Raw genomic sequence first — 144,179 nt, 5'->3', positions numbered from 1 at the left:
CTATAAATTAAAAATAACAATGCAAAATATAATATCAATAAACATACACAACTTTTATATGCCTTTTATATCACATTGGACATGTATAATCACATGTACTTAACATATTTTCATTCATTATGCAGCTGTAAATGTAAAAAAAAATAGATACAAAATCTTTTTGACATCAAAGCACTTGAGTCTCATCCTCTATGTAGACAAAGGCAGAGAATCAGTAGATTAGTACAAGTTCATATTCCGTAATTATTGACATTATTAATTCAACTGAAATCCTAATTAGCGCTGTCCTTGAGATGCATGGTACGTTGGTAGGTTAAGGTTATTAAAAAATAGATTTGATAGTTAAAGCAACTTATGAAGAAATGTTTATTTTGTGTGATTTAATATTTGGTAAACAAACATAATTACTTAAATGCCACATGATTATTATTTCACTCAATAATTTAGTAAGGTATAGCTGATCTATGTATACTTCAGTATTGACACACATGTTGTATGATGTTAGATCCCAAGTTTACCCCTGTTCAGGAGGCACTGGACCAGCTCTCTGTCCAAAGGGTTAGGTCCCTAAACCCACCCATTGTTTAATATGGATTTAATGAGGGAATGCTTAAGCTGGTGGCGAGGAGACTAGCCTAGCTTCTCACTAGCCCTTTTCACACAGAGACGCCGCATTATCGCCGCAGCGGCAGTTCGCCAGTTCTCCGCTGTTGGTTGTTCACACAGAGACAAGCAGCTCCGGCGTAAAAGACGAACCAGTGTGTAATTCACACGCAAGCCGGTGCCGCGGCTCCAAAAGAGGTGTGATGATACGCGTCATGGTAATGACGTGTGTTTTTTTCAACGTGTTTCCTACCTGTTAATCTAAACATGTACCTGCTAACTGTTTATAATCATATGGATGCTGTTATAATGTGTTGTGATTGAGATCCTGACCCACCAAACATCCTGGAAAGTGACAAAGTTACGTTTTTCTCTAAATGACATAATTACATAATCACCATCAGTAAACTGGACACTGTCTGACTCTCTCACTCGTGGGGAGGGAGGCTGTTTTCTGGGGGGAAGTTCACTGAAGTCTCGGTGGAGGGCTGACCGTCACGGTGATTTTTTTGACCACGACAAACAGTTGGTGAGTTAAAGTTTTTTGCCGGGGACAGACGCTATTTTTCGGGCAGAAATGTGACGAAGAGTCGGTAGGACCGACAGGCTGACAGACACTTCTCCACATATAACTGCAGTATTTTTTTCCTCATATAAGTTGCCAAAGACACGACCAGTTACTATGTTACAGTTGTTTGGTCCTGTAACGTTGCTTTGTGGGACATTTCTCTATATTTTGTTGAGTGATGGATCTGTTTAGTTATCAGACAGTGAACACCATCAGATTGACACGCCCTCGCTCCGCGCCGCCAGCTTATCCGTTCACATTGGTTCAGTTCGCCAATAATGCGCCTCTGATACTACCTCCGTGCATCAGAGGCAGAGGGAAATTTCACCCCTCGCTGCATCTGAAACTTTCACACAGAGGCGGATGCGGAGAATTGGCGCAGGATCCCCGCATGCAAACGGCAGTGTGAATGGGGCTACTGCCTATGTCCGAGCGTCTACCCTGCGTCCTACTACTACTACTCATAATGATATGGCTATTTGGCATGGTGCTAGAATGGGTTTAGGGACTAGGAATAGCCCTGAGGGTCTGTTAATTTAGTTGGCTACAGTAACCTTTAAGAACCGTTAAGATATTTGGCACATTCACCTAACTTTTTACTTCCATCAAAGAAACATAAAAAGTGTCTGTAACTTCTTCTTTAACTACAGTTTAGGGTTTACAAAGTTTTAGCATACAGCTCATACTTATCTCAATTACTATCAATCATTATTACAAATATCTATTGATAATCACAATTCAGTATATAATAAAGATTCATCTAAAAGAGCTGAGGCTGGTTGAAATACTTAGATGTAGTAGAGAATGAGATGGATAGGTCTTCCAGCTGGTATGCCTTTCCCTTCCTGCTGAAAGTCCAAGTCTCTGTGGTAACTCACGACCCTGCCCAAGGTCCCCAAGTTCTCTCAAAGTCCCATTTCCATGCCAGCAGAGCCAGCGAAAGAGACTTAAATCCAAATTATAATCCACAGTTGGTTGTAAACTGGTTAGTCCTCCTTGTGCTCTGTTCCTCTTGGATCCAACTGTGAATCTATTGAAGTCCATTCTGCAATGATAGGCTGCTCACATACTCCGTATTGTGGGTTAAACCAAGGAAGGAGAGCGGAGGAAGAACGTTGTCTCCTCTGTTGCTGTGTTTTTTTTTTTCAAAATTTTTGTTTGGCACATTTCAACTCCTGCATGCTTTCAGGTACAGAAACCATTCAATTATGAGAATGCCCTGCTCTTTTAGCAATGGTGTGCTTATATCCAATTTTTTTGTTCTTACTGTACTTTTTAAAATATCGAGATTTTTTCAACATGAATGGCAGGCTCATGATCACAAGGTTGGCAGTTTGAATCCCACCTGCGGCCACTTCTACAGCCTTTGCTATGACTACTGCTACTACAGCAACTACTTCTTCTACTGCTGCTACGACGGAAGGAAAGGAAGGAAACCAAATACGGAACTTTTCCACTAAACCACTACTGTTACTACAGCTACTGCAACCTGCAATACTACCACTCCTACAACAGCTTTTGCAAGAACTGAACTTGTTTGGTTGAGATGTGCAGTATTGCTATTAGTAGTAGAGTCTGTTTAGTAGAGCAGGTCCTGTTTCAGACCTTTAGGATTAACATCAACATCCAAGTAAGAGGCTTGGATTAACGAGGCGTCACTATTGATATTCAGTTCTTTATTGGTTATAAATCCCGGAGGCGCACAGAATTCTTTATTATTTTTCTGTAGGCTTTTATTGATCACTAACTCCGTTCACATTCAATGTAGAAATGTCATTCCAACATCAAAATATTCAGATAAACAAACAAATCCTCCGCACACTAACATAGACTTTACTATAGTAATTTATTAAAGTGAACAACGCCAGGTTCACCTCAGGTCTAACCTGAGCATTCACAGGTGTGCTTAAATGCTTGCTGGTCACATGACCAATTTCATTTTTTCTTTTTTTCTTTTTTTCTAAGCAAGACTCAAACAATATACAAAAACAATACAATTACATAAATCATGAAGTTGAAAAATATGTATCAACCATGGTATAAAGTTTAAAAACTTCAAAATTTCAATGCATGAATAGCAAAGTCTACTTACATATGAGCAATCAATAATCGACAAAATGAGGATAAGAGGTAGAAATACTACAAAGTACTCTATCTCAGCTTGAGAACACAGCCAGTACCTATATACAGAATTACAAATACCTTTATGCAGAAAAACAATATAACATGACAAGAATAATATACATCCTACAAATCTATCCCTTACTCACAACTCCGCAGGTGATAGTGCAGGCTCGACTTTCCCTGTGTAGGATAATACGGCTTTCCCTACGCTGGGTGATGGCTAAGCTTTCCTTATGTATCCTACGGGGAGAAAAAGAAAAAACAGGTTAAAGAAAACAACTCAAATCCTGTGAATCATTCATTCCAAAAGGTTCAACAGTAGACAGTTCATTAATCCAAAATGCTTCCCTTCTCACGAGCTGTTTGATAATGTTCCCCCTTCTCAGATTAGGCAACGCTCTTTCAATTCCAATGAATTTGAGGGAAGCTGCAGAACCATGATTTTTATCTTTGTAATGTCTTGCGATGGCGTAATCAAAATTATTATTTCTGATGGCCGCTTTATGCTCAGCAATCCTCAACTTCAGATTACGCTTTGTTTGGCCAACATACATCAAGCCACATGGGCAAATAAGCACATAAATTACATGAGTGGAAAGACAATTGATAAAATCTTTTACATTATATTTCTTTCCCGAATGGGGATGATTAAATGTTTTTGTATCAAATGTGTTGACACAATGTGCACATTTTCCACATCTATAATTCCCATAAACTTGTTGAGAAAGCCAGTTGGTTTGTGTTGGTTCACTATACATGGAACTGACAACAGTGTCTCTCACATGTCTGCCTCTCTTGGAGCAAAATCGAGGTCTGGAGGTAGATAGATGGTTTAGGCTCGGGTCACATTCTAGTACTTTCCAGTGTCTATTAATAATTTGTTTGACTTGCCTTGAAGCTGTAGAATATTCTGACACATAGGTGGTTCTGTTTATATTTTCATGCTGAGAAGGTGGGGGATTTAATAATTCATCCCTCTCCCTCTTATTAGCCTTCTCAATAGCCCTGTCAATAAGAGGTTTGTCATATCCCCTTTGTTTGAACCGTTCAGCCATTTCTTTAGCCTTAATGTGGTAATCCTCTTCATTACTGCATATTCTTCTCAACCTTATGAACTGCCCGTATGGGATATTATTAATGAGGTGGTCAGGATGGAAACTAGTAGCATGTAAAACAGTGTTTCTATCAGTGTTTTTACGATAGATAGATGTCTCCAATTTCCTGTTGTCATTCACAGAAATAAGTAGATCTAAAAAATGAATCTCTTTTTGACTATATTCCATAGTGAATTTCAAGTTAGGATATGTCCTGTTAATGTAATCATTGAATGCCTTAAGGTCATCTTCACACACCCGGGGGCATAAAGGTAGATTTTTTCTTAAACTTACTCAAAGGGTCACGGAGTCCCACGTCAGTCTCATTCACTCTATTGTGAAAAAAATGCTTCAAATGGAGCTGTCTGAAAAATCTGAGTCAATTTTCAATTTGAAAGCATTAACTTTATTAGTGGGAACAAAAGATAGCCCACGACTCAAAACCTTACTTTGGAGGGTAGTCAGTGGATTATCAGAGATGTTAATTACTGAGAGTTCTACCTCCGACTGCGATTCCGTGTCACCATGTTCCACTCCCTGCTGGATGGCGGGTGCGCTCCTTGTCCTCTGTCCCCTCCTGGTTTTCTTCTTATTTGCCCATGTGGCTTGATGTATGTTGGCCAAACAAAGCGTAATCTGAAGTTGAGGATTGCTGAGCATAAAGCGGCCATCAGAAATAATAATTTTGATTACGCCATCACAAGACATTACAAAGATAAAAATCATGGTTCTGCAGCTTCCCTCAAATTCATTGGAATTGAAAGAGCGTTGCCTAATCTGAGAGGGGGGAACATTATCAAACAGCTCGTGAGAAGGGAAGCATTTTGGATTAATGAACTGTCTACTGTTGAACCTTTTGGAATGAATGATTCACAGGATTTGAGTTGTTTTCTTTAACCTGTTTTTTCTTTTTCTCCCCGTAGGATACATAAGGAAAGCTTAGCCATCACCCAGCGTAGGGAAAGCTGTACTTGTTACATCTGCTGTTGCTGCTGTTTGAGAGTGTGTGTGTGTGTGTGCGTGCGTGTGGTGAGCAGAGTGGTTTCAGGTGTGCCGAGACAGAGCAGAGCCCCATCAGCTGCATCTCATCCTGCAATCACCTCAGTCTGGACCTTCACCTTCACCCTCACCCTCACCCCCCTCACCCTCAAGGGATAGATTTGTAGGATGTATATTATTCTTGTCATGTTATATTGTTTTTCTGCATAAAGGTATTTGTAATTCTGTATGTAGGTACTGGCTGTGTTCCCCATCTGAGATAGAGTACTTTGTAGTATTTCTACCTCTTATCCTCGTTTTGTCGATTATTGATTGCTCATATGTAAGTAGACTTTGCTATTCATGCATTGAAATTTTGAAGTTTTTAAACTTTATACCATGGTTGATACATATTTTTCAACTTCATGATTTATGTAATTGTATTGTTTTTGTATATTGTTTGAGTCTTGCTTAGAAAAAATGAAATTGGTCATGTGACAAGCATTTAAGCACACCTGTGAATGCTCAGGTCAGACCTGAGGTGAACCTGATGACGCTGAACGCAAAACGCGTTGTTCACTTTAATAAATTACTATAGTAAAGTCTATGTCAGTGTGCGGAGGATTTGTTTGTTTATCTTATCACACACGTTCCTGCTGCCTACCAGCACCTGACGACCTGTGGCTGTGCAAGGAGATTTCATTGATCAAAATATTCAGCTCCATTAGGACCATTATTCTATGACTTTTCTCATTCATATCTTTCATACTTTCAAACATTATCAAGGTTTTCTGCAAATTTTTCCCCATTTAAAATTAAGTAGAGCAATCAAACTCTTTCCATTCCTTCATACATGTCAGGCCGAGACTCAATACAGGACTCAATTGCTGAGGTGTCAGTGAGCGATTTTTATTGTTTTTAGACAAGGCTCTCGAGAGAGTGATTTCAAAACAATATTGCTATGAAAATTACTCAAAGAGAGTCTATCGGGAGGGAAAAACTAGGCTAGAACAAAAACTCACTCCAAGGGAGGAAAAACTGGCTATCTAAATCAAAATCGCTCTTAAGGAGGAACTCGAAGTACAAAATCTATCTAAATCAAAATCACTCTTAAGGAGGAACTCAAAGAACAAAATTTATCAAAATCAAAATCACTCACAAAGAGGAAACTCGAGGTACAAAATCTATCAAAATCAAAATCACTCACAAGGAGGAAATAAAAAGGCTTCAAAACATTAACCATAAACACAATGAACAGAAAATCACTCACGAAGGAGGCTGACAAAAGAACAAACCTAACGACTATGAAAACTTAACAGAAAATCACTCTCACGAGGAAACAACAAAAACTCACGAAAACGCTTTGGCTTGATTCAGGACTATGGTAGGCTTCTGTGGTCGGACATGGAACGAGACACTTTGGCACAAGACAAAGGGGAACGCAGACTTTTAACACATGAGGGAAATGGGACACAGGTGGACACAATCAGGAATCAGGGGAGACGGGCAGGTGACACAAGAGGAAGGGCAAGTGATCTGAAACGAGAGGAGAGTTAGATTTTCAAAATAAAACAGGAAATGACCAGACAATAACCCAAGACGAGACAACCTCACCGCGGTGTGACAGTACCCCCCCCCTAAGGGCCGACTCCTGACGGCCCAGGAAGTTCAGGATGGGCCCTCACGAAGTCATCTATGAGGGACCGATCCAGTATGAACCGGGAGGGGACCCATTGTCGCTCCTCCGGTCCGTACCCCTCCCAGTCTACCAGGTACTGCTTGCCCCGACCCCGGTTGCGCACAGCCAGTAGCCTCTTGACTTTGTAGACGGGACCCCCGTCTACCACTTCCGGGGGAGGAGGGGGCGGGGGGGTCGGGACCATGGGGCTCTCCTTGACCGGTTTGACCTGACTGACATGGAAGGTGGGATGGACACGGAGAGAGCGGGGCAGACGAAGGCGAACCGCTGCGGGTCCGATAATCTTGGTGATGGGGAAAGGTCCCACGAAGCGCGGCGCCAGCTTCCGGGAGAGGGCTTTGAGGTGGAGGTTCTTGGCTGAGAGCCACACTCTCTGGCCCGGCTGGTAAGCAGGAGCGGGTCGTCGTCTCCGGTCCGCGGCCCTCTTGACCCGGTCTCCCTGGCGGATGAGGAGCTGCCGGGCGGCCGCCCAGATACGTCGGCAACGGCGGATCATGGCATGGGCGGAGGGCACCGACACCTCCGGTTCCTGGTCTGCGAAGACAGGTGGCTCGTAACCATATACACATTTGAATGGTGAGAAACCTGTGGCTGAGGTGGGGAGGGAGTTGTGGGCATATTCGACCCAGACCAAGTGCCGGCTCCAGGTCGAGGGGTTTTGGGACACCAGACATCTGAGACCGGTTTCCAGCTGTTGGTTGAGCCGTTCGGTCTGGCCGTTGGCCTCCGGGTGATAGCCTGACGTGAGACTAGCCGTGGCCCCGATGAGCCGACAAAACTCCTTCCAGAAACATGAGACGAACTGGGGCCCCCGGTCGGAAACGATGTCCCTAGGAAAACCGTGGATTCTGAAGACATGGTTAATCATAATTTCAGCTGTCTCTTTGGCTGAAGGTAATTTGGGCAAGGCTATGAACCTTGTCATTTTAGAAAATCTATCCACCACCGTAAGAACCGTGGTGTTACCTTGGGAGACCGGGAGCCCCGTGACAAAGTCCATGGAGATGTCGGCCCATGGTCTGGAGGGGATGGGGAGTGGTTGTAGGAGTCCCATCCGTGGCCCGGAGGACGTTTTATTCCTGGCACAGACCGAACAAGCCTCGACGTACTCCTGGACCTCTTTTTCCATGGACCGCCACCAGAACCTCCGAGAGATGGCGAACACAGTCCGCCGAACCCCCGGATGACAGGAAAGCAGCGAGGTGTGAGCCCAGTGGATCACCTGTGGGCGCAGCTCAGCCGGGACAAACAATCGATTTTCAGGGCACCCACTAGGTGGCGGGCTCTCACCGTTTGCCTGCTTAACCTCCTTTTCTATCTGCCAAATTACCGCTCCAACCACACAGGTTCGTGGAAGGATTGGCTCTGGTTCTTTGGCAACAGGCTCGGGGTCGTAGAGACGTGACAGGGCGTCGGGTTTGACGTTCTGGGACCCCGGCCTGTAAGAGAGGGAGAAAGAGAAGCGGTTAAAAAAAAGGCCCCACCTTGCCTGGCGAGAATTTAGTCTCTTGGCTTTACGTATGTATTCCAGGTTTTTATGGTCGGTCCAGACGATAAACGGGTGCTCAGCTCCCTCAAGCCAGTGCCTCCACTCCTCCAGGGCCAGCTTGACCGCCAACAGCTCCCGGTTGCCGACGTCATAGTTCCGCTCCGCTCGGGACAAACGCCGCGACAAGAAGGCGCAGGGATGCATCTTCCCGTCCTGTGCAGACCGCTGGGACAGGACCGCTCCAATCCCCTCGTTGGAGGCGTCCACCTCGACCACAAACTGCCGCTGGGGATCAGGCATCGTGAGGATGGGAGCCGTGGTGAAGCGGGTCTTGAGGTGCTGGAAGGCTGCCTCCGCCTCCGGGGACCAGAGGAAGCGCACCTTCGTAGAGGTGAGTGCATGGAGCGGAGCTGCTATTGCGCTGAAGCTTCTGATAAACCGCCTATAAAAGTTAGCAAAACCGAGGAATTGCTGGACCTTTTTGCGGCTATCAGGCGTGGGCCACTCGGCCACAGCGCTCACTTTAGCCGGATCCATCTGCACCTTTCCAGGGGCTACGATGAAGCCCAGGAAGGAGATGGTGTCGGCATGAAACTCACTTTTTTCTGCCTTAACATAGAGCTTGTTTTCTAGCAGACGTTGGAGAACCTGGGATACATGTTTTTTGTGAGTTTCTAGATCGGGTGAGTAAATAAGAATATCATCCAAGTAAACATAGACAAAATGGTCTAAAAAGTCCCGGAGCACATCATTGATCATGGCTTGGAACACGGCTGGGGCATTAGTGAGTCCGAAAGGCATGACCAAGTACTCATAGTGGCCGCTAGGAGTGTTAAACCCTGTTTTCCATTCATCCCCCTCTCTGATCCTGATTAAGTGGTAAGCATTGCGTAGATCAAGTTTAGTAAATACTTTGGCTTGTTGCAGTTGGTCGAAAACTGATGTCATGAGAGGCAGGGGGTAACGGTTTTTAATAGTGATAGCATTTAGAGGGCTGTAATCGATACAGGGCCTAAGAGAGCCGTCCTTTTTCCCCACAAAGAAAAATCCGGCCCCCGCTGCTGACGAGGAAGGACGAATAAGCCCCGCCCTCAGTGATGAGTCGATGTATTCTTTCATGGCTGCCCTCTCCGGCCCGGAGATGGAGTACAACCGGCCCTTGGGAATGGGGGAGCCCGAAACCAGATCTATGGCGCAGTCATAAGGCCGGTGTGGGGGAAGTGACATGGCCTTAGCTTTACTAAACGCCTCTCGGAGGTGGAGGTAGCAGGGGGGCACGGAGCTCAGGTCGGAGGTCTTGGAGTCTGTGGCAGAAGTGACAGAAAAATGATTAATTGACGTTATGTTTCCCTGGACCGAAACCGGTCTACAATGGTCCACACAATCTTCCCCCCATCCCATGATTGTCCCTGTTTTCCAGTTTATGTGGGGGTTGTGTTGACATAACCAGGGGTTTCCAAGGACTAGAGTCTGAGAGGGGGATTTACATAAATATAAGTTCAGGAATTCCCTATGTTCTTGGATCTGTAGTTCCAGTGGTTCTGTAGTGTGCGTGATCATAAAAAGTTCTTTGCCGTTGAGGGCTCTGGCCCTGATGGGGCTGGCCAGGGGCTCCGCTTTTAACCCCAATGTCTCCGCCAAACCCCAGTCAATTAAGCTCTCGTCAGCCCCGGAATCTATGAGCGCTTTAATGTCAAGAGAGGTGGCATGGTGCGTTACCTTAACAGGTGTCAGGCCGCGCGGAGCGGGGTCTGTGGCTGGAGGTTGACTCACCTCTCGGGGTTTTTTGGCCGGACAGGCGGCGACGAGGTGGTCAGTCTGGCCGCAGTAAAAACAGCTGCCCTCCTGTTGGCGTCGTCGTCGCTCCTCCGGGGTCAGCCGCGTCCTTCCCAGCTGCATGGGCTCCTCCTCCCTAGCGATGGGGAAGGGGAGGCGGTGCTCGGGCGGAGAATAACGGGAACCCTGCCTGCCCGGGGCAGGGGAACGTGGATACCTCTCCGTCGTCGGCCCGCTGCTCCGCGATTGCCGGAGCTCACGAATCCGGTTGTCTGTCCGGATGGCGAGGGAGATCAGCGAGTCCAGGTCTGCAGGCAGATCCACCGGCAGCAGCAGCTCCTGGATGTGAGGCGCCAGCCCCTTCAGGAATACGTCGTACAGGGCGGCGTTATTCCACCCACTCTCCGCCGCCAAGGTGCGAAAGCGGATGGCGTAATCGCACACCGAATCCCGGTCCTGAGTCAGTCTGCTCAGCTCTCTGGCTTTTTCCCTGTCTGTAGATACAGGGTCAAATGTTTTTGTGAGAGCATTTTTAAAGTCTGTGAAGGATGAGCATAGCGGAGAGTCACGAGCCCACTCAGCTGTGGCCCAAGCTCTGGCTCTCCCCGTCAGGTGGGAAATCATGAATGCAATTCTTGAACGATCTGTGATGAATGCCTGTGGGAGCTGTTCAAAATGTATCGAACAGTTGATAAGAAAAGCCCTACATTGTCCTGGTTCCCCAGAGAAACGCTCCGGGGAGGCCAACTTGATGCCCATCCCAGTCATGGGAGCACCTTGGGTCGGAGCCGCTGCAGCGGCTGGAGACTCCGACGCCGCGGGCGGCCGGGCTGTCTGCCGCAGATGGTCCGCCAGCTCCCTCACCTGGGATGAAAGCTGACCCAGCTGAGCCACCATCACCGTCTGAAAATCCTCCTGACGGGAGATGCGGGCTTCCTGAGCCTGTAGCGTAGCCGCCCACTGGCCAGCCTCTGCTGAGTCCATTCTGGCCAAAGTGTACTGTCAGGCCGAGACTCAATACAGGACTCAATTGCTGAGGTGTCAGTGAGCGATTTTTATTGTTTTTAGACAAGGCTCTCGAGAGAGTGATTTCAAAACAATATTGCTATGAAAATTACTCAAAGAGAGTCTATCGGGAGGGAAAAACTAGGCTAGAACAAAAACTCACTCCAAGGGAGGAAAAACTGGCTATCTAAATCAAAATCGCTCTTAAGGAGGAACTCGAAGTACAAAATCTATCTAAATCAAAATCACTCTTAAGGAGGAACTCAAAGAACAAAATTTATCAAAATCAAAATCACTCACAAAGAGGAAACTCGAGGTACAAAATCTATCAAAATCAAAATCACTCACAAGGAGGAAATAAAAAGGCTTCAAAACATTAACCATAAACACAATGAACAGAAAATCACTCACGAAGGAGGCTGACAAAAGAACAAACCTAACGACTATGAAAACTTAACAGAAAATCACTCTCACGAGGAAACAACAAAAACTCACGAAAACGCTTTGGCTTGATTCAGGACTATGGTAGGCTTCTGTGGTCGGACATGGAACGAGACACTTTGGCACAAGACAAAGGGGAACGCAGACTTTTAACACATGAGGGAAATGGGACACAGGTGGACACAATCAGGAATCAGGGGAGACGGGCAGGTGACACAAGAGGAAGGGCAAGTGATCTGAAACGAGAGGAGAGTTAGATTTTCAAAATAAAACAGGAAATGACCAGACAATAACCCAAGACGAGACAACCTCACCGCGGTGTGACAATACATTCACACAGAAACTCCATTTAAACTGTGAAACATTCACAATAATTTGGACTTTCTCGCATTAATTCAAATTTTTCATATCATTTATACTTCTTACACAATCACAAATTAAAGTTCCATGCAAATTTGAGCCTCTTGGCATTACATAGTATGTGTTCATGTAATGTTGGAAGCCAGAGTGGAGGAACTTTAAAAAATTACAAAAATCTTGTCTTCAACTCGCTCTCATTCCCACAATGTTCACTCTGCCTACATAATTTCGATATCAGCTTGTAGGAATACTCATGCTGGTTGCTCTCATGTGGCTCTGACACTTTTGGCCAGGTGGGTTTAGCAATGACAGGGCATTATTTATTGGCCATCACAGTGGGCGCAGAAGAGTAGGAATTTCTGGCACAACTTTTCCGAGGTGCAAAAGGTCCAAGAGAAAAAAGTGTTATAAAGTTACAAAGTTTATATGTTCTTTATGTGTTTCTGGACTTTTTGACATTTTCCAGTCCAATGTGTTGTCATATGTTGAGGCATGTTCAGCTCTGTTGTCAGATAACCCTGTGTTTTTGTCTGTTATTTCACACACAGGTCTCACTGAAAGGAATGAGGGGACTATAATGTTGGTTTAAACATGGCTGTAGTGGACCCGCCTCAGCACTGTTGCATCTCACAGGAAGGTCATCTTGGGTACACTCAAACAAACATGATTTCTCCCCACTTTGCAGTGATATATATATACATATCAGTATGATGCAATCCAGAAGGAAGAGTTTTCTCACTTCGAAGGAAGGACAGTTCTTAAACTTTCAAACTGATTTACAATAGGGGCCTGGTGGGATCACCATGGCCAAAAAGAAAAAAGCAATACTGTTTGCCGTGAGGGCGTTTCATCCAGAGCATCCAGTGCTTTGGTTCTGATCGAGTTCTCAACTCCGGACCGATCTTCACATCTAAAAGTAGGCTGAACTGTTGTCTCAAACTGCTCATGACTGGGTCAATGTCAAAAATAATATAATAATAATAATAATCATCATAATCTTATTGACAGTAGGTCAATCTCCAAATTTTGAATTTTCCTTAAGTATTAGTTACTAGAATCTAGAGTATTTCCTCCACCTTCCCCATTTTCTCCTTTAATTCACTATCCTCATTTTGACTGCTTATATGTGGTAAATATTCATGTCTAATAATCATTTCATTTAAGTCATTTGTGTCATTGTTTACTTAGTTAATAAACATTTTCATTTAGACTCAATATGGTTCTGTGCATTCCTTTGAAGTGGGAAACAGATCAATTTAATCAAGAAGTCACACTTTTAGATATTTGACTGATAACTTTAGAAAATTATTGATTTGATTTGATTTTAGCTCTTTGGAGGTGGTGGCCCTGAAATAAGTGCAAAATCATTGAGATTCCACAATATGTTGCTCTAAAAGGAGAATACAGACAAATAAATGATTGGTTAAAACTAATCTTGGTAAAACTTCCATACCTCATATTGTTGATGGTTCTGTTCCTGCTCTTTTTTAGTTTTTAAGGGGATTTTTGTGTGAGAATTGGTAATCAACAACTCTGTCTCTTAAATAATGATGTCTATGTACTACTGATTTGATACGGCAAATACAGTTTAAGAGAAAAGTAATCTAGCCTAGATTACAATTTCATCAACATAATGAAGGACCTTTTTTTGAATTTAATTGAGCCGCAAAATGTTGATACTGAACATATAGTTAAAATGTTCACAAACAACATTTCATTGGTGTTCCTGCAAGAGCAACTTGTCATTGAAAAATAATTTGTTAATGTTTTGATGATTCAGTTTATGCAATTAAAAACTTTTGTTTGGATTCAGGAAAGTGGATTCAAGATGTTCATTTCACTCCAGTTGTACAAGTACACTAGTGTGAAGTGAAGTGCTTGACTCCCCTACATAAATGGTAAAAATGGCAATTAGTAAATAAAATGTATATAATAATAATAATAATAATAATAATAATAATAATAATAATAATAATAATAATGATAAAGAAAAGCAGAATATGCACAATAAAAATATGAACAGCAGGGATAAGGTGCATGTGTTTATACTATCTTTACATGCATCTACAGCAGACGCAAATATAATTACAGAATATGAACGCAACAAGGGTGTATTTTTGTTGACAATAAGTGTAAAATAAGCAAAACTTAAAATAAATAAATACATTTTAAAAAGCCAGCAATAAAATTGAACAAGTTTACCAATTGATTGATTGATTCAAGGTGTAGCGGTGATGGTGGCAGTAAGGTGCATGGTGTACATTAATTTGTGAGGCTTGAGTCTTTTGCGGAAGATGGCGAGTGACTCTGCTGTCCTGACATTGGTCGGGAGTTCGTTCCACCACTGAGGCGCCAGAACAGAGAAGAGTCGGGACTTTGCTGATCGACCTTTGTTTGCTCTCAGCGATGGCAGTACCAGTCGGCCAGCTGATGTAGTGGAGCGAAGTGCTCACGCTGGGGCATGTGGTCTGACCAGTGTTTGGAGGTAGATGGGTGCAGTTCCGTTGACAGCCTTGAAGGCCAGTACCATCGTCTTGAATCGGATCCAGGCTGCAACAGGAAGCCAGTGGAGGTCACGGAGGACGGGGGTCGCATGGGAGCATTTGGGTAGATTGAAAACAAGGCGCACTGCAGCAATCTGGATACGCTGCAACGGTTTAGACGCAGAGGCTGGGAGTAGCCAAGAGCGTGTTGTGACTTGTGAAGACAAGGTCAAGTTGGTTCCCCGCCCGGTGGAGAAGAAGTCAATGAATTCAGATGAGTGCAGCTTCTCTGGGTGGATGTTGAAGTCACCCAGGACAACCAGTGGTGTGCCATCATCAGGGGAGCAGCTAAGGAGGGTGTCCATCTCATCAAAGAAGTCACAGAGAGGACCGGGAGGGCGATAGATCACCACAATGTTGAGCTTGAAAGGAAGGGTGATATAGACAGCGTGGAATTCAAGGGCAGATCTGGGTAGGTGGTCCAGGGGACGAACCTGGTAGAACATGGGTGTGATGAGGAGTCCAGTTCCTCCGCCGCGACCTGTTAGTCTTGGGGAGTGTGAGAATGAGTAAGCAGTTGAGAGGGCAGCTGGAGTGGTGTTTTCTGGGGTGATCCAGGTCTCCGTAAGGGCCAGGAAGTGGAGAGTCTGCAGGGAGGCATAGGCTGAAATGGTGTCTGCCTTTTTGACTGCAGACTGGCAGTTCCATAGCCCCCCTAGTACTTCAAGTTCAGTACTGTTGGAGAATGTTGGGTAACAGAGATTGGCCGGGTTACAGCCTTGAGCAATGGGTCTCTGGTGAAATCTTCTCCGGTTTGATGTCCTGACTGGGATTGGGTAGGACTCATGGCTGCGGTGGGTGGTGGGCAGTGGGTTACTTGGACTCCCTCGATGGACTCCCGCAGAAAGACTCCCTAAGTCTTTGTTCGGCTGTCCTGATGCTGCAACTGACACTGTAGTGACTAGCCCATATGTGCTAGATTTACCTCATGCTGGATTTGCTCCGCCCCGCAATCAAGCCTATTTACCACAGCCGAGTTGGCCGAAACTGGCTAATAACTTCTCAGCATCAGCAGTTTCACAAGAATTCACACAAAAGGTATCTAGACAAGATTAAATATTTCAACTAACCCTCCTCACAGAATGCCTAAACACTGGATCTACAATTACTTTCTGACTTACCAGCAGCAGTTTCACAGCTTCTTTCCCTTCCCTGTAAGTGTCTTAGTGTTCTGTATCTCTTCCTTGAGGGCAGCAGGGAGAACAGGCTGTTGTGAGGGTGGTTGGGGTCCTTGATGACCCACAGGGACTTTCTGAGGCACCGCTGATCACAAAGTTCCTGTAGGCTGGGCAGCTCACACCTGGTGATATGCTGGATTGTTTGGATCACATTCATTTTGCAGTCCTTGCTGGTACAGCTGCTGCATCGGGTGATGAAGCTGCCTGTCAGCAGGCTCTCAATGGTGCCCAGGTAGAAGTACCTGAGGAGTTGGGGTCTCAGGCCAAATTTCTTTAGGCACCTGAGACCGTAGAGTCGCCATTGGGCTATTTTGATGATGGCGGGGATGTGGCCAGGTCGTCATGGCTGTTAACTCCCAGGTACTCAAAGCTGTCCACCCTCCTGCCATTTATGGTTGTTGGGGAGTGTGTGGTCCCCCTCCTCCTGTAATCCACAATGACCTCCTTGGTCTTGGAGATGTTCAGGGAGAGGTGATTATCCTGGCACCACTGTTCCAGGGCTGTTACAGTTTTTCCTCACTTGAATCGAGGGTGTAAGGACAGAGGATGTCGTTTACTGTACAGATTGTAAAGCCCACTGAGGCAATGTGATTGTGATTTTGGGCTATATAAATACATTTTATTTTTTTCTACTTTAATTGACTTGATTTGTTGTTCTAAGGGGGAATATAAATACCAGTGATAGTGATCAATGCGAACTCCTGGGGCAACCAAAAGGGTTGACACTACAGCATAAGGTACTCCAAGTCAGGGGAACAGAAGGTATCAACAGTCACAATGTTGGCCTTTGTTGAAAGTATACGACAGGACGTGTTTATGTTATTAACATTTAATTGAATCCATAATCTCTCTCTAACCTTAACCACAGTGATTTTTTGCCTAATGCTGAATCCTCATTGCAGCATTGTTGCCATGACTTTCCACAGTTTTTGAAACTTGCTGACAAAAGCCACCAGATCAGGGGAGAATTAGCACTCAGTCGCTACAAAAAAGAAAGCTGTGTAATGTGGAATCTGATGACTTTGAAAGTCATGTAGTGTGACCAAGGCATAAGCAGGGCTCAAGACACGAACCCCAGACTCTGGTGTGAAAATCTTAAACTTTGTAGATCCACCAACAACACTCTGATCACCTCCCTTTGATTTGTGTGTGGTACACATACACATTCAAAACAATTTTGCAACTGGTTGAAACACTGGTTGAAACAAAATCCAGGCAGCAATTACACTCCCCTACTAATTTGTTTCCCCAAAATGCATTTGGGGAAACAAATTAGTATATGGAGATAATTTTGAGGAGACACAAAGTTTCAGCTCTACTCCGCTGTAACTTCTTTATAAATGGAACAGAAACTACTTTGTCTGTAATTATGGTTTACAGACATGTCTAATATATATATGATTTACTGTATTTATGTAGGGCGGCAATAGCTCAGTGGGCGGCAATAGCTCAGTCCATAGGGACTTGGCTTGGGGACTCAAAGGTGGCCAGTTCAAGTCCTACTTGGACCAGAAAAAGTGTGATGTGGACTAGTAATGGAGAATGCTAGTTCACATCCTGAGCATTGCCGAGGTGCCCTTGAGCAAGGCACCGACCCCTAACACTGCTCGTCGGGCGCCGTGCATGTGGCAGCCCCTTCACTCATCTCCTCTATACACTGTGTATGTGTCTGTAATGTGAGTGAAAAAGAGAATTTCCCCATTGTGGGTTTAGAAGGGATTTATTATTATTTGAGCTTGCTTGACAGATTTTATAGCTGCTCTGGATTCCGGTCTACTGAGGCTGCTGTTGGTGGAGAAATCTGTAAAATGGATTTTTCTGTGTGTGACTTTTGCATAAGAAAGTCTCTTTTGTGTTTGATTATGAGTAAATTAAACTGAAATCGGATTTTCAGTATGATAAACACAGTCACGTCAGTAAATGACAAGACTAAAAACAACAGAATATTTAAATTCGTCCAGAAATGCAATACATTTCCCAACTGGTTGTTTTGTAGCAGTGTTAAAGTGCCTTTAGTGGATTTCCCCTTTAAGCCTCAGTCAGAGGAGGGTGTTAGTCAGGTATGGAGCAGAGGATCAGCCTGTGCCCTTTGAAAATCACAATGACTGTGCTGATGATTTAACCACAATGGTGGGCTGCTTGCGTGTTGTTTTGTTTTCCCTCGACACCTGCCCAGACACTTCCTTGAGTGAGGGATTGAAACATGAGAGCTGCAAACTGTGGGTGATGTCCATCACCTATTGTGTGCTGCTGTTAATTAAAGCGTAGGCTCTGTTTAGCACTGAGGTGCAATTTCCAGCTCTGAATGTGGAGCTCAGAGTCTGAAGGGAAATGTCATTGTGGCGCAAATTCTCTTCTCTGACCAGATTCATCAGCAACAGGCTTCAAAGACTCCACTCTTGCACATGTTCATTCATTGCTCACACCACTGAACCAAGGGTGGCAGAGGAAGTCACACTCTAATTTGATTTAGTCACAGCACAACCTCATAAAAACAGAAAATTGACTGTGAGGAGATTCGATAAGCTAATCAGTTTTGCAGAGAATATTTGGCTTTTCCTCTATTTTTTAATGACAAACATCTCGGAGGATAAAGTGTCAGTGAGTGTTCGAACTGCTTGAGTAGGAGTGGATGAAAAAAAGAGAAGGCCTTTGTATTGATTTATGTCTCTGCCTCCTCATTTTCTCTATATATAATAAGGTTCTTGTTGAATAAGTTGAGGCTGTCCTGCCACAGCTCAATAGTATGCCACCATACGTTATAGTCTTTGGTTCAGAGAGGGAATTGCGGGAGTGTCTGTTGTAACTGTCGTCTCCCTCTTCCTTCCCTCAGCAGAAACAAAGTCAATGACCAGCTCAATTCCTTCCTCTGCCATCTGCTCCAGCTGCCGGACTCGCTGATGTTGATTGACGGATGGTACACACACTGCCGATCAAGGCAAAACATGTAATTACTCAAATCATGCTGTGTCCTTTTCTCCCTCAGCCTGTCCTCTGCCACCACAGCCCTCTCTCAGCTCTTCTGTATTTCCCTTGTCATCAGCTGATACAATGTAATTTTTTGTTGTTTTTATTTTTGTTCCTTCAGGGACCAGCAATTAGGGAGGTCCTTTTAGTGTGTCTGGGAAACACTTAATTTGACCTATTTTGTTAGTCATTTCATTTATTTTCCCAAACATAGTAATTGCCTGCCAGGGAGCCTCAGTTGAGACACTGCTGTGGCCGGCCTCGGTTTGTGTCTGCATGTTTCATTGATTAGCGGTTGTCTCCACTCCCGGACATTTATAGCAACACTAAGCGCAAGCAGTCAGCAAACCAAGAAACTAAATAGAATGAAACGGGAAATATTAGCAGTTGCAGAACATTTGTTATTTAATTTATTTGCCACATGAAGTACACATGAAATCTGGAGATAATGAAGCAATTGTATTGTCTAGAAATAAATTAGAATTAGAACTTCATGTAAAGCATTATAAAGTCTTAGCTCCTTCAAGGCTTTTAGATATGGGCTAACGTATCAGCATTTTAAATGTTACATTTAATATCTTTTATTTGATAATTATCAACTGTGTCTAATTTCTTCCTTATTTTATATTAGGTTTGTTTCAGAAATGAAAGAGTAACTGTCCTTAAATGATGAAAATAGAGTTACCCAGTCAGATGTATTTTGTTGTTGTCTCTAGATAGAGAAAAGGCAAGCTGGCTCATTCACTGGTTAGGATTTCATAAATGGGTCAGAAGGCCATACCCATATGTGTTTGCATAGAAAGTGAACGGTGAATTACCCGATCACATTTTTATTTCTAGTGAGTGGGACCAAAAATCATCACTCTAGTCCTTCCTGAAGGCCAGAGCTGTCTTGCTTGTAGCGTAGAAAAAATAGTTAAACTAACTCATAATGCTACAGCAGATGAGAATTACATTGCGGCTAGCTTGATAGCGTTGCCTTTTTCAAAGTGTGCTTTCTCAAAGAAGCAAATATTAATACAAAATGGAAGACCAACTCCTGCACAGGAATTGAAAGGAAAAACAGAAAAGTGTCAAAAGGCTTCGACAATTAAGGATGGTACCTGTGGATGCATTCATCAGCCAACTGTCACCAAAATTCTGCTACACATCTGCAAACAATGATAAGCTTTAAAGCTACTTATAACAGCAGAGTAGACGTTCAGCAGGAGGAGCAGCAAAACAACCAAATTATGGCCCACAACAACAAGGTCAGGCAGAACAGGGAGATTTTGAAGTGCCTCATCAATGTCGTTGTGTACCTGGGGAAGCAAGAGCTTGCATTTAGAGGACATGATGCGCACAAAGATTCCAAGCGTAAAGGAAACAACTTGGAGATGCTGGTCTTTTTGAATACAACACCCCCTCGGCTGTCATCTTGGTACATACCCATAGCAAAATAGCAAAATTGTACCAGACACCCACATCTGGCCCACATACCGCATGAAATGGTGGCACTTGGTCAGTCTGCTCCTGCTTGCCAGATCTGAGCCACAAGCAGGCCATAGCATAGCCACATGTCAGCTAAGAATGAACCAAATTAACCAGAACTGACCCAAGTCTGGTCTGACATGTGGCCATGCTATGGTCTGCCAGGAGCGGCCTGCCCAAGTTCTATCATTCCATGTTGTATGTGGGATGGATGAAGTTGTGTGGGCCAGAGCTTGGTCGCAACAATTTTGCCATTGCAAGTGTAGCCTACTTTGCAATGGCAATGGCGGCAGTCAGTAGGTCTCTGAAATGTTGCTGTATTATTGTTTTAATTGGCTATTTTTTGTTGTTGTTTTTACTGACACGCGTCAGTAAAATCAGAGACTGTTGAGCCCACATCATGACAGAGACATGGGTAACTCCCAACATTCCAGATCAAGCTATTGCACTGGATGGGTGGACTGTGTTCAGCACTAACAGAACACAAGACTCTGGTAAGAGTAGGAGGTGGCTCTGTGTCTACATAAATAATTGTTCAAATGCAGTATATTCACCGTGGTTCCTAGATGTGGTTTTTAAGGTTAAGATGAGAACAAAATCATCCGGCAAGAGAATTCACCAGTGTGTGAAAGTTGGTATCAAGGGGACAAAGAGGAGATCAGCAGAGACTGTAGAGGGACCTCAACACCAACACTATAGCACTAAAGACATGTGGCAGGAGATTCAAAATGTTGTAGGCTACAAAAGCATGCCCCCATCATGTTTGAGCCCATACTGCTGGATGAGCTGAACACATTTTCTGCTAGCTTTGATCTCCTCAACAAAGACTGAGCTGTGAAATCTACTCCACCTCCAGAGGACTGACCACTGTCAGTAACCACAGCGGATGTGAGAAAAATCCTGCTGAGAGGGAATATAAATAAGGCTGCTGGCCCACATAATATACCTGGCCATGTACTCAGGGGTGCCACCAGGGATTTGGGGCCCCACGAAAATAATATCACATTGGGCCCCATCACCACAGGCCACGCGAACCCAATCGACCCATTCAAAGCTTTACATAACTCTACCTTTACAATTGTCTTGTCTCTTGTAGTCCAATACTTAGAGTATGACGTTTACTGTCAGTGAACTGTGCAAATACAACACTGTGCAGACATACATACATTAGTCTGCATACAGTGGAATTCACTATTTGATGCAAGACTAACGTCAAGCTAACAGATTAATTTCAACCACTCACAGACTACACCAACCCTTCTTCAAGAAAAAACTGTGTGGCATACTATTGCCTTTCTTTGGAGCACTGGAGCGTTTTGTCCTGGTTGATGCAGGGATGCAGGGATGCTTGGTAGAGTTTTCTCCCAAGTTAACCCAACAACCTGCCTTTTAGATCCCATTCCCACATCACTTTTTAAAACATTTTATGGATTTTTTGAGGATGAGTTGTTAAGCATTGTGAATTGCTCTCTCCAGACTGGTGTCTTCCCTGCTGCCTTCAAAACAGCAGTGGTGAGGCCCTTTCTGAAGAAGAGTAACTTAGATCCCAACACTCTTAACAACTACCGACCTGTATCCAACTTACCTTTTTTAAGCAAAATTTTAGAAAAACTGTTTTTTATTCAACTCAATTAATTTTTAAATAGAAACAATATTTTAGAGAAGTATCTGTCGGGTTTTAGGACGAGCCACAGCGCCGAGACAGCCCTGTTGAAAATTGTTAATGACATCAGGTGTAACATGGACTCACAGAAACTTTCAGTCCTGGTGCTACTGGATCTTAGCGCTGCCTTTGATACAGTAGATCACCACACCTTGATAAACAGACTCAAAAACCTGGTGGGCCTCTCTGGCACTGTTTTAAACTGGTTCAACTCCTACCTTAATGACCAACAATTTTTTCTAAGTATGGATGCATGTACCTCAAAAACCTATGAAATAAACTGTGAGGTGCCCCAAGGCTCAATTGTAGGCCCAATACTTTTTAATCTATATATGCTTCCGCTTGGCGACGTCATCAGGAGACACGGCGTAAATTTTCATAGTTATGCTGATGACACACAGCTCTATATCGCCGTGTCTCCTGAAGACACGAGGCCAGTTGACATTCTTCTTAACTGCATTTTAGATATAAAATCATGGATGGCAGAGAATTTCCTGCAGCTCAACCAGGACAAAACAGAAGTTTTAATTATTGCTCCAACATTTTAGTCATCCCAAGTGTTCCGACAAAAACCCACGGTGAGGCATCCTTTTATTACTATGGCCCACATCTGTAGAATGGCCTGCCGGAGAGCCTCAGGGCCGCAGAGACTGTTCAGACTGACAGCAGGTTCAAGACACATCTTTTTAACTTGGCTTTTAATTGATTTCTTCTTATCCTTCTTCTAAATTCCTTTTAACTAGTCATTTATGGTGTTTTACTCAGATCTTTTAGGATACAGCTTTAAGAATGGTATCTTAGCTTTTTTCTTTTAGTCTCTTTCTTAATATTCTTAACTACTTTTAACTTCTTTTAATGTTGATTTTATCCTGTTTTCTTTTTATCTTCTAGCTCCAGTGGTTTCCTCACGGGGGGCCCTCTACGCTGGGAGTAGTTTGATCCGCCTATGGGGGTGCTGCCCTGGGGGTTGTCCTGGCCTGGATGGATGGGATGGCACTGCACCACGGCCACCTGGATCCTCAGTGCCCAGCCATATCATATCATATCTTAACGAGTGTATGTTTGCGGCTGTGTGTGCATGCCTAAGTGAGTGAGTAGGTGCGTGTACTTGTGCGTATGTGTGTGCTTGCGTGTGTGTGTGTGTTTGTGTGTGTGTGTGTGTGGGGGGGGGGTTGGGTCTTTTAACTTGTAAAGCACTTTGTCTTGCATTTTATATGTATGAAAGGTGCTATATAAATAAATAAAGTTTAAGTTCTTGCTTTCTTCTTTCCTTTTTTGGAAATCAGATTTTCTTTTAGGGCGTATGCCTGTGATGCTCCTCTTGGGGCTCACTTGGCAACTCCTGTCTACTAGCAAGTGTTGCTCTGGCAAGCACCATTATGCTCAGGCAGGACTGTACCATTTCATGCAGATCCAGGGGCGTGGTCAATATGGATGTTTACTTTTTGCCAAAACAAGAAAAGACAAAGGAACCAAAGTTTTATTACTATATTTTGAATAAAATATTATATTAATTATAATGTGTTCATAATTTAATAAGGTTTTTTCCCCCCTAATTTTTGGGGCCCCCTGTCAGTCATGGGCCCTTAGAATCATGCTAACTTTTCCCCCCAAACAGCACCAGTGCATGTACTAAAACATGTGCCGATCAGCTAGCTGATGTCATTACGGACAATTTTAACATCTCACTCTCACAGGAGACTGTTCCCTTCTGCTTCAAGACAGCCATCATCGTTCCTTTTCCTAAAAAGTCTGCTGTGTCTAGTCCTAATGACTACCCCCCTGTGGCTCTCACCCCCATCCTGATGAAGTTTTTTGTGAAACTGATTCTCCAGCACATCAAAGACAACATCCCTGCCAGCCTGGACCCTCAACAGTATGCTTTCAGAACCAACAGATCCATCCACAAAGGGTGTCATATCTACTGCCTTACACTGTCTTCACACACCTGGAGAATAAGAACAGCTACATCAGAATGCTGCAGAGTGCTTCCAGAGCCTCCCAGGGTTGTGTGCTCAGCCCCCTTCTGTTCACACTGTTCACCAATGACTGCACTCCCAGACATCAAGAGAACTCTATTGTGAAGTATGAGGACGACACCACCATTATCGAATGCATAATAAACAACGATGAGAGTTCATATCGGGAGGAAATCAACAATCTTGCAGAGTGGTACACAGAGAACAATCTACTGCTCAACGTCAGTGAAACCAAGGAGCTGATTGCTGATTTTAGAAAACAGGAGGCAAAGACACACACCCCTGTCTACATTGTTGCAAGTGAACAGGTTTATGTTCCTGGGAATCATCATCACAGAAAACCTGCCATGGTCTCTATCCTAAAAAAAAAGAAAAAGAGGCACAGAAGCACATTTAAGAATGCTAAATTCACATACCAACTTCTTGTCAACTTTTACAGAGGAAAAATAGAAAGCATTCTGACTGGAAACATCACAGCTTTGTTTATGTACTGGTCACAATGTTATGCATTAAGGCTTGGTATATTTTGTATATGAAGGTTGTCATAGTCACTCATGAATTTCTTTGGACTCAATACATTTGTAAAAACAAAGGTTTTCTCAACAGTATTGTCCCTGGTGAAGTTGTAGGCTTAGTGGAGGCCATGTCATGACAGAAGAAGAAAAGAAGAAGAAAAATCTTTATTTAGGTCACATATCATACAATGTACACGGGAGGTGGTGTCTTGAGAGGACTGTGAGGTGATGATGCTGATAGGGGTTTAAGGGTAGTGGCATAGTCAGAGTGCGTGTTCGGTGGGGATGTGAGGTCAAGTGGACCTGGCGTGGGCTCCGCCGCAGAAAGAGCAGGTGTGGAGGAAGCAGCAGCTCTATACCTTGTAACCCAGGTCGTTAAAGTTATTGCATGAGGACATGGTATGTGTAAATCCTGGGCCGCCGAACTACAGAGATCCTGTGCCGCCGAACTGCCCGAGACTCCACAGCTGCCAGCCCGAGACTCCCGTCTCCATCTCTGGACAGGATGAACGGGAGAAAAATAGTTAGGCTTGCCTTTAAGGTCTGCACAGGTGATTGGATTGGAAAGGCACAGGTGTTGGGTTAAAGGGACCCAGGTGGTATTGGTTTGATGGCTCAGATGGCAAATTAGCCAGGGAAAGAGGCGTGGTCTAGTTCCTGAACTTTAGTTATAATAACTTCATTTAACCCATCACAAGGGAGCAGTGGGAAAGGCCCTGCCCTGGCGGGTTTCAAACCCTGGACCTTCTTGCACCACCATGCTGCCCATGATGCCTCTGCAACGGTCATAGCCATTCTCCATCCGTCCTGAGTAATCTAGGAACCTATCTACATAAACCATTAGAACAGACATCTCTATCAGATATTTAGCATTCCATTTTGATCCACATGTTTTGTTATGTGTATTTTGATATAGTTATTGTTATACTTTAGGTATTTTACTATAATATTTACTATATATACTGTTATTTTTACTTTCTTTTTGGTATTATGAATTACCTTGCCCTAATGCCATTGGTCCTGCCTAGTGCTGGATTGCAGTGTGATTCAAGGGAGGCTATCTTTGTTCATTTTTATCTCCCACTTATTGTTGTATTCTAATCTTGAATTATAGTTTATTGGGTTTTTTTGTTTGTTTTTTTATTTTTATTGCGAATGAGGCACATCATATGGAGCTATTTTACAGCTGTTAATGAAAATGTTGCGAACTGTGATGTGTGTAGGAAGTCTGTTCACTACTGTGGCAACACCACAACCTGTTTAAACACATAAAAAAGCCATGAGAAAGAGAACTCAGAGCTGCGGCAAAGAAGGGAAGAGGACGAGGAGGGAAAGCCTCATCAGCACCTAGACCCCCTAAACAGTTCACTGGCAGTCTTTTCAGAGGCAAGGAATATCCAGGTATGTACAGGGAAATTACCACCTAGGTGATTCCCCAAGAGCCCAGTATTTTTGTTATTTGACATAAAAACAGTCCTGTTTGTTTATAATTAAGAGTTCAAATATGGGAGATATTGGCCTTGTATTACTTGGTCTCGGATCAGACGCAGACACATACAGCCACAAGGCGGTAATTCTAGTTGTCCAGTGTCATTGTTTTCCAAGTAGAGACAACAGAGACAAGGGCTATTTTCATATCCATTGACAAGAATAATATATATTCTGAGTGGCCAGATTTATATTTCCAGTTTTAATCTTTGTAAGGTGTTCATTTTGTAGACTAAGTGACCTGTGTTTTTTTTTTTTTTTTTTTTTTTTTAAACTTGTTTACATTGAGTAGGTATATACTCCTGGCCTAAGTTTACCAATATGTTGTGGCGTTTAACTGCCCTATACTGAGCTTCATGTGAAACAACCTGCTGTACAAAAAAAAACCTTGTACAAACAAATACAAAATGAGAGAGAAAGAAATAAGTCTATGCTGGTTTTGTTTTAGGTTTTGTGTCGACCTGACCATTTACCAGCAGCAGTGTCAGCAGGGGCTTGTCAGCCAGATTCTGTCTGTTTACAAGAAAAGAGCTGTGAATAAGGAATAACTCACTTGACAGGCCCATTGATGCAGCTGTATGCGGCTGGAACACAAAGCACTTGTGAAGCTCCTCCATTTTCCCATGTGGGCCGGGCGGATGCTCTCCTGTTTTTTCACACTGACAGAATAATTTCTTCTAGGAACCAAGGAGCCATGAGAGGCGTCAGTGAGGGTGCTGACCAGTTATAAAGGGGCCTTCACCTCACATGTCCCAAACAGACAGGAGACTGGCTTTGTTGGACAACACTGACAAGGCTCTATCTGCGTGTTTGTGCGTGCGTGCGTCCGTGCCTCTGTGTGTGTGTGTTTTCTGGCATTTATCCTCCCACAGCTTCTACAAGCCTTTCTTTATCCAGTTCTTTAAAGTGCTAAGCTTCCACAGGCCAACTTACTACAGTGAAACAACTATTTGAATTTTTCTGTTCAACTCTTGAATCAATTTGCCAATGTCTTGTTAGAGTATTTACAAGTATATCATATAAAGCTATTTGAATGGACTTCATTTATATTATTTAATTTCTTAATGACCACTCAAGGCACTTTGCAACACAAGTCAGCATTCACCCATTCACGCACAGTTGGCTGAGGCTACAATGCAAGGCGCTACAGACTCACCAAGATTAATAACGATTCATTCTCATGCTCACACAACTAAAGCCATTTGGACTTTAGTAACATGCCCAAGGAAACTTTGACCATGACTCTCCGATTAGTAAACAACCTCCCTTCCTCCTGAGACACAGTAGCCCCCAACTCATGTTCTTCATTAAAGTCAGTATAAATGAGTGTGATTGGTGAACCTGCCATTTAGAGCAGTGAATATTAAAATAATTAAATTTAAAGGTCCATCTGTAGTAGAGATTAAGGAGGATTATCGGGGAGAAATGGAATATAATATTGGCACAAATGGAGTTTAACATTCATAATGTCTTTATTTGTGTGTAATCACCTGAAACTAAGTGTTGTGACTTGTTCTTATCAAAAGAAAACAACAAAACGAACCTAAGCCACTGAGGGGCTGCTGTACCGGTACTTGTAGTAGTTGACGCGTTGTATTCCAGGTCCAATGAATGAATGAAACACGTGAGCGTCGTATGCAGTCACCAAACATTTATTCACACTCTTGCGCTCTTAACAAATAAGCTATCTCAGCCGAACTGTGCAGACACTTACATTAACTCTGTGACTTGAATGCAAAATCAAAACAAAGGGCTCAATGTTTGCCACAACACAATAAAAGGATGACGACGACGACGACGACGGTCAAAAAACTGTGCTTCCACCGTCAGCAGCACACCTGCTGAGTAATTACCTGCTGTTCTATTTAACAATTTCCTGCACCCCACAGTACAGAGCATCACCTACTGTGGCTTCCAGTATTACACAAAAAAATAAACACAAATGCACACATAAACCAAAAAATGGCTCTAACACTAAGAACCACCATGTTTCAACAGCAGCACAGAACAGACAAACCAGACACTGACTATAGAGAAGGGCCTTTCGCGTTTTTTGCAGTTTTAGCAGCCACTGTATTGGAGAGTCAGACGAGGGGTTTGGCTGCACAATCTGAAAGTGCTGTGTTGTTCCTGGAACATCATTATGTTGATGTATCCGAACAACATGATTGGTCGGATTTAATGACGGCCCTGGAACAACATTAATTATGATGTTTGAGGAATAAAACCACCAATGTGATATCAGATTCTGTCGGTTGAAATCTGCAACCAAGCTGCCATATGCCACTTAATCCTGCACTCTGGCCCTTTAACCTTAACAGGACAATTTTACCTCTGCTATTATTCAAATAAAAGTGTCTAAAAAGGAATAAGCAGGCTTTGCTTGAACTGATCACAACCAAGTGATATATGCAAAGACCAGCTGTAATCCCCTGCTGAAACTGAGATTTTAAATTCAGACATTCTTAATCTTTCTTATTCTATGCAATAGCAAGATTCCTGCTGGCAGTGCCGTTCTTAACATTTTATCTGATTTAACAATTTTAAACTTTAAATTGCTCCTGTAAATCGTTCTGATGCACCTGTTGGGGGCTGTGATATTGGGACTAACTTTGGGCTTCCCTAAGACTGGGATCCTCTATGAAAAATCATATATTTCTTGACATGAACAGTTAAAATAATAGTGGTTTCTTTCTGTTAACTGAATCCTGGCTCAGTGAAGGTAACTTTCCCCTGATTGTATCCACACCACCTACTTTTTTAAATTCATTTTTCTAAAGCTTTATCCCAGGTAGAGGTGGTGAGCTAGTAATTTCTTTTGGTAATTACACATCCTTTGAGCTGCCAAACTTTTTAAGAGCAAATATTCAATTGCTTTGTCTCATGAGTTCACTTGGTGATTTTTTAATATTTGTGTGTGTTGTTCTTCAGATCCTCTCTCCATTGATTTCATTAATCTAATTCTTTTAGTCTATCTCAAGTCAGTTAAAGGTCCTACACACTCATAAGGACATACCCTGGACCTTGTTCTTTCATTTGGTATTTGTTTGGATTCCTTAAAGGCAATGAATAAGCACACATCTAATCAGCAAACCACCACTTTTAAAGTGTCAAATTAACAGCAAACTATAATGTCCACTCTCGGATTTTTAATTCAAATTCTGCAGCTCAGTTTTCAGAGATTTTTCTTATCCGGTCCTCAGGCTAACACCACACCTTCTGTCACTGATGCCAATATAACAAGCCCCAGTTGTGAGGTCTGTTGACAGATATAATGTTGTCCTGTAATGGACAGAGAAAGGATGAGGCAGGCAACAGGTGATGTGTTTTCTTGTCTCGCTTCTGTCATTATTTTTTTTAAAGACACATTTGTAGTTTAACTTCATTCTCTACTCCACTGTTTTCTTCATCAAACCAAAATTACACAATTATCTAGCACAACACTAAGAAAACATAATGGGCAAATTCAACCACCAATATTACAAAGTTAGCGAGTTTGTATCAAACTGTAACATATAATAGCCTTTATACATGCAACTAATCTTTCCAGAACATACTCTTCACATGTATGGTGTGTATGGTGCAAAACCTATGGGTGTTGGAGTGTGGTAAGATGTTGCCCATGCAGGTATGTAGGGTGAGCCTGGTGTGGAAACTGCATTGACAGTAGGGTGAGGTTGCATTGAGGGTTCACCCAGTGTATGTTATGTGAACATCTGCTGTGGCCTCCTTTCCCTAGCTGACCTTCTAACCGTACTGGATGTGTCTGCCACTGGGGTGGGCAATAATCTCTCTTCCTCTCTAGGAACTAAAGGCTCATCATCCTCACTGTCTATCTCAGGTGGCACTGAATCAGATAGTGACTGTGCCAAAGACTGACTGTCTTTCTGACTTTCATTCCCACTGGTCAGTACACCAACATGTCTCTCTTCCCTAACAGGTATGTTGACCTGCCTTTCTTCCTTTACAGGTACTTGGACATGTATGTTTGCTGAGGCTGGCTCCGTTTGGGGAACTAAAGGTAGGTCATGGTAAGTGTTCTGTCTTTCTTGTACTCTTTCTTTTACAGGAACTTTCAACCAATATCCTGCAGTACTCTCCCTCTGATTCAGACCCACTTGTGTCATTTCTGCGTTTTCTCATGGTTTTGCCACTTGACCGTTATTACTTTGTTTGTCACTTTGGAACATATTCTAGCCTGTGTGGCGGGGCTTCAACAGGTAGGTCATTTGCCAGAAGCAGCCAGTTATGTTGGAGAACTCTAGTCTTGCCTCTGGGTAGACTACATACATGGGGTTGTCTGCTACCTGCTCTTTGACCACGTAGATGTGTCTTTCTCAGTAAGTTTCCATGGACCCTTCGCTCATTAAAATTCCTTACAAGGACTCTGTCCCCAGGATGCAAAACGACACCACTAAGTCTCTTGTCATAATACAATTTCCCATACGCACTTGTTCTATGTTCTCACTTGCGATCTGATATGCTTCAGTCATCTTTCTAACCCACTTTTCTGCATAGCATTTGTGCTATACTAGGCTCTTCTCACCTAACAGACAAAACAACAGAGCTATTGGGAGACGGGGATTGTGTCCATATGGCAGAAAGTCTGGGGAGTATTGTGTCGACTCGTGCTGCATACAATCGTAAGCAAGCACTGTTTGTTGGAGATGGTCTTTCCACTACGGTGGCCGGGAGGTGCAAACCAAGATTACAAAATGTGAAACACTTTTACAAAGCTTGAGACAAATTTACATTTTAGAAAACATTTTTACATATCATTTACAAAATTACATTACCATAACACATTTACAACTCCCGAAACAAATTTACATTTCAGAAAACAAATTAACAAGACACGAAACACTTTTACAAACGGCAAAACAAATTTACAAGCGGTGAAACACTTTTACAAGTCCTGAAACAAATTTACAAATATCAACCATCAACCGGAAAGGGAATGTGCCAACTCCGGGGTTGAACCGGAAGTGATAACGGGGAACAGCCAATACGAGTTTTCCGATAGAGTTCATGGACAGCCAAGATGGACAGCAATCCAGTGATGTTTTGCCCGTTTTGTGGACAACGTTTGAGCCGTTTAACGCGGTTTTGTTTTTCGTGTGGTTAGTCTTTAGAGTTTTTATGGGGCATGGAACAGACGGACGGACCAGATATGCTGCAGCAGTGCATACAGTATTTTAATGAGGGACACTCATACGCTGTCATCGTGGATATGATGTCCAGTTTACACGGTGTTCACATCAGCTTGAGGTCTCTGAAAACCAAACTGAATGAAGCCGGGTTATGTCGGTCACCCGGCTGTTGAGATGTCCCCTGTGAGTCTGGTCCGTCCGTCTGGTCCATGTCATTTAAAAACTCGAGAGACCAACCACACAAAAAACAAAACCGCGTTAAGTGGCTCATGTGTTTGCCACAAAACGGGCAAAACATCACTCGATCGCTGTCAGAGAATTTCTAATATTGTCGTGGTCGTGGACTGGCTCTGTCGCTGTCATGGGTCGCTGTCCATCTTGGCTGTCCATGAACTCTATCAACGAAAACTCGTATTGGCCATAGACATATATACATAGACGCCTCATTGAGCGCTGGACCGTACGTCGACGTCGCCGCCATATTGGAGGAGGCAGCTCTGCCCCGTGAACTAATACAAGTGAATGGAGTGAACTTTATAAAGCTCCTTCTACAAAGTGCTATAAGTTAATGTCTCTCATTTACACATTCACACATGTACGAATATATTCAGGAAACAGATAGGAACCAAAAACAACGTCTGTAACGTTCGCTGATGATTATAAACGTTAACTACTCCTCATATGTTCAGTATACAGGTGAGCACCAAACCACCGGATGTACTTTTATAATGTTTTTATGAGTGTTTACAGCTGCCAACGTATGTAACGCTGCTACTGTGATGTTAAATGACAGATAAATATTGAATCTGTGTCTATAATAACCAGATCCTGACATTAGTCTATGGTATTGGCTGTTCCCCGTTATCACTTCCGGTTCAACCCCGGAGTTGGCACATTCCCTTTCCGGTTGATGGTTGATATTTGTAAATTTGTTTCGGGACTTGTAAAAGTGTTTCGCCGCTTGTAAATTTGTTTTGCCGTTTCGGGAGTTGTAAATGTGTTATGGTAATGTAATTTTGTAAATGATATGTAAAAATGTTTTCTAAAATGTAAATTTGTCTCAAGCTTTGTAAAAGTGTTTCACATTTTGTAATCTTGGTTTGCACCTCCCGGCCACCGTATTCCACAGCTCTTTATCCTTGTCAGCACACGTCCCCAGGTCTGCAAGAGGGTTCTATTAAATGTCTCTGCCAAATTTCCCTGAAGGTGGTGTCGTGTATCGACTTCTTGATCTTTGTTTGTCCAAAAAGGTGTTTCAGAGTTTCAAAAAGTCACCAATAAAAATTATTAATAAAAATATTTCACTCTAGGAGGATTGGTGAGTCTGTCAGTGAGGTGCTCCAGTGCTCCCTGACGTTCACTAGTCCACTCCACAGGGGTCCTGGAGGACAGCTAAGGGCCCTTGGTTTTATTTGGTGGTGGTGCACAGCTGTCACACCTGGTTTGATTTTGAGGAGGTCATACACTGGTTTTGCAATCTATTAGAAATCCTCAAAGTAGCTGCAATAATAGCTGAGGAAGCCCAAAAGCTGCCTCACATCACCAACTGTCCAAAGGGTTTTGGCTTTAAGAGACTGCAGAGCCTCAAGGTCCCTTGGGTCAATGTGCACACCTTCTGACGAGACCAGGCAACCCACATATCTGGCTTGTCTGCGAAACAGTTCACATTTTTCAGGTCTTAACTTCACACCATGTTTTTGGAGTGCCCTCAGAACTTTGTTAACTCCCTCAACACCCCCTCAAAGGTTTCTGAATCGCAAAGGATATCCTCGAATAAGGGGAATACAGCATTAATCTCAGAGTGAGGCCATCATCTCTTCTGTTAAAATAATTTTGCGTTAATTTAGAACTGGAGGAAGGAGATCGGAGTTAGCTCAAAGTTCAAACAAGGGTTTAATCTCTACAAGAGGAGCATTCACAGAGCAACACGCAGGTCAGTTACAAAGTGAAGACTCAATATCAGAAGAGCAATGCTTGGCTTATATCTGTCTCTGTGGGAGTGTTTTCACTCTAACAGCTGCTCATTCATGCCCTCCTGTTGAGAAGAGAGTGTTTACCGTCAGTGATTACTCGGTACCTTACATAGGTCATAAAACAATATAAAACAAGGTCATAAAAGAGGTCACCAGTTACAGGTCACAGTTCACATTTAATAGTCTTTCTCAATAGGGCTGTGTAAACGTCAATTCACATTCCTCTACATGAAGTACAAAATTCTCATCACATCTTCCATATTCCTTTGGAAAGCCGCAGGGTTATTGGAAAGGCCAAAGAGTATTCTTAGCCCCTCATATAACCCCAAGGGAGTTACAAATGCAATGAGATGTCTCAAGCCTTCTGCTATAAACCCTCAGTGATACACCTTGCCTTGATTAAGGATACTAAAGCAAGAGTGGCCCCCAAGTGTGTCGGTCAGATCTTGGATCCGAGGGAGCAGATGCCTGTCAGGAATGGTCTTCTGGTTCAGTAAACGATAATCAATGCAAAGGTGCAATGAACCATCCTTTTTGTGGACACAAACAACAGGGGCTGCACAAGGAGACTTTGACTTAACAATCTACTCTTTCACTAAGAGATCTTGGATATACTCCTTTACTTCCGCAAACCAATGGCTTTGGGACAGAGAAAAAGGCCTTCTGCACTGGGTTCTCGTCTTTGGTGGTTATTGACATTTGTAAGCTTGATATACAGCCAATATCATTTGCGTCACCTGAAAAAGCGGACGAGTCTTCGTTCAGCATTTTGCTCACAATCTCTTGTTGTTCTTTGTTGAGGTGACTCAAGTCGACGGGTGGCTGCCACTGTCTCCTTTATCACGTGAGTCAGTTTCAACATTTTTTTTGACTGGCTGAATGCTACCTATTGAGGATTTTCTGGGCAGAATGATGTCATGTTTTAAGATAAGATAAGATGTTCCTTTATTCCTTTTATACAGTAACTGTCCTTGTGTGTACGTGATGTGTGCAATATGTAATAAATGTGAAAAATAAATGTGCAATGTGCAGGGTTCCTGAGATATAAATAACAGCAGAACAAAAAACAATCAGTCTTAAAGTGGCAGTGAAGTGTATAGTTGAGTCCTTAATCAGTGGAGAAAAGAGGTGTTGGGAGCTGTGATGGTGGTGTTGTGTAGTCTGATCGCTGATGGTATGAACGAGCCCCCCAAGCACTTTGACACATGTGGTTGGATGAGTCTGTGGCTGAACGTGCTCCTGAGTTGCCTCAGCTCGGCGTAGAGAGGGTGAGAGGGATTGTCCATTATAACTTGCAGCTTTCCTCTTATCCTCCTCTCTGTCACCGCCTCCACACTGTCCAGTTTCATCCCCACCACAGAGTTGGCTTTCCTCACCAGTTTGTTCAGCTTGATGGCACCACCGCTCCCAATGCCACCTCCCCAACACACAGCTGCAAAGAATATGACACTGGCTACCACAGACTGGTAGAATATTTGTAGCAGCCTAGTGCACACATTGAAAGACCTGAGCCTCCTCAGAAAGAACAGCCTGCTCTGTCCCTTCCTGTAGAGGGCCTCAGTGTTGTCTGACCAGTCCAGTTTATTGTTCAGATGCACCCCGAGGAACCTGTAGGTGTCCACCATCTCCACCCCCTCCCCATTTATGGAAACAGGTGTCGGGGGGCTCTTCCTGTGCCGGATGTCCACCACCAGCTCCTTGGTTTTCCCGATGTTGAGCTGAAGGTGGTTCCTGCCACACCCTCCTACAAAGTTCTCAATTAGTTCCCTGTATTCCTCCTCCTTATTGTCTGTGATACATCAAACAATGGAGGAGTCGTCAGAGAACTGGGGGGTGTAAGCCCAGCCCCAGGTCGTGAGTCAAATCTGTTAAAAAACATGTTTAGCTTGTCAGCACATTCCTTTGTCCCCTCCGCTGCTCCTCCTGCCCTTTTCATGCCTGTGATGGTTCTCACCCCCGCCCACACCTCTCGGGGATTATTCTGCTGCAGCTTCCCCACTATCCTGTTCTTGTAGCAGGCTTTGGCCCTCCTCAGTTCTCTCCTCAGCTCTCTCTGAATTTCCTTCTGTGTGTCCACATTGTCCCCTGCCATGAACACTCTCCTCTTCCAGTTCAACAGGGCTTTGATGTCCCTGTTGATCCATGGTTTGCTGTTGGGGAAACAGTGAACCTTCCTGGTGGGGACAACACTATCCTCACAGAACTTTATGTAATCGGTGACACACTGAGTGAGACCCTCAGTGTCATCACCGTAGTCTTCCCGAAACATCTCCCAGTCAGTTATGCTGTAACACTCCATCAGGGCCCCCTCAGCCTCCACAGACCACTGCTGCACAGTCCTGGTGGTGATGGGCTGTCTCCTAACAAGAGGCTTGTATGTAGGAGTAAGCTGAATCAGGCAGTGGTCTGATTTGCCTAGGGGGGAATGGGCTCTGTCACTGTATGCATCCTTAACGTTGGTATACAGTAAGACCAAGGTCTTATCCCCTCTGGTGTTGCAGGTCATGTACTGGGTGAAGTCAGTCAGTGTCTTTGAAATGTTAACATGATTAAAATCTCCATTAACTATGACCAGAGCATTGGGATGCCGTGTCTGCAGGTCTGCGACGATGGAGTGAATGACGTCACAAGTGCGCGCCACCACTGCCGATGGCGGAGTGTAAACAATAACAACAATGGCCGCCGAAAACTCCCTAGGCAGATAGTATGGCCTTAGTCTGACAGCTAAAAGTTTGACATCGGGCGTGCATGTTATTGCCTTCGTAGTAACATGTCCCAGGTTGCACCATTTCAAGTTAACAAAAACAGCAAGTCCACCACCCAACTTCTTACTGCTTTGTTAGTCCCTGTCCGCCCCAAACTAGCGAGAAGCCGGCTAGCTCCACTGAACAGTCTGGTATTTTTCCATTTAACCACGTCTCCGTCAGGCACAACACAATGCACTCCCGGTACTCACGCTGTCCGCTAATTAGGGCCGAAAGTTTGTCCATCTTGTATGGTTACCCAGGGGCTTAGCTACATAGAGGTTTCTTTCGTTCTGAATTTCCAACAAGCCCTCACCTATGTCCAGTTGCTGCAGCTACACACAACTTCTTCTGGTTCAACACAGTGAATCAGATGGGTCAAGCTGAGGTGGCAACCTACACTTTACCCACGTCACACCACCTCAGGGATTACTCTCTTTCTGTCCTATTCTCAGGCGCCACCGAGGTGCAACATTTTCTGGGAAAAAAATGTTGGGATGGACACGGTTTCTCCAAGGAGTTGGGTTAAGGTGGGGATTAGTGTCTCAGGCTTTTCATGAATCACCATTTCCACCACATTAAAAACCTATCAGTGGCATTTCCTGAAGTAATGGACTCACAAGGAAGGGTACGTTGATCGATAGGTTGGGGTCTTCATTTCCAGGTAAGTTTACAATAATTACAAACCACCCCTCAAATGGAATGAGCTCTCCATTCACTGCGTACACAACCAGATGTTATCCTCCATGAGCTCTATGAGCTCAGGGAATGGCCGTTTGCCAAGATCAGGTAAGAACTTGTCTTTCCAGGAGTGTGTATATATATATGTATATATATATATATACATATATATAATAGATATATTATGCTGACTTGGGCCCCAGTGTCTACAAGAGCAGTAACTGCTAGGCCATGAAGGATGCACTTTGTTAAGGCTTTCCCTGCCTTCTTTTTCCTGATTCCCTTGGCAATTTGTTCATTGAAGGGAGCTGCAGGGTCTTGCAAGAGTGTTACAGGGGCTTTCTTATGACAACACTTGTTTACTTTAACTGTTTTAGTGGTTGGGTGTTGCTCATTATTCCCATTTAGGGACCCACTGTCTCTCAAGGAAGTTTCTGCTTCCACGAGTTGGGACTTGGAAAGGGCTCTGGTTACCAGTGTTGCCAGGTGTATGATAATTATCGTATTTGTACGATAATTTTGCCTTCTGTACGATGTACGATCAATAATCCCAAAAAAGGCCAAATATACGATAATTTGACCATTCCGTGAATGTGTGGTTGTAATCGGTTGTAATCAGCCTGCCGCAACTGTCTGTAGGAGTTTTTTTGTGAACCCTGAAGGCATCTGTTTCCATGTGACAAGTTACCAGCCAATCGTGCTTTTCTAAATGTGAGCTACGAGTGACGTCCATGCGTTTGCCTCAGAACAACGGTCAGGATTGGCTGAATGGTCCGCTGCGCCCGCCCCATGAGACACTCCAGTTGGGTCCGGAAATCGAGTGAGGAAAAGTAAAAAAAAAAAAAAAGAAAAGAAGAAAAAGAAGAGCCGGTCTGGAAGAAGCATGGAAAAATGAGAGAACCTAGGGAAGAGGGAGGAGGAGGAGAGGTTAAGAAGACGGCGGGGCAGAGTCGAAGTAAGCAACATCGCCTACAGACATATAGAAAAGAGTGGGAAAGCCAATTTGCCGGGTGGTTGAGACCTGTTGCAGGCTCGGAGAGCAAAGCTTTCTGCCGGTGTTGCAAGACAGAGCTGGTGGCCGAAATAACGGTATTAAAAAACCACAGCAAATCCAAAAAACACAATGAGAAAGAAAAAAATCTAGCGCCAACACAAAGATCCATAACACAATGCCTGCAAAGAACATCAGAAAAGGAGAAGCTGGAAACAGCGGTAAAGACAGCAGAGGTCAAGCTGGCAGGGTTTTTAGCAGAGCACAACATCGCAATGAGGGCCACAGACCATCTGGTGGATGTTATCAAGGACATATTTAATGACTCAAAAACAGCACAAAACATGTCACTTGGCCGCACAAAGGCAACTGCCATAGCAAAGCATGTTATTGGTGACTGCTATTTTGAGAGACTGTCAGAAATCCTGATGAGAAAAAAATTCAGCATCCTGATTGATGAATCAACCGACATTGGAAATGTCAAAACGCTCTGCGTTGTGGTTCGTTTTTTTGATGAGGGCACAAACAGGGTTCAGATCTGCTTTTGGAAGCTGGTGCAGATCTTTTCAGAAGAAAACAGACATCTTGTCAGAGAAGGAGCCACCGCAGAAAGGCTATACGAAGAAATGATGAAATCATTCACAGAGGCAGGCGTCCCACTTCAAAACATTGTGGGGTTTGGGTTGGATGGCTGTAATACCATGGTGGGACGACACAACTCTGTCTCCAGTCGTTTAAGAAACGATTTGCCAGGGATCACCATACATCGCTGCATCTGTCACTCCTTACACCTGTGTGCCAGTGAGGCGTGCAAGCAGCTTCCTCGCCAGTGCGAAGATTTAGCCAGAGACATTTATGGATATTTTAAAAACAGTGCTAAACGTGTGGCTGAACTTCATGAATTTCAGGATTTTTGCCACGTTGAACCCCACAAAATACTGAAGCCCTCCCAGACACGATGGCTGTCACTGACTGAAGTTGTCAAAAGGATATCCGCCCGGTGGGAAGCCCTCCGGCTTTTTTTCACTGACCAGTGGATTGATGCCAGATTGAATGCTGCTGAGAGTATTTATCATGCACTCAACGATGAGTCTCTCTGGCTGTATTACCATTTTCTGGAGTGGGCTCTGCCCAAATTCACAGACCTCAATCAATATTTCCAGAGTGAAGGCGTGGTTATTACATCACTGAGGAGCAAGATGTGTGAGACCTACAAAGATCTCCTACTGACCTTCATGCAACGGGACTACGTTTTACAGCCCTGAGTCAGATCAATTTCAATGATGGCTCAAAGTTTTTACCACTCAACACAATGTACTTGGGTGTAAAAGTGATGCAGAAAGTCCAGCAGTCAAAATTCACACCAGCCACCCTGACAGATTTCTATATGTGCTGTCAAAAATTTCTCTGGGTTGCCTGCGGAGAAATGAAGAAACGCTTTGACTTTGATGATGCCCGCTTGGTCCACATTGCATGCCTGTCTCCTGCCACAGCGACCGATGCAAGAGCACGAGCTGAGTATCCCTCTCTGTTTCCACTCACGAGAGTATTGCCACGTCTGATTGACTCAACAGATGCTGACTGTCTCCAAGCCATCGATGACCAGTGGAGGAGATTGCCTCTTGTGACCCTTAATAAAGACACTAAAACAATGACTGTGGATGAATTCTGGCACCATCTCTCCACTTTGGAGGACCTTGGGGCAAGAAGGGTGTTCAGGGAACTGGGAGAGTTTGCCCTTGATGCACTAGTGTTTCCTCATTCAAATGCATCCTGTGAACGTGTGTTTTCCAAGGTAAATCTAATCAAAACAAAACCACGAAACCGACTTATCACAGGCATACTTAATGGGCTCATGCACACATCAGAGTGTGTAAAGATGGCAGGTGGATGTGCCAATTTTAAGCCAACAACCACAATGCTGCGCTCCATGACAACATCAAATCTATACCGTAAAAGGACTGCCCCCACCCAGCAGGATGCAGCAGACTCAGACAGTGACTCAGAGCTGGAGATTGAACCTTAAGGTAAGCATAATTAATTATTTAATTAGCCTAGCTGATGGCCTAAACTGTTTCATGCACATTATGAACAGGGTTCTAGTCATCTATCATGTAATGTAATATGTAATTAATCTAAACAATAGTCTCCTCTCTGCTCTTCTTCATTTCATTCAGAAAATTGCCAAAGGCGGAAGTGACGTGACATGACTGACGCAGACCGGAGAGCTTATGAAGACCGAGGCGATTAGGGCTACACACCACTTAGTTTTTTGTCAACATTACTCTGGGGAGGTTGGGGTTTTAGTGAACTGGAAAAACATGTACCCTTGGCCTGTTTTTTTTTCATTTATTTATTTTTTATTATTAATTTGTTATTTTGGACAGACCTACCTCTTTTACAAGATTGTTATATGCACATCATTTTAAGTTATAACCTGGCAGCAGGCACTTTAAGTTTGTCAACATTACTCTGGGGAGGTTGGGGTTTTGGTGAACTGGAAAAAAAAACATGTACCCTTGGCCTGTTGTTTTTTCATTTATTTATTTTTTATTATTAATTCGTTATTTTGGACAGACCTACCTCTTTTACAAGATTGTTATATGCACATCATTTTAAGTTATAACCTGGCAGCAGGCACTTTTAAGTTTGTCAACATTACTCTGGGGAGGTTGGGGTTTTGGTGAACTGGAAAAAAAACATGTATCCTTGTTTTATTTCATTTGTTTATTTTATTATTGATTTGTTATTTTGGACAGTTACCTCTTTTCCAGGTTATTATATGCACATCATTTTAAGTTATAACCTGGCAGCAGGCACTTTTAAGTTTGAATATGTGCTGTTTTTGTTTATTTTATCAGTTGGTGTCATTTTTGAGGACAGAGATGTTCTTGCTCTGAAAACTAAATTTCACTATGTGAAGCCAGATCTTTATTTTCTTGTCAGTTATCATGAATACTGTTTCTCTTTGTCAAAAAAGCAAACCTGGTGCTATGTCTATTCCCTAACAGTAGGTGGCCTCCAGGCCTCATGATTTGGTTCATTAGTTCCCACCCGTCAATTGTTTATGGGGGACACGTTAGCGTAACGCAACTGTGGGGCTGCTGATGAATCCATTCCGTACTGACACCACAAAGCCGTGAGTGCCTGTTAGACGCTATTCAACACTAGAGTGACTAGAGCACATCAATAGACTTGTTATTTTGGTTATGACGGGTGTACGATAATTGTTTCACATTCTCTCCCTCAACTTGTGCACTATGTGCAGCTGTTTGTCTTGGGTGGTGTGTTGAGCCACTCTCGTCACTTGTTACATTCATGACATGTTTCGGGATTGTCTCATTTGCAACTGTGTGGTCTGACAGCAAGGATTTCAGCTCCCTGCGAATGTCATTGTACTTGTGTCCTATTCCTTGATATATTGCGTGTAGAGAGACTGAACTGTGTCTCGGTTGTACTTGATCCCAGCTTTGGGCTATTTTGAGGAGAATAGGATTCTCTGTTTTAGTCCAATAACACAGTAAAGAAATTGCTGAGGGGTCTCATGCTCATTTTGTTTAGCACATATTAGTTCTTGAAATAGTTCTGTGCTATTTTTCTCCCTTAAGTGCAACTGCAGAAATCCCTTGAGCTCAGCTACAGTCATGTCTTCCTTATTGACAAGCATGTCTTTGAAATCTCTTGGTTTTATGATCCATAGCACACCTCTCACTATCTCAGAATCAGTGAAGCTATCTTTTACCCCCCTCTTCAATTTGCCTACACGCACTGTTATAACTTATGTCAGATGAGTGTTTTGACCTTAGGTTGACGTATGACACACAACAATGGTTGAAGTGTATCGGACGTTATATGTGTATCCTGGGGCGGATGTGGAAAAGATTGGAATAGTGTTTTGAGTGTGATCATATGTAGTCTTGTGACTATGCTACAGTTGTTTGTATTGTTTTCTGTTATTACAAAGGATGAGGAGAGACTGTCTCTCTTCAGTCATGATCTATGCGCTGCTGATGACTGACTCTTGCTTGCAAGCAATAAAGAACTTCTAGATAAGAAATATTGTGTCAAACTTGGTATTTTGACCAACTCTCATCTGCACTAGACAAGCGACTGATTTTCAGTTGCCATGACACACCTTACGTGAATAGCCCTTGAGTCAGACACAGTCACCAGCCACGCCTGTTAGCGGCAGCTCTCCTCTTAATGATATGAGCACTTGGTGTGGTGCTAGAATAGGTTTTAGGGACTAGGAATAAGCCCTGAGGGTCTGTTAATTTAGTTGGCTAGAGTAACCTTTAAGAAACATTAAGATATTTGGCACATTTATCACCTAACTTTTTAGTTCCATCAAAGAAACATAAAGAGTCCATAACTTCTACCTCAACTACAGTTGAAGGTTTATTACAAAGTCTTAGCAAGGGCAAAGCATACATCTCAATTACTATCAATCATTATCAAAAATACCTATTGATAATTACAATTCAGTATATAATAAAGTTTAATCTAAAAGAGCTGAGGCTGGTGGAACTACTTAGATGTAGTAGAGAATGAGATGGATAGGTCTTCCAGCTGGTATGCCTTTCCCTTCCTGCTGAAAGTCCAAGTCTCTGTGGTAACTCATGGCCCTGCCCAAGGTCCCCAAGTTCTCTCAATGTCCCATTTCCATGCCAGCAGAGCCAGCGAAAGAAACTCCTGAGTCCAAATTATAATCCACAGTTGGTTGTAAACTGGTTAGTCCTCCTTGTGCTCTGTTCCTCTTGGATCCAACTGTGAATCTCTTGAAGTCCATTCTGCAGTTATAGGCTGTCTCATGGGTTAATCCAAGGAAGGAGAGCGGGGGAAGAACATTGTCTTCTCTGTTGCTGCATTTTGCTTACTGCCCTTTTTTTTACTGCCACACAGCTTGTACATGACTTTTGTCTGAGTAATCTCTTCATTTGATTTATTCTGTTTCTTAATCTTATCAAGTTTTAACTTCATTATAACTTTATTGTAATCATGACGACAAGCATTACACATCTGATTATTAATACAATACACTAATAGCAGAGCTCTTATATATTTCTTAATCACTGTTAGGACATGGTCATTATTACTTGTCTTTTTTGACAAGAATTTACAAAAAAAAACAGATTTCTACAAAGTAATGTCAGTTAATTAAAAATATTTAATGTAAAATAAGTGATTGCATAAGTATTCACCCCCTTCAAGTCAGTATTTGGTAGATGCACCTTTGGCCTCAATCACAGCACTGAGTCTGTGTGGATAGGTCTCAATCAGGCGTGCACATCTGGACATTACAATTTTACTCCATTCTTCTTTGCAAAACTGCTCAAGCTCTGTCAGGTTGCACGGGGATCGGACGTGAACAGCCCTTTTCAAGTCCAGCCACAAATTCTCTATTGGATTGAGGTCTGGGCTTTGACTCGATCACTCCAGAACATTCAGCTTCTTGTCTTTAAACCATTTCTGTGTAGCTTTCGCTGTATGCTTTGGGTCATTGTCTTGCTGGAAAATAAATCTTCTCCCAAGTCGTAGATCTTTTGCAGGCTGAATCAGGTTGTCCTCCAGGATTTCCCTATATGTTGCTGCATTAATTTTACCCTCTACCTTTACAAGCCTTCCATGGCCTGCTGCTGAGAAGCATCCCCACAGCATGATGCTGCCACAACCATGCTTCATGGTGGGGATGGTGGGTTTGTGGTGACATGGAGTGTTTGGTGTCCACCAAACATAACGTCCAGTCTGATGGCCAAAAAGCTCCATTTTGGTCTCATCAGACCAAAGAACCTTCTTCCAGTTGACAGTGGAGTCTCCCACATGCCTTTGGGTGAACTCTAGTTAAGATTTAATAGGCTTTCTTCAACAGTGGCTTTTTCTTTACCACTCTCCCATAAAGCTTTGCTGAAGCTTTTAACGACTTCAGAGTAGTCATAGGTGTCTTGGTGTCCTTCCTCACTAGTTAACTGAACAACAACCAAACAAGGGGAAAAACCCCTAAACAATCAATCAAATAAACAAACAAACAACCTAATGGCCGGCCAAAATAAACAAAAGAAGGTCAGCCTCCCAGACCAACTTACCAGGGCCGTCAGACCTGGGGGCTAACCCTCTACTCTAACACAAAAAAACAACTAAACCTAACTGAAACAAAGCCACAAAAACTAGACTACCACACCCATCAGATAAACATAAAACAAAACATAATACCACAGCCAGCCTCCAGGCTGACTGACTGTGTCACTGGTAAGGTGGAATAGAGAGAGAGAGAGACAGAGACAGAGCCTAGTGCCCTACCCCCTCTTATTGGTTATTCATAATCAGCCAAACTGCTATCACCTGGAAGGGCAGGAGGCCAAGCATCAGCCACAGTGGCACATCCACATTGAGGGAAATTATCGTACACCTGTCATAACCAAAATAACAAGTCTATTGATGGCAACCCGGAGAAATTTTTGACAGCGCATATAGAAATCTGTCAAGATGGCTGGTGTGAATTTTGACTGCTGGACCTTCTGCATCACTTTTACACCCAAGTACATTGTGTTGAGTGGTAAAAACTTTGAGTCATCATTGAAATTGATCTGACTCAGGGCTGTAAAACGTAGTCCCGTTGCATGAAGGTCAGTAGGAGATCTTTGTAGGTCTCACACATCTTGCTCCTCAGTGATGTAATAACCACTCCTTCACTCTGGAAATATTGATTGAGGTCTGTGAATTTGGGCAGAGCCCACTCCAGAAAGTGGTAATACAGCCAGAGAGACTCATCGTTGAGTGCATGATAAATACTCTCAGCAGCATTCAATCTGGCATCAATCCACTGGTCAGTGAAAAAAAGCCGGAGGGCTTCCCACTGGGCGGATATCCTTTTGACAACTTCAGTCAGTGACAGCCATCGTGTCTGGGAGGGCTTCAGTATTTTGTGGGGTTCAACGTGGCAAAAATCCTGAAATTCATGAAGTTCAGCCACACGTTTAGCACTGTTTTTAAAATATCCATAAATGTCTCTGGCTAAATCTTCGCACTGGCGAGGAAGCTGCTTGCACGCCTCACTGGCACACAGGTGTAAGGAGTGACAGATGCAGCGATGTATGGTGATCCCTGGCAAATCGTTTCTTAAACGACTGGAGACAGAGTTGTGTCGTCCCACCATGGTATTACAGCCATCCAACCCAAACCCCACAATGTTTTGAAGTGGGACGCCTGCCTCTGTGAATGATTTCATCATTTCTTCGTATAGCCTTTCTGCGGTGGCTCCTTCTCTGACAAGATGTCTGTTTTCTTCTGAAAAGATCTGCACCAGCTTCCAAAAGCAGATCTGAACCCTGTTTGTGCCCTCATCAAAAAAACGAACCACAACACAGAGCGTTTTGACATTTCCAATGTCGATTGATTCATCAATCAGGATGCTGAATTTTTTTCTCATCAGGATTTCTGACAGTCTCTCAAAATAGCAGTCACCAATAACATGCTTTGCTATGGCAGTTGCCTTTGTGCGGCCAAGTGACATGTTTTGTGCCGTTTTTGAGTCATTAAATATGTCCTTGATAACATCCACCAGATGGTCTGTGGCCCTCATTGCGATGTTGTGCTCTGCTAAAAACCCTGCCAGCTTGACCTCTGCTGTCTTTACCACTGTTTCCAGCTTCTCCTTTTCTGATGTTCTTTGCAGGCATTGTGTTATGGATCTTTGTGTTGGCGCTAGATTTTTTTCTTTCTCATTGTGTTTTTTGGATTTGCTGTGGTTTTTTAATACCGTTATTTCGGCCACCAGCTCTGTCTTGCAACACCGGCAGAAAGCTTTGCTCTCCGAGCCTGCAACAGGTCTCAACCACCCGGCAAATTGGCTTTCCCACTCTTTTCTATATGTCTGTAGGTGATGTTGCTTACTGTGACTCTGCCCCGCCGTCTTCTTAACCTCTCCTCCTCCTCCCCCTTCCCCAGGTTCTCTCATTTTTCTGTGCTTCTTCCAGACCAGCTCTGCTTCTTCTTCTTTCCTTTTTTTTTTTTTTTTTTTACTTTTCCTCACTCGATTTCCGGACCCGACTGGAGTGTCTCATGGGGCGGGCGCAGCGGACCATTCAGCCAATCATGACCGTTGTTCTGAGGCAAACACATGAACGTCACTCGTAGCTCACATTTAGAAAAGCATGATTGGCTGGAAACTTGTCACATGGAAACAGATGCCTTCAGGGTTCACAAAAAAAACTCAGACAGACAGTTGCGGCAGGCTGATTACAACCGATTTCAACCACACATTCACGGAATGGTCAAATTATCGTATATTTGGCCTTTTTTGGGATTATTGATTGTACATCGTACAGAGGGCAAAATTATCGTACAAATACAATAATTATTGTACACCTGGCAACACTGGGTGCGGGTCTTGTGGGAGCCCAGTTTCTCACACATGGCTGCAAACACACGGGACTTGAAATTCCTGCCCTGGTCAGTGTGAATTACTTCAGGGGCCCCAAATCTGCTGAACATTCCCTCCACCAGTGCGTCCACTATGGTCTCTGCCTCCTGGTTCGGCAGGCTGTACGCCTCGGGCCACTTAGTGAAATGAGTGAGGATGTAGCGGTTACCCCTCTCCGTGTGGGGAAACGGCCCAAGGACATCAATCCCCACTCTCTCCATGGGGCACCCCACTGGAAATTGTTGGAGCTGGGCATGAGATCTGTCTGTGGGGCCCTTCCGGGCAGTGCAGCTGTCACAGTGTCGGCAGTAGTCTTCCACACCCCACCTATGTTGGCCCCAATAGAACCCTTGTCGGAGGCGGCGGAGTGTCTTGGTGATCCCAAAGTGACCAGATCCTGGGGCCCCGTGTACCACCTGGAGCACCATCTCCCTCAGGGCCCTTGGTACAACCACTGGCCACCGGGTCTCTCCTGTAGCAGGTTCTTTCCACCCCTCTGCAGCACCCCATCACACACACGCAGGTTTACAAACATTGACCATAGTCCTTTTGTGGCCCGAGACAACATGGCAACCTCTTCCCATGCTGGTCTGTGTTGCATCGCCACCCATGTGAGCACTGGTCTGATGTCAACATCCTCTTCCTGCTTGCGCTCCCACTCTGCCACATCCACAGCTGCCAGCCCATTGCTGGATGATACCTGTTCGGGATACACAGCTGCGCATTGCACATCAGGTTGTCATGACTTTGCCTCCTGAGCCTCCCTTTTCTCACAGTGTTGGCAGCCATCAGTGTTGCAGGGGCGGCGGGACAGTGTGTCAGCATTTCCATGGCGTGTCCCTGGTCTGTGGATCACAGTGAAGTCATATGCCTGTAGCTCTTCAATCCAGCGTGCCAGCTGACCTTCTGGTTCTCTGAAAGACATGAGCCACTGCAAGACTGAGTGGTCAGTCCTGACTGTGAAGTGGAGGCCCCCAAGGTAATACTTGAAATGCCATATGGCACTGACCACAGCCAGCAGCTCCCACCTGGTAACACAGTAGTGACGTTCTGCCTTGTTGAATGTCCTGCTGTGGTATGCCACCACTCTCTCACCCTCTCGTGTCACCTGGGCCAGCACAGCACCTGAGCCAACACTGCTGGCGTCTGTGTCGAGGATGAAGGGCAGGGTGGGGTCAGGTGGAGAAAGAATTGGGGCCTCCACCAGGGCTCTCTGTAGTGAAGTGAACGCTGTATGGCACTCCTCTGTCCACAAAAAAACCTCCCCTTTTTGCAGCAGGCGAAATAGGGGTGCAGCTATGCAGGAGAACCCCTGAACGAACCTTCTGTAGTAGGAAGCCAAGCCCAGGAAGCTCTTCAGGTCCTGCACAGAGCAGGGGGTGGGCTAGTCCTTCACAGCTTGCACCTTAATCCTCCACGGTGCTGACACCCCCCCCCTACCAAGCCTGTGACCCAGGAATGTGACCTCACGCCTCATGAAGCAGCATTTCTGGGGGTGCAGTTTCAGGCCCGCTGCCGCCACCCTCTCCAGCACCCGTCTGAGGGCTGTGAGAGCTTGCATCTCACACACGCTAACATTGCTCCTTCCTGCATACACCCGCAGACCTCTCCAACAACCCTGACCTCTCTCACTCTCAGCCAATCACAGACAAGCTATCTCACACACTCCCTGTCATAGGTAGCTGAAAATGACTGACAGGCTTCTGAACTTATAACACGTTCACTGACATTAAGGAAAACTCAGTAACTGCCTTTACATTACCTTGGTTTAACACACAGTATCACACAGTGACCTACACATCACTTTATCAACCCAGTCTGTTACAGTATATAGACCAGGCATGTAACTTGGACACACAAGTGTCCTAACCAGAATCACATTTCTTACCAAGTAGCTTTTCACAATTTGAATTTGTGTTTTGGTGCATAACAGTAAACATAGTAAGTAGAAAAATGCAAAGAAAGATAAAGGGCTGGTACTTCAAGTCAAAAGCATGAATAGATGAAAGTGTATATGTTCACAGTATGCTGACCCCTCGATTCCACCAGATACATGTCCTCTGCGTTACGGCTCTGCCATGGCAGCGGAGCTGATAGGTTTCACTCTAGTCTATGTGTTAACTTCCACCGGAATTCTGGCGGATGCCGGAGCCCGACGCAGCAATTCAGCCGAATTCAGCACAGAGTAGACAGGAAGTCAGACACAAAACAACAAAAGTCCCAGAATTCTGGGACTACGTTTGGATTTATTGCTCGTTATGTATTTACTCCTAATTATGCATTATTTCTAAATTGTTTGAATAAAGTCTTGAAAATGATAAATGCCTTTTCACTTCACACCTGATGAAGACCCTGGAGCGGCTGGTCCTCGTCCATCTCCGCCCTCTGGTGGGTCTTTTTATGGACCCACTCACAGTTTGCATATCAACCTGGCATTGGAGTGGACGACGCCATCATCTTCTTCCTGGACAGATCACTGTCCCACCTGGAGAAGCCTGGAAGCACTGTGAGGATCATGTTCTGTGATTTCTCCAGTGCTTTTAACACCATACAGCCTGCACTTTTGGGGGACAAGCTGTAGCTTGCAGGGGTGGACCAACACCTCATGTCCTGGATTCTCAACTACCTCACCAACCGGCCACAGTATGTGAGGATTCAGGACTGTGTGTGGGACACAGTTGTCTGCAGTACGGGGGCCCCACAGAGAACAGTCCTGGCCCCTTTCCTGTTCACCCTGTACACTGCAGACTTCTCCCACCAAACACCCCACAGCCATCTACAAAAGTTCTCTGATGACTCTGCTATCATCGGCCTCATCAGGGACAGGGACGACAGAGCCTACAGAGAACTTATTAAGGACTTTGTGGCCTGGTGCCAGCGGAACCACCTCCAGCTCAACGCGGGGAAGACCAAAGAGCTGGTGGGGGATTTCCGCAGGCGCAAACAACCCTGCGCACAGGTGAACATCCTGGGAATGGACATTGAGATGGTGACATCTTACAAGTACCTGGGAGTTCACATGAACAATAAACTGGACTGGACTGATCACACTGCAGCAACCTATAAGAAAGGTGAAAGCAGACTCCATCTGCTGAGGAAGCTCAGGTCCTTTGGGGTGCAGGGGGCACTCCTGACTTCTTTCTATGACTCTGTGGTGGCATTAGCCATTTTCTATGGAGTAGTCTGCTGAACCAGCAGCATCTCGGCAGCAGGCAGGAGGAGACTTGTGTTACGGCCCCCAGCCGTTAGTGTTTGTCGTTTAGGCCTCATGTAATTTGTATCGTAGCTTTGGTGTTTATTTTCTCATCGGCTGTTTTCAAGCCCGAGTGAGCGCTCCTGTTTTCACTGCACCATCTCTGCCTGATTGACAGGTCCTGCCTCCTGCCGCCAGCCATTGGTCCTCCGCAGCTGCAGCCAGTGAGCCTGACAAGCTGGCAACGAGCAGTCCAGCTTCATATAGCGGCGCTCTTCAGACAGCATACGAGGGCTGTCACTGTGCAGTGTGACTCTCCTCCTTGCTTGCATAATCTGTTGTTCTGAACTTTGTTTGAATCGTGTGTAGTCAACTTCTGGTCATGGTATTGTTAACCTGTGTGTGTTAGCTACTGAGCTGTGCTATCCTTTTGCTGTGCTTCGGCACTCGTCCTTAGTTAAATCACCTTGTAAATAGCACTTTTTTTGCACATATAAATATTTCTCTTGTTAGGAAGCAGTAAGGGTGTAACTGCCATTTATTTTGATCCCCCTTTTTCTCCTGTTTTTGTTAGTTTAGGGAGTTAGGTTTAGCTGTTGTAATTTTGTTTGTTCTTTTGTTTCCTCCCAGGGCTAGATAGACTGGTCGAGAAGATAGTTTCTTTTGTTTATTATTTTGGCCTTAGTTCACCCTGAAGAGAAGCTTCACTTTGTGTTCTGTCACATTTTGTTTTGGCTTTGTCCATACTGTTGTACTGATAATCTTTGATCATCTGAGCTGTTAACAATAAATTACAGTTTTCTTGTTGCAAAACGATTCTGATTCTTTACACTTCCAGCATAAACAACCATCCCATTACAGTTCTTAAACTTTACACGATGCACTAATAATAACAACTGAATTAGGTAAGACTCCTGTTTATTGAATGTTTTGGAAAACATGTAAATAAATAACACTACAAAAATAGTTTACCTTTATCATTTAGACAATATACAGTACAATTAGCATAAACAACTATATACAGGCGTAAACATGTGACGTGACGTGAAGCACGAAGTTGGGTGTGAACAGTGACGAGTGATCTGGTTATTGACGATTCTCTCGGCTGTGATGGTTAGCATCTCGCGGATCTCAGCTGCTTTCCAGTTGCTCATCTTGACGTCCGCGGATGAAGTGATGAACTGACTGCTGTGATCAGCTTTTTCCTGCTTTTAAAACTCCCGGCTGTGGGCCGCACAACAGTGCATGTCATCGACACCTCCGCCCATGTCATGCAATTGCCGGCACATCGACGCCTTGGATTTACATTGCAATGGAGGCGACAAAAAGTGTACCCTCCGAGGCGTCATATTGGCAGACCAAAACAGACCACCAATATGCCGTGGTCTAAATTCGCGGACCTAGCCGCAAAAAGGACAGCCAAATTGGTGGGTTGCTGTCCAGTATAAAAACGGCTAATGACTGCCATGATCTCTGTCATTACAGTGGACAACACCTCATGAGTAAGACCTGAGGGTCTGGTTTGCATTATCATGAAGTAGAGTATGAGTCTCAAGATGTCATTCTCTCCCAAGCTCATGAGGAGGTTGAAGACCCAAGAGCAGCCTTTTTCAAGTACTTCCTGATATTGGACTTTTTTCAGGATCCTCCTTGCAGGCGCCTGTGAGGTCAGCGCCGCAGACAAAACAGATTTGTTTAGCACATCCTCTCAGAGCAAAGAATCGCCACAAGGCATTGATGAAACTTGATGTGTCCCTTGCCTCGATGAGTTCCATGTGCGCATGCTTATGCAGGTGAAGACAACAGTCCACCTTGCTGGCCGCTATGTGTTCATTTTGTGGTGACAGTCCAAGGGCTGACCACATCCAGTCCCACAGAGGTGAAAGGTGGCTCATTGCTTAAATGATCAGAGGGTAGGTCTGCTATCTTCTGTTCAGCAGTTTTCCCACAAAGTTTGTGACTTACATTTGTTCAGGATACAGTTGATGCATTTTATTATTATTTTTTTAATTTAATTTTTAACAAGAATGTCCAACATTAAAAAGGGGGTTGAAAGACAAATAAAAATAATCATTTTTAAAAAAGACAAACAAGCAAACAGTAAATAAAAAACACAACACAAATAGACAAATACAATTCAATGTTCTGCTGGGAAACCTTGGGTCCTGACATTCATGTGGGTGCCACTTGACACACACCACTCTCCAATGGCAGTGGCCCCCCCAGCAGGACAATGCGCACCGACACACCAAATGCTCAGGAATGGCCTGAGGAACACACTAGCCCTTTTCACACCGAGACTCCGCATTATCGCCACACTGGCGGTTCACCAATTCTTCGCCTTTGTTTGTTCACACAGAGCCAAGCAGCTCCGGCGTAAAGACGCACCAGTGTGTAATTCACACAGAAAGTCGGTGCTGTGGATCCAAGAGGCGTGACGGTACACGTCATGATGATGAAGTCTGTTTTTTTCAACGTGTCCCGTGTCCTCCTGTTAATCTAAACATGTACCCACTGACTGTTTATAATCATATGATGCTGTTATAATGTGTTGTGATTGAGATCCTGACCCACCATGCATCCTGGAAAGTGACAAAGTTACGTTTTTCGCTCTAAATTACATAATTACATAATCTCCATCAGTAAACAGGACGCTGTCTGACTCTTTCACTCGCAGGGAGGGATGCTGTTTTCTGGGGGAAAGTTCACTGGACTCTCGGACTCACTACAACAACACAATAGTGGAAGGAGACAAACACATGGTGAGTTAAAGTTTTTTGCCGGGGACAGACGCTGTTTTTCAGGCAGAAATGTGACGAAGAGTCAGTAGGACAGACAGGAGGACAGAGGCTTTTCCACGTATAACTGCAGTATTTGTTTCCTCATATAAGTTGCCAAAGACACTACCAGTTACTACGTTACTGTTGTTTGGTCCTGTAACGTTGCTTTGTTATTTCTCTTTATTTTGTTGAGTGAAGGATCTGTTTAGTTATCAGACAGTCAGATCGACACGCACCCGCTTCATGCCGCCGGCTTATCCATTCACACTGGTTCGGTTCGCCAATGCTGCACCTCTGATATTACCTCTGGAGGCGCATCAGAGGCGCAGCGAAAGAGCTGTTTTGGCTGCACAACCTGCACAATAAAAGTAGGTGGTTTTAATTTTGTGGCTGATCACTGTATCTACTGAAGCTGTCCCATGTTTCATTATCCATGTCATTTTTACAGTTCAGTCTTCCAAGCATCTTTTCACATGCTACAGTTTCTATCTGTAGCATGAACCCTCCACATATAGTAGTTTAAGGTTCCTTCCAATACCTGAGAATTATCCGGGCTATTATGTTATGAAGCCCGTTTTTAGTATCCTAAATGCAGATTTATTTAGTTGTGACATCACAGTTTTGTCACCAAGGAGACACAATCTTATGCTGCTTTTCCACCAAAATGAGCGGGTCTGTACAAGTTATTTAAAACGTGGGTATACCTGCTAAAAATAACCTATTGACCCCATTCTCACTTCCAGCAGGTGAGGCAGCCTGTTTGTGATTTTTATCTGAAGCATCACGTTGTATGTCACTGACATCACGTTTCACTTCACGAATGCGCCGGAAACAGTTATAACAGAAAACAACTATAGACCCATTGTGAAAGAAGCGTCTGTAAAATGGTAAAATGATAAATTTTTTTGAGCATCACAACCCCCACAAAACAACTCGTTTCACTGTCATAATTTGAGCCATTCGGTCCAATAACATTTGGAAAGTCTAGAAGAGCTGCACAGTTGAATTATTTTATCCCCATTCAAGTTAAACTAAAACTGGAAGTTAGATGGCTCGGTTGGCGATCCAGGGATTTTCATACCTGGGCAGTTGAGCTTTATTGGCTTTAAAACACCACTGAGCAGCTTTCATAGGAATGAACGAGGCTCCACCTCCAACACTGTGTCCACTCATAAAACATCCTTGAATCGACTGCAGAAGTTGATAACGCGTCATCACTTCGCACTGCGGAATCTTAGCATTTTCACCCGGGTCTTACATTTAGATCAAAGCCGAGTCGAGGTGATAAAAACCTGTGTCTACTGCAGAGTCAATTGACTTGGGTGTAAATGCAGAGTGTGCACATTCCCATTGAACACAAAAGCCTGATCTTAGTGGGTTTAAGTGGGCGTTTTGACATGTGGAAAAGCAATTTCTCTTTTCTACATTTCCAGCATAGATCATCTTTAATTTAGTCTTGTTGGGGTATGATAATATCTGTGAATTATTTCATATGAATACATTTTCCTCTGGCTTCTCTAATACGTTCCTCAGTGTTGAAGAGAATCCTGTCCCATGTTTTTTCATCAAATGTACAACCCAGGTCTTTCTTCCATGTCATCCTAAGAATATTACATTCACTGTTATTTATCCAAGGACATATCTCATACCACTTAGATGCTTTATAGAACATTGTTGGTAGCTATACATAGCATTCTATTGGGTTTTTATCATGATGGAAGTGAACCTTCCCTTTAATAGGGTGTCTAATCTGTAAATATTTTTTAGTGGCCTTGTCCCTCCAGATTGAATTTTTCCTTCATTCTATTATAGGAGAGGAAATTGCCCTCTTCAGAAAGGTCACTTAGTGTTCTGATACCTTTTTTTAACTATTGAGCCCAATAGATTGTTTGTTTACCTATTTTTTTATTTTAGGGTTGTGCCATATGGAAGCATATTTTTTAATGTTGTGCGAGTTTTTGTGTACTTCTTGCCAAACTGTGAATGTGCTAGAATAGGATTCATCACATTATTTTTGTTTTTTAATGTTTGTGTGAGAGCCTCAATAGGTTTCAAAGGAGATGTAAGTTCTTGTTCAATCAGGATCCTGTCCAAATCGATATTTGTTTCACCCCAATGTCTGACTAGCTTGGTCATTTCAAAAGAGATACTATAACATTTTATATTTGGTAATGATAGTCCTCCCATCATTGGCTGGCAAAGCTCATCCATATGAATTCTAGGCCTTCTTCCATCCCAAAGAAAATGTTTTATCATGTTGTTATATCTTAGTAATACTTGTTGTGGGATCTGTGGGGCTACAACCATCTTTATTGTGTTCACCTTTCCCCGTAATGTACAGCATAACTTACTCCAATTATCTAGATTAACTTTAATTTTATTAAGCATTGTTTCCATATCTCTCCTATAACTGGGTTCAGTATTTAATCTCTTTTGAAAGCCATTGAAAATTAAAGACAGATAGTAGGTTGCAGACACCGGGATAGTTTCTGATTTGTGCAAATAGTAGATACTTTGGAATATGTAATACGTAAGTGATAATGCCTGACAAGGTGTTCATTATCAGGAATTAATGGACGATGTGGAGGCCTGAACTGTCCATTAATTCCTGATTATGGACACCTCAAAGGGCATTATCCCGCTTATACCATGGTCCCTTGCCAAAGAAAAAAACATTAAGACAATTTGCATATATTTTTGTGTGTTTTGCGATCAAAATATAGTTTTCACTCTGAAACTCTGTTTCCCTGGCAACACCTGAGAATTTGACTAATAGTTGAAACAGCCGTTACAATCCCATCAGGTTCTTATGTGATGGAAACGTTGATCACTACTCCAGTAAATAGGACAGACCTTAGATACGACTTAGCAACAGGAGATAAACTAGCTGGCTGAGCTCCTTCAGCCCTTCAGCTCATCTGTTAGCCAGAAAGCTAACGTTATGCTAGCAAGATTCAAATTAAACGTTGCAAAATAACATTGCGTACAGTTGACAAACAGTTAATATAATTTCACAGCACATTAAACAACAAAACAAGCTAACCAGCCATGTCACTGTCCCCATCAATAAAAAAGTCACCAACAAATGAGTGTCAGGCTGCAGCCTGAAGCAGTGAGTTAAACAGTGAACAGGATTTGGGAGGATGGCTTGATACAGAGCGTTCAGAGGACAGTGTAGCAGTTGTCACACAAAGTCAGTTTACCACCTTTTTAAAATCAAACCTATTAACCCACTCATCTATTTATGAGTTAATCATTACTTGTTATGGACAGTTCAGCCAGCTGACAATTAGGTTACCCACTTTATAATTTACTACAGTCCTGAGCGTAGGCTTCTTGATGCAGCTTGTGTGTTACAAGTGCCACCCTGTGGTGTTCAGAGGATGATGCACTGAAGGACTCCACTTTGTGTTGTAAATAAGATATTCAGATTTTTTATTTTATGTATTTCAAATGTCCAGGTGTCTGCAGTCAGCTGATGCCGATGCCACTCATTTTAGATACAGGATATAGTGCATTAATTTAGAATTGTAAACAGCAGTTTGACTGTAACTACTTAAGGAGTTCCAGAGGTGTCCATATATAAAAATGTTTATTTGCACCTTCCAACCAATCAGAATCAAGTATTTATCCAGACCATGGTATAAGTTTCAAGAACTTCTAACGATACTGATATAAAGTTGGCTGGATCCTGACTCAGTACCAAAATGTCATCAGCGTAGAGCAATAATTTATGCTCCATGCCTCTGATGACTCCTTCAATTCTTGGCTCCTCTCTGATCAATGTGGCTAGAGGTTGAGGAAGATTGTGGACAACAGTGGACTAAGGCTGCATCCTTGGTGAGTTGATCTGGATATGTTAAAGAACTGGGACATAACCCCATTAGTAAAAACTGCAGCACTCAGACATGAGTACAGAACTTTTATCTCCCTACAGAAACCATCACCAAACCCAAATCTTAACAGTGCAGTTAACAAAAAAGCCCACTCAACCCTATCAATTGTTTTTTTAGGCAGCAGGTGATATAGCTATATATATATATATATATATATATATATATATATATATATATATATATACATATATATATATATATATATATATATATATATATATATATATATATATATATATATATATATACATATATATATATATATATATATACATAAATATGTATGTATATCTTACAGTCAACATTTATCAAGTTTATATGTCTGTAGTTAGCTGGGTCTGATCCTTGTCTTTTTTTGGTATTAGCGATATTATAACTTCAATGAAATATCTGGAAGTGAACCATATTGAAATGCTTCTTGGAAAACTTCTGGAAGTACTAGACAGCGTATTTATTTCTTATGGTATTCTGCTGGGAAGCCATCTGCACCAGGTGACCTTTCAGTTTTCCATACAGATAACTACAGTTCTTACTTCAGAGGAATAGAAGCATCCAGACTATGTCTTTCCTTTTGGGAGAGTGTTATTAACTTTACCTTGTGGAAAGACTTTAGGTCCTCAGAGCTAGTTGCACACATAAGTGTGAATACTTTTTGAAAACTGTATTAACCTCTTTGGATGATGTGATTGTATTTTCATCTTTCCCAATTGCTGTAATAGTATTATTTGCATCCTGATACTTGAGCATCTTCTTGTTTTTTGACCATTTTCATAAAAATTAGTTTTGAGCCTCAATGACGCGTATTCTGGCCTCTTTTTTATATATATATTTTGTGTAATTCAAATTTTAGTCGAAAGATTTTCCCAAATTAATCCTCATCATACTGTTTTGCTAAATGTAGCAATTTCCATTTCCATCTGACTGTACTTTCTCCTTGCTTTCCTTTTTCTTCCATGAACTGTAATATATATTTTCCTCTGATAAATAAATAAATAAACAGTAATTAACCTTTCTGTTGTTCACTTATTTAGGTCCAAAATGATTTAATGTCCTCACTGAGTCTTGCAGCATCTTGTGAGATACTTGTGTTCATTCTCCATCTTCCCCCGTTGATGTATTTCTAGATGATCCAGAATCCTACTGTGTGTACAGACTGTTCTGTGCTAACACGACCTTGGAACTTGACCTTTTTGTGGAGATGCCTCACAGCCAGTTTTGCCTTGTGGCCTGGGATGAGAGAGAACAATTCTCTTGCCCTGAGTGCTGCATGGTTCAGCCTACCTCCTACCCTCAGGAGGCCTTCTTTATCCACTCAGGGGATCAGTCTTCTCAGAGGACTGTCTTTTGAGATTACCTTACCAGCAGCCAAGCAGGTGAAGGCTTGCTGTAGGTCCCTCTGTGCACACACCTGATTCTGAGAGTACTGAGAGTTGTGCTGCAAAATGGGACCGACGGAAAGACGTATTTTAGCCACCTAAAAGAAGGCCCACTTAAAGTGTCTACTATATTTTGGACTCTCAGCCTACTCTTAAACTTAGAGAGGGTGTCTGCCTCCCCAACTGACACTTGAAGGTGGTTCCACAGGAGAGAAGCTTAATGGCTGAATGCTCTGCCTCCCATTCTACTTTTAGAGACTCTAGGAACCACAAGTAACCCTGCATCCTGAGAGCAGAGTGTTCAAGTCGGGTAATAGGGCACTTTAAGATATGCCGGCGCCCATTTCAATTTGGGATTTTACAGGAAGCCGGTGCAGAGAAGTCCCTTCAAATTTACAGTTTACTGCAAAACATGTACATAAACACCCTTAAAGCTGGGGTTGGTAATTCCGTTCAGAAGCATTTTTTATTATATTCGTATAAAATCTCTTAGCATCCAGACAGCAATCAAAATATAAAATGCTCTGGAAAAAAATCCATGGTCTGTGGCAGCGACAGGGCTGTAATAACTTCATCCAATCAATTCGCTCGGTGCAAGACTACTTCCGTTCTACTTCCACTCCCTTGAGTGTGCGTGTCTTTACTTCCGGTAGGATGGCGATGTTTTACACCAGATGTCTCCAAAGACTCTGACACTAGCAGAATTCACTGTTGGTTATGGCGTATACAGAGATGTAATCTGCGAAGTCTATCCATCACGTCGAGCCGAACTGGACACTTATCTTTCCATCATTGCCGATCTTGCCATGTTATACGTTGGCACTCTGTTCTATGAATACCACAAATCATTCTCTGCCAGGGCTGCTATGTTCATTCAGAGGTTCAACCAAAGACTGGACTGGTCTGTGGTTGACCTGGCTCTAATCAGCAGGCACTGCACTGGCCGCCAAGCTCTTTCTTGCTCCATTTGTGGTTCTTTCTCGTACTCATCCAATATGTGTCCCAAATCTGTGGCTATAGTCCATCCGCCCGCAGGCCCAAAAACCGATGAGAATAAGGTGACATCTTTTTGGACTCCAATGTGCCATAATTTCAACGAAAATGTATGCAAATTTGTCAACTGCAAATATATTCATGCTTGCAGCTATTGCGGGGACGGGCATCCAAAATCAGTGTGCCCCAGACGAACCCGCCTCGTGAGGAAGGAAAAGAAAAAATAAAACCTTCAACCCCAGTCAACGTGGCTGAGCTGGGGAAGGCTTTAAGGAAGCATCCAAACCGCTGCTTTGTCAATTATTTGTTAACTGGACTGGTTCAAGGGTTCATGGCTGGTCTGATGTGCTTGCCTAAAGTGTCTCATACATGTAATAATCTGCAGTCTGCTTTGAAAGAGCCTGAAATAGTAGACACTTTACTGGAGAAAGAAGTCAGGAAAGGTTTCATGATCGGACCTCTAGATAAATCACCTTTTCCTGTATCGCGCATCAACCCTATAGGTGTTGCTACCCGGAAATATTCCGGCAAAAAGCGTCTCACCATCGATTTATCCGCTCCTCATCAGGGTGGAGTCCAAAGCGTTAACAGCCTCATTCCGCTACAGCCTTTCTCTCTGTATTATGCCTCAATCGACGATGCCATTAAGCTTATTAAACAAGCAGATAGAGGTGCGTGGTTATCAAAGGCCGACATCACAGACGCGTTTAAAGTTATGCCTTTACACCCTTCTCAATGGCATCTGTTCGGTGTTAAATGGAGAGAGAAAATGTATTTTGCAGTTAGGCTCACCTTCGAGTGTCGCAGCAGTCCAAAAATCTTTGACACGTTGTCAGAAGCTCTTTGCTGGATCCTGTTAAATAACTGTAAGCTGCCATTCGTGCTTCACCTGTTAGACAATTTTCTGCTTGTAGACTACCCTCATGCCAAGCCAGATCATGCTATCACCACACTTAAAGATAGTTTTAAAAATCTAGGAGTCCCCTTATCCGAGGAAAAAACTTCAGGTCCGTTTCAAGCCATTGAATTTCTGGGTATTAAATTAGACAGTATTCTCATGCAAGCTTCCCTGCCTCTCGAGAAATGAAATCACATCAGGGAGATAATAAAGGAACAGTTTTCAAAAACCATCTCAAAAAGAGATCTGCTCTCCCTGCTAGGTCATCTCAATTTCGCCATGCACATGATTCCTCAGGGCTGCTCATTCATATCCACTCTTCTTGACCTCTCAAAAACAGTTGAAAATCTACACGACACAGTAACTTTTGATGAAGGGTGCAGATCAGAGCTCCGGTTCTGGTCTTTGCTGCTTGAAAAATGGAACGGCATTTCTTTTTTCTATAATGATAATACAGAATCATCTTTGGCCATTAGATTATTCACCGACGCAGCTCCTTCCATGGGTTTTGGGGGGTTCTTTAATAACTAGTGGTTTGCTGATGCGTGGCCAAAAGAATTGTCATCTCTACCAGCCAGTGCTTCTTCTTCTGCCCTAATGGAAATATACCCAATCGTAGTAGCTTGTCTTCTCTGGGGGAAATACTGGTCCAGAAAGAAAATTATATTTTTTTGTGACAATGAAGCAGCTGTTCACATTATCAACAAAGGGCGTTCCTCCATACCATTAATTAACAGATTTATAAGACGCCTTACTTGGGCATCCGTGCTGGGGAACTTCATCATTCAAGCAGCTCACATTCCAGGATTGGATAATAAGATTGCTGATGCTCTGTCTCGATTTGAATTTCAGAAATTCAACAGACTGTGTCCAGAAGCAGCGCCATCCAGCCTGCCTTGCCCTCCTTTCCGCCATACGGTGCTAGATTAGACACCACCTTGCAGTCATACATGCTGTCAGCTGCTCAATATATGCGTTCTGGTTTAGCAAAATCTACATTAAAATTGTATGACTCTGCATGGTCCTATTTCACCGCATTTTGTTCCACTTTCTCTGCTGCAATTCTTCCTATAATTCCCACTGTATGTGCTTTTCTGGTTCACTGGTTTGAGTCTCGCAAAATGCAGCCGTCCTCCATCAAAGGCCTCCTCGCAGGTGTTCAGTTTCACCTGCGCTGCTTGGATCCATCCGCCAACAGCTTGCTAGAGAATCCATTCATTAAGCTCCTGCTAAACGGCTTTAAAAGAGAGAAACCACAAGGCAACGACATTCGTCTCCCTTTCACTCCTCCACTTTTGCACAAATTAATCACTCACTTAAGGAACGGGTGCTTTGGTTTATATACAGACTCACTGTTAGAAACACTCTTCCTCACAGCCTTTTATGGGTTTTTAAGGTGCGGAGAATTCACCACACGCTCACAATCTTTTGATCCCTCTCAGGACCTCACCATAGGCGATGTAACAGTCCACAGTCATTACTTTTGTGTTTTCTTGAAATATTCCAAAACTGATAGAGACAGAAGGGGAATATCAGTCCCAATTTCTCAAACTAATTCTGATTTTTGTCCATTGTCTTCCATGGTCCGCTATCTGAGAAGCCATGCTCCAGCCAGCCCACAGGAGCTGCTGTTCATCACGGAGGGAGGGGAACCCCTGTCACGAGCCTGGTTCACCTCTCGCCTCCGCCTCCTCTGCCAATTCTGCGGTTTCCTTCCAGAACGCTATACGGCTCATTCGTTCCGCATAGGAGCAGCAACAACAGCAGCAATGGTCGCTCCTGTGTCCACCCTAAAAGCCATGGGCAGATGGTCCTCATCTGCTTCCTGGGAATAGAGCCATCCTAGATGCTCAAAAAGCCATGAGCCAATTATTGTAATTACATCAGGATAATAAAAATATATAGGCATGATAGGATACATGTCTCTTCTTTATTCATCAAGCTGAGGGGTAACGGATTGGCTTATCTCTTAGTTAAATAGGCTACATTTATTTCCAACTCAGATAGCCTCCTGACATCTCTCGTAGCAAGAGGGTCCAGGGATTTGCTGGTGTGGTCGTTTTGGGGGGTTTTCTTTGCTGCTGCGCTCCCTGCTTATCTCCCTGCCGTTCATGATGGCTCATGAAGGGCAGGAAGGTGTGCTCTTCCTGCCTTAGGCCTTCCACGCAAGCATGTGGAAGAGCAGGGGGTCCCAGAACAGTACCATACCGCCAAATGAAACTTGTGCAAGTAAATAAAGATTATTTTGACAAAGTGGTCCTGACTGAAATCAAGCGTAGCGTTAGTTCTGGCAGGCCACGACGTCAAGCTCTAAATCAGCATCAACAGCGTAGCTGTCAACACCGAGCAGATCAGCTGATGGCTCAGCTGACTCCCCGTGCCCACTTCCTATTGGGAAATTGTATTCAGAGCGCGCTATTTTGCTTTAGCCCTACCTCCCTTGCTGCTTCCTCTGCTGGCTTTTTTGCAACGAACCTCCACCCCAGTTCCTCCCGTCATCTGTTATGAACCTTACCATCGTATCTTGTTGGTTGCTCTGCTCTGTCTGGGTTTTTCTTTGCTGCTGTGCTCCCTGCTTATGCCGTTCATGATGGCTCTTGAAGGGCAGGAAGGTGTGCTCTTCCTGCCTCAGGCTTTCCACGCAAGCGCGTGGAAGAGCAGGGGGTCCCAGAACAGTACCATACCACCAAATGAAACTTGTGCAAGTAAATAAAGATTATTTTGACAAAGTGGTCCTGACTGAACTATTATTTTTGTCATTTTCCTTAGTAAAAATATATATTTTTGCTTTCTTTTTGCGTCTCGGGGAGTGATGTCACGTATGCGACAAGTCACGTTTTCAGCATGAGGACAACTCACGTGTAACACCACGCAGCGACACAAACACAAACAACAATGGAGGGAGGAGAGAGATGCGCGTTTTCTTGCTGGAAATACAGTCATTATTTTGAGTTTGTGTCAGCTGAAAAGAAGTCCAGTGTGTTTTGTCTAACATTACATGAATGATGTTGAATTCCCACAGTGTCAAACAAAGACCCTGCAGGGAGGGTGACTATCAGGGCTGTATGTCATAGGTCCATGAGGAAGCATGAGAAGCCTCATGACCTCAGAGTAGGGGGGAACATGTGTTTAACCAGTTCAAGTCAGATTCTGGGGTATTTTTGTGGCTATAGTTGGTGATGTGGATGTAGAATAACAATAATAAAACTTAAGTCTGTTTATTTGACTTAAACCTGAACTATACTTTCATAGACACCCCATAAACTGGTTGTTACTGCTCCCGTTCTTTGGAGCATAAGTTTAAGTAAGCCTATTCATGGTGGGTACATTAGTCAGTGTGAGGTGAGAGCTGATTTTGTACCCTCAGTCTAGGCTATACTAACCTGTTCAATTCTGTACTGCTCCCGTTCTTTGGAGCATAAGTTTAAGTAGGCCTGTTCATGATGGGTGCATTAGTCGGTGTGAGGTACTATGTGCTTGAATGGTTAGCCTGCTCTCACCTTTAGTGTTTTTTTATAGTTGTTATATAATGACTTAGTCTAATTGTAATACTAAAATCATGTTTTAGTCACATTACTTTTGAGGACAGCTCACCAATTCAAATTGCTGTGGCTGAGTGCTCCTGTGTGGCTGGAACCACTCTCTGCAACCACAGTGTTGCACTACTGTATCAGACCACAAAGTACTCTACGTTGCAACTGAAAGCAGTACCGCCTGTCCTCAGCTGCACAGAAACTGAGCAGCAATGGCATAAACCACGAAGACTGGTAAGTACTTAACCCGTTTAATCCCACCGGCAACAATTGTTGCCGCTCTTTTTTTTTTACTTCTGGAAGCTCTAAAAGTGCTGTTTTTGGTTTTGGCAGCTAATGCAAGTTATTCAATGAAAGAATATGTTGTCTCCTCTAATTTGTATCAATGTCCTGTAACTAGTGTGAATGGTCACATGACCAGGCCTCTTTACTTCCTGCTTGCACTGCTGGCCGGAAATGTCTGCCTCAAACTTGTACTAGAGGTAGTAAGTAAAATACCTTAATTAACAGATATAAGTGAACTATTTTGTATATATATTATTTAAAGGGTCTACTACTGATATATAATGAGAATTATATGCCTGCATAAATCTTTTGATCATAAAAAGAGTAAATGTAACCACGGCAACATTTGTTGCCACTAGCATAACACATAGTCATCGCGTTATGCTAGGTGTCTTCTAGGTGATTCTATTTTTCTTATGTTTTTCTCTGCACAGCTTAAAACTATCAGAGGTTTTGGATCTTCTAGACTTAAAAGAACCCCAAAGTGATGTGTGCTACATAACAGTCATTCCTACAGTTGAAAAAGATGCTATATAAAGTGACTGTGATAGTGACTGCTCAGATAGAGAGTATCAAGGCGAAACAGGCCATTTGCCTGCTAGACTGCTGAATGGTGACACAGAGGTGACCTATCTGGAGGATGATAAAGCTTTTAACCTGATAAGTCCAGAACTACCCCCAGACCCTCCCTGCCCCCCAACTCCCCCACTCCCTCATCTCTCACTCCTGCAGCATTTGGTGTTGAAGAAAACCCATTGCCGCTAGTTGGTGAATCTCCCACAGTGTCCAGCCAGAAACCCAGAACACAAACCAGAAAAAGAGAGATCCCACAACCAAAAAAAAGGAGATGTCATGAAGAAAATGAAACCCCAAAACTCAAAAAAAAAAAAAACAGAAAAAAATGCTTCAAAATAAGCAAAATAGGGACAGGATTTTTAAAAGATCACAATGCCCAGCCACATCCGGTATACCAGATTGTGTGACCTATGGTTCAACTGCAGCAGATTGCATAAAACAAACTAAACCTGACCCTGTTGATTTATATCTTTTGCAATGTTTTTGAGGTACAGTAAATACTGACAATGTGAATTTATTTTATTTTTTACAAACTAGTATCAGTTCTTATTTTGTAAGTTCCGACACTCTTAGCTCTACGGTTATTTAACCATTTTTATGAGACTATGAAATACAGTTATTGTGTTGTTGTCCTTGTTAGTTTCCTTCAGTATGCATTGAAATTATATCTAAATGTATCTAATAAAGTTCTAAACACATTTGTAACCATGCCTAGTTATAATATGTTACTCATGTTCATGTTATTTTTATTCTTTACATGTGTAAATAGGTCAAATTGAAGAATTTGTGTAAATTTAGACTATGCGGTTTCCCACCGGCAACAATTGTTGCCGAGTATAAAACCTACATTTTCACTAACATAACCAACATGAAATGAAAAAATTCATACATATTATATGTTAGGGAGGTCTAAGGAGTGAAATGCATGCACTTATTTTGCAGGGAAAAATTTGGGATTAAACGGGTTAAGAACTTAGGCTAATCACAAATTGTTGATGTTTCATTTATTTTTGAAATTGGATATAAACTGTACCCACCTTGTTTAAAAAGCACAATGAAGACAAAACAAGCACATCATTACCACATCAATTACAGTTAGCTACGGTAGTTCTGCCAATCGCATTAAGAGGGGATTGGAGAAACTTGTCCAGGGTCTGGTGAAGCCTGTCTGGTGTATTAGTGTGGTTAGTTTGTGATGGTATGTTATGGTGGCTAACCAACTTCTGTCCTTAGGTTTTGTTTGTTTATTTGTTTGTTTATTTGATAGGGTGTGAAACCAGGCAAAATGGGTAACATGGTCTTCATCTCAACAAAACCCAAGTCAAGACAGTACACAGTTGCTGATGGTGTAAGGTAATATTCACTGTCAAGTAATAATGTATTCTGCAGTCATTGTCAGATTCTTTTTGTTTTGAGAGTTATTGTTTCTTTTTTTCTAATTATGACATAACTGTTTTCAAAGGAGCAAGCGCTACAAAGCAGTGCGCGGGGACTTGCCAGACCCAGATGTCCTGAAGGTCGACAAGGCATACCAGGACTTCACGGCAGACCTTGCTCCGCTAATTACCACACTCTCCATAAGTAGCGATGTCCCCCTCATCGATTCAGCCTTTGGGACCGTTCAAGAAGGCAGCCCTATTTCATACCAGCACCCAGTGCCAGTGAGTGGGGTAATCATCCACCACCCAGACGCACCCCCTCCACCACCCCTGCCGTTAGATGGTCACAGGCTGGACCCAACCACACGTTGTGTGCACTCACTAACAACACCTAAATGTAATGTCGCTTAACATCACTTTCGACATGGCAAGATCCATCGAGATGGCCACGAGGGAACAGAGTGGCAGCGCAGAGTGGCACAGCCTGAGGAAGATGAGGCTCACCTTCTCCAGGTTCTGGGAGTTGTGCCATGTCCGAGGTCACAGCTCTGCAGAGAACCTTGCAGAGCGCATCTGCAATGGTGGGGTTCAGACAGCCTTGATGAAGAGGGGGCTGGCACTGGAGCCAGTAGCTATTCAGGAATATGCCCACATTAAAAACGTCAACTACTGGCCATCAGGATTTGTCATCCATCCAGTTGCTCCCTGGCTCTGATCCTCTCCAGATGGTGTCGTTTTTGATCCGATGGAGGCACCACCATTCGGGCTGGTGGAGGTGAAGTACCCCAACGTGAAGAGCTATGTGGACTGCAGGTACCTGCACATGCACAGTGGCGCCTTGCGCCTGAAGTCAGGCCACAGCTACTATTGGCAGGTGCAAGGCCAGCTGCTTATCACCGGAATGCAGTGGTGCAATTTTGTGGTTTTTGCAGAGGAGGACCTTATTGTACAAAGAATTTATAAGGATGCGGAGGTCGCTAGGGTAATAAGGGAGAGGGGGGATTATTTCTTTTTCTATCATTACTTGATCTGATCTTTTAAAAATCAATGGTTCATTCAATCAGTTCTGTTTCAATCAGTTGATAAATGTTCTTGTTCTGGTTTTATTGTTCATCTTTACAAATCTATACAAAGCCTGAACTAATATTAAGTAAGCCTGTATGTTGCAGTTTTATTGTTCAGATTTACACAGCTATACAAGCACAGTCTGATTTGGTTGTGGTGGTGTTCATCTTTACAAATCTATACAAAACTTGAAGTGATAATTGTTCAATCGGTGTTGAGATTTCATTGTTCAGTTTAACAAATCTCTACATAACCAGAGCTATTGTCACTCATGCAGGCCTACGATTGACCTGAGACCATACCTTTTGTGCTGATTGAAATGAGAGCCCGAGTGTAAAAAGCCATGTGGATTGTTGATATTGGATCATTGAATAAGTGTTGTTCAATATTTCCATATTAAATTCTACATGTTCTAATGTCATCTCTGGTGCGTTTTCATTTTCATTTCAAGTCAGTAAGAAAACCATGGCTAATGTAATGATGACAATGACACAAAGAATGTTTTTTAAGAAGCAAGATAGATCTTTAATTCATTGCTGAGTTGCCCATGCCTTCACTAACGGCCCATTCTGATAATTGCCCAGGAAGCAGGCCACACTGAACAATTCATCAATGTTCCCACAGATAGACAGTGGTATGTCCTTTTCGAACAGTTTGTTCTCTTTCACTCTCCTTATGCACCTCTCCACATGCACTCTCAGACGTGCAATCGACTGTGTCTGTCTGACATCCTCTTGACTCATTTGTTGTTTGTTGCTGAGAAAGGCAGGCCGGTACACCTTACAAGGAGCAAGGTTGTCCACAACAAACCCTTTGTCCACCATGATCGCCATACCTGGCTTTAGCAGCTTTACAATCCCGGAAAGCTTGAAGATCTCGCAATCACTCATAGAGCCTGCATACAGTCCAGACACAAAGGTGACAGCACCGTGGGGTGCCATGCCAATCATGGCCTTGAATGTAGTGTGCAATTTGTAGGTAGAGAAAACCTCACTCTGGAGGAGCAGAGAGGATGGCGCCTGACATAATATCTCTGTATTCAATCAAGGACCACCTGTGTATCAGAAAAAGCTGCTAACTCAGGTGGCCGGTGAGCTCTCACTATCTCTGGAGGAATCCAAAGGCGCTGGCTTCCCAGCAGGCAGTACAGGAAATGAGTCCATGTGGAGATGATCCGACTTGCAGTAGTGCGGGGAATGCTGAACCTCTCTGCAAGGTCCCTGAGAGGAAAACCCACTGACAGGTACATCAGGAACAGCAGAAACTCATCAATGGGTCTCAGTTTCTGTTGAGATATAAAAACAAAAGCCTCTGTTTAGTTACCTTGACATTGACATTGTTATTACAAAGTATAAATCAGAAAATAATACGAATATCAGCTGGTTGGCTTTTACTTTTTAGTTAGATTTAGTTAACGCCACAAACCAACAGGGGCAATTATGAAATAAAACAGTTTGTTTCCAATTTCAGAGTAACATTAGGCCTACAACTCTTAGGAAGTCATTCTATAATTAGGGGTACATGTCGTGTCCATAGACTGTATTTATCAATTTATTTATTTATTCACTTCAAGTAATGATCAATTTTACATCAGGGCACATTTCTCTTTTATTTATTACAAAAAGTCAACAGATCCCATCATTTATTTAGCAACAAATGCATATACTCAACTAGCATTTGTTGTTTTTTTGCTGTCCGATTTGCTAAATTTCAGGCTTTGCTCTTCAGATTAAACCTAAATTACATGTTTTTGTATAATATTTTCATAAATATTTGTTTAAAATAATTATTAAAATATGAGAAAGGCATTTTAAAATCTATTTTGCTCATTCATGTGCATTAAATCATCCACTTTGTGTGTGTCTGAGAAATCTCTGTCAACTGTGTTAGTCACTCAATATCTCCTATAAATCAGTGATGGTTTGCTCTTAAGTCACATGTCCAACATCACTTGATGTCACTTCCTTTTTGGAAGGAGATGTGAAGAGGGTGTGGTAACTCTCTACTTTTCCTCTTCAATATTTTATCAATATTATGGTGTGCACATAGAGTAGATGAATTCATTGTCAACTGTGTTATCAACTTGAACTTGCATTAGATGTTATATTTACAAATGTGCAGATAAAGTGTATAAAAACACAAGTTGATCAAAGTCATATGGTGACAGGTCTGAGGTCTGCAGTGAGCACAAGGCCCTAAAATGGCTGAAATGTCAACGTTGTTGACCATCAACTGTAACGCAGTTGACAATGTTGGCAGTTAATTGTTAACTTTGAAATTAATTAAGTTAAGTTTATTGTATGAAATTAAATTCAAATTTGTTGAATCAAAATCGCCCCTGTGGACCCGATGGGGTCGGGTGCTATGTACATCGGGCAGCGGGCGAAGAGGGGGACCTGGGCGTCCTGACCCCCGGCTTTGCAGACTAGCTCTTGGTACGTGGAATGTCACTTCTCTGGTAGGGAAGGAACCGGAGCTGGTGCGGGAGGTAGAGCGGTACCAACTAGATATAGTTGGGCTCACCTCCACGCACAGCACCGGTTCTGGACTCTCTCCTTTTCCGGAGTTGCCCAGGGTGAGAGGCGCCGGGCGGGTGTGGGGATACTCACAAGCTCCCGGCTGAGCGCCGCTGTGTTGGAGTTCTCCCCGAGGGACGAGAGGGTCGCCTCCATGCGACTGCAGGTCACTGGGGGGAAGGCTCCGACTGTTGTTTGTGCGTATGCACCGAACAGCAGCTCAGAATACCCGAACTTCTTGGAGTCCTTGGGTGGTGTCCTGGAAGGGGCTCCACCTGGGGACTCCATAGTTCTTCTGGGGGACTTTAACGCTCACGTGGGTGACGATGGGGAAACTTGGAGGGGGGTGATTGGGAGGAACAGCCTGCCCGATCTGAACCCGAAGGGGGTTTTGTTATTGGACTTCTGTGCTAGTAATGGATTGGCCATAATGAACACCATGTTCGAGCATAGGGTGGCTCATAAGTGTACCTGGTATCAGGCCACCTTAGGCCAAAGGTCGATGATAGACTTTGTGGTCGTATCATCGGGCCTGTGGCCGTATGTCTTGGACACTCGGGTGAAGAGAGGAGCGGAGTTGTCAACTGATCACCACCTGGTGGTAAGTTGGATCAGGTGGCGGGGGAGGCTGCCGGACAGACCTGGGAAACCCAAACGAGTAGTGAGGGTGAACTGGGAACATCTGGCGGAGGCCCCAGTCTGTCAGGTCTTCAACTCCCACCTCCGGAAGAACTTTTCGCTCATCCCGGGGGAGACTGAGGACATGGAATTGGAATGGACCATGTTCAGAGCCTCCATTGTAGAGGCGGCCGCTAAGAGCTGTGGTCAGATGGTCATCAGTGCCAGTTGGGGCAGCAACCGAAGGACCCGCTGGTGGACACCAGTGGTGAAGGAAGCCGTCAAGCTGAAGAAGGAGGCCTTTCGGGCTTGGCTGGCCCAGGGGTCTCCTGAAACAGCAGACTGGTACCGGGAGGCCAGGAGGGCTGCAGCTTCGGTGGTCACCGAAGCAAAAACCCAGGTGTGGGAGGAGTTTGGTGAGGCTATGGAGAAGGACTTTCGGTCGGCCTCAAGGAAGTTCTGGCAAACCATCCGGCGACTGAAAAGGCAAGCGGGCTTCAGCCCAGGCTGTTTTCAGTCGGGGAGGGGACCTGCTGAACCGGACTGGGGATATCGTCGGGCGGTGGAAGGAACACTTTGAGGACCTCCTGAAGCCGGCTAACACGTCTTCTGAAACTGAGGCAGAGCCTGAAGACTTGGGGGAAGACTCATCCATATCCCTGGCAGAGGTCACTGAGGTAGTCAAGAAGCTCCCCAGTGGCAAGGCACCAGGGGTGGATGAGATTCGCCCCGAGATGCTGAAGGCTCTGGACATTATTGGGCTGTCATGGCTGACACGTCTTTTCAGTGTCGCGTGGAGGTAAGGGACGGTACCTCTGGAGTGGCAGACCGGGGTGGTGGTCCCCATTTTTAAAAAGGGGGACCAGAGGGTGTGTTCCAATTATTGGGGTATCACACTGCTCAGCCTCCCTGGGAAAGTTTATTCCAGGGTGCTAGAAAGGAGGGTCCATCCGATCGTCGAACCTCTGATTCAGGAGGAACAATGCGGATTCCGCCCTGGCCATGGAAGAGTGGATCAGCTCTTTACCCTTGCAGGCTTGCTGGGGGGGTCATGGGAGTTTGCCCATCCAGTCTTCATGTGTTTTGTAGACTTGGATAAGGCCTACGACCGGGTCCCCCAGGGAGTACTGTGGGGGGTACTGAGGGAGTATAGGGTACCGGGGCTGTTGATACGAGCTATCCGGTCCTTGTACGACCAAAATGAGAGTTGTGTCCGTATACTCGGCACAAAGTCGAATAAGTTCCCAGTGGGCGTGGTGAGGAGAGTGTCCGGTATGGGAACCTTAGAATTGCATCTTTGCTTTTTGCGGATGACGTGGTTCTGTTGGCTTCCTCAGCCTGTGACCTCCAGCAGGCATTGGGGCGGTTCGCAGCCGAATGTGAAGCGGTCGGGATGAGGGTCAGCACCTCTAAGTCTGAGGCCATGGTTCTCTGCTGGAAAACGGTGGATTGCCCCCTCCGGTTGGGGAGTGAGCTCCTGACCCAAGCGAAGGAGTTTAAGTATCTCGGGGTCTTGTTCACGAGTGATGGGAGAATGGAGCATGAGGTGGACAGACGGCTTGGTGCAGCGTCTGCAGTATTGCAGACGTTGTACCGGGCCGTCGTGGTGAAGAGGGAGCTGAGCCACAAGGCGAAGCTCTCGATTTACCGGTCCATCTATGTTCCAACCCTCACCTATGGCCACGAGCTGTGGGTAGTGACCAAAAGAACAAGATCGTGGATACAAGCGGCTGAAATGAGTTTCTACCATAGGGTGGCTGGGCTCAGCCTTAGGGATAGGGTGAAAAGCGCAGAAATCCGGAGGGAGCTCAGAGTAGAGCCGCTGCTCCTTCGCGTTGAGAGGAACCAGTTGAGATGGTTCGGGCATCTGCTCAGGATGCCTCCTGGGCACCTACCCATGGAGGTTTTCCAGGCACGTCCAACTGGGAGGAGACCCCGGGGCAGACCCAGAACTCGCTGGAGAGACTACATATCTCATCTGGCCTGGGAACACCTCGGGATCCTCCCGGAGGAGCTGGAAAGTGTCGCTGGGGAGTAGGAGGTCTGGAGCTCCCTACTGAGCCTGCTGCCACCGCAACCTGACCCCGGACAAAGCGGGAGAAGATGAAGATGAAGAAGATGAATCAAATTTTTTTTTTTTTTCTTAAGAAAGGTTTCTCTTGTTCTCCTGTCCTGTCAACTGTGTTACATGTGGTTTTTGTATCATAAATCTTTTAAATGTTGGATAAACTGTAACAAAAAAAGATGGGGAATATCTCTGGAGAGGGAAGTCTTACATAAGGATGATGAATAACTCTAAATTCAGTGTAATGTGGATTTATGTTGAAAAAACTTTCATCCTTCATCATAGCATGTCACAGAATGTCCATCATGAAGCTCAAAATTCATATTTTTAAATAAGTTTGACAGATAACCTCAAAACCCCTGGTGAATAGACTCAAACACTTTCAAAAAAGTGTCATTAAATGTGTAGTATTTCATATGTTTTATATGACACAACATTTGTCCATAACACAGTTGACAAAATAATGAATAAAATGTTTATTTTCATTAAGATATTTAAAAAGTAATTTGACCTTAAGCTTGCCAATTAATGAATTTAGCACATGAAGGGTGTATATTATGGAAACATCTAGTTTATTTATCAAAAAAGAATACTGATACTTTGACTTTTTGGTTGAAATGAAATGTACCCCTAATTATAGAATGACTTACCACATTTGTTACCTACCATTGTTGGGTGATGGACTGTGCTGATGCTGGCAGAGGCTGTCTTGGCGCTGGTTATGCGCACCATCTTGTGGATCACAGCGGTTCAGTTAATCTCCAAAATGCCATGAAACTCCTGTAGGACACAAACCTGGTATAAAAGCGCACGTCCTCATCTGATGCAGACAGGCGCTCTATCCCAAAACGCTGGCGAAAATGGAGGACTTCCAACTGCTGTTGTAGCTCCCTAATCTGGCAGCGTAGAGCTTCATTCTCATCGGCCAAATTACTCGCCCTCGCTCCTGTTTGAGGGACTACACAGTAGTCATGATCTGGAGCCATTTCGGTCTCCATCTCTGAGTCCGAATCTGACTCTGGGGCGGGACTCTCGGCCCGCGGACGCCGTTCCCAGACGCTCGGTCTGGGCGCAGGTAGTTGGTACCCATTCCACAAAAAGTAATCTGGTACGGCTCCCTTCTTCAGCCTCCTCAGCCCCCCGGCAGTCACATTAAAATCAGTCTGCTTAAAATGCCGACTACAGACCCGGGTGTTTTTGGTCGGGTTGAAGTCATCCCTCCGGATCTTCTGCATCCACTCAGCCCGTACCGCCCCGTCAACGGGGAATGCATGAAAGCTGACTTCTTTGTTGTAACGTGACGAAACGGTACATAACGGCACACAACAATGAAGTGCTGAGGTTCTCATCCTCTGAAAGGCAAGTCGCCTCTCTTGAATCCTAAAAACACTCATTGTGAAAAATTATCTCTCTGGTAATGGAACTCGTCGCTGTTGTCTCTCACTCTCGCTGTCTCCTGCTCTCGCTGTCAGATCACTGGAAGTTTTGACCGGAAGTACTGGCCCACACACTCAAGTTCGAACGTCATTGGTCGCCATATTGTGCACGGAGTGAATATTAGCGGCCCAAAGATATTGTATGGACAGCCTACCTGTCTATCAATCTAACCTTACCTTCCCACCCTGCTGACTCCGCCCAGCTGTCACTGCGTGTGACCGGAGTCTGTTCACGGCACTGCTGGAGCTGTGCTGAGCTCATTGTTTACAGACAAGAATGGCAGAGAAAGTACAGACACACTTTTCATTAGCAGCTGTACCTACAGCAGCTTGTACTGCTAAACAGAGCAAGAGAAGAAACAAAAAGAAGTTGGATAGCTCAAGAGGTGAAAGGAGAGTCAACATTGGAGTGGCTGTTCAATGATGGAGACAACTGATGGAGTCGAAGGCCTGAAAACTGACGCCATGGTAGCTGTGTCTCTGTTGGACAGGTAATGAGCGAGTTTGTTTTGGTCTGGGAAATGTCTTACGTAGCTAATGTTAGCTCCTTATGTTGCTGTTGTTTGTATTAGCCCAACATGGTTAACATTGTCAGCTTGTAGCTAATGTTAGCTAGCTAGCTATGATAGACCACTGCTGTATGAAACATATTTACATGTAACGTTACCGTTTACACGCAGGCCAACGTTTAAACGTACTGTGGATCTAATCCATGAAGCAGTGTTCACACATGCACTGCTACCCTGGGCTGTTTGGACATTAGCCAGACGAGCTGTATGTGAGAGGTTGACTAATTCTTGTGTGCTACACATGTGAAAGGCCAAGTCCACTGTTCGGAGGTCATGGGAAGATTGCATATATCTAAATAGAATAGATTTTGAACTGGACGTTTTACAAATGTGCTGATGTAGCCTATTTCTGTCTTCTATAGCTATGAGAGGGACGTCAGTTCACAGCAGAACCATGCCCGGCTGTTTCCACTATTTCTGCAGTCTCTCTCTGACAGATGTCCTTCTTTCATATCAAGTTGGTTTGCTTTATGTGCATGAATGTGCTCCTTAGCAGGGATACAATACAAAAAGGAATTGCATCATTCCATTAACTACACCAGGAAAATGCTTCAAATACTAGTCCTAAGTTATCCTACCACTTCAGACTACTACATATAAGTACGACATTTTTTAAGAAAATAGACATTCCTGTGTTGTCTTTGAGAGAATCAATAACATTTTATGCAGTTGGACAAGTACTGTTGTAAAGTAATATGATATTTCAAGGTCCTTGATTCTTTCTACAGGACAATCACTGCCAAAACAGAAGAGGATTGCAACAGCACCGACATCAACAGCCTAACCTGTTAGCCAACACTGATCTGTGTTTATAATCAGTCAAGAAACCTCTGGACGTCCTTCCTGTATATAGTTGTTTATGCTAATTGTACTGTATATTGTCTAAATGATAAAAGGTATACTTTTTTGTAGTGTTATTTATTTACATGTATTCCAAAAGATTCAGTATAAACAGGAGTCTTACCTAATTCAGTTGTTTATATGACTTTTTTTTTCATTTTATCTTTTCATGCTTTTGACTTGAAGTACCAGCTCTTTATATTTCTTTACATTTTTCTACTTACTGTGTTTACTGTTATGCACCAAAACACAAATTCAAATTGTGAAAAGCTACTTGGTAAGAAATGTGATTCTGATTAGGGCACTTGTGTGTCCAAGTTACATGCCTGGTCAATATACTGTACAAACACAAGTAGTTTAGTTGTAGGTGGTGTCAGAAAAAAGCACCAGTAATGTTCTACTTTAGATACCTGCTCATGTGCAATCAGTAGGTGATTTGTTAATTTTTAATGGGGGGATGGCTCAATGGGAGCACCCAGTAGGCGATTTGAGGGGGGATGCCGTCCCCCTTGTTAGCAAAATTACCAAAAAGCATCCCCCTTGTTAACCTGCCATCACTCTCCATCCCCTAGTAGCAGAAAATGTGTTACAAATCACAAGCAGCCGCGATCGACGGCGCACAGTGGAGTCAAGCCGTGCACGGATGCTTTGCGTTCCGGAATTAGAAATGTCACAGTTATGGTTAAGGCGTCAACAATGTCCTTTGGGAGGTGTACATAGGTGTGTTGGGGCAGGGTGGTACTCCCATTGAGCCATCCCCCCTGTTAAAAATTAACAAATCACCTACTGGGAACACCACCCTGCACCAACACACCTATGTACACCTCCCAAAGGACATTGTTGACGCCTTAACCATAACTGTGACATTTCTAATTCTACAATTCCATTTCATCCAGTTATCTTCCTTCTCTCCCTACTACAATTGTCTTTTTACAACTGTATTAAAGTAATGAGTAAATACACCTTTAAATTGTATGCAGTGGACTGAGTTTATTCAGGCAGGGTTTTCTCATGTTTCTCACAATACACTACAAGCAGGGTCATTTTAAGTTACATGACCCCTTGGAATTTTTTACCATCTAAATTCCTTGAAGGACACACAATGAACATTGTGCAAAATAGTAGAGCCCGACCGATTCATCGGTAGGCTGATTTTTTCGGCTGATATTAGCCTATCACAGATATATCGGAATCGGTGTATATATTGTCCGATATGCACCGATATGAAAACCTTATATTTATAAACTATAATGCAGAAAAACATGCTTGGGCTAATTTAAAATTGGTGTAATGACATAGTTTGTCCAGCAGAGTGTGCTTCAACGAGGGATAAAACAGCTGGTGTCAGGAAATGTAACAGCTACCTCACTAATGGTTAAACTATAAACCAGCACAAAAATGACAATTACCAACATAACATAAGCCACCATGTTCTGAACAGGCACACTAAAAGCACTTACAAAAAGTCACATTTTAGTTTTATAACAAGCAAACTTGTTGTGCTTCTCCTCTACATGACAGACGCACTGGGAATCCACCGGAAGCTGCTCTATGACGTCGCGTCTGCTACAGGTTTTTTTCCGCCCTCCGCACGGCATCATACCATGAATGTATAAAGAGAACCCAGCGGAAACGTTTCAGAAGCGGAGCCTTTTGTCTGCCCGATTTTGTTGACTTGCTCTGATTTTGTTGATCTGGTCATTTTTCGGTTTTATACAATCGGGAGTCTGCACAGGGTGTTTTATTTTGAAAATTTACTGGATGCTCTATGCCGTTCCTGTGTCTCTGACTTCCTGCCAGCGCGATCTGCTCTGTGCAGCTTGTTGCGGCTTCCGTCAAAAATCAACCAGGCAGCCGGAATGCAAAGCAGCCGTGCATGGCTTGACTCCACTGTGCGCTGTCGATCGTGGCCGCTTGTGATTTGTAACACACTTTCTGCTACTAGGGGATGGAGAGTGATGGCAGGTTAACAAGGGGGGTGCTTTTTGGCAATTTTGCTAACAAGCGGGACGGCATCCCCCCTCAAATCGCCTACTGTGTGCAATCCTTTGAGCTTGAAGATCTTCTACTCGACGTATGTCATCTTTTCCGAGAACATCTGCTCCTTGACCTGTTGCCCTCTGACGTCCATGGCCTCTGCCTCCACTTCCTCGGACACTGCTGGTTGCCCTCCCGTCGTCTCTGACAGGACGATGTGTTTCGCTCTGGTGTGTCTTCGTCATCAGAGTCAACGATGCTCTCATCATGGAAGCTCTAACATGCAAAACATAGTATTATCAAGAGTCCGATACAATATTCACGTTCGTCTGTGAATCACTGAGGGTAACAAAAAAACAAACATGTAGCAGGCCCACCACTAATCTTGATGTTTTAGCTTTGCCATATATAACGTTACCATAGCCAGCTGCTGCTAGCTAACCAGCAATAATTTACATCAAAATACAATTTAAAATCAATTTCTGAATACTAACAAAGCTAGCTTGACAGCTGTAAGTACTAGCAATGGCTATGTTTGTTGTTTACGTTCAATATGATAATATTAGGTGTTTACTTACAGGTGAATGAGACATGAGGTAGCTACTTGTAGTTAGATGTTGTGATGTAAATGATGCACCGATACACTCTCCTCCCCAATGCTTGTGAGGACTCGGGACGTCACCGGTATTCGGTAGTTGACAGTGCACGTTTATGGTTTGGGGGGAGTGGCTTTGGAGAGAGGTCTGAGTGCAGGGGGCGGGTTTTACTGGCTGGATACTTTCAAAATCTAGCCTGGGCTTGACGGTTTCTCCATCTTACCAACCCCCGCTTTAAGGGCAGTTAAGAACTCATTACTTGAGTACAATTTCTTTAAAGTAACAGTATTTTTACTTGAGTACAGTACTGTAGTACTCTTTGCAACTGGGTCCAGCAAAAAGATGTTTTGTATAGTACGTGGGCTGAAACTTAAACTCTTCGGATGTGATGAACCCATTAGCTTAAGAGGGTTGCACCTACACTCATAGAATCTGGAGTTACAGTGTGTAACTAATGTTTGCGCCTATGACCATTGGTCGGTCAAACTTCATCAGTCAGTCAGTCAGTTTATAGCGTTGGCCCATGCTTTTCTTCGGTCCAGCCAAAAATATACATATATAGTTGATTAGTGTATTCTGTTTCAATGTTAGAAACCAAATATGTCTTTTTGAGGGGAAAAAAAGTGCAAGTTAAATAAAGAAAACAAATAATGACCTCCACCAGTGGGTTTCATCTGTTTCTTTTGTAGTGGGAAGGCTCATGTGTCGCTCTGTATGGCTTGTGAGTGCTGCTATATTTAGAGATGATCAATGATGACTGAAACCTGTGCTTGTGTAGGAGGAGGAGGCACAACGTACAGCACTTGGTAATATGTCCTGTATTTGCCTGAAGTGGCAAAGAGATATTTCAGAAACTGTTTTATTGAAGGTCATCTTTAGCCATTTAGCCTCTCTCTTAATAGGTTCATATTGATTTTATACCACAGTTAGTAAATAAAATAGGATGAAAAAATTTGTTTAATGCACTTTGTTTAGAATACACTCTGCAGGTAAAATCTTGACCTGCAAGTGAGTGAAAACAGTAGAATTGAATTCTGAAAGTCCAATACAATGTAGTACCATTGACACAGATTTGAAGACTTCATATTTTCTTCCTAGAAACAGACAGACAGTGTACTCTCTGCAGTAGTGGACTGTTCCTGTGGTTTTTCAGTGAACAGTGGAGCCAGGTGCTTCTCCTTGGAGACTGTGGATGAGACAAAATAATGAAATAAAGTGAACAGCCACGCTGAAATGATTTCTGCTGCTGCAGCTGAAGCACACTGAGCCTTTCACTCCAGCTCTGTCCCCTCTGGGCTTCAGCATCACTATCAATACAAACAAATAACAATAAACACGTTAACTAAACTTTTATTGATTACACACAGACACACACTCATCTCTCATCACTCCTCCACTGTCCCTGCCTGCTTTTAGGAAACTATGAATGGGAAAGTATGTCACTGTGTGTAATTAGGTGGCTAATTAACAGATCCAAAGGCGGGGTTTTCATTCTTCCACTCACACACACAAATACACATTTGTATGATTCCTCACACACATTTTCCTTTCACATTCAACACAGAGAGACAGGGAGAGATTTGTTCTCAAGCCCAGGCATTACTACCCCTCTCTTGCTGGCTTTGTCTGGCCTCCTTTTTCTCTGTCCGGCAAAAAAAAAGACAAGGGAGGAGTATACAAAAACCTACCCAGGATTCCCTGTTGGGCCAGTTCTTCCTCTATAGAACTCAGACGGTTATATTTAGTTATCCTCTCAGCACTGCTCAGACCTCCCAGTTTGACATAGTCCAGGCCCAGACCCACAGCCTGGGGGGGGGGGGGGGTGAGAAGAGCAGCACACTGTGAAACAGAAACTGGTGCTCAGGAAGGAGGTGTGTGATGCCACCAAGGGGAGGGAGACAGAAACAAGGACATTGTCTCTGGGTAACACTGATGAGTTTGTTTTGTATTTAGTCATGATGAAACTGGAGGCAGGTAGGATGAATAAATTTGGTCCAATCCCAGTTGAGAATGCTGACCTACGAGTGGAGGGGATAGGGAGGTGATAGGGAGATGAAGGCAGCTTAATCTTAAAGGAATAGTTCACTCTAGAGCGAAATTCAGTCATCATCGACTCACCCTCATGCTGATGAGAAGTCCGGTGTAGTTTTTTATTCCTCAAAGTGCAGCTGGAGACCCGCGTGGGTACCCTCCTGCAGCAAAAATCCATATAACGGGCACAAATGGTGTCCGAGACGAAAAGGTCCATAAAACTACACAAAAACTTTGTAATATTCCTCCATACTGCTCGTCCGCTGCAATCCAAGTGTCCTGAAGTGGCGACATCCAGAGTTTACTCGAAATGGCATCATTTAGTACATTTTTCTAGCCTAAACAGCGCCAGACAAGATCAACAAGATCTGGCGCGGCTTCCGTAGTGCAAGCGGCTGTGAGGGAGACTCGCGTGTGCGCGGGAGCGTGCCTCCAGACAAATATAGTATAGTGATTGTTTAGGCTAGAAAAATGTACTAAATGACGTTGTTTCGAGTAAACTCTGGATGTCGCCACTTCAGGACACTTGGATTGCAGCGGACGAGCAGTATGGAGGAATATTACAAAGTTTTTGTGTAGTTTTATGGACCTTTTCGTCTCAGACACCATTTACGCCCGTTATATGGATTTTTGCTGCAGGAGGGTACCCCAGCTGCACTTTGAGGAATAAGAAACTACACCGGACTTCTCATCAGCATGAGGGTGAGTCGATAATGACTGAATTTCGTTCTAGAGTGAACTATTCCTTTAAGGGTGGATTACATAGTTCCTCACACATTTGGGTCCATGGTTTTGTAGATAATTGTGAATTTACTTTGCTGGTGAGCAGAGATGCATCAGATTACTTTCACTGACAGAGACTAGTTTGGCGTATTCATATTGCTTTAATCAATTAGTAGATATTCAGTTTACTCTCATTGAAGACTAAGAAAAGCATCAAATATTCACATTGAGGAATTGGGACCAATGAAATTTTTATGTTTTAGCTTCAAAAACTACAGTGGGAGAGGGGTTTGGCCCTGCATCTACAGACAAACAGACAAAACAGGAGCAAATTGAGAAAACATCCTCATCAATTTGACATCACATGTGCAGCATTTAGGAAACAACCTGCCGATACATACAACACAACAGAATACAGAAAAGCGTTGCAATGGCCCAAAACACCGACATTAGCAAAAATGTGCAAATACGGTAGAAATGGTACAAAGTCAGAAACACACAAACCCCAAAATCAAAAGTAAAACAGAAATGCTGTATATCCAGTCAACACAACAGAGGTGGTCCAGGCCTCTAGGGGGAGCACTCTCCACTGACTGCAAGAATCAGGACCTTATTCTATTAACACAATACATGTTGTGTGGCCGATGGTGACATTTAGTAAATATACATCAGTACATTTATTTACTGTTCATGTTGTGTTCTCACATTAAAATGTTTTAAGGTTTAATGGTCTTCTGAACAGAAACTCTCATTCCTGCTGTCAAATTGATGAAAACATTTTCTTAATTTGCTCATGTTTTGTCTATGTGTATGTGTTTTCTTAAGTTGCAGCATGTTGCACATGTTGGCCTCGCAGTTTGAGACTCAGAGCACTAGGGATGTCACGATTCTCCAAATCCTCAATTTGATTCAATTTTCGATTCTAAGGTCACGGTTCGATTCGATTCACGATTTTTACATTTACTTTTTTTAAAGCACAGGTTGCTATGCCATTTTAGACTAGACTTTTATGCAATATAATATCTGACCTTTGTTCGCAATGTACCACACTACATTGTCAAATTTAAATCATTTATTAACAACATAATGCAACAATAACTTATATCTTCAGTCAATTGGAAACTTAAAATAACCTGCCATCTAGTTTCTCTTTTGTAACTGCAGTCTTCTTCACAGAAGATGACATTCAAGTTCACAACAAAACAAACAAAAAAATTAAACAGCCATGTCCATAGTCTTCTCTGAACAATTAAGTGTCTTAAACTATTTCCGAACAGTTGGACATATACAAGGTGCGTAAGGTGTGAGTGGGCGAGCGAGAGTGAGGGAGCGTGCGTACGTGCGGACAGTGAATGAATGGGAGAGGAAGGAGAAGCGAAAGGAGTAGCAGTAGTAGCGACAGCAATAAAGTGTACAATATAGGCTGCAGTTTGGCTGTGAATAAAGGCGACGGTTCCTCAAGATACAGCAAAGCTCCCTGGTATTATTTCCCGACCAGCTTAACATGTGAAAGGGGGTTCACCCCGAAGGTAAACATAAACTTCAGCCCTGGAGGAAATCATCTCCCCTGTGCTTCCCTACCACGGTCCGGGAGCCGAACAGGAATAGTGTAACACTATGCTATCGTTTGACTGGCTGTAGCTAATAGCTACTGGCTTAGCTAGTAGCTAAGTTAGAGGAGGTTGACTCGCAGCACTTCAACACGTGTGTGTTTTTTTCCCGTTGGCAAGCCGACCGGACACGACATGGGGGCATGGCAGCATTGACGATTCTATTTTTTAATTCGAAGTTCGAGATTGTGAATTAATTTCGATTTAAAATCGAAATCATGACACCCTTACAGAGCACACATAATTACTGCAGATGGCTGCTGTTGACATTCAAACGGAATGTGGTGAAGAGGTGTACAGCTGTTCTCTGATCAGAAAAATGACATGAAGCTGGAAATGCTAAATGACAGCAAGGGAATAACACTTACAATATCTGACAAAGAACTATCACTGCATGGCTCTCTGCATGTTGTTCCCAGTAACACTGAAGCTGGCAGGTCCACATGTGGAGAGAGACACAGACACATAATTAGCACAGACAGCAATTCACCATAGAAACAATATTTCATAGATGAAAAAGGTGTGATTTTGATACTAATAATCTATGGATACAGCGTTAGATCAGACAATGAAGTCACAGTTCTGCATATCAGCTGCTTGGCTACCTGCTGACTTGTAATGTCCAATCATATTCCTGCAGGTGAACAGCACAGGCATTATAACATGACACCTCCAACTGTTTCACTTTGCTGATACCCTCATGCGAACAATGTTTCGAGCTGCAGCTCCCTCCACCATCCCAACCGCCTCATTTGCTACATTTTTGGTATTTCTGATTTAACTTAGATTTATTTGTTCATGTATGTTTATTAAGGGGAGATTAGTTTCCTAACAGAATCCTTGCTGCTGCTCGGCTTCTTTGAGAGCTTCCTCAAAGTGTACAACCTTTTGCTCTAAATCAGGGCTGCCCCAAGTGGGACCAGCAGGCCAAAGTTGGCCCACCATATGTTTTGATTTGGTCTGCCAGATGTTTCTGGTGGGAAAATATCAAAATTAATTTTTAAAAAAGTATCATCTGAAATGCTTCTTATGCTGTTTTAATTTTTGTGAGGTAATAATGCTCTTTAAATATGCAGGATCTTTAGTTAATAATTATTTTTCATAATCTGATCACAGAGGGCAGATTGACACTTTGTGCAGGAAATCTTGAGACATAAACACAAAAGAGAGACAATTTATATCAAATGTAGAAAATGGATAAGTAGAATTTCTTTCTTCACTTGCCTCCCAGGGCTTCTGTACAGTCAGTGGTGGCTCATCAATAGGGGGCACTAGGGCGCCACCCCAACCGTCCCACATGAAGAAGAATCATATAGACCTTCATTGAATAAGACTTTATATTTTTAAATGAGCAGCCTAAATATTATACAGTTAATGAGTCACATGTATAATCTGCAATAAAAACGTAGATTAAATTGTTCTACGTTGTGTAAAGTTACTGAGAGGTGACATATTTCTGGCCTCAGGCGCAAAAATCTTTGGCCATAGCTCCTTGTCATAAGTTGTGCATGCGCTCTTCACTCACTGTAATACAAGAGATAGGAGCTTGCTGGGTGCTGACCATCACCGCCCCAAGGCCGCGTTAAAAAGCATGAAAAGGAGTTGACATAGGAACAGATGACGTGGACATTCATAGAGAGTTGGAGGAGCCTTGTATGATAGAGTGAGATGCGGAGAATAGATCCAAATGGAGAAAGAAAGTTCAGTTAAGTCGCTGAAACAACACCGTCTGAGAAGAGAATACTGCAGGGAAAGCTCGAAGTGAAAGAGCTCGGACCTGACCAGCCGGACATCGTGATAAAACAACAAGCACAAGACAGAGGAAGACAGTTCACCCGGTCTTTTTCATGAGGCTGGTTTTCCAAAAAAATCGTGGCTAACTGCATTCAGTGAGGCCGACACTTTATTTTGCTTTCCCTGCCTCCTTTTTCAAACAGCAGGAGCAGAACCAGCATGGACCCAGTCAGGTTTGACCGATTTAAGCACTTTGCAGAAAAAGTGAAGCTGGAGCATTGTGTTGCTGTTAAAGGTATTGCTTTGGAGTGGTTCAGGTCCTACTTGTCTGACAGAGGTTTTTCTGTCAGCCTTGGTGACTCTGCGTCCTCCTCAGCGCCTCTCCCTTGTGGAGTCCCTAAGGGTTCGATTCTAGGGCCAATCCTTTTTTCCTTTTACATGCTCCCCTTAGGGTCTATTTTTAGAAAATATGGCATGGCATTGTTATGCGGACGGCACTCAAATCTACCTACCTTTGAAATGGAATGTTGCAAACTCTTATTAACTATTATTTGACTTGGATGGCGGTAAATTTTAATGAGTAAAACTGAAGTCCTGATATTTGGACCAAGTGGTGCCTGTCGTGCCCCTCATATTGACCTGTGTTCCCTGGAACCATATGTAAAAGCTACTGTAAAAAATCTGGGTGTGATAATGGACAGTGTCTTTAAATATGACAAACAGATAAACTCAGTGATTAAATCTAGCCCTTTTTTTATCATTTAGTGATTCTGAAAGGGTTTTTCATGCTTTTATCGCCACCCAACTTGACTACTGTAATGCCCTTTATGTTGCTAGCCAGGCCTCCATTTCACGCTTGCAGTTGGTCCAGCATGCTGCAGCTTGTCTTTTAACAGGAAAACGAAAGCCCTTACTGGCTTCACTTCACTGGCTCCCTGCACGCTTTCTGATTGATTTCAAGAGTGCATTGTTTACCTACATATCATTGAATGGGCTAGCTCCAACCTATCTCTGACCTTTTACAACCACATGTTCCATCAAGGTCACTCAGGTCAACTGACAAGTTGCTTTTGGTTGTCCCCAGATGATGATCGAGCCAAACTCTGGAACGAGTTGCCTCTACATGTTTGGCTGGCCTCTACACTGCCTGTTTTTAAATCCCGTCTCAAAACACATTTTTATTCCTTGGCTTTTGATTCAGTATGACAGTTGTCTTTCTTGTTCTTATGGTCTTTGTGTTTTATTGTGTTGTTTTTTTACTATTTCTGACTGTTCAGCACTTTGGCCAACTGTTTTAAATGTGCTTTATAAATTAATTTGGATTTTGGATTTGGAAAGCTGCTACCTGACATTTAAAATTGATCCACTATCTACAACTGCGAAAATGACCACTGTTTTGCTCTGTAGACGCACTTTGATGAACAACAGCAATGCAAACTGACTTTGAATTTCCTGTGACTAGTCTACTTGAAGATAAAAGCTTGTTTCTGGAATGCACAGCAGCGCTCAGGCCAGCATGGAGAGGAGAGGGTATGTGCAACGGTGATCCCTTCAAAAGGCAAGGACGTCGGCGGTGTAAATAAAAGTACAGACAACTTACTTAGGGGAAAAAAACTCAGTGAGCCTTGTGACAATAAACCTGCTGGTGTGCATGTGGTGTGTGTATGTCTGTGTATGACTGAGAGACAGAGGGAAAAGAAAGTGGAAAGTGAACTATTGCACACATTATGTTTTTGTACACTTTTTGCTGTACATTATTAATAACTTAGGCCAACTCTGAACATTGACCCACCCACCCACACCCGTGATATTTTCTGGTAAAGATGACCCAAACCTGCCTGACCCACAGGTGTGGGTTACGGGTCGACCCGTTTGACTGTCTGCTCCTAGAACAAATGCCCAAAAGTGTAACCCAGACCTGTCTCTCAGGTAACATTCCACACTGCCAGACCACACACAGCACGTTTATTGAAAAATGTGCTAAAACCATACGAGATTGTGTGAATGCAGGAGGAAGTTGGGGAGGTGGTTTCTCAAACAGAGAATGAGGGTGTGGTTAGTAGTCGGACGTAATCCATTACGATCGCTAACAGATTGCTGTAGCAAGATCAACATCATTACCATGGATAGTGATAGCATTAGGGAATATAAGTTTTGGTTCATTTTAGTTGACAGCCTGACACCCAGTTAACCTGTAACTACCTAGTTAATTATTGAGAATAAAAAACGCTGTAGACGACGTTAAATATAGGAGGATCTTTCTGGCATTGCATAGACTCAAAGCGCTCCGGCGCTATGTGTAAGCTTCTCTGCAAGGTTTCTGACATGTGCCAGACGGAGAGGCTCTGATGAGGAGCATAGTAGCCTATATAAGAAGACATCCAGTCTTGGTTTTGTTGCAGTAGTGCAGTGCTGGAGAAAGTAGCACGGTGGACTGCATCTCCCAGTTGGGACTGATGAAGTTACAGGTAGTTGTGAAGTTAACTTTCACTTTTGTGAGAGCTGTCCAGCAGTCGCTTGTCAGAGCTAACGTAAGGGTGTCTGCTCTGACTAGCTTGACTTTTAGCTCATCCTCCTCCTCAAAAACTTTCCCATGTGTTTAGTCACAGTAGCTCTCAATGGCCTACTGTACTGAGGCTCGATGTACCGAACTAACTCTTAGTCCCTAATCGACATTGCTAATCAACAGTGTCAGGAAGGAAATATAAAATATCATAAAAATGTTAAAATACACTGGAGTGGCGCTTTATATTACTGGGAAGCAGTAGTTTTAGTGAAATAAGTACACTGCTGAGTGAACTGTGCAGAATAACTGAGCACTACATTTGTTTATATGGAGCTCCTGGTAGTAGATTGAACTACTTCATATGTCATGTCTTTTCAGCACATCTTACAAAGGAAGCAAATGATGTACATAGAGTATATTACATATTAAATTGATTTTACATTAATTTTTTTATTAACTATTTTGTATTTCACCCATAAACTGAAAGCACTTGATGTTGACATGTTGATGTGTTAACAGTTTAGGCCATGGACATCATCAGACAAAAGGCTGGTTTATAGCTGCATGTAGGCTCTACACTGGTGAGTCTGCATTGCTGGTGGTGGTGAAACAGCAGATTGCCAGTTGTACATTTCTGGGAAACACACTGAAACACACTCCGCAGGATGTGCAGCCTCTCTCTTGCCCAGAGATACTCTGGCAGAGAAGAGGGACTTCGCTGCAAGAGTATAACCCAAGAAGAGCAGCAGCTGACTGGTCAGGAAGGACTGCATGAGCCAAATAGGTCTGTGTGTTTACTGGGAAAACTACTGGTCACGATGCCCTGTATTAGCACTGCTGCTAAGCACCGGAGAACCTATGACAACCAGAATGCACTGCAGAACACTGAACCAATGAACACTCCTGCAGATGTGATATACTACGAGTGCTTAGTTTAGCTTGGAAAAGGGGAAAAGGAAAGGGTACAAACCAGGAATGACACGGGGAATAGAAACCAGAAAGACACGATGGGGAGATGAATCAGGGAGACACAGGAGCGGAGCAGAGCAGAGCAGAACAGGACAGGACAGGAAACTGAACAGACGAACTGACCAAGACAGAAGGGAGCACACAGACTATATATTCAAGGGAGTTAGAGATAATTGGACACAGATGAAACACATCAGGGAGGGGCAAGTGAGACATAGGTATATAAATTCAAAATAAAACAGGAAATAACAAAACCACAAACTCAAACTATGAGCACACTGTCGCTCCTGGTGATGGTTTGAGTTAAACTTAAAAGCTTGAAGCTGAAAATGTGCTTTTTATACTTGAGAGAAAAGTGTCTATGTTGTATGTCCAGTGGAAGTTGAGGTAAATTGTATTTTTCCAACAAACAACTGATCTTTTCACCCAGCATTGATTCTGTTACTCGTTCCCTCCCCCGCCTCAGTGGATCTGTTACCGTGGTGCTGTGATGTGATTTGGATCAAATCGCTGACTGTTGTCTCATTGATGTATTTTAAGATGTGACCTCTGACTCCCGGAAGGGGTGGGACCTTTGACTTGTAGGTGATGTCAGAAAGCAACGAACATGAGTCTCCAATCACATTACTCAGCTTCTCCCACTGGTGTTTGTCCTTACAGAGCACATAAAAAAGAACAAGGATATATATGTTTAAGCAAAGAACAAAGGTACAAATGGCCATGCATATGCAAATAAACACATACATCTAAGACAGTCAATCTCACAAAAATACACACAGAAGAATTACTACCCAAACCTAGAACGATTGTTTTTTCCTTGGTTCTGCACATGCCCTGCTCTTAATTAATAACAATTGATAGGTTTAAATGTAAACTGTGCATATCTAGTAGATGTGGTGTTGAATTAGTTATTTACAGCAAACCAGGAGTGCACTTCATCTGTAACTATGCCAACGGATGACCTGAAACAAAGTGGTCATATGTCAGCTGTCAACAGGCTACCTCAGTTTTAAGTCCTAGTTGCAAGCTAGTTTCAGGTTTCAGCTGGTATTACAACCTTTGACCATTAGGAAATTATTCTGACCAGAGAAGACAGTGTATTACAGTATATTTGTAATATTTTTTATAGTTTGTCTACAATCAAATAATCTGCAGTTACCACTGTTAGTGTTCAGTTCAGTTCAGTTCATTATCTTGACCGCTTTTCCGTGAGGGTCGCGGAGATGTTGCCGCTTTACCCCCCCCTTTCAGGGGGTTGCGGGGGTTACTGGGGCCAAATCCAGTTTTCAAAGGGCGGAGGCTAGGGTATATCCCTGGACGAGTCACTGTTAGTGTTGTTAGCTTAAATGTCAAGCCAAAGTTTTTTTTGAGAATAAAATTATTATTCTCAACTGAGTTTTAAAAATGTATATCCTAAGGAACCAAAGGGCATTGGGCTGAGAGCCACAGAGATGTCAGAAAGTACTAAAAGACGGACTAACATTGGATTTTTAAAAAGCACAATATAAAATAGCTTGTGATAGCTTTAAAGTTGAAGTTAAAAAAGTGAAGATGGCGCTATTTTATATTGTGCTTTTTTTTTTTTTTTTAAAAGCACAATATAAAATAGCACCATCTTCACTTTTTAACTTCAACTTTAAAGCTATCACACACTCATTAAGAATGAACAACTCTGACAGCCCACTGGAAATTTAACCAGATAACTATCACAACCGGGGCGGCTGTAGCTCAGTGGGTAGAGCAGGTGACCAGTGACCAGAAAGTCGCTGGTTCGAACCCCGGCTGACTGTCACTTCCGCCCCCTTTACCACAGGCTAAAGATATTTAAACATTTTGCTCTGCGACATAAAATACATAATTTAATGTCCAACAGTTTATTTATAAAGCTCTTCCGTGTGTTAAAAACGATTAGCGGTTGCTAACAACTGTCTAAATGAGACTAGGGTTTGGGTTTTAGAGGTTGTCGGGGACATTAAACGTCATCACAGCGAACACAGAGACTCATCTACTCACCAGTCCATCTTTACAGGCCCACTTTAGTTACAAACTATTCTAACTCTGACTTTACAACTTGTACATTGATCAGTTTATAGAAAAGGCTATATAGTATAGTTTATAATAAGATGCTTAGTGGTGGTGATGTGTAAGTCATGTGACTATGATGTCCTCTGTTTATAGCCTAACATTAGCTTGTTACTGCTACAGATTTTTATACGCTACAAAAATCCCAAAGTGGTGTTCATCTGTGAAGATCATCTTGATGAACAAAATGTGTAAATATCATAAAGTTGTGTTTAAAGCAACACTAGGTAGTTTTTCGACCTTAAAATAATGTTTCTAAACTCAGTTAAGTGGTAGAAAAACGGTTAATAGGATGAACTTCTCAGAGCAGGTCGGAACCTATCTGACGTAAAGGCGTCTAGTGCACCCTGCTTTACGGCATACGTCTCACATTTATTCACCGGTGGATTTAGCCAGCAGCTACTTGGATTTTTCGTAAACCAACGCCATGGCCGAGCCAGCTAAAAAAGCCAAGAAGGTATTGTCTGAGGAGGCGAAGAAAAGAAAAAGAGAAAGTGATAGAACACGAGCCCGGACACAGATCAATATTGGACTAGCTTACACTCGGTGGCGCGAGCGGAGTAAGAAATGGGTTTCAAGACTGATGGCGACCTAGCCTTGATGCTACTGGATTTGTAAGTCATATATTACATATATTTATTATCTTACCGACTTTTACTTTGAGTTGATTTGTTGTTATGTGGTGTTCATTGGGGCACTACTTGTTCAAAGTTTATAACCGTAATAAAGCCGGGAGATAATCTAATGCTGTCGGATTCGATAGTTTGCACGTTTTCATGTAGTGACTGTAAATGATGACTAACTTACTAAAACACTATGAACGTCTTGTCTTGAAAAGTTGCAGATTCCTAAGTTCATGCAGATAATCAACGTAATTGTTGAACAGTGTGGTCGGGAGGTAACGTTAGGCTATTGTTGTTATCGGTAACGTTAGCATGCTACTTACTGTTGTCGTACCGAGTTGGTTGTAGTTATTACACCAAACACAACGTCAACTTGCGATTGTGTAACTCCTGAAAACATAGTTATATTTTCAGACGTTACTAAACACATTTACGCCCAAGCGGCGTGTTTTGGAAGTAACTTAGGCGGTGCAATCACTATAACCAACTCGGTATGAGAATAATTCTAGCATGCTAATGTGCTGTGTAGCCTATATGCTAACAAACTACCAACTGCTATCTCTGAATCTAACTTGTTGGCACTCGAGTGAGGTTTTTTCAGACGATTTCGTGATTTGCCGGATCCGTCAACAAATTCACTTGTATTCATTTTCCCCAGGGATGCTCATACAGCGACAGTATTTACGACACTGGTAACAGATAATTGCGCTTCTCAACCAGCCGGGGGTAGTAATGAGTCCAAACTACCTAGTGTTGCTTTAAAAAGAGATTATTTTCTGCAATAATCCAAAATCCAATTCAAAAATGTTGTTGAGGGAGCCAGGGCTATGCTAACTTTGGGGTTAGCCTACAAAAATATGTCATTGCTACACCACTCTGTACAAAAACACATAGCACATCTTTTGAATTTGCATCTGGGTGAATGTAAATGGAAGCAAGAAAATGGTGATGATGATGTGGTCGGCATCTTCAAATTAAAAGTTCAACATCTGGGAACTGACTGTGTGTGAGTGTTACATGTGGCCAGTATCAGTACACTATGCGTGTGTGTGTGTCCTCTGTCTCTGCCTTCCTGAGCTCAGGTGCTGGCAATCACCTGAGCAGGGTAAAAGGAGGCAGCAGCAGGGCGGCTTCCTCTCTCTCTCATTACAGGTGTGGTGCCGGAGGAGGGAGGCAGCGCTGGCCGCGCAGTCTCTTGCTGTTTTTCTTTGTTCCTGAGTTGAGTTTGGCTTCAGTTCCCCGGCCTGTTAGAGTGCCAGGGCTTTGTTGTTTTAACTTGGGTTTGAGTTCCTGGTAGTCCTGTTTTCGTACCCTTCTTGTTTTCCGCCCATAGTTTATTTGTTTTTGGTTAGGCAGCTTTAGTCGGGAGGAGCCCCCGGATACGACGGTCGTGGCTGGCTGGTCTGGGGTCTCTTCTCTCCTTTTGTTCAGTTTGGCCAGGAACTCCTGCCCTTTTCTTTTGTTTGGTTATTTTCTTTTTGGGAATTGTTGTGTTCGGCTACGGCCGTTTGTGCTGAATTGAATCAAACTAATTCTAATTCACTGTGCTGAGTCGGCGTCCTTCCTATATGTTACTGGCCTCTTTGTGTTTCGAGTCTTTGTTTTGTTTACTTCAGGGCCGTAACAGTGAGCACTAAGCATCAATGTCCACCTCTCCTCGTCCAGCTGTAGTCCTGCACTCTGTCAGCTCAGAACACAGTCCACCCGTCAAGTGCAACAGCTTTATCAGAGATGTTCTGGTGGAGACAGATCTCTGTGGGCACAGCAGTCTGTGATTTCACATAGTTTGGCCAGCCTGAGTCCCATTTTCTTTTCCTGTGACCAGACATTGGCCAGGAGCAGCTTTAAACCAAGATGGATTAGCATGGCTCTTTTCTTCCCTGGGGTGGTCCGGCTGGTCTGGTTGAAAAGAGTCTTTGGGCAGTGATCGTCTCAAAGTCCACTGCCCTTAATCTAAAATCTGCGCTTTCTTCATCAATGCTGATGACCGTAATTCTGCCATGGGCAATACGTGTTTCAGCAATAAAAGCAAGAAAAAAAAACAAACAGTTAAAACAAAAACGTAGCTACATTTTGAGGAGCTACTGGCCGCTAAACGTTGTATGATCTAATTTATATCTTCTCCCACTGACATCAGACCTGATCAACATCAGTACTAAAAAAATCGACATGACGAAAGAATGATAATGTTCTGAACTTACCTCTTTCCTAAAGGGGTCGATTAAGGCCACCACTGCTGGGTATTTGCTGATTAGGGTTTGGTACATATCCACTAATTCATCTGGAGACTTCAAAACTCCTGTTGCAACTTCATACTTTCCTTTAGACTGAAGAGAAGGAGAAAATAAATTAAATTCACTTGTTGTCTCTATTAGCTGTGCCTGTACTGTATGTGCATGTGAACGGACCTGTTTGGCTGTATGCATATATAATTAATTTACACGAGCACTCCTACACAAAGACTACCAAAACCGTGGCTAACATGAAGCTGCAACTAGACACACTTACATAGTCCATTAGCTCAGGGGCAGCACAGTTTACTGCTAGATGGGTCTCTTCTCCCAGTGACAGTCCCAAGTTAGTGCAGGCTTCAATGATCAGTTCAAGAGGCTGCTCGGGTCGCTCATAGCTCACAGCTGGTGCTCCACTGTCACACACAATGACCTGGGTGGCCTGAGAGCAAAGACACAACATCTATGTATTGTGCATTTACATATCCAGCTCCAATGCTATACCTTGCAATAATCTTCACATCCCTGCTCTTTGGATACGTCTGTTTAAAAGTAACATAACTGAAGCTGCATTCAATGACACACGCACACATTATTTACAACGATACCTCAAATGTGGTTAACAAACATTTGTGACAAAAGATATGAACAAATGATATTGTCCAAAATGACATCCATGCACTCACTTCACTGTGAATTTAATAATTTACCCCTAAGCATCTTTTTCTGCATTATGTTTGGTTTTCATATCAGCACATAACTGAAGACTTATATGTCGATACCGATACATCTCTGACATAGTTGTGATAGTGTGGCCGGTTGTCTTTGCAATATTACTAGAAAACAGTGTTCCACTCACTCTCATCACTGTTCACATTATGAATGTCAGGGTGAGGGGTCATTGAACAATGCAGGACATCACTCTGTGTGTACAGTACAAATGCTGTGTGTGAAAGAGAAGGTAAATAGGGGAAGTATTGAATGCTTTAACAAGCATTTCAACATACATCCAAGCCTCTTTACCCAAGTTAATTTAAAGATGAAGCTATGAAAATTGAATAGAAATCACCTTTTTTGTATGTATCTTTTAGGAAAACTCTCGAACAGAAAAAGCCTCGAATCCTGCCTCCACCTTTTACATTCTGTGTTCTCATAAAGCCTGTGTGAACTCAGTTCCTATTCTTACAGTGAATAAATAGCAGTGTCCCTCACCCCAGTTTTTGTTGAAGTGTTTATTATTTTCATCATCTCCTTTTGTAACTCAAGGGTCATTGTGATGATCTGTTGAAGAAGTTCACAGTTCAGTATGTTTAATAAACGCTGTAGTGAAAATTGAATACAGAAGAACTGAGGTGCCATACCAAGAATATACCACATCGTTACAACAAAAATGAAGCAAAGGAAGTTGCACAATGGACACTAACTTTATACAGTGAATAGGTCTATACCAACAGCCAGCTCTGAGAAGAAGTAGACCAAACACAGACAGACCATGTAACAACTACACAGATAGTGATTGAAGAGTGCCGAGTACTTGTTTAACTCGTTGTCCGGCTTTAGGGATCAGGAGGACTTCTTCCAGTAAACTCAGTTTTCCAGGAGAATTCTTCCCACAGCTCAGCAAAGTTACCAAGGGGATGGGAATGTGAAACTGAGCAGGAGCCTGAATAAAATCGTTTAAGACATCATTACAAGTTTCTCCCAGTGTAGGTTTTGTATGAATATACAGTACATTTGTGCTTATGTAGTTTACCTTTGTGGTCTTAAGAGCTGCTATGTATTTGTAGAGAGGGATACCCTGTACTTGTGCCCCAGTTTTGGCCACAGCCAGAGACACTGAGCCAATGGCCAAGCTCCCAGGTAGAACTGGTTCTGGTGGTTCTGCTGAAGGAAGTGGCTTCTCTGCAGTGTTGCTCTTTTTGCCTGAGATGTACACAACAACAAAACAATAAAACAGAGAGTTACAAACTACAACACGGACATTATGTGACTAAAGGAATTTGGATACACATTTTGGGCTTTCATTTGATGTCCTATACAGAGCAATTTAAAATAAGCATCAGAAAACAGGACAAGATACGATTTATACCCCTTTTACACTTAACAAAAAACCCAGTGACACCCACTAACATCTGGCTTTTGTCTTGAAAGGGACCGATACAGAATCAGCTGCAGTAGTCACAGGTGTTAGTTATGGGCTCCAATCAGCAGTGATGTTATAACAAATTTTGGTGTAAAATTTGCATTGTTGATCACATGCAGGGGAAACAGATGTCACAGCAGCAAAAAAAATAAAATAAGTAGAAACGGATGCATAGAATAGATATTGCCTTGATACGAGTGCTAATGACTGCACATTGTACAATGTAGTATAGAAAAGTAACCTTATTAAACTGAAAGAGAGAAGGCAGAGAGACAGGTGGATATAAAAAGATATAAAGAACAACCTGAAAAAGAATCATGTGTTGATACAATTTCAGGGCTCTCTTTTACGGAGCCCCTCAAGGGTCACCTAGTAGAAAAATATTATTCACTATCCTACCTTTATCACCACTCTTCTGGTCTTTAGTCTGGACATGTGTTGGAGAAGGAAGCACAACCTCAGGCTCACTGGGTAAACAACTCTCCTCCTCCTTGTGTCTGATGCCTTTCTCCTCCAGATAGCAGGCCATGAAGAAATTGCTGTGCAATTATGGTGCAGAACATTTTAGATCATGAAAACCATAGACATAGAAAAGTTGATACTGAGTTCATGATTTGTGTTTGTGTGGGCGCCATATTGGTGAGGTCAAGATCCACCAGGAAACAAAAACAATGTGTATTGAAAGATGCAGATTTTGGGACAAAGTGGACTGTAACTCACTTAATTCTTAGTTTTCAAAAGACTAAAGTTATGGTTTAAGGCAGGGGTGGGGAACGTCCGGCCTCCGGGCCGTATACGGCCCGCGAGGCCATTTCAACTGGCCCGCAATGCAATACAATTTTTATATTTTATATCTTCATATATGCATACATGAATTAAAAAAAATCAGGAAAAAAAATATATCGCCCGTCATTAGTTTTCCGAGAGAGAGTCCTATGTCCGAGTCAACGTCAGGGTCAGTGAATACAGCATGTGATGTACGTACCACTGCATTGGGTCGGAGTGACTGACACATGACAAGTACCGACACAGACAAGTGATGCATCATGGCGACTGTCAAGAAAAGGAAGGTGGACGCAGAATGCCGCGTATTTCAGGAAAAATGGACAGATGACTTTTTCTTTGTTGAAGTGAAAGGCAAGCCAGTGTGCCTAGTTTGTGGCGAGGCGCTTGCGGTGATGAAAAAGGCCAATGTCGAGCGCCATTACAGCTCGAAACACGCTAAACTCGACGAGTTGAAAGGACAAATGCGTTTGGATAAAATTAACGCTCTTCGTCGGAGTTTGGGTGCTCAACAAGCAGCTTTCACACGGCCACAGACTGACAGAGAGAATATTACGCGTGCAAGTTTTGTGGTGAGTGAACTGATAGCCACGAAGCTGAAACCTCACGCTGAAGGAGAGTTCGTGAAGGAGTGCCTCGTTGCCGCCGCGGAGCTGCTCGCGCCCGACAAAGTGAAATTATTTCAAAGCGTCAGTTTGTCCCGGAGAACCGTTTCAGAAAGGATTACTGATGTGGCGCAAGATATTGAAAAAAACACTCAAGAACACTGCAAGAGACTTTGAGTATTTTTCTCTGGCCTGTGACGAGACAACAGACATCACACACACAGCGCAGCTTGCCATTTTTCTGCGTGGGATTACGTCTGAGTTTGAAACAAAGGAGGAGTTGCTGTCTTTGCAAGCCATGCATGGCACTACTAAAGGTGAGGATTTGTTCAATCAAGTTATTGTGGCCATGAACAATTTTGAACTGCCATTTGAGAAGTTGAGCGGCATCGCCACTGACGGAGCTCCCGCAATGGTTGGCGCGCAAAAAGGATTGACTGCTTTAGTCAAAAAAGAAATGAGCCGACTGAGTCTGGATCCAAGTGATTTAGTTGTATGCCACTGTATCATACATCAAGAGAGTTTGTGTGCACATTCCCTGAAGCTTAACAATGTGATGAAAACAGTTGTGTCCACCATAAACTTCATTAAAAGCAGAGGGCTGAACAACCGCCAGTTTGGGACAACGTATCGCTGTGAACAGTTCTTTTCAAAACTGACTCTTGCAAAGACTCGCTTCCGCTCAAGACTGACTGACTCAAACTTGGAAAACCAGCTTCGAGTAGCATCATCATCACTGCCAGCTGACATCAGACGCCTTGCTAGAGAAAAACAGTTCCAGCCATCACATTAGGTGAGTCTAGAAATGCAGCAAACATGAGGCTTAGTAACACAGCAGTTATAGACTTTTTTTGTCTTTTTTTTCATCTTTAGTTATGTGTTCATAATGGTATGGCCCTCTGAGGACTTTGGAAAAATTGAAATGGCCCTTGATGTGAAAAAGGTTCCCCACCCCTGCTCTACCAAGACAAGATGACCAAAGAAATCTTCTCCCTGGTTTACTGATGAAACCCGAGATCTCAAACAGGCCTGCAGGAAAATGGAACGTGCATGACAAAAATCTAAATTAGTCGTTTTTCATCTTGCATGGCGTGATAGTGTACTTAATTACGAGCGTGCTCTTAATGCTACTAGAACAGCATATTTCTCTGGCCTTTTAACAATAATAAACAGTCTCTTCGACACTGTGGCTAAACTTACTCAGAAACCACAGTCTGTGAGCTGTACATCCTTTAATGCAAATGATTTCTTAGATTTCTTTTGCAATAAAATTGATGATATTAGAGCCAAAATTAATTCATCATCTCTGGCTTCCTCGTCAAAGTTGATTATAAAACAGCTGCCGATTCTCAGTTAGCCTCAGCTCTTAACAATTTTGAAAATATCTCCCTCGAGATATTGTCTAAAATTGTCTCATCCTCAAAGCCAACTACCTGCATCCTGGACCCCCTTCCGGCAAAACTGTTTAAGGATCTATGGCCAGCACTGGGACCTACAATGTTAAATATTGTTAACTTATTGCTCATGACAGGTGTTGTCCCTGCTAGTTTTAAGTCTGCTGTGGTTAAGCCTCTACTTATGAAACCACTTCTCGACCCAGGATCTCTAAATAATTATAGGCCAGTATCCAACCTTCCCTTCTTCTCCAAAATCTTAGAAAGAGTTGTGTCCCAGCAACTTTCAGGCTACAAAACTAATAACAATCTCCTGGAACCTTTTCAATCTGCTTTCAGAGCCTGTCACTCCACCGAAACTGCCCTTGCTAAAGTGGTAAATGACATCTTACATACTTTAAACTCAAACTCTACCTCAGTGCTTCTGTTACTAGATCTCAGCGCTGCATTTGACACCATAGATCACGGCATATTGTTAGACCGACTTGAAAGTCAATTTGGCATCTCTGGCCTGGCTCTAGCCTGGCTAAAATCTTACCTGTCCGAAAGAACACAATGTGTTTCTTATAATAGTACTACATCAATATTTACTGATGTGAAGTATGGAGTTCCCCAGGGCTCTGTTCTGGGCCCTTTGCTCTTCTCTTTATATATTTCACCTCTCGGCCAAATTATGAGTTATGGAATACATTTCCACTGCTATGCGGACGACACTCAGCTGTATGTACCCATCAAAGCTGATGATAAATCTCAAATCGCGAAATTGGAGACCTGCCTGTGTGCAGTGAAGAACTGGATGTCAGTAAATTTCCTGCTCCTAAATTCAGATAAAACTGAGATGCTGGTCATTGCTCCCCCTCGACAGAGACACCACTTTGATCACGTGACAGTAACTCTCGACAATTGTGTTATTTCTTAAAGTTCAACTGTTAAGAATTTAGGTGTTACTTTTGACTCTAGCCTCTCTTTCGATCAGCACATAAAAGAAATTACCAAGATCGCTTTTTACCACCTGCGCAATATAGCCAAAATTAGGTCCTTCCTGTCCACGGCTGACGCAGAGATCCTGATTCATGCCTTTGTTTCGTCTAGGCTGGATTACTGCAATGCCTTATTTTCGGGTCTTCCACATGGGAGCACTAAAATTCTTCAGATGGTTCAAAATGCTACAGCTAGAGTCTGAACACGTACAAGAAAATTTGATCATATTACACCAATCCTAGCCTCACTGCATCGGCTCCCAATACATATAAGATCAGACTTTAAGGTGCTGCTGATGACATACAAAACTGTACACGGCCTTGCCCTGTCATACATGTCAGATCTTATTATACCGTATACTCCAACTCGTGCATTACGCTCTCAAAATTCAGGGCTCCTGATCGTTCCCAGGGTTAAGAAGAAGTCAGCTGGCTGCAGGGCTTTCTCCTATCGGGCCCCCTTCCTCTGGAATAACCTCCCAGCTGATATTAGACAATCTGGCTCTATTGACGCCTTTAAATCTAAACTCAAAACTCACTTTTTTGACTTAGCCTTTAATTAGTCCTGGACATTGACTGCTAGCTTCCTCGGTGGGTCGGTCTCAGTCTCAATGAGTAAGCTATAGTATTAGACTCCACTTTTTTTCCCCCCCTGTTAAAAGGGTCTTTTTTTTCCAACAAGTTTTTCCTCACTCGAATCGAGGGTCTAAGGACAGAGGATGTCATTCACTGTACAGACTGTAAAGCCCATTGAGGCAATGTGATTGTGATTTTGGGCTATATAAATAAAATTTGATTTGATTTGATTTGATTTGATTTGATGTGCCTCTGCGTTATCCAGCTGAGTGTATAGGGACTTGTAATATGTCTCAAACGCACCTTGAATGCCATCCAGTGTACATTATTTTATTTGACTTGGGATCTCTAATTTCATGTATAGTATTTTCAGCTTGTTGTTTGCACAGATTCCAGGCTAGAATTTTTGTTGCCTTTGAGCTGGTCTCATAATATTTTTGTCTCATAAATCTAAACTTTTTTTCTAGTTCTTCGTTATGAATTTGATCTATTTCCTGTTTGATTGGTTTCATTTGTTGCAATGAGAGGGGGAGTTTCTGCTTACTTTGTAATTGCTCTAATTCCAGGAGTTTATTTTGTAAGTCTATCAGTCTTTTAGATTTCATTTTTTTTAATGAAGGAAGTTGTTGCTAAAATCTTACCTCTAAGGACTGCCTTTGCAGTGTCCCACAATATCACCGGATTCACCTGTCCATTATTTTTGTTCTCCAAGTAAGTCTGTAGTTCTATTTATTTTTTTTGTTATCATTTCTTTGAATCCTTGATTATTCATCATTCTTGTGTTTAGTCTTTTAGTCCATGTTTTTCACAGTCGTATGTAAGGAAATAGTCAATCCTTGAGTGGATGTTATAACAGGCGGAATAGAAGGTGAATTCCCTATCCTGTCTATGACAATAGCACCATATATCTATCAGCCCTAAATCCTGCAATCTCTTCTTTACCCAAATTTCTAAGTGAATTATTTTCCTTTTATTATTTTCTTTCTATTCACTTTCAAGCTAATAATCATATTTATATCCCCTGCACAAATGAGAACACCAAAGGTTTTGTGTGTAATTAGATCAAGTATTTTCCTAAAAAATCATCTTATTATATATATATATATATATATATATATATATATATATATATATATATATATATGAAATATATATATATATATATATATATATATATATATATGAAATATATATATATATATATATATATATATATATATATATATATATATATATATATATATATATATACATATATATATGAAATATATATATATATATATATTGAATAAAGGCACCTCTTTGTGGTCCAATTTTCCTTTGACAATTATGAATCTGCCATCCTTATCCTTAATCTCTGATGTAAATTGGAAACTAATTGAATTTGAGATCAAAATTGCAATATATGTTTCTGAATCCCTTTCTTTAGTTTTTCATGCTCAGAGGAAGAAAGTTGTGTGTCTTGCCAAAATATACTATGTGATTTCTCTTTTTTTGCCTTAGCTATCATCCATGTCCTTTTAATGGGGCTGGAAAGCCCATTTACATTGAGTGTGACAACTTGAAATTCCCTGCTACACATTACTTACATTTATAAGACATTTCAACCCCTGTGCTTCTCCATTCTCCGACCTCAGAACATAACAAGAACAGAACATATCAGAAATACAAGAGCAGTAATAACTATAATATAAATTCCAACCTCTAGGTGGGGTCCCAAGCTAGTAGTGGTTTACTGGTGGCTTGCTCCATTTTGACCGGTACTTAATGAAAGTGAATTTCCTCAGATTGGGTCTCTTATTAATCTGTCCCAGGGATAAACACATCCCTCACTCGACTCAGTTCTGATGAGGTTCTCCGCGAAGGTAATCATGGAGGTACCTTCTACTGCTTCTCTCACACCATACAATCTGATATTATTCCTGCATTAGTGTCCTTTTAGATCTGTTACTTTAGCTTGTAGAGTGTGTTGCATCTTTAGCAGGAAGGTTACTTTTGCGCCTATGCACCATGTCTCCATATCCCCAATGCGTTGTTCAGCTTCGTCCAGCTTTTTGGTTGTGCGCTCGATTTTCCCTGTCTCCACGATCCTCTGGTTAATGTCACCCCTCAAGTCATTCAGTTGTTTCTTAATGTCTGCCTGGAAGTTATTTTGAAAGTTGGATAGTCTCTTGCATTTCCGAGGTCATGTTTTTCAGCACTTCTGGTATTAAAGTCAGTACTGAGGTCTCTTCAGCTAGCTAATTAACCTGCGCTTCCTCGCCGCCATCTTTGTCTGTGTTAGCATTCTGTTACGGGGTGACTATTTCTGGGGGTGGGACTAGTGGCAGCGCTGTCTTTTTAGATCATATTCACAGGGGTTGACATGGGGTAGTGCTGCCCCGGAAGGAGACGGGAGGCTGGAGGCATGTGATTGGTGGTGGGGGTTGTCAGGTGGGGTCCCCACAGGTAGAAAAGCCGAGTGAAGAAGAACAAAAGAGGACGGCAGCCAGGCAGAGACGTTCAAGACGCTGCGGCACGAAGGAAGCGGACATGACCAGGACGGCGAGAGAGGAAGTTGAGTCCAGCCTATGGCCGGACGAGCAGCAAGAGATCGCAGCTAGCGACCGCGGCTGTGGAAAGGACAAAGGGAGACGCATCGTGGGAAGTGTGGAGGGGTTGAGGCAGGCTTTGCCCCTCCTCCGAGCTAAGTACCGCTTTTATTTCACTCCTTTGTTGTAATATCAGTAGGGATCAATATAGAGGAAGGACGAGAGAACCCCCTTAGTTTTGTTTGGAAATCATTTGTTTGGATTTTATTTGCATGCCTTGTGTATTGCTTTTGTTTAGTTTTCCTTTTGCTTATTTTTGTTGAATTACGTGTGATTTGTTAGTTTACTTAGTGTTATTTTCTGGGGGGGGTCTCTCAGTAAAATCCGACTATTGACTGGTTGTGTTTTCCTACACGTCAGCTGGAGGTGTCACGGGTGGCAACGGAGTGGCTGCAGTTGGAGAAGAGAAAGAGAATGAAGGTGGGACACACACCCGTGACAATTCTCCATGGCGTCAATTTCCCAAGCCATCCTTTTTGCCTCTCCCTTGCCACTTATGACGATACTATCCTTTCCCCATTCCATCTTCCATGTTGTTTAAGTGAATATTTGTTGTAATTACTTACTGAATTAGGGGGATGTAATTGACTGGTAGAAAGCTAACATTTCACACGTCCATCAGTGATTGGGCACCACCAGAAGTCCCTTTCAGGGGGAATTTGTTCTTTAACAACAGCACTATAGATATTACATCTGTATGGAAGCGCTTTGCTTAACCTAGCCATTTAAAAACATGCTTAAACTGTAGAACAAATATTCTACTTATTTTAAGGAAGAAATACATAGACAACATCATGACTCAGTTTTGCAGCAGTGCTGCTTCTTGTTATTTCGACTTCTTTACACGCAGAACTTTCAGCATTTTTCACACATTCAAAATTCATTTCAAAGTGCAACTTGAGTGTAGTTCTGAGTATTTATGACAAAGGTATTATAATACCAGTGTAAAATACAGGCTATAACTCAACACTCAGTGCAGCCTATACATCAATGACATAGCAAAAACAAGTTGCAGTTTTCTCCTTTGTGTGAGCCACCAAACTGCTTAGCATGCAGCACTACATTTTGCCAAGTAAAACTTGAATCTATCCACTGTGCTGTCAGACTAAGTAAAGACATTGGACACACATCTGAGCTCCAGATTTCAGAAACTAACATTATCAACGTTTTCCAAACATTTCAAAATTAATAGTACATCTGCCTGTACTCCGTTTGAAGAATTGCCGCTAATAAAGCTGCTCCACTGATTCAGTTACAAATATGTTTCATTTTCTATAACTTCTTCACAATAAAAGCTCCCCATTATTAAGTAATTTAAAAGCTTTTATTATGAAGCAGCATTACAGGAAACATTAAACATGACTCCTCAAACAGCTGAAAGTGAACACGACAAATCAGTCAAACAGGATGAGAGAAACTAAAGAGATTCAGTTAGAAGCTACAAAAGTACTGAGAGCTGAATGCACTGACTTTTAAAAACCCCTTTCTCTCAGGTTGGTTGTTGTGGTCCACTTTTCTTCTTGGCACTCGTCGCCTGTAAAAAAATCGGCATACTCCTTTCCATGGTGTTTCTGCAATTGTTTTATCAAGTTCAACAGTGCTGCCGCCCTTCGAGACACTTGCATTGCATTTTGCTTTTTTCTTACTTTAGCTTAAAGTAATTCCACACAGCTGACATGATCTCACTCAAGCTAACTCCAGCTAGTCACGTGACACATGCTGCTCTCTTTACAGCATGTTGCGCATAGTTTAAGCATTTATGGCATTTATGAGTTTAGGCTAATAAATTCCCCCTCTCAGATATCTGATCCAGTGATTTTGGCCAATATCGGACTGATACTGATACTGAATACTAGATCAGTGCATCCCTAGTAATGAGTTCACAATTTTTTCTGTTTCGAGTAATGTTAGCATAGTGTAGCATGGCATAGTGTGATTCATTCTGTGTGGATCAGATTTGGTTTGTGTAATCAGGCAGGTAAGGGTAATCATGTTCCCCTTTGTTATGGATGTTGTTGAGGAGTTTTTAAGAGCTGCGCCAGAGGAATAGTTGGAGCAGTGTTCACAGGAGCAGTTGGTGAAGATTGCTGGACAATTTAAATTAGGTGATAAGTGCTTGAAGGAGAACGTAAAAAATATTTTAAAGGAAAATCTGTTGGAAGGGGTGGTTCTCCAATTTAAACATGCTACTGTTGCTTCTGGTTTGCACAATGCTGGTGCATCTGGCTCCAAAGCCAATGTGGAAAGGATAAAAGAATTACTGTTACTGCTAGTGGAAAACAAATCGCTTGAACTTGAGGAGCGTAGATTAAGTTTGGTTAATGTTGAGGGGCAGGTCCCGGTTTCTCCTGCAGCTTTGTGTGCTTTTGAGGTGTCACGTCATCTAAGTTTAGTGCCTCAGTTCTGTTTACACAACCGACATACCTTTTTCTCACTTTTCAAGCGGGTAGCTGAAAGTAGAGATTGGTCAGATGTGGAGCGCACTTTATTGTTGCAGTGTGTTTTGACAGGTAAGGCACAGGAGGTGTGATTTAGATCCTGGGAGAAATCTGGTAAGCAGACACATATGGAGTTTGCCAGGGAGTTAGTCACGCATTTCAATCGTTGCCGTTATTCACTGAGTGTCCATACTTATGACGTTTTGTGTGATTTGATTGTCTTAGAGCAGTTTAAAAACTTTAAAATACCCACCCAAATTGCTACAAATGTGAACGAACATAAAGTGAACACACACAGGCTGCTAATCTGGTGGATGATTAAAAGTTGACTCACCGTGGTGACCGTGAGTACAGTGCTTACCACAGGGGAGATGGCAATATGTTCTGGGCAGCAGCTAAATGGTGGGAGGAGAAAACAGCTCCTACCATGGCAAGCTGGAAATGCCCACTCAGAGTCAGTTTGACCAGAGCAAGTTACGTATTTACTAGAAAGGAAAGGGACCTTGGAGTGTGCTATTAAGTCAAATTCTCAGCCTCGGTTTGGTCGTGCATAGGGTCAAGCCTGCACTGCCTATCCAGAGTTTGGATGTCATCCTGGGTAATGATCTTGCTGGCATTTGCATGTGGGCTGAAGGTCTGCCACCCCCTGTAGTAACAGCTTAAACTTCTCTTAAAGAGAGACCTGACGAAAGTGCACAGCATTTCCCTGATGCTTTAACAGCTTGTGCAGTCACAAGGGCTATGTGCTATGGGGAGGCAGAACCTGGCTTGCCACAGAGTAGCATGGAGGAGAGTGGGGCCTTCACTGTGTCCATACCTGACGCTCTCTTTTCTGTTTCAGGCAGAGCAATGGGCCAATTCTACTTTTGCTGAGCTGTTTGACAATGTGCTTTCGGACATTTACGGGAAGAGTGGCACGAAGGGTTATTTGCTGCAAGAGTAGTTGTTGGTGTGAAAATGGGTGCCATGTGGAGACAATTTTGTGGTATATCCTGTGTTCCAAGTTGTTTCCCTTTCTAAATTCCAGGCAAAGGTGCTGAGGGCCACCCATGATCAGTCGGGGCATTTGGAGGTTCATAAGATGTGCAGTTACACTTTCAGGTACTTCTTTTGGCCTTGTGTGAAGAGGGGTGTGTCTAGGAACATCAAAACCTGTCACACCTGCCAGATGCTAGGCAAGCCATCCCGCCATCACTTCCACATACAAAGTCTAGGATTAATTATTTGCTTACAGTAATGTGCCAAAGTACACAATATCCAACCACATATCTGTTACATACTATTACTGCTAAGGCTGTGGTCAAAGCACTGCCCCCATTCATCAAGTATCAGGGGACTGATTTCTCATCACATTTGTTCGCTCAAGTTTTGAAGCAGCTCCAGGTGAAGCATAACCAGGCTTCCTTGGATCATGCCCAGAGCCAAGCGACACTTGAACAGTTTCACCAAACCCTTGAGTCTCTGTTGAGGGCATATTGTGTTGAGCTAAATCAGGATTGGGAAGGAGGGCTGCCGTGGCTGCTGTTAGCAGCCAGAGAGGTTGTGCAGGAAAACACCTGTTTTAGCCCTAATGAACTTGCGTTTGGGTTTACAGTGCATGGGCCGCTTACTCTGTTATATGGACCAGTGGCACAATCTACGCTGCAGGTGGATGTGAGTGATGTAGGTGCCGGCGCCATGCTGCTTCAATTTGACCAGAATGGTGTTGAAGGTCCAGTGAGTTTTTTCTTTAAGAAGTTTAACTTGTATTAGCTAAATCATTCGGTGATAGAAAAGGAGGCTCTTGCCCTTAGGTGGGCACTGCAACATGATGACCACTCCAACCCAGCAGGGTTCCCTGTCCCCTTTTGCTCGTTCTCGTCATCATTATCTTGTAGTCCGGTGTGATCCTCTTTCAAAGCTCATCACTACCTCCTCTCCATTCTCTCACTGGACCATTGCGACGTGGCTGTTCAGTTCTGTTTAGTTTGCTACTGACATAAACCTAAGTTCAGCCCTCTATGCAGCCCCTCAGTGGCTTTAAGCACTAGGTTTAGCCTCTACACTGTTTTAGCTGCTGAAGGTGGAGCTAGTTCAACCTACTTTATATACAGTTTAATACAGGGACGCCAGATATGTTTTGAGGGGTTGTGAGATGACTGAAAGAAAAAAAAAATTCTGATACACAAATCTATTTTTATTTATTTTGACTTTTTCTGTAGCCTTTCATTGAAAAGAAAGTATGTGAGAACTTCAGAGGGAAAAATCTGTTAATAATGTATATACATCTGAAATAAAAAATATATATATTTTTTTTGTAAAGGCTCATTTATGCTCTACGTTAGAAACACATACAGCTTCCAAAGTAGCTGCCTTTCATGTGTATTTCTGCACATTTCCTGAAAGCTTACTGATGCAGACCAATGGAGGAATATCTCTGGTGGTCGGGGGGGCAGTGTAGCATTGTAGCCAATAGTTCAAGCAAGACACGAGCACAGGACAAGATGAGGGTTTTTTTGAGGAGAGGCTATCAGTTGGTGAGAATGTTTAAATGTCTGTATGATGTCCGTGTATCACCCGGGCACAGAGACAGTCACTACAGAACAGCTGGGAGGAGATAAGACGGGAATGAAATGTGAGTTGGACGGTGGTGAAGGAAAAGTAGAGGTCCTTGCGAGACCTCTGACTGTTGTGGTGGTGCCCTCTAGTGGTTGTATTGCTTAACATCCATACGAACGATGGAGGCCTTCAGGATGCATGGAAGTATGTGGACAATGAAAGCTATAGACATATCTATTTTCATATGAAAAGAGAGCATTAATGAGTTGAAGAAAATACAACAATTCCCTATAAAATGTATTGGAGAGGAAGTATGAAGAAGCATAAAATGGAAATAATAAAGTACAAGTACATGTGAAATTAAAATAAAATATTTGAGATTTATAATATTTGTGACATTGTGTAGGCCTATGGAAACTGTCCAGCCTGCAGACATGGAGTTATCATAATGTGTCTTTAGGTGTACGGATGAACAGGATGTTCTTCAAGTAACCACTATCTTGTTCAATTACCCACTTTTATAGCAAACCAAATTTCATGAAAATCGGTTCTGAATTAAGCAAGTTACAGTCAATTTTGTACCAAAATCTGTATCTTTCAATACACATTGTATTTGTTTAAGGGTGGATCTTGACCTCCCCAAGACTGCGCCTGCACAGACGCATCATGGCCAATGAGGTATCTACATTTCTATATCTATGATTAAAACAACATACTCTGAAGAATGAAATAAGACAACAAATTAATGTGTTTCTTTAGAAAATAAGATAAAATGCTGCCACTCAAATTTATCTTTAACTTTGTTTACTGTGTGTTTTGTCTCTTTTTTGGCAAATAAATTACAAAATACAAGTTTAGGGAGGTGGAAGCGTACGAAAAAAAGGGCCTGAAATCTCTGCTGGATTAGTCACCCAATATTATCATATGTATATTATTGATAGAATATCAATGTTTAATTTTTTTAATATTGCGTTATGATCAATATTGGCACAATATCGCAACACCCACAGTCTCAACATCAACACAGGTCAACATTACTTTATAAAAACTAAGCAGGTACCACAAGGTTCTGTGCTCGGTACATTAGAGTTTACAATCTACATATATAAAATTATTGCATTAGAAATTATAATATCCACTTCTATGCAGATGACACAGTATTGTATTGTTGTTGATCTTTTCCAACTCAAGCCATATCTATATTTCAGTCTGCTTTTATTGTTCTTCAGAAATCTCTAAGTAATGAATAAACAAAATGTGTTTTAAGGCCCAAACACACTGAAAGCAATAACTGATGTGTCTTGTTTATTGTACAGCAGCTGTAGAAAAAAAGCATCTATGGTCACTCTTTTGGCACTCCAAAATCAAAACAAGTTACGAGTACGGATGTCGAGGCATTATGCTTTATGATGCTTTTACTGCCCATTCGGCCATTTCAAACAATAGGTGTACTTCAAAATGTGCACGTCAGATACTGAAAGTGAATTTACTCTCACCACTAATTAGGGCCTGAGCAATGGAGGCACCAGGGCCCGAATACGGCACTGTAGTCGGGTTTCTCTTGTAAAAGAGATCTTGATTTCAGTGAGATTACCTGAGTCACTTTTCAATTGGAGCAGGTCTAGACTAGTTTTTCCCAATCTTTCTTTCTTGGGACCCACATAAATATTTTGTCCTATGGTAACTGTAAGCCCCACATTGTGTTGTGAAATGGTAAAATGAGAAATGTATAGGGTGTGTGTGTGTGTAGGTGTTACACTGTCCATTAGGGATATAAAGTTATCAAAAACTTATGGTACCATATCATCACAATATATATAGTCCACAGTATATTTATCACAATATTAACAAATAAGAAAAAGACTTGAAGACATGTGTACCGCATTTATTATTTGTATACAGTTTGTTTTACTTTTTACTTGAGGTCCTTCTGCTTTCCTTCTATAGTAAAATAAAAGTAGCCAGCCATGTCCTAGGCATGTGTGAAAATTAACTATACATTGTCTTGGCAATGAATGATTGGACTATGTACAATTACAAAACAAAACATCAAGCCAGCCAATAGTAGTATGAATTCATACTGATTTCCCATGTTATAACCATGAACCTTATAGGCAAAATAACCACATCTAAGTTGGTAGATATCGTCAGTCCCAGGATGGTATCACAGCATTTTTGAATCGCGATATTGCAAAATTTGGTATATCGTTACATCCCTACTGTCCATAGTAGTGAAACAGAGCAGAGGAGATCAATTGATAGACAGACAGACAGACGTCACTTAGTTCAGTTTCTTCGCCAGCTGCTTTTTGTGTTTGAAAAAAACTTCTGGCCCTAATTCAGTTTATCTACCATTGTAGCAAAACACAGACAGAAGGGCAATGGCAGGGATGTGAAGGGACAGTCAATTTGACAGAGAGAGACGGAGAGAGAGACAGAGAGAGCTGCAAACCATAGACAGCCGGTTGCGCCTCCCTGCTGATTTTCAGCTATTATTATGAATGCTCTGATTAACAAATGTAAATCAATTATGCTCTGTTTGTGAAGACAGTTTTGTTTAGGTTTGTTCAGTTTTAACAGCTAGCACCTGTTCCTGATGTACAAATTAAGCACTGGATATACCAACAAGCTCCCCTTATGTGGCTCAAAGGTGTATTGCAGATGAAAATCCCAAATAAAAGACTATGGAAGGAAATTCTGCAAATGTATTTGGAAAGACTACACTAAACCATACTCTTTGAACTATCTATCGAATGTAAAATACCTAATGTAAGATGTAAGATGTGATATTATAAAGACATATCTCCTCTGCTTGTAGTTCCAAAGTTGAATCCATAGCAAGACAGACTGCAAGATAAATATAGCACTGTGCACCCCAGCCCCCGCCTTTCAAGCCTTTCTAGTGGGTTATGACACATAACACAAAAAGCAACAAATGAGAGGACCTCAGTGATGCCTCATGATGATATGATAGGCTGTGACAATAGGAAAGCAAGTGCAAAGCATTGACCTCTGCATGACCCAATCTTAGGAGGTCAACAGATGGCAAACTACATATGACCCCATGGGATCCTAATGGACAAAATGGCACTAGCTACGTATGTATTTTTTTCTCTGTTCACCTTGAAGCTTGTACTTTACAGGAATAAATTCTAGATGAATGTGCTCAACAATTACGTTCAAGATGCCAATCAATGTTGAGAAACAGGAAATGTATAATATGATTACTAAAAAAAAAAAAGCAAAAGCAGAAAAAATAGGGATGCACAATATGGATTTTTTTCAGCCGATATTGATAACCAATGATTATCTGTTTCTCATGGCCAATACTGATAAAATCACCAATAATTTCACATTTTGAAGATATTAAAGAGTTCCTAAACTGTAGGTTATTCACACCTGGGGTTAAGAAAGGCTAAGATGTAGTACGCAAAGAGGATGATTTAATAAATTGTCCAGCTCTTTGAACTTTGAAGACTTTTTCCCTTGTCTCCTTGTAGAACATGTGTTACAAACTACAATAATGTTTTCTTCTTCTGAAACTGTAGAAAACGTCCACACCAGTGATGACACGTCTGGTTCTCTAGTCTACACTGCATGGCTCTACACAGGTGCAGCAGTTTGACGTCATGAGCGTGACAACAACATGCTGCACTTCTTTTTCTTTTGTTTTTGGCGGACTGCAAACCAAATTTAAAAGGTGCCTACCACTGCTACACTGAAAAAAATGACTTTTTGGCCCTGTAATTATTAGTTCAATTATCTATATAAATTCTACAAAAAAATACGAATTCAGTGCTTTTACTTTACCCCACCCTTCTAGCTCCACGCCTCCCGTTACAAGTCACTGAAGTTGAAGTCCTTTGAAATTTTCAATTGTTGATACTGATACAATAGACTTGAGTTAATTTATGATTGAATATGTGTATTTGTGAACACAATAAAACGACCACGGTCTAGTTTGAAATAATTGCTGTCATAAAAGTTTTCGCACTGCTGCCATGAGGTGTATTTTGAAAAAAAAAAAAACGATGTGCGTACTCGATGCGGACGGCCACGCGGTCTCCGTGTACATGCACTCGGTTTCACTCAAGTCTTCACATCGACCTGTTTTAAATGTGACACCGAGCTGACACGGTACGCTGGACTATGAAACCTCAAACGTCCGCAGACAGTGCGCGCGGGTCAGCGTCGCTCACAGTATGGGTACAGTACACCCGACTCTGTGGGAGCCATAACTGTGTTGGAGGAATGCATTGGTCTGTGCGTAGCCGGCTGTGAGTCAGGTGTTCAGGGACCGTCTGCAAATTGCAACATTAAAGCAAAATCCAATTTATTCAAAAGGTACATTTTATGCATGGTAGAGTCAGAAACATAATGTTGCATATCTATAGATTTCTGCTGTCTATACTATCAATTTGGAGAACTGTTTTCGCTTATTCTTGTTAAATTTATTATGAACTACTTTCAATAACTTTCCCTTTGTAAACTGTAGTGTAACAATAATGTCACATCACGTACACCAGCAGTTACCCCGGTCTAACCAGCAGGTTATGTTATTAGTTATGTACTTATTATATAGAAAGTATAACTTTCTATTGTTTGATGAAATTGTCACCATAGCACTATGTAAAGTGAGTCACTGCTTCAACAGTCTTTAAGAGCATGAGGAGCATCAGCCTTTGTATGCACAATAGCAACTACTTTGGACTACAAAAACAAGACACCTGGCCATACAGGTAATATTACAAAATAATGTACACATAATTTGTAATATATGATATGTAAATTTAAAAAAATGAAATATCAATGTGCATCCTTGAGTTAGTAGAGTAGTAGTAGTAATTAAGTGAAAAGCATATAGATAACACTTTTTTTTTTTTTTTTACAGAACATAGGACCTTCTGACTGCTAATTTGGACTCCACGGCTGACACAAGGTAAGATCAAATTAGTAATGATTAGGTTTAACTTGTCACATAATTTCTTTATGTGTGGCAGTTTGGTTTAATTTTGAGATGTTTAATTTGTATGTTTCAGGTGCCACAACATGAGATGGATGTATAAGATATGTGGCTTTGAGTCAGAGAAGAGGTTGGGATTGTTAAAACACTACAGACTAATGCATGAAAATGGTGGTCGCAGCCAGTCAGTCCCTTGTCTTCACACTGATTGCCCTTGCTCGTATAAAACATTTAATGCCCTTCAGACCTATTTGTCTCGACACCATGTGGAGATGGTCACACAAAGTGGACCTCTTTCATTTACTTGTCTACTTTGCTGCTCTGGTTTTTTGATTCAGAGAAACAGTATTTTGAGCATCATGGCAGCCACGTAAGGAAGTTTGAAGCAGTTGCATGTGTCTTCAAAAACTGCAACTTCAGTACAAATATTTATTCCACCTTTGCTACACATAGACACAGAAAACACCAGTCACACACCCTTGAGGATTTTAAAACTGAAGTATTAAAAAGCCAACCTTATGAACCCATGTTTGCTCAGGATGAGACCTGTGTGGAAGAGAGCTTAGAGCTTTGGGATGGGGAACCACAGGAGTTGTCTCAAGATATAACGGAGAAATTTGGCCATCTCTTTTTAAAGTTGGAAAGCATGTTCAATGTCCCAAACAAATGCATTGATGAAACAGTAGATGAGCTTCAGTTTATATCCATCTCTGCATCTGGTCCACTTTTAAGAGATGTGGTGGTGTCCACCTTGAAAAGCCATAATTGTGATCTGGATCCAGCCATTATCTCAGATTTAGTGAAACATATTTATGAGACACACCCTATATTATAAGTACTGCCTTGGGGACAGGTGGGCCTTTCACAACTTCATACAGGAGAAGAGAATTCATGAAGAAGCATTTTTCAGTTGTTGAACCAGAAGAACACATACTTGATAAAAAAGAGGGCAAAACCTTCCAGTATGTCCCAATATTGCCCTCCTTGGTGCAGGTCCTAAGTAAGTCTTTTCAAGAAAACACATTTGAAGGTGAAAACAAATCTGAAAATGACTTTAAGTACCAGACATTTCGTGATGGACCTCACTATCAAAAAAAAGAGTTTTTCTCTGTAGAGGAGAACAGAGGGAGTCTCATCCTGTACATTGATGACTTTGAGGTATGTAATCCTCTTGGGACATCTCGAAAAAAGCACAAAGTCACAGCTGTCTGTTGGGTGTTGGGAAACATTCCAGTGCAGTTACGTTCCACATTGACATCAATCTACCTTGCAAGTCTGTGTAAGACTGAAGACACCAAGCAGTTTGGATTCCAGCGAGTTTTAGAGCCACTGTTAACAGATATCCAAAGCTTGGAGAAAGATGGTCTTTTAGTTCCAGTGTTAGGGAAAGCCATTAAAGGGACTGTGGTCAGCGTGGTGGCAGATAATTTGGGGGTGCACTGATTTGTCGAAAGCTTTGCAGGGTCATACGTCTGCCGGTTTTGTGTTGGGGAGGGATCCAAGTTTCAGTTCAATTAAGTGAGATCTGGGTCTTTTCATCAAAGAACCAAAGATCAGCATACACTGCATGTACAGACAGCTGTTTCTAGTCCAGATCACACTTCTTGTTATGGTGTAAAAAAACAGTGTGCATTGTCAGAAAAACTTGAACATTTTCATGTGACATCTGGTTACCCTCCAGATGTTTTACATGATCTGCTGGAGGGCATTGTTCCAGTGGAACTGGCTTTGGCATTTGATAACTTGATCAAGAAAAAATATTTTTCTCTCATGGAACTGAATGATGCCATTTGCAATTTCCCATACAAGTGGAGTGATAAAACAAATCGCCCTCATCTCATTCCTGCTAACTTTTCGACTCGAAAATCAGTAGGGGGCAACGCACATGAAAATTGGTGCTTATTACATCTTTTGCCTCTGATTATAGGTTTAAAAGTACCCGAACAAGAGCCTGTATGGCAGATGCTGATGACACTGAAAGACATTGTGGACCTTGTCATGTCTCCAGTCCATACAGAAGAAAGCATTTGCTATCTTGACAGCATCATTTCAGAACACCGAAGCAGATTCCTTGATGTTTTCCCCCAACATAAGCTCATTCCCAAGCACCATTTCCTTGAGCACTATCCTCAGCTCATTCGGGAATTTGGCCCCCTAGCTGCCCTCTGGACAATGAGATTCGAGGCCAAACACAGCTTTTTCAAGAAGGTTGTCAGACACACTGGTTGTTTCAGGAATGTCTTGCTGTCCCTTGCAAATAAGCACCAGCTCATGGTTGCATACCATCCATCACATGCTGTCAAACCATCACTTGCAGTCACAAAAACAACAGAGGTCTCTTTAGATGTGCTTAAGGATGATCTAAAAGACCTGGTGAAATGCAGATTCCCTGCTGTTACGGCTGTGCATGTTGCCAATAATGTGTGCAGTTTAGGCACCAACTATGCAGTAGGAATGTTGTTGTGTTGTGGTTCCACTGCAGGACTGCCTTACTTTTCTCAAGTGTTGCAGATAATGGTGATTTGTAACAAACTGACTTTTTTTGTGAGACAACAACATACACGGTACAATGAACACCTGAGGAGTTATGAGCTGGAGAACACAGGGAGTGTGCAGTTACTTGAGCAAAGAGAGCTTAAAGATTTTTATCCTTTGGCTCCATACACCCTTGCAGGAAGACGCCTGACAACTTTGAAGCACCACATTTGCCTATCCTTTTAAGTATGAGGAGAGAAGCTTGTGAATAAATGTCTCTGTGTATTTCTCTTCTCCGTTGTTGCAGCTTCTTCCTGTTGATATGGCACCCTCAGCGAAACTGCGGATCATTTTTGGGGAGGATGATGTCCGCAAACTACTTTTACCTGCGGGCATCCCAAGCACACTTCAGGACCTCACTGATGTTCTTCGAGAGACATTTGATACTACAGGACCATTCACTGTTATGTACCAGGACATGGATTTCGATGGTCAGTTCTTCACTTTGACCTCGATTGAGGAAGTACAAGATAAAGCTAACCTCAAAGTAGTAAAAACTGAACCAGTGATCTTGAGTCTCACTCCTGTGGACATGTCAGAAGTCGACAGTCTTTTCTTATGATGTAGACCTTGCACTGGAAGCAGAAAAGCAAGCTTATGAAAATGTTGGCACACTTTTGAACAACCCAAGAGTAACTAGTAGCATTCTTGAGAAGCTCGCAGAGACTATATTTGGCTTCACAGCATATCCAACTGGTGTCCAGATTTTAGCTGTTGCTGAAGCCTTGGTAGAAAAATACCCATGCCTCAAAGAGCCAGGGTCTTTTAATGGCCTATATGGTTGGCAACAGAGGATAAAGTATAAAATGGGCAACTACAGGGCAAAGTTAAGAGGTCGCCAATTAGCCATTCCAGAGCCCGAGGTGAACACACTGAAGAGACGATGCTCCAGTGAAGAGGGTTCACTTAAATGCTTTAAAAGGCCAAAAAAAGCTGAAGTCAACTATCTGCCACCACTGCCATTTGGTGAAACTGAGGAAACCTTAGAGAAGGAGAGACTAGATTTGCTGAAGGAAATAAAGAAGAAGAACAATGAGAGGGCAATTAATGAGAAAATGGAGAAGTCTTTCGCTATGAGAAGAACAGAGGTTGTCAAGGATTGCCCCGCACTCCAAGACCTCTTGGAGAGATGGCCTTCTCTGTTCTGTGAAAATCAGGTAAATCCAGTTCTTTTTCATGCAGCAACTAAGTGTATGTGAGATCTCATGAGTCATCTTTAACATGATTTTGTGTTTTTATCTCTCATTTCAGATCAAAGAGGAGTTTAAACGAATAACCACGATGCATCTGGAGCAAACCTTTTTGTCCAGATTGGACAGGTACACCACCAAACTCCTGGAGATATTTCGGAGGAAGGGCGGGACTACAGGGACCAAAATAAAACCAATGTTGGACTCACTGAATGAGGTAAAATTTCAAATTATTTTAATTACATAATCTAATGATGAGGTCATACACACTGAGAATGTATCACTCTTTTATTTAATCTGATCAGTGTCTGTGTTGGCCTGAAACTGTTCTCCTTATCCTGTCACTGTGGCCACAATTAACAATTTATGCACATGATTTTCTCCACAAGTGTATACAAACCTGTCATCTCTCCCTTAATATGTGCTCAAAAGCAGAGAGATTTACAGAATTTTCAAAGTGACCCTCTGAGTGTAATAAGATCACTTCCTACTGCCCATAGACTCCAATACAATCATTTCCCAAAAAAAGTGTGTGGGAATTCCTGTCCTTGCCTGGTTCATTTTGTGATAGGAGGTACTGTTATGTTGCGAAAAATTCATTTGCAGGTCCAGTGATGAGGCAGAAAACTTCCCTCACTGGGCAGAGACAGAGTTTCTGGACCCACAGATTACGACATGCACTAGACATTGACTCTTGTCTCAACACACATTGTTAAGAAATTCATGTTAAGTTGCACACTTCACAACGTTAGAATGCAGTTGCAGGCTTACATTCCCCATGGGCAACTTTCTGTTTACATCTGTATGTGCTGTTATGTATGTATGTTACATATGTTGTGTTATGTATTCTCTGCAATAAATTTTCTTTTTGTGTTTAATAGCATCATGTCGATGGCAGAAGGGACATTATCATCCGTTGCTTAGTTGAGTATCTTGGAGAGAGTGGAGAGGAGCTGATCAAAGACTATCAGGTATCTGATGATCATCATGACCATATTAAAATGATTGTCTAGCCTTATAATCTGGTCTTCACTTGTGATATTATATTGAAGGTCAAAGATTCTCTACACTTGTGATGTTTTTTAAAAGAGACTCAAGATGCATATTTTAATCAGACTTTTAACTGATTTCTTAAATTCTTTTTATGCTCTTACCCTTTTTTTTAAAATCATATTTAATCTTTATCTTATCTATCTTAAACTTTAACTTGCCTTTTGTCTCTGTTTTTCTGACTATTTAATGATCACTTATTAACTTCATTTTATGAAATTATTTTATTTAATTTAATTTATACCTTTTATAACCTATTTTACTGATTTAATCCCTCAGTTTTCAGCTCCAGTGTTTCCCCCATGGGGACCTTCCACACTGGGAGTAGTTCTGGTCTACCAACACGGGTGCTGTCCCATGGACAGCTCCAGCCTGGGTGGCTGGAGGGCTCTGCACCTCTGTGTGGAGCCTCCTGTCTGCCCGGGCCAAGGTGGCCACTGTGGCGGCACTCCCTGTGGTCATGGGCGTTGACCCCTCTCAGTCTGGATGAGTATACCTCTTTGTTTTTATTTTCAATTTTTTTTTCTCTTAACCTTTTCTTTTACTTGGAATCTATTCTTAGGCCTGGACTACACGTATATGGATATTTTTTTAAGCGGATATTTTCGTCCTCGTTTTAAAAAAAAACTCTGTCCACACCACAGAAATATGTCTGTCCATACGAAGAGGCAAAACTGAAAACGATCGCCTCTGAAGCCTGCAATGCCATGCCCGGTCGATAGGTGGCGATTAGCAAAATGTAAAATACCACAGAAGAAGAACGTTATGAGCATGCGCAGTCAAACAGTCCAGAAAAAGATTCTCTCATCAAAGAGCTACAAAATTACCTGTGGTGTCCCCCAAGGCTCAATTTTAGGTCCAACACTTTTTAACCTATACATGCTGCCACTTGGGAATGTTATCAGGAAGCACGGCATAAACTTCCACAGTTATGCTGATGACACACAGCTGTATATCGCCATGTCTCCTGATGACCCAGGGCCATTTGATGCCCTTTTTAACTGTATTTTAGATATCAAGTCATGGATGGCAAAACATTTTCTTCAGCTCAATCAGGACAAAACCGAGGTCTTATTTATTGGTTCTGAAGCTCAAAGACAGATGATTAATATAAAATTGAACGCCCTGGCATTACAACCAACTAACCAAGTAAAAAACCTTGGAGTTATTTTTGATTCAGACCTCAGTTTTAACCCACACATCAGAAACATAACTAAGACAGCTTTTTATCATCTAAAAAACATTGCCAGAGTGAGACCATTCCTTTCCAAAGCCAGTACAGAGACATTAATGCATGCTTTTATCACCAGCCGCATTGATTATTGCAACGCTCTACTTTCTGGTCTCCCAAAAAAGAACTTGACTCAATTACAACTACTCCAAAACTCTGCAGCACGGGTGTTGACTAAGACCAGAAAGACAGCACACATCACACCCATTTTAAAGTCTCTGCACTGGCTACCTGTCTGCTTCAGGATTGATTTTAAGATTATTTTATTAGTTTTTAAAGCTCTTAATGGCCTTGGCCCAACTTATTTATCAGATTTGCTTTTATCGTATGAACCCTCCAGAACCCTCAGGTCCTCTGGTCACAACCTTTTAACCATTCCAAAAGTGAGAACAAAAACTCACGGCGAGGCCACCTTTCAATACCGCGGTCCACGTTTGTGGAACAGCCTCCCAGGGCACTGGAGAATGTTGATACTTTTAAGAGCAACCTTAAGACCTTCCTTTTTAGGCTGGCTTTTAGCTGAATTCTATTTATGTATTTATTGGTTTTTATCCTGTTTAAACCTGGTTTTATTTGATTTATCTATTCACGTTCTATTCATTTATGATTGGTTGATTATGATTGGTTGAATTTTATTTCTTCGCTTATAAGCAGTTATAGACTTTTAAACCTCTTTTAGTATTTTATCATTCTTAGTTAGTTTTAGAGTTTTATTATTTTATCTTTATTTTATTTATTTTACTGCCTCTAGTGTCTCCTCAGTGAAATACATCGATGATAGCGTTTCCTCAGTTCCGCAATACCTGTTGTTAGTGCCCTGTTTCATTTATCACTATTTAGTTATTTATTATTACTCACTTTTTTATTTTTTCCTGTTGGGTTTTTAAGTAGCTGGGTGTGGCTGTGGCTGTGTATGTGTGTGTGTGTGTGTGCGTGCGTGTGTGTGTGGAGGGGGGGTGGTGGGGGGGCTGTTGTTTAAATTGTTGCTGCTGCTGTTTTTAATTTTTGTAAAGCACTTTGAGCTACATTACCATGTATGAAAAGCGCTCTACAAATAAATTTTGATTGATTGATTGAGAAGAAGCAGTCAAACGGCGGCAGTTAGGGTAAGAAGTTATGGCAAAGAAAACGAAAATAGAATCTTTTGTGTGGACCGACGATGAAGTGGAGTTGTTGCAACAACGTTACGTTAATGTGTAGAGCTGAGATGAGACCTAAAAGTGCAAAGCACACATAGATAGCCCGGTACATGTCGGCCATTGTTGTTGACAACCGTTTTGCTTCAATGCGCATGTGCGAACGGCTTGTTGCTAGGCGCTTGACGTCATCGCGTCAACACCAGCTCCGTTTAACATCGCTACACGGATCCACTCAATCGGATATTTTTTTATTTCTCCACTTTTTTATCCGTTTAAAAATATCTCCGTTTATGTGGGTGAAATCGCCGTGTTCGTGTGGTTGAGAGGCCCAATTGGACAGAAAAATGTGCGTTTAGGAATATATTGTATTTGTGTAGTCCAGGCCTTAGTTATTTCTAATTGTGGCTTATTTGTTTTCACAGGACGTCAGCCAAGAAGCAGTGAAAGAGGACTGCAGTAATTGCATGATGAAGATCACCATCATCCACCCCAATGTGGCAAAGGAAAACCAAGATCCCGTGTACGTGTCAGTCATCATTTAGGGGACAGAAGTTCTGGAGGACTGCGGAACTGTGACAAACGCTTGCCTCCTGCTCATGGGTGTCATCTATGCTGTCAACTTGAAACTGAAATATACGTTTGAAGTATTTCAGAAGCTGTTTCTTGAGTTTGACATCCTTAAAATGTCAGCAAAGGTCCAGTCTCTCCACAAGAAACTTGTAGCGTGAGTGTTCTAGTGTTATTTGTGCTTTTGTCCAGCACAAACAATCTCTTTACATTTTGTCAGTGATTCTGACAGTGATTTCAAGTGTTGGTCAGTTTTATATAAGCTCTTTTTGTCCTGATCATCCTGAGAATGTCAGCAAATGTCCAGTCTCTCCACAAGAAACTTAAAGCACCAGTGTTATTTGTGCTTTTGTGCAGCACAATTTGTTTACATTTTGTGTCAGTGATTTCAAGTGTTGGTCAGTTTTATATAAGCTCTTTTTGTTCTGATCATCCTGAGAATGTTAGCAAAGGTCCAGTCTCTCCACAAGAAACTTAAAGCGCCAGTGTTATGTGCTTTTGTACAGCACAAACAATTTGTTTGCATTTTGTGTCGGTTTTCTGACAGTGATTTCAAATGTTGCTCAGTTTTATATAAGTTCTTTCTGTCCTGAACATCCTGAGAATGCTCGCAAAGGTAGTGATTGCAACTGTTAATGGACAGAGTTGATGTATGTATTCTTTACTGTTCTGAAAGTTGATTAGAAGAAAGGGGACAGTGCACGCTGAGTTTTTGAATAGCATGTTTTTTTTCCCTGCTAAGGCCAGCTATCTGATTGGTTGAATCTTTGAGGATTTTATTAATTCCTCCTCAATCAACTTCTGCCTATAAAATCCATGAGGAAGTGAAAGCTTCAATCTTTTGAAGTTTGTAATAGAGCCCAATTGATGGAATTACAGAATTGGAAGGGAAAAGTCAACTGTAACACTGTATTCGTTTGTATGCTGGAATATCAGTCCTAAAGTCAGTTGGTGCTTTGTCATTCCGCATTTAATTTTTCAAATTCTACACTGCTTTACTTTTGAGCTTTTTAACGGTCTCTGAACTCCCTTGATGTATGTACTCTATATATATGTATATATGCACTGTTTTGAAATTTGCTAGCAAGAAGTTCTATGGCCATGTGTTTGTGGTTATAATGTTATGTAGATATTTTAAATATATCTATGCTATTTCAAATGTGAAATAAAAGTGTCTTTCAAACATCCCTTAAGCTGCAAATATTTGTTTTTGGAAAATATTGAATTATTATTTAATAGAATAGTAAAAATATTTACTTAATTCAATTAATATTAACTAATACATTCATAATAAATATTACTTAATAATTACATAGAATATAACAAAGAAAAGATGAGTAAGAAACACAAAGAAACATCAGCAACGTTTACTTGGGTTTTGTAATTAGATGCAATGGTAATCTGAGTGAAAGTTACAATCTATCAGGTAAGTATTGCCAGTGCAATTTACTTGTGTATTTTTCATGAAAAATAAGTGGTTCTAGTAAGTAAATATTACTTAGAAATAGCCTGAGTAAAGATTACAAGCACTTTCTGTGTGGAAAAACTTGCCTAGCTTTTTTTAAGTAAATGTCACTCCAAAAGCTTCAGCTTTTTTCATTCCAACACCCCTCCAGATATGAAACACACCATAGTTACCTGAAAAACATTTGTACACTACCTGAGTATACGGTCGACTTCTGATTGGTTACAGGGGTTTTGGCCCTTCAGCATGTTGTTCAGAGGTTCACTGATCCACTGGACAGCAGTCATCACATGTTCAGCTCTCTCCTGACTTTTAGCTTTCCAGTCCAGTGAAGTCTCCTTAGGCCCTAAATGGCTGGAGATGGCAGCTGAGGACATGCTCTGAACACCAAGAGAGGGAAAAAATTCTTCAGAATCCTTACAGCCCCCAGTTGTCAACATCCTCCTGAACTCTACACAAATACTGTGCACACACTTATGCTCCAGTTTTTACCTAGGTGCATGTTTGTGCTGGAGCAGGTTTGAGTTTGCATTTATTCACATATGCCTTCAAAAAAGCCTAAACCTAGGGCTGATAAACTGAATCACCGCTGCCTCGCTACGGACACAGTCACCTCCACCTGACCTGCAGCTGTGTGGTTGGCGGGTGGAGGTGCACTATTTAATATCTGCTACCTTCATGTCAGCTCTCCTCATCCACAACATCCTTCTCTCTCCACCGTCTTCTGTTCACAGACCACTTGCACTGCTTTTTCCAGTCATGACACATTACTGTTAATGCTGAAGACTGACAATGGGCTCCTCCATAATCCTACAGCACAGCTGTGTCCAGCTAACTGGATAAAAACAAAAGCCTGATTCTTTGTTAAAAGAAATTATTAAAAATGTACCTCCTTTTTTGGGTTGTACTGGATTGACTGCCTTTGGATCCTGAGTGTAACTTTAAGAAAATACTTTTCTTTCTTTGGGTAATTTGCCCAACAGGACAATAAATCATGGAGACACTAATTTCTGTCTTAGCATCAATTGAAGACTTTTATGATAATTTTTATGTCACTGTTTGTCTTTGACACTATACAATAATGTATGACAGGAAATTAGGTGAGGTGAGCGGACATGCAAGAAAGTACTTAGATTGCATGCTGACTAAATGATTAATGTGTGCGACTTTGAGCACTTGGCCACCACAATGACTGATCTGATAAGATTATTATTTATCTATGGGACTAAGGAACTAGCCTCTTCCTCCTGACAATGACTAATTGGTTATAGTACTAACTATAACTATTGAGTAGAAGCGTTGATGCTTGCCTATTGGCTCAGCCCTAGGAGTCTGCCCTCAGTGACCTCACAATTACCTCGGTTCATGCTTTCTGGCTTTTGTGATAATGTAAAATCTGAAATGGCAAGGGTCAAGGGTCATGGTCTGATTGGTTCCTTCTCCAGCTGCCTCTTTACATCAGATCCCAGTACTGCATGCTTGAAGAGGAAGGCAAGGCACTAATAAATCACATCTCTTTTGTTTAACCTTTATTTGTTCAGTCTTTACTCTTGCATACTCGCGTGCATACACCGAACCCAATATCCAGATTCTGTCACATAAGCTTTTGTCAGCCACAGTGCAAGAAGTTCAGAAAGACACAGAACATCGACAGATCAACATCTGTTGTATTGGACCAGTTCTGAATTTTACCTGGAAATTTTGTGTCTGCAGTCATAAAGGCAGAATGTGCCTCATGAATTTTACCTTTTCCTTGTTGCAGATGATACAGAACACCTCTGTCTCAATGGATAGTTGTCCTCCAGCATCAAAAACCTCCCTTCCCTGAAGTCTGCTGATCCTTGGTGGTGCAGAGAGGTTTGCAAAGTAATTTGCCTAAAGTGACAGTTAATGGTTAAAAAAATTAGTACATTTTCTCCTGACCTTTTCAGCATTTAAAGTTATGTGATTCTTTCACCCTTTGAGCTGGAGTGACATCATCAAATGATAGTTTCAGAACTCATGCCCTTGATTAAAAAGCACCTTGTGATAGTAATTTGCAGAGTAATTGACATTCACATGGAGATGTTTTAAAAACTGCTAAACATAAACATTTACCTGAATGTACACATATTCACCATTACATTCAGGGACAAAGTACAAGAAGTATGTTAAACTCCTCATTTACCAAATGATCTGAAGCAATTTTAAGTCACTTATAATGCAATGCAGTTAAATTACAATATTTTTCAGACATTTTGAACTTTGGTGAGTGATCAACCCTATAAGCAAAACCTTTCACTAGCTTACCACACTCAAGACACAAACACACACACACAAACATACATTTCTTTTTTTTTGTGAACAACTGTTTTATTGAGATTATGATTTCACATGACAAGGTCGAACAGTGCAAACATTTTTAACATATCCCTCCCTCCCTCCCCCTGGCGGCATCCCCCCTCCCTCCCACCTGCTCTCTCGGTCTAGTGTCTTACAATCCTACTGAGTGCCTTTATTCTGAACTGAGCAGGCCTGTTATAGCCGAAGCAGCTCTCTTCCATGAGTCCATTGTAGAACTTTTGGCTTTGTTCACCCGTGCTGTAGACAGTTCTAACATGACCACATCCTGAGAGTATTCCAGCCATTTCCTAGCGTACAGTTTGTGAGGGGGTAGCCAGCGTTGTACTATCAGTTTTTTGGCAGCCGTCAAGCCAGCCAACCAAACCTTGCGTTGTTTCTCATTCAGCCCCAAATGTGAATCATCATTGAGCAAAAGGAGAGTTGGCTCCAGAGGTACAGGCTTATCAATCATATTAGATAAAGTCACTGTTACCTACCTCCATAAGCCATAAACCTCTGGGCAGTCCCATACCATATGCCTAAATGTTCCCGGTGTGTTCAGGGAGCACAAGTCACAGTTCGGGCTGGTTGACAGCTTCATATGATATCTCAAAAGTGGTGTCAGATAGGCCTTCTGACACAACTTATAGTGAATCAACTGGTGGTTGGGGTTCTTGGACACGTGGAATGTGTTCTCCCAGACATTTTCCCAGTTTGTCCTCCTCCGCAACGGCCAAGTCTCCAGACCATGCCTTGGCCAGGGGTTGCTCTTTCTGTGTGTGTGTTTGAAGTCGTGAATACACAACTGATACGAGTCCTCTAGTGTTTGTTGTGGATAGCCAGTCTACGACAGGATGTGTCTGCAGCTAAGCGTTCGTCCGCACACCATAGGCGCGAAGAGCCGAACGTAGTCGGAGGTACAGAAAGCGAGATGTCGTTGGCAGATTAAAAAGAGAACACAATGTCTGGAAGCTAAGCATACTCCTTGGGTCAAATACATCTTCGAGATTGTACACTCCCTTTGAGGACCATGATGCTGATTCAAACGGCTTATTCCCTGAGATAAAATTCTTGTTCCCCCAAAGTGGAGTATTCAGATGCCATTTCCATTTCCCCCCCAGACTCTTCTCAACCTTGAAATTTCATATCGAATTTGTAATAACAGGCCCAAAGTGTAACGTGCATTGGTTGATAGTTAGTCCAGAAAATAAGACCCCTTCGAGTTTGTATGGAAGCACTAGCGCATCTTCTATATCTCTCCAGGCTACCTGAGAGGAGCGGTCAAGCCATGTCTGAAGCGCGCGTAGCTGAAAGGCCTGATGGTACCTCATAAAATTTGGGAAGGCCAGCCCACCCTCTCGCTTTGATCGCTGTAAGGTGGAGAGTTTAATTTTGGGATGCCCACTATTCCAGATATATTTTCGTAGCAGAGAGTCAACGCTCTTCCAATATCCCGCCAGAGGAGGGAGCGGAATCATCATGCTAACAAAGTTGAGGCAATCCTTGTTTGCAGTGAGGCTAGTAATTTAGTCCATACAGCTATGTCACGTTCCACCTCTTTAAAGATGTTTTCATAATTTGTTTTTACTATATTATGCAGTGAGGGCTGAATCTGGATGCCCAAGTACGTGATCTCTGTTTTAATGGGAATATCATAAGGCAAAACTACCGCTTTTGCGGGTTCATTCAGGGGCATCAGAGCTGACTTCGTCCAGTTGATCTTATAGCCGGACAACATCCTGAACTCTTCAAAAGTGGCTAACCGAGAGGGTATTGACTTTTCGATATCCGATAAGTAGATAAGTACGTCATCAGCGAAGGCCGATATGGCATGCAACAAGGTTTTAATCCGAATAGGAGCAATGACCTGGTTCTCCTTCAGATGATGGGCTAGCGGTTCTAACGAGAGAATAAATAAACTTGCCGAGAGGCCGCATCCCTGTTGAGTCTCACGAAAGATGGGAAAGGGGTTCGAGAGTAAGCCGTTCGTGGACACCATGGCGGTGGGGTTAGCATATAAAACACAAATCATGACGACAAACCCTCTCCCCAGGCCAAATCTCTCCAGGACCACCCACAGATACTGCCAATCGAGCCTGTCAAAGGCCTTTTTGGCGTCGAGTGACAGTATCGCGCATGAAGTCTTTACTTGTTGAGTTTCATGAATTACGTGTATTAGGCGTCAGATATTGTTCACTGCTAGTCGCCCTTTCATGAAGCCAGTCTGATCATTATGAATTAGTTTGTCCATGTATCTCTCCAAACGTAACGCCAGCACCTTAGAGTACAGCTTCTTGTCTGAGTCAATTAACGAAATCGGTCTGTAATTGGAGCAATCAGTTTTGTCTTTCCCTTTTTTAGGGATTAGCGAAATCAGGGCGGCGTTAGTGGGAGCAGGGAAAGAGCCTTTTTCAACCGCTGATCGGATCGACCCCAACAAAACTGGCCCCAAAATATCCCAGAAGTGTAGCAAGAGCTCTGGCGGTATGCCATCTGGGCCCAGCGATTTCCCTTTATTTGTCATCCTAAGCGCAGCCTCCAGCTCCTTTAAGGATATGGGATGACCCAGATCTGTTGCTTCCTGCTCCCCTAACGTGGGCAAATCTAGATTGCTCAGAAATTGCTTACATTTCTCTGAGTCAAAATTAAGCGTTGATTTATACAACTCCTTGTAAAAAGAGTGGAACGTGACATTTATCTCTTTTGGGTCAGATGTAAATTTATTATTAGCCATTTTGATGGTCTTGATTGATGCTCTGGATTCACTTTGCTTAAGCTTCAGCGCCAATTACCTGCTTGGTTTGCTTCCGTTAAAATAATAGCTCTGCCTGACTCTGTGCCTGATGAATTCCGCTCGCCTCCTCAACAGATCATTAAGCTCCACCCTGACTCCCCTCAGTTCTTTTTCCACCGATTTAGCGTATTTACCCTTTAACGGCTTCTCAAGTATATGACACTTTCTTTCTAACTCGCAGATCCTGCGGCTCCTCTCTTTTTTGAGGTGAGATGCATAAGAGGATGTAAAGTCCCTAATACAACCCTTGGTGGCCATCCATATATACGAGGCATCATCTACTGTGCCTATATTATTGGCTACGAATTCCGTAATCCTTTTCCTAAATTGTGCTACAAATACTTCATCCTGCAGAAGTGTCGTATTAAAGCGCAATCTAGGTTTTTTATTGAATCTGTGACTAAGATCTATCATCATCAACAGCGGGTTATGGTCAGATAGTGTCGTCAGCACCTGTATCAAAAACCTGACTAAATATCAAAATTGAGGGATAGTTAGTAGGAGCTCTAGTGCCCTCCGACCATTGCGTCTGCAGGTCACTTCCGGTCCCCCCCACAAACATACATTTCTGCAGGCTGAGTTTATGTGCGCTTACCCGCCAACACCACAACACTACACTGTCCATCAGAACTTACTCATATCAAGCAATCATCTCACTTGCTATTCAGCGTCAAGCTGCAGCTGACAGTACACATGGCCTATCTTTTGTTTGTGAAAAATGTTTATATTGATTTGGATACAATGACATGGCTGGCTAACTAGCTGGTCTTATTGTAATACATAGCGTGAAAATATATTTACTGTTTGTCAACTGTACACAGTGTTATTGACATTGAATCTTGCTAGCATTATGTTAGCTTTCTGGCTAATAGCTGACACATAGGGTTCAATGAGCTGAGCAGACTCATTTATCTCATATCAAACCTTCAGGTGTGGCTTATCAAAAAAAAGATTTTGATCGCAAAATGCATGAAAATATAAATGAATGTTATATATAATTATAATTATTTTTTCTTTTTCTGTTTTTTAAGTGGGATAATGGCCTTTGAGGTGTCCATTATCAGGAATGAATGCAGTGCATCGGACGGTTCTGGCCTCCACTTTCTCCACTAATTCCTGATAAAATGACCGTTGGGCATTATCCCTTACTTACCCCATAATGTTAACTATTGTCCAGGATGACACGGTTGACATTATATTCATTTTATTAAGATTAATGCTTTTATTTGTAAAATTTCAATGTTTGATATTGTGATATTATTACATCATTATGAGCACTGAGTTATTTTACTGTACAATTTTGAATTTATTTTTTTTATTTTCTGTCTGTAGTGATTTCTTCATAGCTTATTAATTTCCTTGAAAAAGTATTTTCAGCATGAATCCCTTTACATAACATAAATATGCATTATTTATAAACATAAATTATGTTTAAGAGCAGTTAAAATTTAAATTAATGTGGAAACTCATAAGGTGCTCTCTTTAAACATATTTTTTTTAATGGAGTGAAGAAAACAATAAGTATGATGGCAAGTATTGTAAACGTTTTTCAGACATTTTGCAGTTTAAATCACATGGCAGCGTTAAAATGTAGGTAAAAAATTTGAACAAGTCATGCAAAAGCAAACACATTTTAATGATAAAAAATAACTGTGAACGTTTTACTTTGAGAGCTTTAAATATTGGTAACTATCTCAGTTCATATATGTATCATATTTTATTGATCAAAAAAGTTTAAATATGTTAATATTTTGATAAATAATTCATGTGATCCTGTATGAATATTTTGACTGGTCGCCTCACATTATTTTCATATTTTTTTAAATTGTTAGCTCATTAGCTTATGGCTCAGTTAGCTGTGGAGCCAGAGGCCTTGACAGTTTGTCTGGATCGGGACCTTGGATCAAAAGAGGAGTCACCATCATGAGCGATGGGGCTTAGCTCAACTGGATTTGGCATTAGAGTGAACACGGCTAGACACTGAACTGGGACATAGCCTCCTTGACAGACTGAGGTCAGTTTGACCACAGGGGATACAGTATGGAGGTGATTTACAGCAGCTCTGACTAGGACTATGACTCCAGAGATGACAAGACAGCAGGCAGGGACGGGGGAGGCATGCAGCAGTTGAAAACTAGAGGAACCAAATCTTACTCTGTGAATTGAGGATTCATTTGGACCAAACCAGAGGTCATTGTGGAAAGACAAACCAGATTGTGTTGGTGAGTTTTACTTATGTTGAGTTTGAATGAAGTGTGTTTTATGACAAGTTAAACTTGAATTCAGACTGTGCACAGTTGTATTTTTCTGTTTAGTGAGGAAAACTGAAGTAAAAGTATTTCATTTCTTGGCATTTTGTGAGTTTATTTTGCTCATTTAAAATTGAGTGGTTTGTGTGAGTTTGATTCCTGAAATAATTTTCATAATCACTCATATTTAATCAAATGAATTTCTCCTATGGGGGATCAATAAAGGTACATCTTATCTTATCTCATATCACATGGGCCTATTAGTCAGGATAAGATGCAGCTGCTGGTACCCTGATTATCAATTTTTCTTGGAAACAAAGTGTCTGTAATCAGATTTCCCATAGATTTTTTGTGAACCCCCAACCTTAAAGTTTAAACTGTGTTTCCTGTCTAACAAACACCTGCACATGAAGAACAAGCTGCAGTTTGTATTTTTGCTGTGTATTGTGTCCAGTCGATTCAGGTGGCTGGTATCTATGGGTGAGTACGAAAGGAGACTCTTGGGCCTTGGCGGAGGTATACGCTCTACTGAGTGCCATTCCAGTTTAGTACTGTAATATAATATATAATATAATTAATAAGCTACCCTATAGTTTTGTAAGTAATGGTTGTGGTGTGAAGGCTCCCACAGCTGTATTGTTTTTCTTTTTAAAACTAAGCTCAGTCAATGAAGAGAAATGTTATGGAGTTTATTCATATCTGGATAAAGGATTTTTTTATTTTATTTTATTATATTTTTATTTTGGTGTGCTTTAGCTTTCTTTGCCACTTTTCAGGCTGAGTTAGAATAAGACAACTTTCCATTTTTGTAAATGTTGGCCATTTTGAGAAGTCTCACTTAATAAGGTTCAAATGTTATTTAAGAACTAAGCTCAGCCAATGAATAAAGAAATGTTAGGGAGCTGATCAGGTTCAAATCTGGATGACACAGTAAGCGTTGCAGCGTTGCAGCGTTGCACTCTTTTGTAACCATGACGGCAAAACGAGATCAATACATTTGAAGTAGGAAACATCTGGCTCACGCATTTTTCAAGCACCTGAAGGCAACACTAGACAGGAGCTAGTTGGCAAAGTAGTAGTAAAGTGAGGCTGTGTGTACTGCGTGTACTGTGTGTACTAAGTGTAATGTAGAAACCTCAGTAAAATATCTCGAGCTGTTGACTCATCTGGTAACTGTACAGCAGGAAAACAAACTCCTACCAGGTAACCGTAGACGTCTTCCGGCTTGTGTAAAAAGAGCTCGTTCAGCGCTCTCTCCATCTCCTGGGGGACTCTTTTAACCTTGTAAAACTCTGCAGCAGCATTTTTAATGTCATAGAATTCCTGCTCCTCTTTAGAGAGACGGCTAATAAACCCTTGGTAAGACATATTGTCCGGCTATCATCGCGCTGTGTTGTCTGTTACCACGGAAACAGCCCGTTCAAGCGCCCAGGAAATCAGAGTGACGCCGCGCGCTCACGTGTAGTGAGGCTATTAATAAATAAAAGCAGAAAAGATAATGGCCCTCTCCATTTATTTATTTATTGTCCATGGCAGATGGTTCTGGAATGTTTGCTGCCATGTCCTACGGCTTTGTAAATCTGCAAAGCAAAAATAAATTAATGAGTAGCCTAATTATAGCTGGTAACTGTCCCTTGTCAACGGTGAACAAACGGGGCGAGGTGATTAAAACCGATGGATGAGAAACATATTTAAAGAACCAAGTTTATAGTAGGGAAAAAAGAATTAGAGAGAAACACACACACACACACAAGTGCGAGGTCATAACATTAATTCATAAATAAGAAACATCATGGAGGTGTGAAGAGAAACGGCATGCTCTCTGTCAGCAGTGATTTAAAGTACATGTGATTTGAAGAGAGTAACATAAACATGCAGAACAGTGGTACAGCACTTCAACACAGGAAACTGTGCGCATCTTCTTCAGGGGACCTCCATCACAGTACATTAGTAACGCCAATACAAAGTCAGAGTGACTATCACAAGGGTTCTCAACATCCAAAGTTGCTGGATGCTGGGAAGTCTGCTAATACACTGCAGACCAGGACCCTCCCCTCCCTTACAGAATTTAACATACTGAGTAATCTGTAATCATTGTGCTGCATATTTCATCTGATTAGTGCAAACAACTAATTTGATTTAGCAGTGGGAGAGTTTTTTTTTTTAAGTTTTTTTTTTTTTACAAAACATAAAAGAATAATTAATGCCCACTCAAAAGTTTAATCATTATTAAATCTGGGTTAGACAGTGATACGGTGAAATAACTAACAGCAATAGATAGGAGCAAAGAGATAGGAATGGGACAGCATGAGGTGCAGGAGTGGGAAAGACTTTGTTTTTTTACTTTTTTCTTTTTATGTGTTGCTATTATTTGGTTAGTCTGAATCTGTCCTCTGTTTTTGTTAGTTTTTGTTTTGTTCACGACAGAAGCTGAGAACAGTCATGCTTGCAATTATTCTTTTAATGCCATTATCCAGAGGAAACAAATCTTGTTATCTCCTGATAACAGGTTCATTTATCTTGTTATCTCAAGTAAACAATAGGCCGGTTTCTCAAGATAACAACTTCATAATATTGCATAAGAGTGGACCATGACATACGCATGCTCTGCTGGTTGGATTTGGGAGTTTCAAAGCAAACCATATGAACTTGGTGTAAACCTTTTAATCATTGTAAGAATGTTCTACCATGTGCTATGATACAAGGCTAATTATGACCAATTAGTGCAAGGGACTGGTACGTAGGTGTAACAACATTTACACTTTTAAAGCCAATTGTTATGTAGAGCTTGTTTCCACATGGACTTTTTAGAATGAGACACTTGTGAGAAATAGTTGGCTTGAATGTTCACTATGCTATGTATGTAAGTCTGTGACAGACATAATAAATAGTGTAAACAGCTGAAAATGCTTTAATCATGCAATCTGTTTAGTGTAGAGACAGGCCAGAATGATACGACAGGCTTACAGTGGTCAACTTAAAGCTACAACATAAGGAAATCTCACTGACATGTGACTGGAAAAGAAAATACCATTTGGTGGGTGTTTGAATGTTTTAAATAAAGTTTGTATAAAATAAGTAAGATTAAGTTCAGTCTGATACACTGATCAATAAGGGAACTCCTTGATCTGACATCTTCAGATTAAATCAGCTGCTACTCAAGATACCATCTATGCAAGCTGGCATAGCACTGCTGATGTCTGATAAATATCTTAAGAAATAAGAGGAAACAACATTTTGTTTTGTTGTGAAAACTGGTTGATTGTTTATCATGATATGACGAATCTTATTTTTCTGGAGATGAAGATATAAAGTAACATGTTAAAATTATAAAAAAAATAGCTGTTATCTCAAGATAACACAATAATTAACTTGTGAGCTTGAGAGAATAGCATTTAAATAATTGCAGGTATAATGTTCAGCTTTCCTAGTTCTTTGTGTTTGTTTACAAAAATTTTTAAAAAAAACATTAAAAACAAATATTTGAATGCTGTGATAAAAAATATTTAACTAGCCAGTCATATATTCCAGATTATATGTGCCAAATTTGAGGAGACATATTCACTTTTTCATAAAAGCATGAAACATACACTTGTATAGTTTGGGGGGCTGAATATATTCAGAAATGGAGCCATTGCAAAAATTCCATTTTAAGCCATAATGAATTATGTATTCTGTGAGGACATGAGTCCATCACTTAAAAGATTAGCTATTACAGTGATCCTTAATGCCTAGCCCAGGGTTAGATCTCCTGCCAGATCAGACGAAACTATGTAAGACACCCAGACTGGAAGAGCCTATGTTTACATGTTCCCAGGCAAAGTTTTAAAGTGAATACTACCAGTTTAAATGAAGCAGGAGGTGATTTTATATATTTATTATCTTTTTGATGGAAATCAAATATACAGTGTGTTACATGTAAAATATATGAAGGGAAATTTATTAAAGCAAAGCTTACTTTGTTTCACTATTATATTAACAACATCATAGAGCTGAATGGTTGACTGCAGGGGAGTACAAGGATGCTAGTTCTACTCTCGAGCCCCCTCAGATTGTCATGGGACGGAATCAATGAAATATCAAGGAAGAAGGGTGCGCAAACTGCACAAGCCACCCGACACAGCCCCAGAGGAAGGTGTTTTGAGGGAGGAAAAGGAGAGAGCAATGCCACCGGCTCACAGAAGACCAGTTAAGGATAACCATGAATGGGTAAGTAAGGGTGCTGAGGGGGCTGCAGCACCTCCTAAAACGAGGCAGTATAAAAACCATCAAACGATAAAAAAGTGGGATGAGTGAGAAAGAGAAAGTGTCCACACAGGATATAAAAACTTCCTTTGATTATGAACCCTAAAGTTGCTCTACAGTCAAGTGTCAATCAAGAGTATGACCTACACTGCAGACTGGAGTGTGTGTTAATACTGACAAACGGGCAGAAACCCTTTCTTCATCTCCTTGCTGTAGTATTTTGGTGTTCAAGTTTGCCACCTGCTGTAGTGCAAAACGTTCTCAAATTGTTGTTAATAACTGTTAAATATAAGTAATTCTGGTCATTCAAATTAGTAGAAAAAACATGAATGTCAAGCACCATTTTCTGTGACATCATTATAAAGAGTGACCCCGCAGCACCCCCTACTGACTGACTTCTGATGACAACCCTTATCATACTTTTCATAGCCACAAATAGATACATTACTTCAAAAAACAGCTATTACATATTCTTTTTTCTGCTAAAAGATCTTGTGGTATCATTGTAATCCTTGACCATCAATACATGGAGCTGTTCAGGAGAAATGATGGAAAACATATAATTTAGTTATGGCCGAAAGCAAAATAACTGCTATGAGGTGTTTATGCAATGGCTCCATAGAGTGCTGAGGCCACGCCCCTTCCAATGGACCGTATTTTGGACAAAACATTTGACAGTAGTCGAGGGGGAGAGACAAGGATATTCTTGATCCTGTTTGAATTGTGCCATGAATCACACATACGTCATGATCATTTTCCAAGTCAAGAAAGTCACAAACAAAGTAAAACCTCATGTAGTTTTGTGTTAAAGCGCTCAGTGAACTACATCGTCTCATCAACACACGTCACCAACGCCAACATGGAGCCAACTGGGCTCAGAAAAGGTCGTAAAAAAGATGAAAATCACAATAAACCTGCTCATATTGACAGCTGCAGTTCTGTGAAAGGAGAGTTGGTTCTGGTTCAGTTCTGTGAGCTGCTCATACACAGGAGCAGCTCTACAATGTTCAAGTTAGGAGACTACGTCACTAACGACACTGTTGGCTGTGTCGTCTTTATAATGACATATTTTCACAGTCTGATGTTTCATTAGTTTGATGACAAACTGACAAACATCATCTGTGTGATTCATGACACAATTCAAACAGGATCAATACATCATCTGTCTCTCTTCATCACTACCAGACAAAGATTTGATCAATAAGGTCCATGAAGGGAACAGGAAGGGGCAGGACTTCAGCTCTCTATGTCTGACACTGTTCAGGGCCCAAACTGCAGCTACAAGTGTACTAAGTTCCACACCTTTATGAAAAAGCAAACATTATTTTCACATATCATCTGGATTACCCTAAAATGTATGTTGCTCTGTAATGTGGTCAAATTTAACACACTGACACACTTCAGGAAAATATCAATACAATTATTGGATATCAAAACCTATTGATTGTACAAGAACAAGTCTCCAATACACACACAGGAGCACTCACCACAGCCTCCTCCTGCCCGCAGAGGCTCCATTATTTGGAAGGCCTTCACCCCTGCTCTTTCATTAAACTGAGTGTCAAGTTATTGCCAGACTGTGAATTGGATTCATAAATATTCAGTCTCACCACTGATACTAACAAGGCCATATCAGCCAGCTGGATTCATAACTTTATACATATTTGTCAACAAATGAACACAAGAACAGATGAAAAGACATAAACACGATAGCAGATAAAGTTATTCTGAAAATCGTTCCCTTTTCCTTCTTCTCTAGACTAACTGCTTACTGCAGAAGCTCAAGTTTTATTTTGAAAGGACAGGCGCGGGGGAAATAATACCCTCCAGCGTAAGGTTTTCAAGCCACAGCCAGACGTCAATGCACCATTTATATTAGTAACAAACAGTCACCTCCTCCATCCAGACTGCTTCTGATGATTTAGCAGCTCTGTGGAAACACACGAGCTGAACCTTTGAACTGTGTGTGACCTCAATCAAACACACACACACACACACACACACACACACACACACACACACACACACACACACACACACTGAACTGTAGACTTTCAAACCCTGTTGCAGTGTTAATGGACAGTTCCGTCTCACACACTAACACATTTAAGTCACAAGTCGAGCGGCAGCAGTAGAAAGAGTGCAGCTCATGCACGGGGCTTTTATTGTCGCAGGCCGCATCCTGTTTTATTCATAATAGATTATCTTTTTTTGTTTACCATCCTCTTATTCGGAAAAATGTCAACTCGCTGCTTTTCTGTATTTCTTAAAAATGTGTCACAGCTCGTTTTAGTCGGAGACTTTGTGTCGTCCTCTGCTGATGGCTGGCGGCCTCACAGTTCGTCACAGTGAAGATGAGGATGTGTTTGTGAGACTTGAAGGCAGAACAGCGCGGATCAGCTCCTCACATATGGAAGGATCAGCGAGTCAAGGGCCCCTCGACGTAGACAGAATAAGGTTTCTGGTCTGCACTGTGCCGGGTGTCTCTGCAGCAGTGTCTGCACTGCGCCTAAAAACTGTCCAGTAAGAAGTCCAGCTTCTGATTTCAAAATCTGCACATCTGTGTCCTCCACACTGTCTCTTTTTATAAAAACCAATCCGCCGTATTCTGTGAGTCCTTATTTACTTTATCCAGTGTGACTCTTAAATTACATAAATTAATAAACCTGAGAAAAATGAAAAAAGTATGCTCATTGAAATAATTTTCATACACACACACACGCACGCACACACACACACACACACACATACATTGTAACTCGTTTGAATTTCTGACGTTTTAGGCGCCTGTCCTCTTATTAATCAATTAATTAATTATGATGAAACCTTCTGTATTCCTTTAAACGGAACATCTAGATCACATTATCACGAAAAAACAGATTCAAGAAATTATCCTATCGAAAAAAATGGAGCGTGCGCACAGAGCAAAGCGTCACTGCACGAGCGCGTTTACAGTCAGATAATAATAATACGGCTTTTTCCAGTGGGCTGAAGGTCAGGCTGTGCTTATAATAATGATGGTAATACTACTACTACTACTACTACTACTACTAATAATAATAATAATAATAATAATAATAATAATAATAACAATAGTACTACTGATAATAATAATAAAAATAATAGTAATAACAATAATACTACCACCACCACCACCACCACTACTACTACTACTACTACTACTAATAATAATAATAATAATAATAATAATAATAATAATAGTAATAACAATAATACTACCACCACCACTACTACTACTACTACTACTACTAATAATAATAATAATAATAATAATAATAATAATAATAATAATAATAATAACAACAATAGTACTACTGATAATAATAATAATAATAATAATAATAATAATAATAATAATAATAATAGTAATAACAATAATACTACCACCACCACCACCACCACTACTACTACTACTACTACTACTAATAATAATAATAATAATAACAATAGTACTACTACTACTACTAATAATAATAATAATAATAATAGTTATAATGGTAACTGTAATAATAATAATAATAATAATCTAATAATAATGATGATGATGATGATGATGATGGTGATGATGATGATATTTATAATAACAGTGATTAATGATAATAATAATAATCATTTATTTGTATTTGTTTTATGTTTCTGTTTTGTAACAGCTCTTCCTCATGATAAAGGAACTTCGAGACCACTCTTCAAGACCAGTTAATAATACCAACGGAAAACATAATGAAGTGAATAAATAAATAAATAAATAAATAAATAAATAAATAAATAAATACGTGTTGCGTCCTTTTAATAAAGAAAAATATTGTTTTGGTTCCCTCCACAGAGTAGTGTATAATTAAGGACCGTGCTGGATTGAAAGCCCGGGTGGTTGTGGAGGCTCCTCCAGCGGCTCTGAGGCTCACCGCGGGGTCAGCCTCGTGGCTCAGCCCTCGTGTCAGGACAGGAGGTCCAGCAGGCGAGGGACATCTTCGACCGAGCGCGACCACAGATCAAGCTTGTATTTCCGTTGTGACGCAAACGGTGTGTGCAGCGCAGAGAGTGAAGCGTCAGGCCTTTAGAGAGAACTTGTGTATCGTCGTGGCTCTGGCACAATGCAGAGGTTCACAGCTGTATTTAATGTTACCACACATTATTACTTTATATCAAAACCTGCCGATATGAAAAAAATCCTACAACACTGAAGTGAAGTCAAGTTTAGTTATTGAGGCTACACAGAGTAATAAACTATTATTTCCAAAACACTAGCATAAAATGCAAATATTTACTATACTGACAGATTTCTTCTCAGAACTCAATTACAAAATGAAAACAATTATTAGAGTAAGATACACGATCATTTTCTAATAAATAACCATGATTAGCAAGCATCATGTTGCTCTAAATAAATACTTAGTCTTGTATGGGCAGTTAGGGAAAAACAGAAGACAACGATAATATTAATGACAAGCGAGGAAAAATAAATTCTTGTATTCTGTCATCACATCCTTGAAATATCTATGCTTAAACATGTAATCTTGTGTTACATCCACTTTACCATTACTTGAGGTTAGGCCAAGGCAAGCTCTGAAAGTTACTGCTGCCACCACCTGGATACAGAGGAGGAGAACCGCTCCTTTGTTATCTGGATCTCCTGTCTGTTGACTTAATCCAGCATCAGTTCACCCTCAGAAACCCATGAAACTACAACAGTTAGAACAACTATATTCTCATGAATCCTACACGGTACAGGCCTTACCTACCACAGCAGGCCAGGTGCAAAAGTTTGATCCTAAGCCTGAAGCAACATATTAAAAGATAGTAAAACCATGTCCTGTCAAAAAGGGACACATTTTAAGATGATGAATCCTAAAAAGATGCTACTTTCAGCCAAAGAAGCCGAGCCCAGCCTCCTCCTGGACACTCTCCTCTCACATCTAAGGCAATAATAGGGCCATCATTCCTTTCTTCTGCTTTTTCCCCCCTCCAGAGGATGGTAGGTTACAACAGCAGGGTGCCTACAGGCTTTTAAAAAAAAACTGCAGCAGCTGCCAAGAAAATAATTCTTGTGTGATGGCCAGTTTGGTCTAAGTGACACAAATGGCATATGAAATTGGGCTGTATGAAAAGTGTTTATAGCTAATTGTCACAGTAATAAGAACTCTGAATTTCTTTTTTTAAAGCTGCAGTGCCTGTTGTGGGGTCCACTATGATTCCTTGAAGGGGTTTCCAAGGGTTCTCAAAGGGGCTTCGCGGGGTCCTCTCGCAAAATGAAGAAAGGTTCAGTTTCACTGTTATATTTTTTCTCCTTCCAGAGAATGGAAGTTTTATGGTTTCTTAGAAAAACATAACTTAGACCAAATGTAGGTGAGTTTTAAAGATAAAAACACCCAAATAGTGTGAATATTCACATTCTCTGTGCTGTGTGCTATCATGTGGAAAGGAATATGTAACAGGAAAATTCTGTCACACAAACTCTTCTCTACACGGCTCACTATAAAGGACTATCCATGGACTAGTGTTTAAAGGAACTGCCCCGGTCACCTGTTGCTGTGTTTCCATTCACACAGGCCATTCAAGGCTCATAGACAACTCATCCCACTGCAGTGAATGTAATGGTGTCTGTTTATGTCAACACGCACAGCTCATTCAAATGAATTCCCATTTAATTGTCAGAGTGGTAACGTTAAACAGCTTATGTAGGGTCTCCACAGGTCACATGAATAAAAGTAGCCTCCGGTCTAATTAGCGCATCTTTTTTCTCCGGTCTAAAAAGCAGGGGCGCATCCAGCTCTCTGCATGGTTACCATCTCTAATTGCCTCTAATTCAAAACCTCTAGTAATGTTTTCAAACTTGACCAGGTGTGGTTTGAATGGAAGCATTGGTTGGCTTTAAAAGTCTGGTTCAGTCTGGTATCTGCAGACAAACCGCTTGTGATGTTGATACAGAGAGCTGAAGTTTTGCTTGAAACTCCAGTTTGTTACTGCTGACGTGTGTGTGTGGCCTGGTTTGTTGTTCTTCAGACAGTGTGGTACAGACTGATTTATCATAAAAGATAATCTTTACCCTTGAGTTGTCCTCCGGGGTCATTCTGACCCCAAATTAAATCTTTTGCTGTCAAAATATGTTTTTTATTCATCAAATGGTCTGAAAATAATGTTCCAAATTCCAAAACAAAGGGAAAAATTTGTGGTAATAGATTGGACTGAAGTAAGACTAAAGGTGTAACACAGAATTGATTGACAATTTATACTATATGCTTGAAATAACAGTCAAACCAGACGGGGTCATTTTTGACCCCAGAGGACTAAAGGTGTATGGAAATCGGGAGGACATTACAAGGGTTTACTCAAATATTTCCTCATGATTCTGATTACTTAAAGGATGTTCTACTCATCATCCTCATCAGTAAATACTGACATGATTGATTGATTTTCCCCTTCGTTCCTGAAAAAATGTCAATTATTAATGACCAAAGAAAATCTTTGACAGTTCATTTCCCGGATAATCCAGTGGGCTGTACAATGGTTATTGAGCTTCAGAAGTGGAGATGTAAAGGTTTCTCACTCTATAAAGGTGCGTTTAATTCTTTAGCGTCCTGAAAAAATAAAATCACCTAATGTGGAGATACATGGTTTTGACTGGACAGCGATGAGTTGTCAGGATAAATAAACCCTTTACCTTGTAAAACAGCAAGGTTCACCCTTTTTTCATCCATAAATAATACCTGTGTAGTGTTGCAGTATCAACGTCAATTCCTCATTAATCAATTCAGCCTTGATATAATACTATTAAACATGTCCCCCACACATCTTGGGGACATGGCTCAGTGAGATGAGGATGATAAACTGGAGTCGTAATGGTTTCTATCAAGCTTGAAACGATGAGTGAATTATAGTCTTCAGTAAACAGCTCTCCCTTTTTGTGACATCAGTCTGTAGATAAAGGCTTGTGCATACGGAAGGTGCAGAACGAGTTGAGGACAGATCAGATAGTCAGCACAGATTTTTAGGAAGCTTCACGGTCTTTTGCGTGATGCACAGCTTTGTTTCAGCTGAAGATGTTGCCGCGGTGAACCCTTTCCCAGCAGGCTGAGAGGGATGACTCCATCATGATGTTCAGAATGTGTAAAGTGACAGGACTGTAGTGTGCAGACATCAGTAACGCGTTCTTGCTATCACTTTTTTAGATACAGTGTACAGTACACATGAATTTATATTCTTGGACAAACTGAAAATGAAATATGTCAGATGAAAAGTTGCACACAGTCTATTATGACCCCATTTACAAATATTGTTATATTGCATTAATAAAAATGTGCCATTGCTTCTGGGTGAAACTGAAAACAGGGCTTAACATAAAGTACATATACAAATGTTATTGCACTTGTATTTAGCTTTAAAAATGTTAGTGTAATTTATAATATGCAGCAAAAGTAAATATTGCATATACATAGTAGTGTTATATTCGTTAGAACTTCAAACATTACTTATAACAACACATGGCTTCAGAGTTGTGTTCAAATGTCAGACTACATACATATAGTGACTTAATAAAATATTTCATCTGACCACACTTTGATATATAATTATAGTTCATGTCATAAAGTGTACAATCAGCAAAACGTGCAGTCCCCACAATTAAAACAGATTCAATAGAATATTAAAACATAAGCTGTTGTAGGCAGGCGATTAAAAATCTCAGGATTCAAAACTAAACAGTAGATCAGCAATGTGCAGTTGTGTGTATATTACTACTTTCAATGTTTCTGTTTGATTAGTGATGTCATCAGCCTACTGGGAGCTAATTCAGCCTGTCCACATGTCTTTGTTCACGCTGAGACTGAATCCTGTATGGCTGCAGTCTGCCTCCACTTTCTACACTGTACTACCCTCTAGTGATGGATAGTGACTACTGCACCTTCAGCTCCACCACCACATAACAAACAATATACTGAACATCCCAACAATGCAAGAACAGTGTATGAAGATGTGAGCTCTTGTTACAATGTTGCACAAAATGTAATGAAATGCAATACCACTATGCTATTACAGGTAGATATAAACTGACCAGCATTGAGGCACAGTTAATTCATCTCCACTGATGTTGTGACAGGTAGTAAGACAGACAAGAGCACCAGGTGGTCATCTCCATGAAGCACAGTCACACCAACAGAAATGTAAATGTTCTCAAAACAGATTTAGTATTGCACTACCGCAAAGTTAGGAGACTTGCAAAAACAGATGAAAAGAAGAATAGTCAAAATCTAATGACTTGTTTTATTATAAAATAATGCAATCACTTTCAGATTAATTCAGGGAAACCTGAACTAATAAAAATGTATATTGTTGGTGTAATTATTCTCCAATAATGATAGACATTCTCTAGCATTTTTTCTTGGAAAAATCTCATTCTCGACAGAATTTTGGATGATACAAATACAAAATAATTACATAGAGCTCTGTCAAATAATGGTTGAGTATCTATGAATTTAGCAAAAACACCAGCTTAGAATTCAAATTAAAATATCAGGATGTTGGCAAAACATGCAGATAGATTACCTCTCACAATTTATTCATTGTTCTCCAAGCTACAATAGAAAATGTAAAGACACACGCTCACACTTAATCATCTGGGTCACAAAAACTACACAGAACACAATCAAGTCACTGGTCTGGTATCAATGAACTCACTACAGTTTGACAACATAAGATACATTACCTGATTGCATGGTGCAAAAGTCCATGTTCAGCAAAATTAAAAAGTAAAAAAATTAAATGTAGCCAAACTCAAAAATCCCCACTGAAAATCTGGCTAAAACTGAAAACATACAAACAAGTAGATGTTTTCCTCACCCAAGCCTCCCCCTCATCTACACAGATAGTTTGGTTTTATGTATCAATGTATTGTTCTGTTGATCTGTCTCTGAAACTTGCCATGACCCCATTTCACCACCCCAAGCTTTAAATCATAAATAAATACTAAAACAAAACAAAAACATAAATAAATAAATAAATAAATAAATAAGCAAGTAATAGCAACCTGTCTTTCCAAAAATGGTGTCCAAATTCTTCCTTATTATCCACAGATGTTACTGTGGAAGGTTTTCACTATTCTTTCTGTAGAAAGCAGAACCAAACGCTAACTCTGCATTCTCAGTTTAAGAAAAAAACCCAAAATGAATCAAACACCTTTTGTACAGTAGAAGAGATTCACCAAGGAAGCCTACGCCTGTCAACCACAAAATAGCCCACAGGGAGCAGTGGGAAGGCTGAATATTTAGGTACCACTGGAGGGGGCAGTTTGCTGAACATCATGGTGATACATCCACACAAAAGGCCAAAATCAGGCTGCTGGTCCTCAACATACTTCACCTTTTAACCTGTCACTGAATATGTAACTCAGATTCAGATTTCAGACTTTGTATTTACTCTTGATTGCTACATGGTGGTGTGGAGTACAAACATAAAACAAACCATAATACAATCGTTAACAACCAGAAGAGATTTACAGAACAAGCCAAATTATTTAAAGAGGCAAAACATAACTCAACAATGCTCCTAGTTTACAATCAATCTTTGGTTTATCAGTCTGCAATAACAATAGAAGAGTAAACATAGCCGGATGATTAACAAAGTATTTTGGCAAGTATTTCTTTCTATTATCAAAGATACTTGTGTTTTTACAATCAGAACATGATATTCATCCCCCAGGCAATTATCATCACATAAAGTACAACATTTTTTACTCCTTTCCAGACCTTTGTATCCTCCTGTTATTTTAGGAATGCTGTGATTAGAAACTTAGATTACAAACAGCCTGGGAGCATCGACTATTCTCACAAAGTAGATATTCAAACTTAAACTCCACATGATGATGTTCTCTCTCTGCTTGACTGCAAATTCTGGCCATTTAATATTATCACATCTCTGAGCCAACCAAATGTATAAAAAGACCCACATTCATTTTTTTTTTTTAGATTCTCGCCACTGTCACCCAGTGCTTGCTCATGGGGAAAATTTTGGGTCTCTGTAAAGACTGATTGACTGATTCATGTGATGTTTGCAGAGCAGATCTTATCCATGGTAATACATATGTTCCATTGACATACAAGTGAAATACTTACCTAGCAGAGCAAACATAGCTCTTGAGGTCTACTTACAGAGTCCCTCTTTAGCAATGTTGAATGAACTGTTATAATTAAATACAATACCCAAATATTTAAAACTATGCACAATTTCTAACTCCTCACCATCACAGAAGAATCAATAGTTCTTACATTTCCTACAATAATAACACTTTCAACCACACTTCTTTTGTTGTAGCCATGATCATCTGCATACATTAATACCAAAAGTCTAACTAAACAGTCTATTATAGCATCACCACATCTAGCCAATTCACATCAATTTTGTCCCAGATATTCCTCGAGGTCATTTATAAATAATGCAAATAATAATGGGGATAGGTTTTACCCCTGTCTGACCCCAGTTGAGCTAACAAAAAACTCAGATTTAGTCTTGACGTAAAAAGGATGAGCTCTGGTAACTCATCTCTTTGCGGTTCACTACCTGCTACGCCTTTGAAATGCTCATAGAAATCTGGACAGGACATTCTTTGTCATTGTTTCTGTCAGACAGTTTTTTAACTTTCATCTTCCTAAGCTCACTCTTGAATGTATTTCTATGTGCTCTATGTGCTTTTATCAATTATCTTTTATATGCTTTACTTTTAGTTCTTAAGGTTTCCATATTTTCTACACTTTTACATCTACTATACAGCTTCTTTGCTTTAAGATATGCTTGTCTTTTACATCAACATTCAAAGTAAAACTATCTTGTTTTTTTTACACATACAACTTTATTCCTTCTTTGTGTCTTTCTAGGGAAGGTAACTCTTGCACTGTCGATCAGAAGTCTGCATATTTCATCAGTAATTTACCCCATTGACATAACATCCCGGTCACTGTTTCCTCCTTGTAAATTGTTCAGTTGCCACACAACACCAATTCAACAATACAATGCTTGTCTGAAAACAGACAATTAAAGTCAAGAACTAAAAATGTTTTAACTTTGTTTAATATAAAGGGGGATAGGTTCTATCATGTAGTCAACCACAGTCTTATCAGTTGAGATAGTTTTCCCTTCATGTTTATCTTCCCCACATCTGCCGTTTAAGATGCAAATGGTAAGATTTTGGCACATATCTAAAAAGTGCAGTTCCATAGCCATCATAGTCATCAGATTGACTTTCTCCTCAGTGGTATTTGGGCCAGTTCCGGGTTTTTAGCAGTGCAAAACATTAGTCCAATGTACTTATCCATGTCCAGGTACTTATCAGTGAACCAGTCTTCCCTTTCTTTAGTATATGCATTCATGTCTGCACAAATGAGAAGATAGTTGGTATCAATTGAAAGGTCAAGGATAACTTGTGTTAGGTCTTCAAACATACCGATACTAGAGTATCTGTTCGTGTATGGTGGAATATAAACTGATAAAAGATCACCAGGTCTTTCTCATAGTTCAGTATGTTTCTATGGACTTGAACACATACACAGGCGTCACTATGGGCTTTTTTTCTGTATACACAGATCCACAATTGCATTACTTACTGCGATTATGACTCCACCTGGTTGCCAATTTGTAAATGTATGCTGATTCTTGAGCACTTGGAAGTGCATGCAGTCACATCTTTCAGTCAAGTTTGGTATATCTGCATCGTCTGTTTTTGTTTCAGTAAAGTGTAGGATATCGTGTTTGGTGCAAATTTCAATGAAATCCGCCATGTGGGCATACAGTTTTTACCAGTTTCATTATATTGATGTTAATACAATGATATACTGTAAGTGGAGTAAGAGGCATTCAGATCCTTTACTAAAGCAATGTAAAAACACTCAGTCCTCCAAAGTTTTACTCAAGTAGAAGGACTCATTTTGCAGAATAACGCCCACTGTCAGTGTGTTATATATTATATTATTAGATTATTAATAGTCAAGTCAATTTCATTTATATAGCACCAAATCACAGCAAAAGTTGTCTCATCATGACTCTTTTCATAAAGTAGGGGTAATAGAAATGATCTGCCAGTACCTCCATTGGTATTTTTGCTTATGTGGTGTCTTGTATAGAGTATCTTCAAATGATTCATACCCCTGAAGTCTTTACAACCTAAGCTAAAAGATCAATCAATCAATAAAACAATAAACACTTATAATTGATTAGTATTGAATTTGTCAAAAAATAATCAAAATATTTTAAATCAGATGTTTTTTCATCAAATTGTTCTTTATACATAGAACAATCTACTGCTCAACGTCAGTGAAACCAAGGAGCTGATTGTTGATTTTAGAAAACAGGAGGCAAAGACACACACCTCTGTCTACATGAGTGGAGTTGAGCTTCCTTGGAATTACCATTACTGAGAACCTATCTTGGTCATCACACATCATCACCCTGGTTAAAAAGCACAGAAAAGGCTCTACTTTTACAGAGGAGCAAAAGAAAGCATCCTGACTGGAAACATCTCGAACTGGCATGGTTCATCACGGCCCAGGACAGGAAGGCTCTACAGCGAGTGATTAAAACCACCAGAACATCACTGGTACCATCTACAGAGCATCAGTGGCATCAGAGAAGTGAGATGTCTGCACAGAGCCCAAAGATACTGAAAGACAACATCCACCCAGCCACAGTCTGTTCACCCTGCTGCCATCTGACAACAGATACAGAAGTATCTGCTATCGACATTGCATTTTCTAAAATAGACTCAAACATTGTTTCAGTTTTGAGACCCTTGTAATTTAAAAAATGACAATAAACCTTGAACTTTATCTTTAAATATATCTAATATTTTAACTTCAGCATCAATTTGAGATCTATCCTGTAAAAACGGCGTAGCTAGCGGTCTCAGAGAGATTACCTTTCCTGTTATCAAAATACTTTTTAGGTTACTTTTTAAAAATGTAGGTAACTAAGATTTGCATAGGGAGTAAAAAGGAGACAGGACAGCCCTGACGAATCCGCTGTTACATTCTAAATCTCTTCGTAGTTCCATTGGGCACTTTAACTGAACTATTTCAAAAAACATGTAAGGTGCTCTCCAAATCTGAATAAATCAAGAGCTTTAAATATAATTTCATGCTCTACAGAGTTAAAGGCCTTGTGACAGTCTAGAGCCAGAATAAAAATATTATCTAGTACTAAGTCTGTATAGTCAACGACATCAAGGATCATCATATTAATTATATACCTCAGAGTTGGGATTGCTGACTATATCAATTATCCAATTATCCTACCATCTATCAACTGCATCATTGGTTGTGAGTGCATCTACAGAGCATCAGTGGCATCAGAGAAGTGAGATGTCTGCACAGAGCCCAAAGATAC

The 144,179-nt window shown here is 41.8% G+C and overlaps 1 protein-coding gene across 1 annotated transcript; it reads right to left on the bottom strand.

Moving 5' to 3' along the window:
• Positions 1-77,460: 77,460 nt before the first annotated feature.
• Positions 77,461-127,919, bottom strand: eno4 (enolase 4). The gene is made up of 13 exons (XM_073482223.1): positions 127,752-127,919; positions 120,933-121,061; positions 119,382-119,566; positions 93,541-93,680; positions 92,752-92,921; positions 92,533-92,661; positions 92,211-92,279; positions 91,276-91,440; positions 90,969-91,094; positions 86,541-86,715; positions 81,222-81,283; positions 78,178-78,295; positions 77,461-77,675 (listed from the first exon to the last, which is right to left on the bottom strand). Exons 1-13 carry the CDS (start codon positions 127,917-127,919, stop codon positions 77,584-77,586), a joined length of 1,728 nt encoding a protein of 575 aa, XP_073338324.1. The 3' UTR covers positions 77,461-77,583.
• Positions 127,920-144,179: the final 16,260 nt, after the last annotated feature.

The sequence above is a fragment of the Pagrus major genome, chromosome 15, assembly GCF_040436345.1.
Source record: "Pagrus major chromosome 15, Pma_NU_1.0".
NCBI classification, from domain to species: Eukaryota; Metazoa; Chordata; class Actinopteri; order Spariformes; family Sparidae; genus Pagrus; species Pagrus major.
This window is presented reverse-complemented; position numbering and strand designations above follow the sequence as displayed.

Coding starts and splice junctions, on each gene's coding strand:
- eno4 (XM_073482223.1), bottom strand. CDS start 127,919: ATGTCTTACCAAGGGTTTATTAGCCGTCTCTCTAAAGAGGAGCAGGAA. Junction 92,662..92,751: donor CAGCTCTTAAGACCACAAAG/GTAAACTACATA, acceptor GATTTTATTCAG/GCTCCTGCTCAGTTTCACAT. Junction 92,280..92,532: donor CCGGACAACGAGTTAAACAA/GTACTCGGCACT, acceptor CTTCTTCAACAG/ATCATCACAATGACCCTTGA.